The 144,179-nt window shown below is 28.3% G+C and overlaps 6 protein-coding genes, 1 long non-coding RNA gene and 1 other non-coding gene across 12 annotated transcripts in view; 2 read left to right on the top strand and 6 right to left on the bottom strand.

Annotated features, from left to right (window-relative positions):
* The window catches only part of LOC126552487 (uncharacterized), a 2,334-nt gene extending 1,231 nt beyond the window's left edge, over nt 1-1,103 (bottom strand). Inside the window, exon 1 of the mRNA XM_050207189.1 lies at nt 1-1,103. This exon is cut by the window's left edge and continues 1,231 nt beyond it. Coding sequence (XP_050063146.1) covers nt 1-1,103 — 1,103 coding nt within the window.
* A 249-nt stretch (nt 1,104-1,352) lies between these two features.
* On the bottom strand, nt 1,353-4,263 carry LOC126552486 (uncharacterized). Its single transcript, XM_050207188.1, has 3 exons — nt 2,837-4,263; nt 2,204-2,705; nt 1,353-2,122 (listed from the first exon to the last, which is right to left on the bottom strand). Exons 1-3 carry the CDS (start codon nt 3,068-3,070, stop codon nt 1,353-1,355), a joined length of 1,506 nt encoding a protein of 501 aa, XP_050063145.1. The 5' UTR covers nt 3,071-4,263.
* A 3,940-nt stretch (nt 4,264-8,203) lies between these two features.
* On the bottom strand, nt 8,204-9,303 carry LOC114126392 (putative zinc finger protein 702). The gene has a single exon (XM_050206136.1). It carries the CDS (start codon nt 9,126-9,128, stop codon nt 8,466-8,468), a length of 663 nt encoding a protein of 220 aa, XP_050062093.1. The 5' UTR covers nt 9,129-9,303; the 3' UTR covers nt 8,204-8,465.
* Nucleotides 9,304-21,566: 12,263 nt separating this feature from the next.
* Nucleotides 21,567-21,685, bottom strand: LOC114126550 (5S ribosomal RNA). The gene has a single exon (XR_003592600.1). It is a non-coding gene; the product is annotated as a 5S ribosomal RNA (ribosomal RNA).
* A 27,653-nt stretch (nt 21,686-49,338) lies between these two features.
* On the top strand, nt 49,339-123,254 carry LOC114126475 (uncharacterized). The gene is made up of 11 exons (XM_027990432.2): nt 49,339-49,904; nt 67,687-67,723; nt 94,147-94,329; nt 107,123-107,276; nt 116,487-116,704; nt 116,906-117,042; nt 117,170-117,324; nt 117,873-117,951; nt 118,640-118,802; nt 119,919-120,084; nt 120,627-123,254. The coding sequence occupies exons 1-11, from the start codon at nt 49,891-49,893 to the stop codon at nt 120,860-120,862; spliced, it is 1,542 nt and encodes a 513-aa protein (XP_027846233.2). The 5' UTR covers nt 49,339-49,890; the 3' UTR covers nt 120,863-123,254.
* LOC126552846 (PRKCA-binding protein-like) lies at nt 85,388-87,618 on the bottom strand. Of its 5 annotated transcripts, none has more exons than XR_007606299.1 (9): nt 87,479-87,618; nt 87,308-87,422; nt 87,074-87,202; nt 86,711-86,984; nt 86,462-86,595; nt 86,214-86,398; nt 85,779-86,070; nt 85,640-85,705; nt 85,388-85,565 (listed from the first exon to the last, which is right to left on the bottom strand). XR_007606299.1 is itself a non-coding variant. In XM_050207909.1 (9 exons), exons 1-8 carry the CDS (start codon nt 87,553-87,555, stop codon nt 85,681-85,683), a joined length of 1,212 nt encoding a protein of 403 aa, XP_050063866.1. In that variant the 5' UTR covers nt 87,556-87,618; the 3' UTR covers nt 85,388-85,565; nt 85,640-85,680. The 5 variants fall into 5 exon arrangements, 3 of the variants coding, with proteins under 3 accessions (XP_050063866.1, XP_050063865.1, XP_050063864.1); XR_007606298.1 differs by having other exon boundaries at nt 85,388-85,562; XM_050207909.1 differs by having other exon boundaries at nt 85,640-85,686.
* Nucleotides 123,255-126,410: 3,156 nt separating the features above from the next.
* On the top strand, nt 126,411-131,182 carry LOC114126495 (cAMP-dependent protein kinase catalytic subunit beta-like). The gene is made up of 4 exons (XM_027990451.2): nt 126,411-126,800; nt 128,564-128,841; nt 130,080-130,472; nt 130,875-131,182. Exons 1-4 carry the CDS (start codon nt 126,540-126,542, stop codon nt 131,041-131,043), a joined length of 1,101 nt encoding a protein of 366 aa, XP_027846252.1. The 5' UTR covers nt 126,411-126,539; the 3' UTR covers nt 131,044-131,182.
* Nucleotides 131,183-141,210: 10,028 nt separating this feature from the next.
* Nucleotides 141,211-144,179, bottom strand: part of LOC126552847 (uncharacterized) — an 8,379-nt gene continuing 5,410 nt past the window's right edge. The window contains exons 2-3 of the long non-coding RNA XR_007606300.1: nt 142,391-142,492; nt 141,211-142,246 (exon numbers count right to left, since the gene is read on the bottom strand). This is a non-coding gene — a long non-coding RNA (uncharacterized LOC126552847). The remainder of the gene's footprint in view (nt 142,247-142,390; nt 142,493-144,179) is intronic.

The following is a 144,179-nucleotide window of genomic DNA, read 5'->3' as shown; positions in this document are numbered from 1 at the left end:
TCACATCTTGATCGAATAGTGGCCAAAATCAATGAAATGACAAATGTTTTCCCTGTTCCTCCAGGTGCATCCAGGAAGAATAGACCACCAGTATTATTGTCCACCGCTTGCATTAATGTTTTGTATACTTGTTTTTGCTGTTCATTCAGCAACGGAACATTATTTCTAACGAATTCCTGCAATGTATCAACATTGTATTGCAGCTCTCGATTTAATTCTTGGTTGAATGCATCGTGCATCGATCGATTTGGCGCAATCATTCCTACTTCAATCAGTAGCTTGTTTGCAATAGTCAAGCATTGATCCTCAATCAGAATCAATCCTTCATTGTAGATTTCATCGGTTATTTGGATGTCAGGATTATTCGTTTGAATACGCAAGCGATGCAAGATATCTTCACATATGGCGTCTTTGTATTTGTTCCATAACTGAATTGGTTGTGAAGGAAAACATGTGGTGATGATAATTGCGAACAGCGTTCGTATTTGGTACGCATTTGATGAAACAACTGAATCTGCAAGTGTTAAATCCCAATGAGAATCGTTCTCCAGCAAACCCAATAGTTGACATGCTTCTCGATATGTTTGGCATTGGTGGCCATTCACAGTTTTCAAATGCGCAAATGATTTCGGTCCACGTACATTTACTAACAGCAGTCGCAAATAAAAACATTCATCGTTTCTAGGATGAACAGTATACATACGACCTAGTGCATCAGTTGAAAACACCTGTGGCCAGTCTGGAACTGGGGTTCCTTGTTTGCGACGTTGGAATTTCTTTGTTGATTGATTCCAAGTGTAATACTTGGGCATTTCAACGTACATCAGCGTCGCTGCGAATGGATCTGCTTCACACATTGCAAAGAAGCTAGTCAATGTTGTCGATGGTGGTCTCTCAGCTTGTTGTGCCGCATTAGCCTCAGTGAAGTAAACTCTTTGGCCATTTTCCAAATGCACTGCTAAATGTACAACTGTGGGATATCTTTCATGAATTTGAAATGACAATAATCGCCACAGTGCTTCATTAGTACTGACGTATCTGCCCATTTGGAAGTTGCTGATTTCGTCATTCACATTTTCCGACGCAATACCAAACACAGCCATGTCGCTGCCTTTTGTGACGTACTTGCACAAATATTTGATTGATTTGGCCGAATGACAACTCTCAACATTTGCATGTGTTTAGAAAATTCGTGATAGTAGCGGGCAATATGGTACAATGAATTCATTTCCGATCTCAATCTCTTGATTTTGAACTTTAACTTTGATAGTTCGACCGTTATCTTCTTTTGAACGCCGACGATAAACTGGATATCCATCGTTCCCTGTGACTGTTTCAGCAACTATATCGGACTATAGCGGATATCGTTTTGTGCACTTTCCATCAGCCATGCAAGGCGATAATGGATTTAATGCACCGCACGGTCCATGCACCATCTGTGTCGTCACAATGTCGTGTAGACGGGGATCAGTGACTGGATCAGGAATTTCAGCTGATATGATGTCATCCACTTCATTTGAATGTAATTTGTTCAGCAACCAAATTAGGATATGAGCATGCGGTAGTCCACGCTTCTGCCATTCCACCGAGTACATATAACAACGTGTGTCACCAAAAACTCGATACTTAGTAAGCACATCCATCATAACCTTGAGTTTTTGCTGAAATACTCTGGCGATTATGTCATGGCGATCTTGCGGTTTTTGACCCGGTTCCAACTCGCGTTCAATTTCCGTCCACTTCGGATTGCATGTGACCGTAATAAATAAATCCGGAGTTCCATAATTTCGCACGTACGTCATAGCGTCTTGAGCGTATTCGTGCATGTGGCGTGGGCTTCCGATATAAGTTGATGGGAGAATCGTCAGTCGTCCAATATTCTGAACATCACCATCTGAATGAATAGCATCACGCAAGTGTATATAGTCCTCAGATCGTAGCTTTGGCTGATTGAATCTGATGAACGCTAAACGTTCGGTCTCGACTTTGACATACATGTCGACAGCGAATTGCTGGAATAGCCGACCGCACTTCAGAATGACATTCTCCTCATGTGTACGAATCATCATACGATACGCATAGTAATTCATTGCGCTTAGATTTTTATTATTCGTTGATACTCCTGAAAATGCAAAATTAAATGAATTGTTAATGGAAACCAATAAAAGTAATAATGGAAATAATTAGTGTGTGAATATTGTACCTGTAATTGGATCGACCATCTTCAACGTGATGTCGTATCCGTCTTGCCCTTGCCAATAAATGATTGGATATTGTAACGCATCGTACAAACGATGTGTCTCGTTTACACGATGCATGATATTGCTTCTTCGCTGAACGACAATGTCTCGTGATTTAGTTGGATCGCCAACAATAATTGCAGCAACATCATTAACGGTGGGTGCATTGAATCTTCGCACATGTTCACCTGTTGGAGTACAATCCGCTCTTATGACAAATTTGTGCGTATCCGATGGCATTCGTTCCAATGCTGTTTTGAACATATTAACCACAGCATTATTAGCGTGAAAAAATGCTTGCAACTGTTCAATAATTCGTCTCTTTAACTGTTGTGCTCCCTGTATATTGCACCGCACGTTCAGCTGATCCACCATCGACGAAATGAAATATATTTGCAGAAATTGATGCGGTTCATCTGGTGTTGGCACCATTGAACCATGCAAATGATATATTTGACCTTGTATCTGTAATTGCAAATAATCATTAAAATTTGTTCATGAATACATTGTAAATCGTGTGATGGTGTAGTGTGTGGTGTATATGAAGTTGTTATGTGTTGCAATTATGTGTTGGTTATGTGTGTTGTATCTTTTACCTTGCAAGTCGGCATGAAGCCGCCTTCTCGAATGATATTAGCTCCAAAGGAAGTCATGCGAAAGCAGTTATTGTATTCAAGGATGTGTTGAAGAAAATGGCTGGAATCGGGATCACTTCCATCAAACAATGTTTTCAGTGGCTGAAAAGTAATGGATCCAGTTTGACTTTTCCACTTGCGCAGCACAATCCAACCGTTTCTCTTTTGAACTTTACCGCATTGCAATATCGGCATATAGTCGTCATTCGTCCAATATCCAAATTTTCATCATCACTGTAGTTCGCAGTGGGATCATATTGGAATGCCAAGCGATTGTATGATGCCAATGATCTTCGTGTGCTCACGCGATGTCTCAATCGGTCATTTTCTCTTATTATATTTTGTCTTTCTTCTCTTAAGTTCCTTGAATAGACTTGTTGCTGGCTTGCATGTCTTGTGCGGCGGCCGATGTTCGCACGTCGTTCTCTAGGCATTTTGGACTATGGACAGAGTGTTGAATTTAACTTCAAATGCACGATCCACATAATTTACACTGAGCTTAAATGAAATTAACTGAGCAGAGAATAATGACTATCTGTCACACACTTTATCACGCACCGTTGCTATTGGTTTGAAGTACATGCTATGTATAATAGATGGCGCTGTATGTGAAAAACGATTTCCCCACTTTTCTGTTGAATTTTTCCTGAATTTTCCAGAATTTTCTTTGCTATAAACCTCACGGAGCCCAAGACCTTTCCAACGAATGCAAAACCGTGGAAATCGGTTCGTGCGTTCTGGAGTTATAGCGTCAGGGAGGAAAACCGGACTTATTTTTATATAATAGATAAGAAGTATTCATACTCCAAAAAAATCAAAAGACTTTCCAGCAAACAAACGTCGTATTATTTTACTTTGTACTACAAAAAAAAATATAATATTTCATACAATTTTATTATTTTATTTGTTGGAATTTGGAGGAAAATAGAAAATGGTCAACAATTATTTTTTTTTTTTTTGGAGGAAAATGGATCAGCTCCGTTTTATGACCTATAACATTATAATATACTGGACTAATGCCGTTGAACGAACGACAAACTATTTTGGCTCAACTTTAAAGAAAGAAAAACCTCCAAAAATCGATTATCAATTTTCATATTTTTTTTTTTAATGACGTTTTGGAAATAGTCGTCGTTGGCTGTTCTATTACACGGGCCAAAGAGTCGTCTTTGGGGTTAATTATAATATTACATAGCAGGTACGGTAGGTACACGACTGTGACGGTACCCCACGTGTAGGCGCATCCCAAATATAGAAGGCTACATTTTGTCGTGTAATAATATGCTTATTGCTGACTCGACGGTCGCATAGAAGGCATAACACGACCGACCAACTAACCCTTTTCGGACTAAAATTTTTCGCGCCTCTATTTTGTTTTCATCGTTTTTCATACTAGCCCGCCTATTTTCACCTCCACAACCGCCCTCGTCCGCGAGTAGGTACATAATATTATAATATTATGCATTACAATAACCACCCTCGTGGTTGATACAGATCAACCCATCATCATCATCGCATACGATGGTGATAATATATAATTAGGTAATAACGTCCGCGTGTCCTTGGTCGCTTGTGCGGCACCGGCGCGTATAGTTATACCGCACTGCAGATCTCGTATATACCTGTATACGAAACAAATATCCGTGTATAATATCGTATATATATTATAGGTATATACGACGATACAAAATAGCAATAATTCGTCCGTAAATAATGCGACATGTCCGTTAATAATAATTATTATTATTTTATCAATGATATCATGTTATACGTCATGTGCCGTCGGTATACGACGACGAGTGTAACAGTTATTATAATATTATTATGTATATAGGTACACTCTCGACGGCGTGTTCGGGTTATGATAGCGTACACACACGCAGTATGTATAATAATATATTACCGGTATAATATTATTGAACGTCCCGTAACCGCGAATACCGTGCTCGAGTTCACATACCTAATGTCAATCCATTATACGTCGGATACCGCGCGGTTTTAATAACTCCTATTTTAATTACTCGATCGTAATGAATAATATTATATACTATTATACAGGTGTACTATATGTTATACGGTGCGCCCCGTTGGTCCGAAATATCTATTATATACACACACGAATGTGCGGAACAATCGGAGCATGTAATATCATCAACTAAACGATATCATTGCGATACATGTACAATGTACATATATAATATATAATATTGTTGGTTATTGGCAATACGTATTGTATCATAATATTGTGTAACGTACTGAAATATATGTGTAGGTATACAGTTACCTACTGCGGAGGAATGTTGTCGATGTACAACTCCAAGCTAACCAACATACTATCAACACGTCTTGCAGTCTGTCTACGCCCTACGTGTATGTATATAATATATATATATATGTTATAACGATTATATTATACTTATTACGTGTTATATTGGCGTATCAATAATATTATAGACATCAAAGAGCGCTTTTCAGACAAATGTATTTGTCGTTGATTTATATCTAAATCTATTTTATATATCTTATAATTTACACAGGGTGTTTAATCGAGACTCCTTATCTTGACCTACGTACTTATATAGTTTCCTTAAAAACTTGATTTGGTATTTTTCAAATGTACTTAAATCATCTTTTTGAGATTTTTTATAACACTTAATGAGTGTCCTGTAGAGGTACAAACTTCTGAATTCTAATTGACAATCTTTTATGTTGTACATTTTTTAGCGAATATTTATCTGCAAATGTAGACGTATCAAAATCAAAACTTAAACGAGTGGTTCTTGATTTATTTAATAATTCAAAAAATCAGAAACTGAAAAAAAAGCAGAATTGAATGAAAAAAAAGAAGGCAAGCATGCTTGATCAACCACTTTAAGTATAAAGATGGTGTTCACAGTTACTATGGGTGAATCATGAATGCATAAAAAATACCAACAGATTTGAAATTATGCGACTGGTACAACTTTGTTACGTTTTATTAACTTGTTGTTACCTATTTATGGATTTAATTCACTTGAATCGAATAGTTGTAAGTTTGACATAAATGCAATATTGAAAACTAAAAGTTTAATTTTGATATAGTTTTCTCTTGATTTACCAATAAGACAACTAACAATATGGCGATGATGTGACATTCAAAAGGGTCGGAGTGAGTTACTACAATTTTCATATTAAAAAAAATAAATTCCAACTTAATATTAATTTTGTTTTTAGTATATTCTGAAGACGGTATTTTTTAATAATTTCACAAATATAGCACTTAAAAAAAGTTGTCTTAAAAAAACATTTAATTGCAAAAACTGTGACAACTAAACCTGCGGGTTTCCTTTGTGTGTTGAATTACCCTTCAATAATAATTGTCGACTGTGAAATATTACTGAATGACTAATATTTTAACTTGTATATATGCTTTTTAAAAAGTAAAAAATAAAAAGTGAAAATGTTATTGTTTCGTCTTTTAACGTTTAAGTATTTCAATCCTATGTGGATGTGAAAATAAAGAAAATAATCCATGCATACTAAAACGATTTAATACTATGTCCTTATATAAATGTATTTTCTAAAATCTTAACCTAAGTAGGTTAAAATGGGCTTTTCAATTCCAATATTTCTTCAATCATGAGATGTATTACAACCACTTAAGTATAATGGTAATTGTTATAAAGTTAAAAAAAATAATAAAATCGTTAGAAATATAAATTAGTTTGTTGATTTTACTACAATAGGAATTGATAAATAGATATAATTCAATAGATATTTTGTGCTTTAAGGACGTTCGTTGCATATGCAGAACATGGCGGATGCAAAGGAATTTTTAAAATCACTAAATATTTTTCACAGTTTAAATTATAATATTTTATAACATCAAAATATTTATTTAATATTTAAAATTATTTGTTGTCTTTAATGTTTTTATTAATTTTTATTTTCATGAATTTTTCACTATTGATTATTTTCATTTGAGAAATTGTAACATAAAATTCATTAAAGAACACATTTATTTTTCGTAAAATATGAACATATTATTTGGAACTTTTTTATATCATAATAATATAATATGACAAAATAACCTATGATGAAAAAATTATATAATTCTTGGAAACAGATACTTTATATTAATGAAAATTTATGTTATAAGCTTAGTAGTATAATAAACCTTTAAGTCAATTTATTGATTTGAGGGTAATGTGGTATTATTTTACTTTATTAAACCAAATTCAATTATCTATTAAATTCATACGAATACCAAAACAGACAAAAATTGACTAAAATAGTAAAATTGAATAGGAATTATATTCTACTTAATGTAAAATTTCAGAAGAGCACGTGTATTTTTAATTCATCCCGTATAATTTAGGCGGGCTTTAAATGATTAAGACTGGGCTAAGTCCAACCAATTGAAAATTCTCCACCTTATTTAAGTCATGTGACAAATTTTAAATTATAATTATAATAAAAACTACTTCATTCAAGACGTTAGGTTAAGGGTTAGGTAATTCAGATTAAGTTTTGAGTAGTTTCACCAAAAAAGAATTATCAATAATTGATCGCCTAGATTCAAAATGGTATCTTATGACGTGTGCAGTTGATAGTTATTTAATATTTATAATTTTAATTATTTTTTAAGAGCAGAGCAAATAAAATCAAATAGAAATCGTCTTATTCTAATTATCAATTGTGTAATTTGTATGGTCGCTAAGAAATAGCGTTGCTAGGTCATAGAGATTATAGAAGAACTTATTACAGTTAGTATTTATTTTTTAATTTAATTTTAAATGTGTAAATATTATACACATATTACATTAAATTATACATGGTGATGTAAAACCTAATTTTAGTAATATTATTTTTTATAAATTACTATTAGTTTTATTATTTAATTACATTATAGATATAAAGATATAAATCAGGCTAATTTTAAAGCTATATTAAAGTATCATACATAATTAGTACTATGTATTGTTGAAATACACACTATTTTGTTATTAATAAAATTATAGGTATTATACTCAGTAATAATTCAAATAATTGATTGATATGAAATAGTTTTTATTTATATTTTTTTAAAAGATCGTTTGAATGGATTGACAAAGTTGGCAATCTATAAAAACATTAGATTGGTCTCGAAAGATATAATTAATCATCTAGCTGAAAAGCCAAGAAAATTAGAATTAGTTTTATAAAAATAATAAATGTACCTATTTATAAATTATTAATTTTAATAATCCATCTAATAATGTAATGGTAATAAATATTAATATTCTATTTCATTTTTATTTTTTTAATATACTTATTACAAATCCAAATAACAAAACAAGAAGAGTGGTGTTAGTATGAATTTAACTTTATTATAATTCTTAAATTGTGTATACCACAGTGCAAATAGGTAATGGGTATGGGGGGGGGGGCTAAGCCCCATCCAAAAAAAAATATTTAGATAAAACCTATCCTTCAAGGACAATTCCTTAATTACACCATGCTCCAGGGTGAGTTTGACGGTGTTCTATTTAATATCTATTGGCAGCAAATGATTTATCCCACACATCACATTGGTATGGCTTTTCTCCTGAGTGAGTTCGCTGATGACGTATCATATGACTACTTTGAGTAAACGATTTTCCACAAACGTTTCATTGATATGGCTTATCTCCCGTATGAGCGTATGAGTTCGAAGGTGTTTTTTTAGATTACTTTTTTGAGAAAATGATTTATCACACACATCACATTGGTATGGCTTTTCTCCTGAGTGAGTTTGCTGATGACGTATCATATGACTTCTTTGAGTAAACGATTTTCCACAAACGTTACATTGATATGGTTTCTCTCCCGTAAGCGTTAGGTGATGAAGTATCAGACCACTGTTTCGAGTAAACGATTTGCTACAAACGTTACAAAGGTATGGCTTTTCTCCCGTATGAGTTCGAAGGTGTCCTTTTAGATTACCTTTTTGAGAAAATGATTTATCACACACATCACATTGGTATGGCTTTTCTCCAGTATGAGTTCGAAGATGTGTTTTTAGAGCAAAATTTCGAGCAAATGATTTATCACATACATCACACTGGTATCGCTTTTCTCTTGTGTGAGTTAGCTGATGAAATATCAAACCACTGCAAGAAGTTAACGATTTTTCACATATATCACACTTGTGTGGATTTTCTCCCGTACGAGTTCGACAGTGTTCTTTTAGAGTATTATTTTGAGAAAATGATTTATTACTATCTATTTCTGTATATACCTTTTGATGTTCCATAATATTTTTTTTTCACATAAAGTTATATTATTTAATATATTGCTAACACACTTATATATTTTCGGGTCTTGTTATATAATAAGTACACCAATTAAATATGACGACGTTTAGTTTAAATATTTTAAATTTTAATCAATACTTTTTTTCGATAACTACGTCTAAAACTACTAGTATTCTGTTATGGTCGAAAATAACTTATTTACATTTATATTTTTTTTAGCCAGTATAGTTTTTAATTATCTAAAGTTATAAGATAACCAGTAAAATTATAATAAGACATACTTTAATTGTAGCCGAGGTACCTATAATATTAAATAATATGAATTAAATTATTTTTTATTACTATTATTTTTAAGTTATTATTGTCTGCGGATAAGAAGGATAAACTCCTCAAGCAAACATTTTAAACAAATTAACAACTGTTGTCCTTTTATTTTGTTCCGCTTCACCTGAAACATTATCTGTGACATGTTTTAGAAAAATAATTCATCTATGCGAGTTTTTCAAATTTGTCTAGAACTTTTTCAGTTATATATTTTATCCACCCATTGTCTTAATGGCCAATTTAGAAATAATCCATCTTTTTTTTATCGAAATATCACTTTGAAAGTTTGAAATGAGTTTTTTTAGAATTGAGTTATTTTTACCGACAGATAAGTAATTTTCCCCAGACAATTACTCACTTGGTTTAAAATTATGTAAATTATCTCAAACCGTACTAATCTTAGATTCATATCCTCTTTAATATGAATAAATTCCGCATGTATTAAGTAATGGTGTTTAAGCCAAACTTTTTCCCGACCATTACTGAGTCTCCATTTCAATGACTGTTCATATTATAATAAGAGAATGGAGGAATTATCTGATAATCATTGAATAAATGAGTTACATTATTTTAATAATTGTATTGTAATAATTATATGTATTAATTAACGCTATTTAAATAACGTTGATAAATTAGTTTTTTATTTAGTTTTGCATGTTATTCTGTCTAATAAAATGATATGTTATATTTGTATTAACAATAATAATACTTAAATGCATAATTATAATGTAAGTATTTATGAAAATATACTTTCTTTTTAGATTTAAGACTTTTTATTCATTTATTAGAGATTATTAATTTTGTTATACCTATATGCTAATTTCCAGTGAAGTTGTTAAGTAAAATATATTAGTCATTTTTTTATACTATGGCATTTTTTTTTTTTATCTTAACCAGTACTACTGTTTGAAAGTCATAATTATGCAATATTATATTACCCTCCCCAAATAATATTATTAATATTTTCTAGGTAGTTAGATTTAAATTCCATTAAAACTATAAAAAAAATAGCTAAAGCTGCCCATTGTGACAAAATAATGTCTTTAAGATACCAAATTTTTTTTTAGATAGACTCGCACGTTAAAGAAAAATAACAGTATAATATTCGTTTTTTTAATACTTTTTTATTTTACACAATGATTCAAATAATATAATAAAATAAAATAATAAAATGTTAATAAATTGGAAAAACTACTTCAAGAATGAATTGTTACTTGATACAATAACAGCAATTGTTTGTCAAAATTAGAGATGAGCATTGAGCAATCTAAAAACCAATTAAAAAAAGAAAAGTCAAATCTATAGTTTTTTACGATTTCCGTTACTTACCAAAAACCATTTACACATTTAAATAATATGGGTATACAATTCATTGTTTTTCAAAGAACACACTATAAACATATTATAGTTAAACGATCCTTTGTATAAGTCTATTTTTTCTACATACCTTGTAAATAAATAATAATAAGTATAATAAAGAGTACGGGAGAAGACTCTGATTATAATTTCACAGATACCTATAACGACTCGACACACTCGAACTCTCTCTAGTGTTTTTTTTTTTTAATAATAAAAAAGGTTTTCGAATTAACTCCCGATTAAACAACTATTATTATTATTATTAATATTCGCTTGATCGTTCGTCTTCCAAATTGAGTAGTTGATATATAGTTTTAGTAGGTAATTATAAAATTATAATATACTAATATGATAAGATACTCATATGTACTCCGATAAAATATATAGTCAATCGATAGTTTGAGAATTATTTAGCTGCAATAACCAATTTAAAAATTTTCAATGCAACACGCTTCCCTAAAGTTATTAAAAATAATAAAATACATTGATTCAATTTCATATAGGTACCTACAACCTACATATTTTAATATTATACAAAAAAAATTCAATTTGAATAGAAAAAAAGAACATAACAGATAGTTAAGTTTATACATAAAATTATTACTGAAATATTACTTATTTGTTGATACACAGAGAACCATACCTAAAGGTTAAAATTACAAGAATAAGCTTACTTTTTTTTTTATTTTACAAAAGACTTTTTATACTGTGCAAATATTACGACTTTAAATAGTAATGCAAATTATTATTTTTTTAGTTGTAATTTTTGTTCTTTTTTTCCTTTGCACATTTTTATTACACTGCAAGACTGAAATGAATCAAATATTGTAATTGTAATGGTTTTTTACATTCGGAGGCAAGCAAGAAAAAAAAGTACACAACGAGAAACAGAAATTCGACGTATAAATTTGTTACTTGTTTTCTGTGAAAAAAAAAAATGAGAGGAGACGAAAATGGGAACCACAATCGACTTGTTTGACCACCCCTGCGGATTTTAGATACCTATATAATATCGACATAATAATATCATATATCATACCTTATACGATGTACAAATATAATTATTATTCTTTGCACCGTTTGCTTTTTTTTTTATATCATAACACGGTGTATGCCTACAATGTAAGCACAATATGTGATAAATATATATAAAAAAAAAACACACACACACACACACAAATATTTTTGGTTCGTTATTTTTACTATCAATATGTATATAATAAAATATAATGTTATACAATACTACACGACCGTCTTCGTCTCGTTGTCGTCCGAACCGCTGTGTGCAGCAGCGTGTAGGTACGTGTATGACGTATGATGTTATATATATTTTAATTTGAACTGTACCTAAATTATTATATTGTCCGTCCGTGACCGCGCGACCGTTATGTAACACGCGCGTACAGTACACACTCGGTACGCCTATATGTATAATAATAATAAAATATAACTCGATGTATTATGGACAGCAGGATACGTGTGTTTATTTGTCGGACGTGTCACGCGTGTGCGTCTTCTATCGCACGATCATCGTCTACTATATATATATATATAAAATAATAATAAAATAACAACATAACCAATGCCGTAAGTATAATATTAATATCGTGTGTACGTCTGTGTGTGTATGTGTGTGCTAGACGTGCGATTACGACAACAGTAATACGGGTAATATAATACGGTCTACACGATACAATTAGGTACCTAGCTACTCGATTTGCGTTCGCCGCCGTCAGAGTGTCTGACTGAGAGACCGGATTAAATATGGATATTAATAATGAAATGCCTGTATGATGTAACATAATAATATTATAATAGTGCTGTCCATCGCCAAGCATTTAACCCCTGTTTATTTTCATTTAATAATAAATTTATTTAAATTTTGATTTTTCGAATGTTTAACTAAATACCTATAAGACCGCCAAATTTTCTTAATTCTTGTGAATTTCGTACGTCTCTTAAGTGTTGGTAGTGGCAATACGACCTGATTGAGTTTTTCGGGGGATTGTGAATTCCGCCCGAAATGAACAGGTAAAGATAGGTAAGATCTATGGTAAATCAGTTTTATTAGAATCATCTTTTTTTTCAAAATTCAAAATTCAAAATTCTAACTTATAGTTTTTCAATCACTAAAATATCGGTTACCGGACTTATAAACTAAAAATCGGGTTTTGATTCTGTAACTCTTACAGATCAGTTAAATATTATGATAACGATTTTAATCCGTAATCATTACCTATCATTTTTTTTTTTTTTTGGAAGGGGTTATTAGATAAATATAGCTTAATTTAACCAATAACTATAGTTAACATTAATTAATGAATTGTTGTTTACAACACAATATTTTACAGAGCCATAAAAACTTTATAAAATGAATGCGAGTTAGGTCGGTAACAAATTTACAAACCCGTATTTAAGGAATCCACCATAAGAATAATAGTCCTTAAAAATAGTTGAAAAAATTACAAAATATATTATGAAATATCGGATATAGTATTTATTATATTTTTATATTTGTACCATTTTTAAGACTAAAGATATGTAAATTATAGTAATTTATATTCATTATATAATATATAAATTACTAAAATTTTCAAATGACCATAACTTCCACTCGTATTATGAATCTACTACCGTTAGTCTACTAAATTATTTAACTCAAAACTTACTCGATCAAATTTTGATTTCGCTACATCAAAATTTTAAAAAAAATTATAAATTTAATAATTTAGTGCAGTAAAAATGAGAGGCTGACTTTCGGCTTTATCTCTACAGGACTCTCTTTATGCAGTACGAGAAATCATACTAATTTAAAATATGGTATACCTATATACCTATTGATATAGCTGTATTTTAAAAATTCTAAAAATTAGGTTTTGAATAATTACATTAATAAAGAAAAAGGGGGTAAGTATCTTTCTTATTTTGCTCACACAACATAATAATAAAAAGAGATTTTGCCAATGATGATAATCGCAATAATTTATGATCAACACGGCAAATGTATTATTTAAAACAGTTAAAACCCCGTTGTCAATGCTACGCACTACACTTTAACATTATATAACAGCCGTTATTTTAGTATATTACAATACATATTATAGATATATGGACGATGTGGTATATATATATATATATATGGATAGGTACTCGCCATTCTCTATATTATTAATTATTATGTCATCACATCAAAAAAACAGTCTTTATATCAAAATACCAATGTGCAATCCGTAAATGTATGCAATATGTGTATAAAACTATAAAGCGATCAAGGTTAACTGTTTATTTGTTTATCTCAAACTAGCACGTCCGGTATATTACACCCACACGTAATGAGCGAGCGAGCAAGCTAAGAAGAAAACATTTCAGTTACGGTACCATCGTCATTTCTTGATGTTGCAAGAATTAGTCCAAACTCGAACAATCGTGTCATCTGATCCTGTGCCTATTGTTTAATGTTTTATTTGGGTGATATTATCATTTACGCGCTCATCGTAGATATGTAGTAAATATTGCAATATAACAAATGACATATATCCTTCAACTATCTAAATATTAAAATATTCGAAATCGTTGTGAATGTTAACAGTTTCGGTTTGAATTTTTGAAAATTTTCGATAATATAAAATAATATTTATTTCATCAACATTATGTAATATCATCAGAACATTATTAGTAAATATTAGAATATTATTATAAGTAATTTATAAAATTTGAAGAAACCAATATTACCAAATGTTTTTTTTTTTTTTTAATTCGTCTGTTTTAATTTGGAAAATCAAGGACTTGAAAAATTAATACAAGATTTTTCATAAGTTTTTCATATTATGACATTTACAAAATATCAAAAAATAATACATAGTCTCAATATGTTTTCATAAACGCTTAAACATTTATTTACAAAAAATTACAAATCATTTAATAGTTGAAAATGTAATGTATAGTTTAAATTACAAGTCGTTAGTATAGCAATTTAAAATATTAACAAAGCAAATATATTATATAGGCATCATTTTTTTTTAAAAATCATTTGAAGCTCATATTTTGACAAAGTTCATTAAAATCACAAAAATTTACAAATAATTTTTTAGTTGAAAATGGTTAATTTTTATTCCTTAATATTGAAATATTAATATAATATTCCACATTAGTTCATACGTATATTACAATAACCAATGAATTAATACATAAATACAATTTTTTTTTTGACATTTTAACATTGAATAATGATTATAGATTTCTATTTAAAAATATTATTCGTGAGTGCTTAGAATTTTAACATGATTACAGTAGTATATTTTATTAATACAATGCAATTTTTAATTTTTTTAATTAATTCAGTCTTGTTAATATTATAGTAGTAGTAGAAATATATTTAACGGCAATATAAAAAATATATTATTAATTATACTTTTAAGCTATAGTAGCATAGATAATATTATTAATATAAACAATTATTATGTTCATTTGAAAGAAATATGTAAAACTTTTAAATTTTAAGCAGACCTTATAATAGATATCTTAAATTTTTTTAAATTAATATGTTCATGATATTATTATTTGTTCCATTGTAATTTATAAGTATAACATAAAACCTAAATAAAAAAAGATCTTTATTGTGACCGTGACCGAGATATCGCAATAGGTGACCGTAAACTCAGCACAAGGAAAAAAATATATTAAAAGGTCTATTTTACAATGTAGACTCGACCTAATTTATTAGGTAAAAATGATTTGTATGTGAACTCAGCTCAAATAAAACAAAAATTATATATCTAATTAAAAATACCTTGTAATATTTTTGTGAATCGTTTTATGTTGCCCAACTGAGGGGAGAGGATTCTAATTATCCAATAATATTGTTTTTTTTTAAATTTTAATTGTAAAATTCTAATGTAAAAGTCAAATGATTTGTCTCAATGTTTAATTATACTAGAACAATGAATGGTCCATGATGATCAAATATCTAAAAGTTATTTATTACTTTCAAATTAAACTGTGCCGTGTTACAATAGCCTTTTTTTCATTACCTGATTATTTTCGACCGAGTTTACATCTGCTCATCTTGATAACCACCTCTTTTTAAATGTTATATTTTTAATAGTATTATATTAAGTTATTAAAAAATGCAAAATTCATTACAATGGGCATTTAATAAATATTATCATACACAAATAGAAGAATTTGGTTATGCTTCGTTGATATTATAAATTGTCACAAACTCACAAATAAGATTTGTATTTTTATTAAATTTAAATTCAAAAATGTTTAGTTATGACTTATAAATTGTAATCAAATCCACAAAAATAATTAGAACTTATTTTATATGAATATGTCCATGCAATTAAATATAGGTATTATATTTGTATGTATCTCAGCAATTTGTCACAAAAACAGGTATGAGAACAAAAGATGTTTAAAATAGGAATAACATATTTTGTAATGTCACCACTAAATTGTATGTATTTTTTAGTCAGAAATATTATTTTAAATTCCAAGGAAAGTGTCATCGTGTAACGATATTACAATTATTAAGTATAGTTCCTTTTTTTATGTATGATAAATAGTTAAAAAAAAAAATGATTCAATTTTCAACTAATATTTTTCATAATACATTAAAAAGTTATAATTATAGTAATTATATAATTATAATTAATTTACTAATTTAAAATTCTCAGAAAAATAGTATGCTTTGAAATATGAAATTTAGAAAAACATTTCAAGTAAAAAGTATGGAACTATTAAAGTGATAATGATATTTTTTTTCAAAGTATTGTATTAATAAAAATTAAGTTATATCATAAAAAAATATTTTAAAAAACGTTAATACTTTTCGAGAAAAATAATGAGTGTTTACCTTAAAATGATTTATTTTTATTATATTAGGTATGTACATTGCACTTAATAATATAGTATTATTTTAAATAATAATAAAACTACCGTGGTAAATTCCACTCAGAATAATGCGAAGAAAAATGTCAATTATTTTTGAAGGTAGAAATTTATAAATATCCTTTGTGTTTTGATTAGTTGAAATATTTTAACAAAACTTTTTTTTAATTATGATTTTGTTACACAGAGAAAATATTTTCTCATTCCCGAGAAAATATGTGCGTAGCGCGTTCCATTCAGCGTCTGATTTACGTACTTTTATCTGCTTACCTTTAACCTAGCATTTACTTTGACGAAATATTTATAAAAGAGTTAAAATTAAATATGCATAAAATAGTTATAATATTGAAACATGTATCTTTCAATAATATAGTTTTACAGTGAAACGTTTTTTTTTTTTTTTATTTGCTTTTCTTTTTTCAAGTAAAGTCATAAGACTTATTATATTGTTTAGTTACTAAACAATTTCAATAATTTTATTATTAAAACATTATCGAGACTATGAATTATAGTTAATTTATTATAAATTGATATTTTCTAGTAGAAATTTTATACTATAAATTTGTATGAAATACAAAAAATAACTCAATAAACATTAGACTTAATAACTATAAATATACATTTTTCTTCTACTACAAATTTGATTAAATTAAATATGGAATCCTATATTAGAAAAGAAATGAAAAATAATATGTAAGATAGCCGTGGAAACGGTCCATAGAACATGTTTCAAATTCCAAGTAACTACCAATTTTCCAAGAATGTATTTAAATTTATCATTCCTTTTCTGCATTAAAGCGGAGCAATCAAACAATAAATGAGATATGAGAAGGATAGCAGATTAAATCAATTTAATGACAAATGAAGGGGATTAATTCAAAGACATCTGAGATTTATGAAGAGGAAATAAATTATGACCTGTTCTGTGTCTACAGAATGCTTTAATATGTGATCTGAGGCTCTCAAAACTATGAAATCCTAGGATTTTTTTTACAAAATATTAATTTTTTGTTAATTATTATTACATTTTCAAGTTTCCGAATGATCCTAATAATTTACCAATATATCTTTAAAAAATAAAATTATTAAAATTCTAAAATTTTTAGCTACATACTCAAACTAAACAAATAAAAATATAGGTAAACTTAATGTCCGTATCCTTGCTTTCCTTAGTTTTAATATTTTAAAATCACTTAAATTAATTTAGTTATAAATTTGTGGATCACAAAATAATTCATAATTTATTATCGTATGAGTGAATGACGAAGAATTTATTATCATTTAAATGTACTTTTTGTTGATGATATAAAGTTGAACTTAATAGCTATAGTGTGATTAGTGCAATACGACTTTTGAAAATTGATTTGAATTTTTAATATATCTATCACCTATCTGTCTGAGATTGATCAGACCACATTTTAAGATTTTTTATTCAAATTTCAAATAATAAACATTTAAACTTTCATACATTTTAAACATTCAAACCAAATGAAATTGATTTCAATTACACATAGCTAACAACAAAAAAAATTACGATAAAAATTACGAAAAAAACATCATTAGAGCTTAGAAAAAACAATTTTCTATGCATATCTATTTCAATGAGAGTATTAAATTGCTTGCTCTTACAGATTAGGGGTATTAAACTATTTAGACAGCTTTTTTTTGTGTTTCTGTGATAGGAATCAATCGCTTTGGTATATTCTTTATCTCGATGATGGGCATTTGACAATCGTCGTGTCTTACCGTCGTTAGTATTATCAATAAACAATCCATGTATTAATATCGGTTATTATCTTATATATTAGTATCGGCCCTAATGAATATCATTATGGTATTGGCTTTTTTTATTTATTATAGACATTTTAATGAAATTCTATAGATAAGAACTACAAATCGATCAAATTAAATCATATAATATATTATATTAACTTATATTGGTTGGAACAAATATAATATGACGTTCTAAAAACCGTAAAAACAAAAACAGAGTTTCGATTAAAGAAATCAATGGCATTAGGGGTCAGAATCGACTGAATATAAATAATTAAATAAAAACGACGTTGGTAGCAAAAGTTTAGTCTATTATAAAATATGTAGGTACAATGTTGACTAATAACATATTATTTATAAGAAGATATTTTAGATGTTAATAAAAAATTTGATTTATCTAAAAAAATGCTGAACACGTTTTCTTATAGAATCAAAATTTAAACAAGCCACTAAAATTAGCGGATACACTTGTCTTAATAGGAACTAAAACTAGTCTTCAGATGTTTTCAACTATTAAAATTCAATACTTCACAAAGATAATATTAATAATTAATTATTATATTATAACTTACTAAGGGAATTGAAAGCAATTGGTTTTTTGTTTTTGTATGATACACATAAACGAAATATGGAAATTTAGAAATGTTTTATTTCTATGTTTCTATTGTTTGTCTACAGTATTGTAATAATAATTTAATTTAATATGAACTTGACACTGATAAAATTACTATTGTAAAATAATTAACATAACGAAAATTTGCTATAAACTATATTTCAATGAAAATAACATAAATATGAAGGAGCATTATAATATAATATCAATAGGTACGTTTAAATTGGTCATTTATAGTCTAAAGTACGAAGTCACATATAATAATTATTAATTTATAATATGTATCCTACTCTTCCCATAAATTTAATTACACGTTAAAACCATCCTGTGAAGTAACATTTATAGATTTTATTAAAAATTTAAATGCATTACTGTCTATATTATATTCTATATGTATATTAGTATACTTGCTAAATATGCTTTGTATATTGTGCATATAGGTAATGTATAATATTGTATATAGACATACAAGTATGAAGTAGTATACTATTGTAATAAAAAAAGTCAAGTTTTGGATTCGCGAATTCGCGAAGTGTAATTTATACCAAAGAAGTATCCAAATTTTTTTTTTTAATTATGATTTTGTTACACAGAGAAAATATTTTCTCATTCCCGAGAAAATATGTGCGTAGCGCGTTCCATTCAGCGTCTGATTTACGTACTTTTATCTGCTTACCTTTAACCTAGCATTTACTTTGACGAAATATTTATAAAAGAGTTAAAATTAAATATGCATAAAATAGTTATAATATTGAAACATGTATCTTTCAATAATATAGTTTTACAGTGAAACGTTTTTTTTTTTTTTTATTTGCTTTTCTTTTTTCAAGTAAAGTCATAAGACTTATTATATTGTTTAGTTACTAAACAATTTCAATAATTTTATTATTAAAACATTATCGAGACTATGAATTATAGTTAATTTATTATAAATTGATATTTTCTAGTAGAAATTTTATACTATAAATTTGTATGAAATACAAAAAATAACTCAATAAACATTAGACTTAATAACTATAAATATACATTTTTCTTCTACTACAAATTTGATTAAATTAAATATGGAATCCTATATTAGAAAAGAAATGAAAAATAATATGTAAGATAGCCGTGGAAACGGTCCATAGAACATGTTTCAAATTCCAAGTAACTACCAATTTTCCAAGAATGTATTTAAATTTATCATTCCTTTTCTGCATTAAAGCGGAGCAATCAAACAATAAATGAGATATGAGAAGGATAGCAGATTAAATCAATTTAATGACAAATGAAGGGGATTAATTCAAAGACATCTGAGATTTATGAAGAGGAAATAAATTATGACCTGTTCTGTGTCTACAGAATGCTTTAATATGTGATCTGAGGCTCTCAAAACTATGAAATCCTAGGATTTTTTTTACAAAATATTAATTTTTTGTTAATTATTATTACATTTTCAAGTTTCCGAATGATCCTAATAATTTACCAATATATCTTTAAAAAATAAAATTATTAAAATTCTAAAATTTTTAGCTACATACTCAAACTAAACAAATAAAAATATAGGTAAACTTAATGTCCGTATCCTTGCTTTCCTTAGTTTTAATTACACGTTAAAACCATCCTGTGAAGTAACATTTATAGATTTTATTAAAAATTTAAATGCATTACTGTCTATATTATATTCTATATGTATATTAGTATACTTGCTAAATATGCTTTGTATATTGTGCATATAGGTAATGTATAATATTGTATATAGACATACAAGTATGAAGTAGTATACTATTGTAATAAAAAAAGTCAAGTTTTGGATTCGCGAATTCGCGAAGTGTAATTTATACCAAAGAAGTATCCAAATTTTTTTTTTTAATTATAATAAAACGAATTTAAGAAATAAATAAATAATTCATCAACTACATAATATCTACAAGTAGGTATCTTGTATCGAGTAAAAAATTCTCTTTCCACAACGTGAATCAAAAAAAGTCTTAAGGTTTTTTTCTTTTGCAAGTTGTGCTTCTTCGTCCAACATTTAAAGTTTGTATAGCCGTTATACATATATAAATATATATATATATTATTTTTATATTATGATTTTTCATATAAGTATTAATAAAACAAATTGTAATAATAGTAAATATTTTTTAGTTATATATAATAAAATAAACAATCTTGTGCATGGTATATACATAACATGTAGAACGTAAGTCACAACTGTACGAGAATAGGTGTAACATTATCAATCGATAACTTTTAATAATATTTATGACAATTTTTATATTTCAAAACACTAAAAAAATTATCCACATTTTTTTTGGATGAGACTTTGAGATATACTTACGTGAATAGATATTTTACTAGAATCCGTGAATCCGTATAAAAAATCGTTAACTAAATATTTTATACCAATGCATATTTTTCCATAGTAAATACAAAATGTAAATTGAAGTTTTAAATTAAATTTGCTTTAAAAAAAAAAAATAAAAAGGGAACTTGCCAACGGCACGTAGTGTTCCCAAGCGGTCACCCATCCAAGTACTAACTACGCCCGACGTTGCTTAACTTCAGTGATCGGACGAGAACTGGTGTATTCAACGTGGTATGGTCGTTGGCAGTAAACTCAGATTATCAAATCACAGATAATTATTATAGTAGGTACTAAATACCTAGGTATAATATTTTGTAAAATAAAGAAACTGACTTTCGTTTACTGAAAACATCATCATATAGAATGAATGGCATGATTAAACGGCTAAAGGTTGTGTTCCAGGCTCATCCATTGGAAGTTTAACTTGTGTAATACCAACACTGTAACCCATTAAAAATTGTATAATTTAAAAAAAAAATTGTATTCTTACATAACTATAAGCATATTATGTGATAATCATAAATAGATAAATTGTAAATTTACATAAACTTCATCTGGCTTAAATTATTAATGTGATTTAGATAAAGGTCTACATTAATATACCTACCTAGTTAACTGTACAAGATTATAATATTGTTAGGAGACAATTTACCTTTAATATTTAGTTAGAGATATAATATGTCATATGGCATAAGGTTATAGTAAAATATTAGGTAGGTACTAGGTTTTTTTTAACCTATCCATTGTCGATCCACATTATAATCCTCATTGAACAAATACAAAAAATAAATTTTGAGGTGCCCTGGATGTTACTTTAAAATTTATTGTACAGTTAGTCATTCCACTACATAATAATATTAAAACAAAAGTTGAAAATGGATTCTTCTAAATGTAAAATTGTCTATGTTAAATGCGTTAGTAAAACAAAGATAGCAATATTGTGGATATACCGCAATAACATGGTAACGTAGTTCTCATTAACATCCTGAATGTTCAATACAAATTATTTTAATAAATATTATAGTACCTACCTTAATTTCTCGAAAATTCATGCTATTGTTGTTTTATATCATTTTTATTTCATTTTGATTTATATATTATATATATATATGCATTTATGTATTATATTTACCTACAGATATTATATTAAATGTCAATACCATCATCTCTTGTTTTTATTTTTACTTTACTTTTACTTGACATACTAAAAACGATTGTTCTTTTAAATTTAACATTAATTATCATTAGTCCACTTCCTTATTTTTTTATTTTTTTATCAGTTTCACAAAAAAAAAAAAAATACAATAATAATTACTAAATTTTAATTAGATATATAGCTACTTATTTTTATAAAAACAGTATGCCTACAGTATAACACCAAAGAACAATAATGTAGGCAAGTGGGTATCGTTCTATTATACATTATATAGGTACCTATTATACATTATATAGTGAGTTACTTTTATGAGTGTATTTAATTCTAATTCAATATATATACATAATTGTATATAAAAAAGTATTCTGAGTGAAGACAGTCTGTCAGAGTATCAACTTATAAGTATCTCTCTGTAAATACCGTAAAGTTACAGCAAAAATAAATTCACAATATAAATTATATTATCTTAAAATAAATTAAAAATGACATTGTGTATAGAAAATTAATAATAATATAATATCCGTAAAAGTACAACAATCTACGAATAAATTATAAAAAAATAGTTAACACGATTATTTATAGTAAGGTCTATAAAAAGTAATTGCCTTTATTTTTATACTTTTTAGAATTTATGGTTGCAATATAAATTACAAATTATGAGGAATTTTGTACCTATTAAACTATCAAAACTTAGATGTAAAAATGAAAGTTTTTATGAATTACTAACTACAAAATAGTTTACTTTTTTTTTCGATTTTGACGAATTTTGTCACATTAATAGTAGTTTTATTTGTATATCAACAAAAGAAAATCGAAAATTTAAATTATCTATAAATAACCCAAAAAGGAGAAAATTATTTTGAAAATTTTACCATACATAGAAAAGGATGATTGTTGAAAATTTCAAGTTTCTCAGTAGATTTGTCTTATTACGTCGGTACCAATGATTTGGTATTCTGAATAATGTCTGGTATACATTTTTGAATGTAAAAAAGTTGTCCGTATCGTTTCACATCCCAAGACATTTCACATCTAAGAACGCAATTTAATGTACTCGTCTAAGGTCCAACAGTATTAATTCGATTATTAGAACATAAGTATAATGTACCAGCGTAATAATTATAATTATATTACTGTTGCGAATAAAATTGAATAAAATTTGTATAAGTATATTATTCGTGTACGGAGAAAATAATTAAATAATTCAAATATTAGCACATATATTACGCGTTATTATAAAATACTAATAATAATTAATAAACAGCAACAAAAGTAAAAAAGTAAAGGAAAAAGATATTCATATATTTTTATATGTGCCGTAAGTAACAATATGATTAGATTAGAACGGAAAAAAGATAAAGATAAAGTTAAGATTGTCGGGGAAAACCGGGGGCCACAAGACATAAGATGAGTTAAATGAAACCCGGCGGAAAGAACCGACCCGGTGATGATGGCAAATATTTTGGTTATCTCTAGGGATAATTTGATTTTCATAAATGGACCATCCAAGTCTCAACTTCGTCCCCTCTCCCTTAACATTGTAAAAGAATATAAAATTTACAAAATATTAAAAATGTTCTTAATATCAAAAGACACAACACATTTTTCTTTATTTTATCTCTATTTATTTCATAACTTCAAACTTTGAATTACCTTAAATACAGTACTTCCAAAAAAAAAAAAAACATGTTATCGTTTATATTTATGTCTACAGAACCCGTTTTTCCGTTTCCCGTGATCAAGCGTTGATACTTGGAACGGAAATCGAGTGCTATAGCGATCATAATATGGTTAAATTACAATAGTTCATGGCGATCGATTAGTGTAGGTACAATGGTTAATGGTCATCAATCGTCTTTATTTATACTCATTCGTTACTTTTGGTCAATTGATACCGAACCGTCCGAATTTATTATCATTTATAACTCCGAGTCTTGACAATGAAAATATATAGGACCTGCTAGGACACCTTCAAAATTAACATGACTCTGGGATGCCTATGTCCTATGTATTGCCAACGGATTATCGTAAAAAATATGCACACATTTTAACGTACAGATGTATAGTAAAAATGGTTTATTATTTTTATTATGTTTTGGAAACATATAACTCCAAAATATTTCGAAATAAATGAATACTTTCTATTCGAAATAATGAATTTTCTTCGATAAATAAATCTCCCTGTATATATTTTTAAATAAAATTGTATTGAACGAAAAGTTATTGGTGGGCAGGGAAATAAACACGCGGTGCCGTGAGCCGCACTTTGTAGTCTGTGTATAATATTATTATACAACTTTTCAAAAGTCGTTTCCTAGAAGTATCGTTTGTTGTATTATTTTGTAGTATACATAAATAACTACATTGTTTTTAGTAGATATATTACGAACTGTGAGCTACTATACGCTTAACGATACATTATATCTCTATCTGTAATATACAGCCTATGGGTTATGTGTTATGTTCAAAACTTTCGATACGTTGGAAACTTTACACTACCTATAGGCATAACAAGTGTGAAGAAAGGATTTCACTTAAATAAGTGAACATTGAATTTTATAAAATGTATTACAATCTCCACCTCCTGCACGCGTTACGGCCGATTATACGTAGTAGGTACTCAATGATTTTTCAATATTCAATTGATTGTATGGTAGCTAAACTTTCCTAAGTTTTCTCATACCTATTTGTTAAATATACCTAAAATAAATGTTGTTAAGTAAAATTAAACTCTGGTGTATTGATTTTATATAAAAATAATGGTTTACCTCGTAACTGTATTATAATTATCATTGTTTTATAAATAAAAATATAATTTGAAAAGTCATAAAGGTGGAAATCGAAAAGTATATTATATTAATATATGGGTTTTAATTGAGTTCAATTATTACAGCTTATAAGTTATAGTCTACTGAGAATAGGTAACCTAAAAGAACTAAATTATTTTTTTATTATTATTGTTATTATCAATAATTATTCAATTGTGTATACATGTAACAGTATTATTATTTATTTCGATAATAAAATATTATATGTAGATACATGCTGCAAATTATTAAAATTAAACATAATATTTTATTTTTATGAAAATTATTTATGTAAAGAGACAGGCAAATATTTTAATCAAGTCAAAGCATGAATGTGGTTTGTCTAACTAGCTATTGATGCAAGCAATTATTTAATTTAGAATATTTGAATTTGTTGTGCGTATCATTGCATTGCTGCAAATTATAAAATTTTCGAAGACGGACAGCTTATATTGTTCTACACCTCGGAATACCATACAGACTATAATGCCACCACCTACCTACCTACCTACATGTAAGTAATACTAAGTACTACAGTCACGAGAGTTGCGGTCGATGTCGTTTGACGTGATTTAAAATGACGATGAGACATCGAATCGCGTGCGTGAATCGACAGAGATACTCAATAATAATAATAATGCAATTTAACGAAACCAATGAACCCAAAAGTATATAAGTATATTATGATACCTATACATATAATGATCTTCCCATTGTGACACATTAGGCGCGGGATTGGCAAAAACAATTGTCTATCGCCTACCGAATTTCGCGATTTAGCCAATGGCCAGTCAACCTTGAAATTGCCTTCACGATTTTCGAAACCGTATTTTAGACGTAGAGCTGGTCCCGGGTCACATGTACACGTAGTCGTCTTCATATATATACAGATCGCTCTTTACGCGATTTGATACGGAAAAAATAATTGTGGAGAGCGTATTCTGAAAAATATTATCGGGTTACAACAGGTAAATACCCCCGAGACGCTTCACACGTATAAATCGCACTCAAATCATACTCATATAGTAGCTATATTATAGTCTGTCTGTGCCATATATATTATATGTTAGGTATGCACATTGCACACTCGAGTGTCTTTAGTTTGGATGAAACACGACAATAATATTGTGCAATTGACGTGAACCTAATTTCTAATGATTAATAAAATATTTTAACTGATATAACTATAGCTAGCAGATATGAAATGGTTTCAGACATTTTTAGATTTAATAAATTACTGGATTAACCAATCAAACAATTAATGACCGAAACATAAGTCCTAGACATGAAAAGCCATGTTTAGTTGCAAAATAAACTCGCCTACACGTGATATACGAACACCTCCGATATTATATTTAGGACTTGACATGCAATACGACACATCATATGTACCTACGTAGTACGTATATACAGTATTCAACTTGGAAAAGTTAGTTACAGAAGACTCTTAGACTTAAAAAAAAAATAAATAAATAAATAAATTGAAGTCTCTCAAAATAATTAAACTCAATTTAACTATTGTATTTTTTGTTAGCCACACTCTCAACAGTCCCAATCATCGATACTCAAATAAATAATTTCAATACATTATTGTAATAATATATTATACAACTACAATATGATCGCAGTAACAATTATAATAAACTATTAAAACAAATGTTTTTGAAAATTTAGTCATTTACAAATTCACATAAAATACTTTTAATTGTTTCGTATATTATACCAACCATTTTTTAAATTAAAATTAAATTGTATTCCGTAGTTATTATTTAAAAAAAAAAAAATTTTATAATTCATCAAATTGAAGTTGAATGTTTTATCAATACAATTTTTCCAAACAAAAATTACAACAATATTACGGGTTAAAAAAAAGAATTTTATGTAGAAAAGCGTATACTGTCTCGTCGTTTAAATGAAAATAAATAGCGATTCTCAGAATAGGTATATGAAAAAAAAGTTGTGAAGTTCTACCTTCCGGCACCCAAAGCCTCATGCTAAGCTGCAATGCCTATATAGTATATACACAGTACGAAAACGCAAATATTTAAATTTAAAACATGCGTAGACTATATTTTTATATAAACTCATTTAAGTTTCCCAAAATATTTACTACAATGCCCCTCCGTATTTACTATTTAAGTTTAGAAAAGAAGAAAAGTGTATAATAAAAGTTTTATAACATAAGGTCTGTATTTGAACTATATGTGACAATGTAATATATATTTATATACATACTGAACATTGTACAGTGATTTTTTTTTTACAGTTAACAATAAGAAATACTCAATTCTTTGAAAAATAACGTTTTTGTTAATATTTATTTTTACAACATTTTTGATCATTGCCAAAAGAATATTTATGAAAAAAAAGGTGTTTTTTTAATTTTTATTAAAGTAATAATTTTTAAGTGCTTTCTTTTTTAAACGACTTCATACAATTTCAAATCCGATTATATCTTGAGTAATAATATTCTTTACGTAGAGTATATTGATGAATAAAGGTCAAATTTCTAACAAGTGCTTAGGTCTTTTAAAGTTTAGATCAATGAAAAAGTGTACCAGAATTTTGTGGGATATATCATTTATAATAAAAAATAATACTTGTTTGAAAGCCAAAGTCCTCAGCAAATTATTCTGCTTAGGAATATGAAATTAAGACTTAAAAATTGTGAAAAGTAGAACATTTTAAAGTTATTTAATATTTTTACTAAAATAATGATTGTTTACTGTTAAAAAACACCTACGATACGTTAAATTCATATCTATCGTATGCATAATACATTACATAAAATACAAAAAAATATTATTATGTTGTGAAATTATTATGACAAAGGTACTGTAAATGGATTTGATAATAATTTGCAAAATTAGCGTGAAAAATAGAACCTATGTAAGCATTTAATTAAAAAAAAAATGTCGGTACAATTAATTTCAAAATTGATTGAGACGAATCGCAGATCTACACATTGTCTTTTAGAAATAGCGTATCAAAATAGTATATTATATATAGTATTCACCTAATAAGAATAAACGATTCACAGTATTTTATCATATAAAATTATTTTTCAACACACAATAGTTTAGCCGTGTATATATATGTATGTATATATATAATAAAAATAGCATTACAAAATATTTTTTATTGTGATAGCTATGGCAAGTATCATTAAGAATAATCTATAAAGGTAAATGTGTTGATGTGAATGACATATTCCATAGATCTTGAAAAAGAATACCGTTATATTCCATTATATATAAGTATTATATTGTACCTACTTTTTCGTTTACTCAGCTGCAAGCGGTGAGAATAAACATGGAATGAAATATAATTTTTAATAAAATTTTTAATTTTCCTTTATTCAATAAATATAGCATATTATTGAATGCTATCAATTAATTGGACAAAATACCATTAGGTACATAGACTCGAGTGGTCTATGTATGCAGGTCACTGTATGTTATTTTTTTTTAGAAATATATCAATATAATATAAATATATTATTATACTATGAATTTATAAAATATGCTATTATTAATTTAAAGTTAATTAAATATTTGTTTGTTTAATAATAATGCAGATAGTTATTTTAAATGAAATTAAGCAAATGCGTCATATAGCTTGATTTAATATTTTAGTAGGATGCATTTAACAACATGGTTAGTTATTTAAAATTTTTAAATTACACAATCATTATTATATATCCTGGACAATAGTTAAAAAAAATTAATTCACATTTTGTATTTGATTTATAATAGAATTTACTCACAAACTGCAGCGTTTTGTTAAGCTACCGCAGAAAAACAGATATAGATTTTGTTTGTGTTGAATTTGAATTTTAAGAACATTTTTCACTGAGCATTTACTCCAAAATATCTTAGATCCACGATGTATTATTTTACACTTGAATATTAAAGGCATTGAATTTGTTTACAAGTACGAAATTTAAGTTTAAAAAACAATTCAACATTTATTATTTATCTCAACAATCTAATATCATATAACTTGATATAATTATATAATTTTATAATGTTACGTCAACGTGGAAATGACATATTTTACCGGGGGATTATACTATAATTTCCTAAAAAATTGGTAAGTGTTAAAATTATGTAGATATCAGTTATATAAGAAATTGAATTTCGATACATTCTTACTTTTGAAAATCAAAATATTATGCATTGGTGCAAAAATTTATAGTATAATTAATCATCCGACACTTAGTTATTTGACTGCAATTAATAAAAATAACTGTTTGAGTATTATTATTTATCAAGCAAATAATATATTATATTGTATACAAATAGTTAAAATTTGAATATTCTAATTCCCGACTATCTAATCTAATTAAATATAAAAACATTGTTGTTTGGTTTTCAATTGATTTCAGTTAATAACTGAGAAACTAGATGTTAGAATATTTTGAATAGGTGCATATAAAACTTTTAAATAATTTACAAAAAAATGGGGATTTTCATTAAAAAAAATAGAAATGTGTACTTCCCCAGGACACTCATTCTTTAAGTAGTATGTACAAAAAAAAATCTTTTTAAGTATATTTAAAAATTACAAAAACAGTATTTTAATAAATAAATTATTAAAGAAAAAAGGGGAAGTAGGTAATTAATCTGCTTTACAGTATTTACAGTAGGTGTTGAGTGTATCTCGTTATTGAGGAATACGCCTAACTGCCATGAATGTTTTACGAAAAACGATCCTAAGCGAAGACGGTCTATCGGACTATATTACTAAGTATAGATGTATTTATAATATATATTTTATATTATTTTTAATATAATATAGGTATTTTATTGTCACCAATACAATAATTCAGACGTACAGTAGTATACCGCATTAATTTTTGCCATTGGCCAATCAAAAATGAAAATGTTGATGCGTTTTTTAACAAAATTTTGTTAGAATATAATAAGCTTATAATTTTGGGTATTGATGACATTTTCGTATTTCCCGTATTCATTGCTACTGCTATGTATAAAATATATAGGTACACATGTACGGTTATCGCGTTATTGGTAACCAACAGCTAACGCGTAACTATATGTATACGAAAATAAAGTAAGTACAATGTACCTACTTATAATTATCGTTATCGTTGAAGACGAACGATGATAATAATATATGCATTATTATGTGAAAACGTATTATAATAAACGTATAATCTATTCAAGTTGACAGTCGCTGCAGGACGGACGGTTGACGGCCGCGATGGCCGATTTGGAAAAATCGTACACCGATAAATACCGACAAAATAACCATCGTACAGGAATATAATAATAGTTATATTGTACATTACAATGTAACAATATATCATGACCATTAAAATATTATTATGCATGTATAAATAGTGTAATATAGAAAAAAAGTGACCTCACAGGACGTAACAAAAAAAAAAAAAAACAATTTAGTATTAATGGCCACGACCGTGAAAGGTTGTGTCGTATACCCGTGCTATTCGTGTCCCACACGCCACTGAAAAAATAAAGTTGAACAAAAAATTTAAATTTTAATACACGAAATTTCTTCAACCTTACCATATTATTTATAAATCACAATACATATTATCAGAGAAAGAGAGAATTATTCATGTTCTATCAGTCAAGTTTTATTGTGATTTGTCATTCGTATTTCGTATACAGATAAAATATTGTCGTAAATTTAAAAGGTTTATTAATCAAACATGCAACATCAATGCTCATTTTTCCTTTATTTTTTATCGAAATTTTGAATCTTTAAATAATTTTTAAAAACAGACTAAAGACCAACATTTTAAAATGAGCATCGCTATTTTTTTCCTGTACATTTTTAATTAAATAACTTTTTAATATAAGTATACTTAAAGTAAAATTCGCATTTAACTTATAGGTTAGGTCTTAGGTGTAATAGTTTCCACCGTTTAAATAGACGTGAGTGGAAATCTATAATATATGGATAAAAAAAAAATAAATTAAAAATTTTTCTAGCTATTTTCAGTAAAAATGGTTGGTTGTTATTTAAAATAAAAAACTTATATAAGAAGTATAAAAAATCTTAGTTCTTGATCCTTAAGTATACTTAAAAATTCCAAAAATAATAATTTTTATTATTAAATGAATAAATGGGGATAAGTAAGCTGCATGCTCGGTGATTCACTTGTTTAATAAACTCTTATACGATCCTATGATATTTGGTAATATTTTTTACACTAAAGGTGAAGTTATTAGGTAGATATATTAACCCTGTATGTGCTCGCCCACTAAATATTTTATAAATATAATATTATATTAGATCGTCTTCAAGAAAAATAAAATATCATAAAATGAAATGACTTTTTCACTCGTAAGTATAGACGATACCAAATAGTTTCGTGGGCGTAGTATACATTAAGTTTAAATGAACACTTAAATTATAATAATATGACATTATGGCCCGTAGCGTTAAAAAATAAATATGAGCTAGGTACGTATTTCGACCCTGTAAATAATGGGGGTCAGATAATAGCCTAGACATAGTAGATGTACAGAAATTGTTGGCTAGATATTATTTTTTTTTTTATGTCCCGAGGCATTATTATTTAAACGACTTAAAGGTTTTTATAAATACGTTTAACAAATGTATGTATTTTACATATTAAATATAACTAATATAGGTATAGAATACACTTAGATGAAAGCTTACTTCCAATGAAGTGGCTCCTGTCCTTAATCTAAATTCTTAAACTAATTCGTATGGTTTCAAACGCTTAATACGTCTGATTTCTTTAGAGTTGTCTGTTAATTAGACGAATTGACATGGTGATATAAAGTCATATCTTGTTTACTAGCAAACGTTTGAATTTTGTCTTCTATATTGCAGGCAAAATCATATCACGATTAATTGCGAGTAGATATTATATAATCCTAAGGCATCACCACGTTTTTATAATGGTATGCTTACTTTATGACTATTATGAGTATAATAATATTAAAGTAGTAAAAAAAACAATTGGGATCGATAACAGATAACATATTGGTAAACGATAAACAATTGAAAACAAATAACGGATAACGAAATAGAAACAAAAAACGATTAACAATTGAAACACAAAAAAATATTATCAGGGAAAAATATTTATAACTATCATTATATTATAATTGAAATATAGTTATTTTTGTAAAACTTTGACTTAAATAATTTCTAGGTTATCGAAATAAAATAAATGTAAAAGGAGATTTTAAATGTATAATAAATATTTTTCTTAAACATGTTAAAAATCAACAATCGGACGGCTACCACACTACTACAGAAACTGTACAATGGTCTATAACTTACTATCCATGGTACTCATATCATATCTTGAAAAACATTTCTAGAGATAGAGTATACGACATACGTCTTACTTATTTATTATAGTTAATACGTGTCTAATTTAAATTGTAAATTTTAATAGATTTTACTGTTTATGCGATTAATTAATTATTGCTAAATAACTGTAAATTTGAGTGTACCAAACTTCGTTTATATGATTTTTTTTATGTTTTGCAGAATAAATAAAGTCAGATAGACAAAGTTTTTATTTATAAAGCAATACAGAGCATTTATTTAAATGATTAAAGAATTACACCAGCAAGATAAACAAAAATGATATAAATAATGTTTTGGTTATTAACATTGTATTAGATTCTAAACGGAGTGATGAATGTATTGATTTTACAACGACGTGTTTTTTTTGTGTGTGTCTCTGTGTACACTGTACAGCATAGATGGTCGAAATAATGCTTCAATTTCAAACCTTGGGGGTGGTTCCCGATAGTAGGTATTTAAGTATAAAACTAACTAAATTGTAGCATTAAAATGTTAAATTATATTTTTCCTTTAATTAAATAGCTTATTAAAACTAATATGTTAATCTTTTGAAAAAATTGATTGAGGAGGGGAGGGGTTGATATGAGATTTTTTAAATCTAAAAGGGGCGTTGAGTAAAAAAAGGTTGGGAAACACTTGTATAATTCATAAAAATGTTTGTATAAGTTACAAAGAATTTAAAATTGAGTATAAGATTTTCCATAAGTTTAGCTTACAATAAATTATGAAAGAACTTAAATTTTGGTGTATTCAGGCCATTAAAACATAAACCATCTTTTTCACCAACCACTGGAAATTATATACTAGGCTGACAAATCATCTTCGTTCAGAATCGTTTTTCGTTTACAATGATATCTATCATTGGATTTAAATTTAACACTCCTATAATATATAGTAGTGATCCACACTGTACCTAATGTACAGCAGAGCGGTATGTACCCACTTACCCGCTTTTTTAAAATTATTTATTTAAAATACTAAATAGTTTGTAGTCATTGGATTTTAGTAATATAATATGGTAATGTATAATATTTTTTAGTAAAATCACTATTTCGCTTTTTAAAGATCTTAAGATTCACAGTTTCGCACAATAAATTGTGTAATATTGCTACAAGTGTCTACATTTTTCATTATTAAATGTCAAAAAACGTTTTTACCAAAAACAACTGTAGATAATTAAAATAGCTGTATAATGTACATTTTTTTAGGTACACACGTGACTCAACGTGATAAGCAGTCATCATAAGTAATAATTATTGTCGCCAGAGCATAACAACTTTATATGTATATACCTTCTGCAACGAAATAAATAAATACTTTGTTATGCGCATCATGTAATTAAACAATTTTCGAATAACTGTGCTTGTTAAGAATTATGTATTATTAAACAACGTAACATTTCAATAACGGTAGAAATTAAAATAGATTTGTTTTTTTAATATCATGTTGTACAAATTAATAATGTCAACTATTCGAAACGAAGGTAAATTATATTATATTCTTAATATTAAATATTAATAATATTCAACCATCACAACATAATACGAGGATTCAAAACACTTTTACAGGGTTATTATTTCATAAGATTTATGAACGCCAGCTGTTTGATAGAAAAACGGAACATATTATTAACTATATTAATTGTAAATTTTTTTCCAGACAGCAAAGTCGAAAAATAATACTTATTGCCAAAGATAGCTAATCTATATAAGATGAATTATTTCAAAAAAAAATTATTTCCAATTAAAAGTCAATCAACTGGGTAAGGTGCAGCCGTGATTGCGCAAATCCTCTCTTATATAAGTTACTCGAGGTACTTATTTTGAACTGAATAATAGAAACTTGGTTCGTCAAAGGTGAAATCAATGACAAAGTCATTCAACATGACATCCGATTTGCAGAGGTATTTCCATTTTCCGTGTACACGCGAGGTTTTTGTACACGGGTTTTTGTATTTGGGCTTAATAATTTATAATTATCATTTATCAGCTTGTATTTTGATAGATGCAACACTGTACATAATGCCGTTACGAATGTGTCGGTGAACGATGGTAATTTTTTAACTCATCGCGGACTGCTGCTGTGAGAAAATTCACGCAATAGTATATATTATATATAACGTTCCATTCTATACAAAAAGTGAATTATTTTGTTTTACCTGAGAAGAAATACTAAAATATATATAGGTATTAGCTAGTATTATAGGTTATGCATAAGTAATATTATATTATGAAAAGAAAATACGCAGCCACCAACTGTACGATTCGGCAAATGACTTACAAGTATTATATACTGCAATGGCGTCAAACATCCGGGAACACGCTTGTGACTTTTTTTTTGTTTTATTGATACAAAGTTATGAAGTGGTTCGTATACGTACTGGAAGGACTTGAATAATAATAACGCAAGTAAAGAGACGAAGAATAACATTATTTATTACGCAGTGAGAAGTCCCATTTTCCTTATGGAGATGAATAATATATTATATATAATGAGATGTATAATAATATTTTTATATACTTATATAACTATAACAAGAATATTTCTTGTATTTCTTTTTTTTTAATTTATTTACTTAAGAGTCAAGAGTTTCTACAAACTCCTAAAAAATTATTCATATCAAAAAATCAAAAAATCTGAAAAATATTATAATAAATTACTATAATATCATGCATATATTATTAATTATTAATTATTAATAATATATTCATGATACTTTTTTTTGACATTTTAATTTAAAATTTGGACGAAAGTTATTTTAGATATTTTTTGCAATTTGAAAATATTATTCGTGAGTGCTTGAAACTTTTAATGTACTAGTATGTTATTTTATTTTATACACATAATAATGACATTTTTCAATAGGTACAGTGTTTTCAGCAAAAATAAATTCAACCAACTGTATTACTATTAGTAAAGCAAATAACTTTAATAGTAATATAAATATATTAGGTATTAAATATAATAAACTTACTATAATAGTCACTAAGATTTAGAAATATAGGTTGACAGGACGTTTTCACTCAGAATCATTTTTCGTTGGCAATGAATAATGATTTATCGTTGTAAGTTAAAAACTCAAATTTTTAACGTCATATTATTGCATTACAGTAATTTACTCCTCAATACAGATATGTACACTCGAACTTTCCGTATACACATTAAAACGGTTACTATTACTTAACCTTTTCATTAATTTCATATTTAGGCTATATATTTTTTACAAAATATGTTCGGATGACACCACCACCTAAGCAGATCACAATGTACACGCATGTCGACACTCGCCAACCGCTACAACATCGAAGTCTTTCACTGACTGTATCACTAGGTTTTCATTTCTAATTTGTTTTTTTTTTTTTTAATCTTCTCCAACTGTCCAATGTTATAATAATATAGTATTGCACTATTATATATAATAGTTATAACTGCACCGTGGATATATCCAACGAATACGTTGAAAGTGAACAAAATAAATAGAATATTATATCGTATTGTTGGATATACCTGAACCTATCTTATAACAGTATAATGTCGTAATAGTGAGCTACTGGCTTTAGACGTTCTAGACGTGTAATATAATGCGAACTTACGGTCTTCAATTAACCGTTCGAAATTAGATTAGGCACGAAAAATGTCTTACGGAATACACCGACACTGTACACCACGACGACTCCCCTTCGCGAATATTATTATTATTAATAATAATGATCACCAGGATACCTCTATAGCTACATTCGAACAACGGGTAGGCGATATACGATCGGAATGCTGCACGTCAAATTTACCGCAAACGCGAAAATATAATAATTACATTTCTCAGAGATGACTAGCTGACGATGACGACGCGTTGGCTTGAGAACTATGTTTAAAAAAAAAAAAAAAAATCATTTGGCTTATACAATATTAATGATCATTTTCAGTTCGTGAGATAAACTTATGACAACAATTTGAATTATATATATTATTTTGCTAACCGTGTTATCGTGTATTCTTACTAAACAAACGTAGTATAATCAATCTATAATTTAATACATTTTACTTAGTGTAAAGTTAAATAAATAAAATTTGATATATTTTTATCGATAATATACAGAGATTATTTATTTTTATTTAGCAACACTTATTATTTAAATATCTACCTATTAGCATTTTTTGAAAATAATTTTTAATATTTTTATCATTATAATTGCTAAGACTTATACTTTTTTAAATGACAACATTTATTTTTTATTTCATATTTTGGAGTAGAATATTTTTTGAACTATTTTGATACATACAAATTGAAATTCAGACAAGTAGCTTATGAGTTATGTATAAGTATTTAAAGTTTAGGTAAGCGTGGTATGGGGTGGAATAATGGTGATACTCCAAAAAATGTTGGTTTACTATTCCGCTTATCTATAATGACTGTGACATAATACTGTTATACTGACATCCTAAGACATAACAATTTTTTTGAAGAGTGTCCAGAAACAAATATTTTTAGATTATCTAATTTATAATAATAAAAATGAAAAAAATTACTTAAAGACGACATCTACCTACAATAATAGAAAATATTTTTAACTCTAACATCCTTACACAGACGAAGCCGTGTTATTCAGATAGTTTATAATAATATAAAATGTATAATAGGTAATATGATATAGTTCATTTTAGTATCTATTATAAGATAAATCAGTTTCCTAAATTAATTTCTTGATAACTCATATTAAAATGAATTCCCCTATTAATAATTTTAAAAGTAAGTATTTACCTTAATTAACCTTTTAATTTAAATTAGAATAGTCCCAAGTAAGCTTTTTGACATTTTAATTTTAAAACAATGTATATGAGCATTTTAAAAAGTACAAAAAATATACAATTTTTAAATATTCATAATTTGTTTCAAAATTAAAATAAGTATTAAAAATAAGAGAAAAAGTAAAACGTTAAAAAAATATTCTTACATTTAAATTGGATGATAAAATATTTTTTCTTCTATTGTAACATTTACAACAAAAAATTTACACAGCACTTAATTTCTTTATCTCTTTATTTTTCTATTTTAGTGGAGAGTAATACTGGTTAGATCATGTTTAGATCCTGGAGGTTAGAGCAACTAATAAAAATAGGTACACTTCGTTTGGACCAGGATTTGGTGAACTTGTTTAGACCAATTTTTTATTCGTACATTTTACTTTTAAATAATTACTATAGAGTCCGCTTAGACATTCAGTTATACTGTGCAAACTAATTTGAAGATTATATGCTGCAAATAATTATTTATAACTGATAATTTACCAAAAACCCACAGTTACATTATACGTTTATTATAAAAATATAGAATACATATCTGCGTATCAGGCATAATAATTTATGACATAGCCCTATCGGCAGATGCTATAATATTACATTTTTGTCTTTAAGACGAAGTTATCTTATAAATTATTATAAAAAAAAATAATAAAAATAAGTAGCGGCGATTTTGATCATGACAAAGACTGTCGTAAACCTGTCGAAATAAAATGAAAAGAAAAATACTAGTCCAAACGGGTTGTATAAAACTAATTATAAAAAAATGAGTTAAAATAATAAAACTTTACAAGTTATAAAAATTAGTCCTAACGGGTCCTACCCGTAATACTGAACTCTAAAATGTATTGTTTTAATTGTTTTTGTAATTAAATTCGCTGTTGCCATTATTCTAGCGATTAACATATTGCTTATTAGCTATTATTATAAATGTATTTATCTATAAACGTACAATTTTTCATGTAAGTACGATTCATAAAAAACCTAATTTGCATATTTGGTATGTGGGAACACTATGAAGTACTATTAAATGTGATTGTACTGACGCAAGAAATAAAACACAAATGATATTAAAATATGAAAATTTTCAATATTTAAAATTTATTAAATATTATAATAAATGTTTATACCGTTTTTGAGTAATATTTATTTTTGTACAAGATACAAGTAATATATGTTTCTACAATTATTTCTCCTTATATTACAATCGAAGCGTACACAAATTGATATTTAATATTATCAACTTTTTGCGACGTTAAAAAATTTAATCAAGTCGTAAATGAGTTCTGCTATAATATAGTACCTATATGGGTTGTCTGTAGCAGTGTTTAAACTAGTTTAATGTGGTTTCAAAGTTTGACGGAAAATATATTAACTATCGAAACAGTTTCACGTACAGCGCCGCCAAAACTAATAAATTACAAAACAATATAAAAGCATGTTATAAATTTGTAATATACCTTTGGTAGGAAGTTTGGTAAGAGATGACCGCAAAATATAGAATGAGATAAAACGTTTATACATTATTATTACTAAATATTTTATGTACCCATGTTTAACATTAGTCAGACATGGAGAAATTACTAAGTCAATTTATAAATTTATAATGATATTAAATAATTAAAATAATTTTTTAAACTACAGTTTAATGAAAAAAAAAAAATTATTTTCAGGCTGAAAATTTCAACAACTTTATAGATGACTTTCTATAGTTATTCATTTAAATATCCAATTTTTTTTCTTTTTTGCATAAATGTATACACATCTGCATTTTTAAGTAAATAATATACGTATATATCATGCACTCATACATAATTTGACTAATAAGTGATCCATTAGTAACATTTTACTAGGACAAGTTGATTAGTTATGTTTCATTTATTATTTTTTATTTTTCAATAAGTCACAACTGTTCCTTTTTAGACGATTTCCGTGTGCCAGGTATGGTTTAGAAAAATTTACATAATAAGTTTTTATTTATACTTAGGTTTTAGTAAAAAAAACATACATAAAGAATTTTAAATGTTTAAGAATAGTTTAAAATTAATAATTTAAATAATTTGAAAATTTTATTTTATTCAGAAACAAAAATTTAAAGTAAAATAGAATTTTTTAAATTTCTAAAGATAATATTTAAAAAAAAAAACAACAAAACCCGTTGTATGGTTAATCGTTACTATACGTTTGAATATTCTACGTAGTGAATATTTCAACATCAATATTACACAAAGATAATTTTAAAATCTTTTTTTTAATTTTTAGTATTTAATCTTGTATTAAACTTTCAAGTTTTTACAATTTTAAGACCCAGATAATGAAAAAATAAATAAAAAGCCTTAAATTTTGAAATATATATTAAGAAACACTAAAAAAACTAAAATATTTTGAAAATTATTTTATTTTGTCAAAAATTAGTTTTAGAGGTACTGTATTTCCCGATTATTTTTAAAAGTAAGCACTAGAAAATGTTTATTTTTGACTCTTCCCTCCCATCTATAAAAAAAACAATCATACTAAACTAGATCCAATTTTCTACACGTAGCTACCTTTAAATTTATTGATTGAAGTTTTTTCATCTGCTCCGGGGCTATGCCATACAAAAAACATTTATCGTTCCACATAAAAAAAATATTTTAGTTTAAAAGGCATACAAATAATGGTTTAAACCATTTAAAATAATAATATGTGTAAACAGTAAAATATCATGAAAATTTCTCTGCATGTGTCGTGTAACATGAATAATTTTTGTTTTTGAACTATGACTTTCGTAACTCTAAACTTTATTTTTTTTTCATACAAAATCTTTTTCTATATAATTTTGGAATTGCCAAACAACCAGCAATGGTGCTGATATGGAAACACTTAAAAGTTTCTTTGAATGGACATTTAAATATAAAAATATTTAAAATTACAATGAAATTGCCTATATCAAACCCCTTAAAAAGCATCCGAGTTAAGTGACGAGTTTTTTTTCTAATCTCAAGTCACACTCCGTGGTCGTGTCATCGTTTATAAACTAATCACGGACACCGAGCGGTACGTCGATGATAAATGATTTATGACCACAGCGGCAAGCGGCGCTTATATTATTCACCTACACGACAACAACCTCATACATCACAATCGTGCTTGATAATATAATTACTATATTATGATGCAGTAACAGTCGATGACGTATTGTCTGGTTTGTGTGAGCAATTAATTCTATATTTTTCAACACTCCGGTACACGTCATCGCTTCTGTCACTGGAAATGAAAATTAAATTATTTTTTATTTAAACAAGTACTTGTATGGAAGGATTACAATTTTTTTTTTTAATTATTTGGAAATGTATTAGTTGAATGAGTTAAGTAAAATGGATTCAAAGTTGACATATAAATTTGAGTTGACTTAATTTCCAGAACGACGGGTATTCTCTCGCGTCAAATGCAATGACATATTTATGTACATTTTATGAATGTAATTAGATTGCGTTAGGTTAAAATTTGATAACTATGTATATGTTTCTTTGTAATGGTAGTAGGGTACGTACCGCATAGAATGTAATAAGTATACTTTAATATGTTTGAGAATAGTTCATAAAAACCACTATTCAAGAAAATATTCAAATCTTAAATGCCAATCATTGATGAAAACCAAAAATATAATACGTAGAAATTTAAAAAAAAGAAATGCTGCAAACTGATGTGTGGGAGACCAATTATTTTTCTTGTCCTGCTTCTTTGCTTCAAATATATTATACATAACAAATACGCCACGGTGAGAAATCGGAAAAAGTCTCATATATTATACATATATTCCGTGAGTTGCACGCACGTCACATAATATTTTATTATGTTCCGTTGACGAGCTTTCATCACTGTATTATATTGAATTAAATTTACTACCATACTATGAATAAATAAATAATATTATTATGTTAACTAATCAATTTGTGTTGCTGACGGTTTGGCTACAAAAGCATTTCGAGGCGCGCTGCAAATGATGACGATGACGTCTACTATTTTAGATCAAATAAAGATTAAAATATCATACCTATTATAGTACCCGCACTAACCAGAGCAATGATAATTATAAAAACAATCACTGTCTGTACATACCGACGCAGGTTAATACCTAACCTTTGAGAATTAGGCCGGAGGTTCGTTTTATTACCGACGACATCGTCTATTGTTCACGCGCATTGTACAAACACCCGAGCGTAATGCAGTGTGAGTACGTTGAGCAAATGAGTTAATGGCGGGTAACGAAGACTACGATAGTAAATATTACAAACTTGCTGTATTATATTATATCAACAGGTGTACGATAAATTATGATCCGAAATTCGCCATTTCGTAATAATCCAACTATCAATTATATGAAAGTTTGATGTTATAATTCCATATAATATTATTATTATACGAGTATGTTGTATTATAATATCATGATATGTTCATAGATTAACAAAAACTGACTCGGTAAAAATATCAAAATACTAAACTTTATACTACCTTATAAAAATAGAAAAGTTAAATAAAAATTCTGGATAATTTAGTGAACATATAAGAACTGATGACGCATGTCCACTATTGATGGAATCGATCACTAATTCTAGATGAGCACACCGTGAATATTACTTTAGATATGTTATTTAATGAATATTGTAAGACTAAAGACTATAATTTCTTTATTTATAAGAAAAAATAATGATCTCTTGTTCTTTCGTTGGATAGATTGGTATGGGTATTCGTTTTTGTTTAGAAATGTTCTATGACAGTTGTTCTCAACCTTTTTTGATTTATGTCACCTTTGACCACTATAATCAAATTCAGCGTCACCCTAAAATCAAAATTATAAATAATCTTAGCTTTATATTTAAAAATGTATTGTTCCATTATCAAAAAAAAAAAAAAAATGTATAGTACATAGAAAAAAAACGTTCAAAACGTTGATATTATTATGAATATAATAATTTGATTTTTTGCAAAAATGTTTTTATTTTTAAATTGTTTTTCCTTTTCTCGTTGATTTTTCTTGTCATCCCGGTTGAAAACTACTGTTCTATGGTGTTAAACACCTTACGCCTTCGAGTTATTTATTTACTTTTTAATGTGAACCATGTACATACATGTATGTGAATGTTATAGATATATTATTAATTTATAAATGTGTTTTGAAATATAAATTGAATAGAAAGACGCATTGAAATCTCTATACATATTGATTTCTTTTAACTCATAGTATATGAAAACACATACCATTACATCACTTATTCTAAACTAAATTATCGTATTAGATATAGATAATAATATTATATACCCAGGGTATATTTGTATAATAGTGTCTATGACCTATAATATGATAATATTTGATGTTACAATAAAAAGCGGTGATGCAATTGCAATTGCAGTGTCTAAGTTTTGAATGGTAAAAATTTATAAAAAGTTTGAAATCGATAACCTACGTAGTATATCGCTCCCTATCCCCTAATGATCACCGTGAAGTCATTCGAATGTCTTTAAATAAATAAATAGAGCGTCAACTGATTTGAACACGTTATGCATATTGTTTATGTGTTATAAATTATAATTATAACATGCATAGATATCAGTAATTATCAGTAAATTACTAAGCAGTGTATAATATGTAGTTACTATAATTCGTAATTAATTCGATTTGATAAAATATTGATTACGTAAGGTGTACTTATTGCTATAAGAATATGGTAGTTTGAAATCTTGTTAACTAACTAAAGGCTTACCTAAAAGAAGTAAAAAAGTTGCCAGAAAATGGCTGTGAGTCACGCGCGGTTACACACAATTCTATTTAAGTTGATAATAAAAGGATAATTTTGTCAGACGTGTTTTTTAACCTTTGAAATTTGTTGTCATTAAACATTTTTAGAACTTTAATAAAATAATTTTATTAGCTCAAATTCATAGCCATACTTTATTATAAATTCATAAAAAAAGAAAGTTTTATTTTAAAACGTATCCATAATAAACATTTTAAGACTACCAATTAACATAATATAAATTATGTATTATTAATGAAATTTTGAACGAAACAAGAAAGTTATTGGCTTAATTACAGTGTTGTTAGGTATTTAAACTTTAAGAAAAACATCTATGGTTTGTTAAAAGTTGATTAAAGTTGTGTTGGTTCAATCTTTCTAAATAGTCAAACGAACCATTGTTTCAAAAAATAAATTAAAAATTTGGTTTTTATGAAAAATACAAATATTGATTGTAGTATTACACAGAATAATTCACCAAGTACCTATACTGAAACCATTTATACCTATTTTTTTTTAATAATACAAATCACAAATATTCAAAATCTAAGTTTTGTTACTTTTAAATATACTTAAAGGCCGTACTTTTGAATTCTTGAGTTTTTTTAGAAATGTTCTATACAAATGAAAAAATGTATTACGTGAAGAGAACCCTCCCCCTTTCCACTGTAAATTATTAATCAGATGATTCTTAGAAAAATATTGACGTGTCAAAATTAAAGTTACTAAAATTAAAATTAAAACATTTTATCTATAATATTGCGTATATGTTATAATTTTGTAATACTATATTAAAGATTTATTAAAAACTAATCATTTGGATTTAAAATTAGTTCTTACATTAAGATTTAAAATAAATTATTCACCAAATATTTTACAATACAAACAGAGTTTCTCATTTAAAAAATGGATGTTAGAATTACCTCCGAAGAATACTCTATGAAGTGTATTGATAAATTCAAAAAAATTAATTTAAATTAAAAAATTGGGTAGAGTGTTTAATGTTTATGTTTTGTTAATTACCTTATTAAATTTATTAAACGAATATAAATTATAATAATATATGAATTACTCATCATCGCAATACTCAATATCATAGTTCATAATAATAAACAATAAATATATTATGTACGAACAAGTTGATAATAATAAGACTAGAAATATAATTACAAAATAAATAATAATTATTAATAACAGTTATTGAAATAATAAGTAAATTATTCTTGTATAATAGTATATCATATATTTTTAGCTGTCTTGTATGTTACAATTTGTGTTTAGATTTGGCTAAGAAATATATTTTTATTTGTTCTCTTGACTCCATTTCTCCTTATTTCCTGTTGGTCAGGTTTTGATTCATAATGCTCTTTTAAACACCTAGCTATTTTCCAGAACTCAGAGATAGTCATAATTAAAGATAATCTAAGTAGGATTCTCTCACGATCGAGTCGAATCAGTTTTTTTCAACTTACCTTCACCTAATCAAGATTATATGTCAATATTAATGAGTTCTTCATAACATAACGAAATATTGTTTGTTCAAACCAGAAGTAACACAGAATTGAGACTTTGAACATTTTCCCGTTCAAACGACAAACGGTAAAAATATAATAAAAAATTACGAGGGAAATTTCCAAATAACTGAGTATATTACGTATATTAAATGAAGAAAATCTCAAAATATTATATTGCATGTAATAGTTAGTGATATAAAAGGTAATGCCTTTACTTAATATAATAACAAAAATTATAACATAAATTAACGAGTGCAAACATAAGTAACACTATAAATCATCTATTCCAGTTGATCTAATTTAATATACCTATTGCTTTAACCTAAAAATAATAGTTGTAGATACAACACATAAATATAAATAATTTTATCATTAGATTAGTGTGATCACTTTATTTAATTAAACTTTATGCACCACATAAATAACTTCTGATACATATAATTTTACAATCAAAATTATATAAAAATATATAACGTAATCACTCTATAGTAGCTCTATAATATATATAAACAATTCTATACAATATTATAAATTATGATATAGTATAATTGTTTATTATTTTTATTTCAATACCTTAATAAAAAAAATTAAAAAATGGGTTGGTATTGATGATACTTACATTTATGTATAAAAAGTTCAAATGAAACAATAGAGACACTATCCTCAATACAATTATCTAAACCAACATTGTCAACAATAAATTACCATAAAAATTAAAACTGCAGAAAAAATCAATGTAACATTTTTTTTCCATCAAGTTATTTTGAAAATCTAAAACAAATTTAAGATTTGGTTTTCATCTGCAATAAGTCGGTTACTTCTCGGTTTTTTCCTTTACGAATTCTTTTTTCTTAATAATTCCTTTATCACATTTAACAACCCAACCATCAATAATATCCGTATTTTACGTAATAGCATTCATAAATTAAGTTGAGTTAATATTTAATTTTTTATTATTTTCAAAAAATAAAAATAAAAATAAAAACAAAAATAAATAAACCATTATAATATAGAATTAAGTATCTATTGAGTACATATCAAACAACTTATTTATATGTGTAATGTCTTTTAGTCTTAGTTGATTAGTTTTTTTAAATGTTTTAAACAATTACGTTTTTCCAAAACAAACTATAAATCTTACTTAGGTATTGTGTTTAATATTCGAAATTCAAAATAGCTACGCTGCATGGATATTAATGAATAAACATTTTTTTCAATAACTTTAAATTGAACAAGATACTTTTGTAACATACTAATTTATAAATATATGTATATAGTGTTAACGTGTTAACTACAATTTAATATTTTGCAGTTTGTGAAACATAAGAGTATACCTATATTATTTTTTCGTGGTATTGGATACGAGATGCACTGCTTTAATAATATCACTGACTTCCGAGAAATATTAGGTATGATCATAGAAATATTCAAGTCTATATATTATAGGAAATTCTTAAAATAATAAAATATATACTATCATTATCAGATGACAGATTGAGTTCGACATACTATACGTCATGTTGACGAGCATTAGTTTATTTATAGATAGAAGAAGTCGGAATTGAAACTAAATATATAATTCTTAGTAATTAATTTTTGTTCAATATTATAATATACATATTTATATTTATTATTAAATCAAAAGGTATAAGACATTAATTAATCCAACTTGAAATTATTTACGGAAATTTAGTTAGAGCATTTAAGTAGATGTATAAATTTATCATTTGATAATACATCAGGTTATATTTTAAATTTAATACCTGATATTTTTGTTTGAGGTTTGCTCTTACTATATTATGTTTTATCATTTTGTATCATGCGTATTCGTACATCGTTTCGGGTTTCTTGTAAACATAAAACAATTAGACTAATAGTTTGTCGTCTTTCTTTAAAATTATTTACTTATAAGTTATAATAATATGTTATTTTCTAGATGTCCATTGTCCAGGGATAATCTTTCTTTTTTTTTGCACCACTCATATATTTTTAGCAACTGCGAACGCCGTGTTACGACGGTCTTTAGAAATGTTGCTTCTAAATTTCAGCCTTTTAGACTTTTAATTTTATATTTTCAAATAAAAATATATTGTTGAGTAGTCAATCTGAATATTAAAACACTTAAACATACCTATTATATAAGATACGATATTACAATGCATTTTAACTGCGACAAAATATAGATAAGGACGTTTGGATAGGCATAGTCAACACTGTTATTTTTCTTGTTGATTATGTATACGTTGTATGCGTTCTATAATATTGTTGTAGATGGACAATGTCGTAACTACAAAATTTGCGCCCTCTCTCCCAGCGAAAATTGCTTTTTTCGAATTAATTTTCATTAATGTGGTATTTAATATTATTATTCATTAATTATTGTTATTTATTGTCACTCAATGAGAAATAAATATTTAAATTACAATAAATTGTAATTTGCGAATTCATCATAAAATACTAGTATTTACAGTGTTCAGTATGCATACACCTAATGAATGATAATTGAATAAAAATCAAATACGACGGTTGACTCAACTAACAGTATTACACTGCGCAATCAACTTTACGTCGTCGTCCAATAACGAGAATTAGTAATCAGTATCTACGACGAATGCGTTGAAGATTCGTTACGACCGTATGAAATTCTTGTAGTAATAAATTTTAGACTTTAGTCGTCACATTTTTAACTTAACTTTAAAGCCCAAGTAAAGGTATAATATCTTAATATATTCCCTTATTTATTATTATTTATTTGTTGGTACTATTTCAACGTACTTAGAAACGGGCAGCGACGCTGCGCCATTTGCATTCTGTGCAATTCATTCGACTTGTCAAACGAGCGTTTTTATCCGTTCCATTTCGATATTACGTTTTCGGGTTTTAACCACCCTTTAAATCTTTTAAAATTTTCAGTCCCCTTCCAACTCTCGCTGTGGTGATTGTGGTTACCTAAATACGCGGGTCTAGGACATTTCGCCGCCGGACGCGCATTTACAAATCGGCCGACGTACGCGCATTTCATTGGCTCATTTGAATTTCGCGCCAACATATATTAATTAGGTATATTTTATACTTTAAAAATATATACCCTTTCTTTTGTAATTTTTTTTAGCAGTGACACCAACGTGAAAAAAAATATTATTACAGTGATGACCGCGTTGTCAATCACTCACTGCGTTGCTCTCGGACAAAAAAAAAACGAAAATATCCCTCGACTTATAACACCACCCTAAGTTGGTCACTGAGTAACCACCGTATAACCAAACCTACCACTTTTAAGTTCGGTCGCGGCTTCCAAACCCTGGCGTTCGACGCGTCACACCAGTCCGAGACCAGTATTGTCGCCATACTCCGCGTTTGGACGTCGTGGCTAAACGCTACAGTGAAAACGTACCTTTATCATTTTTCGGACAAGTGCGAAACGGTAACGATGAAATATTCGAATTCGAGTTACGCGATTACGATAGTACGATACTAGCACATTGCAGTATATCTACGTATTATTGCGATAAGAGTCACAGTAAGTACCCAAAAACAATTAGTGCTAATTTCTATAACCGAGAGAAACATTGGATCGACCGAACGGTACTCGGGTGCGTCTGCCACAACGACTTTCTCGGAACACGATAATAATAATAATGTATAGTAAAACCATAATTCCATTCTCGGCATTTGTCCAAGCATCGACCGCGAAGATGAACAACGAATGTGCGTGTGTGATGTGATAGCGGTGCGCGGCTATTTGGACAATTGCCTCATAGTGGGGGTGTTTGGCGATGTAAAATTCGCGAAAAAATTTAACACCCGTAGATGTTATACGCGTATATCACAGTGAGACGGTATTACGATAACATATTATAATATTATGTGTATCACATGCATAGTTGCGCGGTCGCCGTCTCTCTCGCCTCGCCGGGGCGATTGAACTCCGAGGTCGTCGTCGTCGTCGTCGCACGTCCTGTGCGTCCGCTATACCAGCACGCACACGCACTGCAGAAATACAAAAATATAGGTATATACAATTTGATAATATTACGTTATATGCCTAGGCCGCGACGAAATTATTATTACGTTTTTTTTACATCGTCTAGTCGCCACCGCCACCGCCGCCGCCGCCGCCGTCGCCGTTCTTCTTCGAGATAGTAGCGTGCGGAGTGCAGCGCGCTCGTGTGCTCGACGAGCGGGACGGGGAAGAGAGAGGGGGACCGGGTTCGACGATGCGTTGAAACGACGCGCGCGAAAACTCCAGCACACTATACTACAATGGGAAAAATAGACGAAAAGAAAGAGAGGTACATTATAACTGCAACGAGTAAGATGAAAAAACCAAAAACCGCGACCGCCGCCGCCGCCACCGTCCCCACTTTGAAATCCTTCGGCTCGGAAAACTCGACTCGGCCCCCGCGTTTATTGGCCGAAATCCGCGGACGAAAAAAAAAACAGGTGGGAAAAACCGTACGTCGCCGCCCGGTCCTCTACGTCGCCACTGCCACCGCCGCCGCTGCCTCCGAATAATTCGCGCTAGCCCACCACCAGAAAAGCATCTCATCGATAAGACGCCCGCCGCCGACGACGAAGACGACGAGGATCGCACGCCACACGACGTCCAGTCCACCGGCGCCATCGAAACCTCAACGACGTCTCCGTCCGTCCTGAGAAAAGAGTCGTCGTCGCACCACCACACCCGAGTCCCGAGCGAGCAAACGTCGTCTTCGACAGCATTCGATACGGTTCGGTCAGACGCGACAAACGATCCGCGACTTATCCACCGCGACCAGCTGATATCAGCCGCCACCGCGTATTTCGACGATTGTCACCGCGACTACCGCGACGATCGCCGAAAGCACGCAAGAGCGACAAGCCGCTGCAGCGTATCCGCGTGTAGCCCGTGCCACGATCATAATTTTATAATATTATCGTATTCGAGGCTGACTTGCGAACGGAACTCGTGGTCTAAAACCAGGTCGTCGTCCTTCTACGTAGGGTCATCGACGATCCTGTAACAGCAGCACCAGCAGCTCCGCGGAAGTATACACAAGAACGCGGCCCGACAGCCATACAATGATATTCTCAAAGTGAGTACCTACTATACACCTATACGACAATTATAGTATTATTCTGTACATACCTACTATTAATTATTATCGACCTATATATACCTACCGTTATGTCGTCAGGTTTTATGTTTTTCGTATTTTTTGCCATTTCACCCGCAAAATTTGTAAAAAAAAAAAAAAATTACAATTATATTATAACAACTATGTGTAGATATCAACTACTACTCGATCGTCGTCAGAAATCCCAAATATAATATATTTTAGAATATCGCATAGAAAATACCTAATATAATAATATAACATCCACGGTTTTCCCGACGCGCGCGCTCCCAATTCCGGACGTGGTACAATAGTTAACGATATTATAGTTTTGTGATAAATCGAAGAGGGTTTTTTTTTCGTACTCTTGTCTTACACATTGTATATAGTAATATATTTATATACATTTGCTTCATTGTTCACGCCCGAAATTGTGTACGGTCGATCTGTATAATAAGACTCCGTGAGTAATTACTCCGGAACGGATGCACCACTTATTTAACCGACCGGGTGGCTCGGAGGGGAAGTCGTTCTGCAGACTCGATGTACCTATTTAATAATATATATATTTATATATCAGCTAATAAATGTATATATATATTTCGTATTTCTAAACGGCCCCTCTTCCGTCCCATTATTAGAGTCCGATCGATTGATAGACGATAGTTAATAATTATGATAACTGTGTAATTAATACATAATATGTATATTATAATATACCTATAATATTATAGGTAGGTAGGTACTAGGTACATCACTAAAAAATATTTGTCATTATCATTATTAATATTGTGTACATGTACACCGTCTCGATTTAGGTAATATTGACCGGATTGAGCCAAAAAGGGTCGCCGTTGTCGATGTTATTAAACAATGTTACATTATTATTTCGTTCAAATTTATATAGTTAGTTTATTGTTTCACGTGTATATATGGGGTATAATGTGAAACTTCCAGTATCGAACGGAAATAACGGTCCAGCCCGTTCGTATACATGGACACACGTATTGTATAATAAAATATATTATATACGTCATATTATAATATACTCATATATATACTCACAAAAAAAAAATAATAATAACACGATAATAATGAGATTCATCCCTAAATCGTATATATATCATAATCGTGTACAAAATATTATGTAGGTGTGTGTAAATATGTATAATGTATATATACACTAGATTAGTGCACACTGCACACATACAAACTATAATTATTTTCTTCTTTAAATCCACTTTTTATTGAACTATACAGCTATAGAATAACTATAACTCTAAGTGAACGTCTCACTGTCGGTTTTTTAGTTGATATTTAGTATACAAAAAATTTTGATTGAACTTAATTTTAAAATTTACTTTAAGCTGGTTGCGTGATTTATAAATTTTATAGAAAATCCATGTTCTAATTTACGTTGTAGTGTTAAAAAAACTAGAATATTATTTATTGTATATAGTGTAAATCTAAAGTTAAAACACTCATTATAAACATGATGCAAGTAATAAATAATAATATTTTTAAAGTTATCTTTTGGGCTTCGTTTAAGTTTATTTCGTGATATTTTACTTTAAATTTGTATACGTATTTGTTTTTATTGTTATTTAAAATTGTTTGTTAAAATAATATTTAAAAACTATATAAGTCAGAATGTCTCTTGAAATGTTTTTATCTTTTATTTTTAGTATGTTTTATTTCTATTATATTATACAAGCAGTCGTAGTCGATATATTTCAACGTGTTTAGTACCCAAAATCGTGGGTAAAATATCCTCAATTTCATTTCAAATTCTCCCAAATAAATTAATATTTGTGATTTATATAATATGTGCGTGCTAAGCCATTAATAAATTATATTGTTTTTCAATTTATTTATAATATGTATTATACGGGATGGTATAAATTTCTGACATCCATTTAACTATAGAAAGACTTTTGACCGATACTCGCAATAATTCAAAATAAAAAATATCAAACAAATTAAAAAAAGAAAAGAAAATAGTTTCATATTTCAAACATAATCATTATAAATTATAATATATTTAAAATAATAATAAAAATTAGTATATTATTTCAAGATAAATTGCACAATGCACATTTAAAACTTTAAAAATTGAAAAAAAAATAATAAACAATGCTATACGTATTTTATGAATAAGTAAGTAAAAATAAATAAATCAATGAAAATCGTATACAATGTAGTTACCTATTATGTACTAATCATGTGAGACTTATATGGTACAACTACTTGAAAATTCATTAGGTCAGTTACAGTTTAATCACATAATAGAATTATCAGAGGAAAGTGTTGGAAACTTGAGGAAACGATTATTATCGGCTTTTCATTATACATCCCCGTTGGAAAATTCTGTACATTCGATTATTTAACAGTTAACCTCGTTTGATGTCCTTAAGTGGTTTGGATTTAGTTGAATGTCCATATTCCATATTACAACTATTTATAAATAATTATATCTCATCCGTTATTATACCTATACACCTGTTTTGCTCTAGTAAAGTATATCACTTTTTAGAAAAAAAGGCGACAGACGGATGTTATGTAAATGCAGGACCGGGGTGAGTTGAACGTGCGTTATCTATATCATATGTATTATGTGCATATATAACAATATTATGCATAGGATGCACCGATGACTGGAGAAAGCCGGACTATCCGCATATAAATTATATTATTATATACACGCGCGGATGAAACTATTTCCCGTTGTAGTACCCAGTGCCGTAATCTCCATAATAATATTGCACACACGCACCTAAGTGTAAACAATATATCATTAGATAATGCGTAAGCTCATTATCGTTCGTTGTATATACATTATTATATTATAATGTTTCGTAATCGAATCCGTTTCGTATAGTGATCATTGATTGTAGTATATACGATATTATGTGATGGTCAAACGGTGAAGAAGCTAATACGATATCTTTATAAATGATTTTTCCGTCCTACTCTGTAGTCTGTACACACTATTTGGGATTTTCTGACGTTCGTCGACAAAATATCAATTACATAGGTAATCAAATTGTCATGGGACATACTTTTATTTTACACATTCGCGTTTTATCGAGATATCCCAATAACGCCAATCATTCTAGCGTATTAATATTTTTTACGCACTTGTAAATAATAATATTATATTATATTGAAAACGTATTTATTTTTTTTAATTCGTACTGTATAATGTACATTCTACTAGACACGGATTTTTAATATAGAAACGGCACCTATTTATTATATACTCCAAATATCCGGTCGACTGTTGGTGAAAAAAATATGTAAAAATATTCTGTTCAACCGCCAAACGTTACCAGCAAAATCGTGAACTATATCAAAATTACACATCGTGTACCTAACGTAGGTAAAATCTGTAACGGTATTTTCAATAATAATAAAAAAAAAAAATACGTGTTCATGCGATATGAAAAAAAGAGGCGGCATAGATGGTGTTGTAGATGACAAAGCGTTCATATGTGTCATTTTTTGAAGTTCTCACTGTGAAGATCTTAAGTTTTTTTCTTAATTTTTGTTAGACGCATAATATAATTATTATATTCAGACACCTATATCTAATTGCACCCAAATAAAAATAGGTTGCGTTTACTCACGTGTAGTTATGATGCGAGGGCTTAATTAATAATATACTAGTATCAACGAAAACTACGCGATAGTCCTGATGACTGCAATGGGAAAAAAAACCTTTTCGCTGCAGGATGATAAGTGAATTTTTTGACGCATTTTCCTATTAAAATCGTTCTACAAATATCTAATTTTTTTCTTTATTTTTTTTTTTTATCGGTGTACGATATTACTGCAATTACTATTATACTAATGTAAACCAAACAATTATCGGTTAATTGTATTCTTCACAAGACGACGTGTTGTAATTTCTAGGTCAATTTACACGAATGTGACGAAAATAGGTGCACTGTAGTAGTTATAGCTTACTAGGTACACGTAAGAGTGCGTGGTAAAGGGATGATGTATCGCGGTTACTATAATAAAGTATAAATATTATCTTTTAACTATATTTTGTTCAAACATCGGAAAGGTTGTCCACAATCAGATTGCATACATATAATATGTGCCTTCAATAAATTATATAAACGATATAAATAATATATTATAATGTTGTACAATGTAGGTAAATTATAATGAGTAATAACTATAATAACTAATAAGTAGGTATATAGCACCACCACGATAGATACGGAACTTGGCCTACGCAATTCTTTGTGTACCTATATGGCTATATAATATGCCATATTATAGGAAAAACGGAGTATTATTTACGATATACATATATATATGGATGTATCTATATATATAATATTATACACATACACACGCACTCACATAGCGCAAATAAGTGCATTCACCCTGGTCGGATGGAGACGTGCGGCAGTCCATCGAGTTCGTTTAATGTCAAGTCGTTTCCGCTTCACAAATCATCTGATTGTCCATTTAGAAGACGTGTACCTATATATTATAGGTATATATATTTATTGCAACCGATACAACGCTCGATCACGGTCTTGCTACTTTGGCTTTTTTTCTCAACAATATATAAATGTATATCGTTTTTTTACAAACCGTCCATCCAGAAATCGAAAAACCATTGCGACGAAATTGAGTAGAATTCGAACGTGATTCTTTTGATTGGGATTTTTTTTGCTCACCACCGCGTTTTGTCGTTAATACTGTACGTTTCCGGTAGGAGACGATCGGCCATATGACCGATACCACAACGTCGAGCATAGGTAAATAGCTTACCGAATGTTTCCGACTCTGTCCATTACCGAATCCTTTTTTTTGCTCGTTTTTGGTCGAAACAATAAGCCATCAGCAATCGAATAACCACTATTTTTTTTCCAATTTTTTTTTCATCATTCATTGTTTTATGTTAGCTACCATGCAAACGATCGTCAATTATTGTTATCGTTCGCGTGCACCCACTGCCGGTGTCAAATACGTGCGGCGTCCACGGTACACTCTATCATAATGGCACAATGGCATTGCAGCATTGTCTTTTTGCGCGATAAGGTGATTTTTTTCTTTTAAAAAATCGGAAATGATTTAATAATTGAATCCTATAATGAATCGTATTGCGTATTATAATATAATATTACAATCCGGCCGTCACACACGCGCGCGTGAAGGGTGCAGAGACCCCTGGGCTTTTCGTGTACGGTTTGACATTCTCATTGTTTCAGTCACACGTTGTTCGTCGTACCAATAATAGATATATTATTTATAATATATTAAGCTGATGCACAGTTGCGACGATAATTGGCGAGATAATTGAAATACATTTAAACGCTATAATACAACACTGTTAATATATAACAACATATTATCCGATAACATAATTATAAATGCAATACTTATAATAAATTGTATTGGTACCTATACTTTTTATTTTTGTTTTTACCAACGTTAAAGTCTCTAGGCATAAATAGTTTCTATAAGTACCTTTCTCGTACTTTTTGTAAATCATCTTCGCAAATATATGTGGAATTGTCTCATCAGCGATTAAATTATATACAGGGAACAAATAATAAGTGATAAGGGTGCATAATATAATATTATAATTTTTACATCGCATTATAAACGTGCAATAATAATATGACTGTTATTTTACTTCTTTTTTTTTGTATTATTATTAAACATGATCGGTAACAAGTAAACGACACATTTGAAGAAAATTACGAGTTAATGCATCTACATATGCAATTTAAATATACATATTATTATACGCATAATACACAGTCTAAATAGTCGGTCCAGCGATTGACAGCAAATTGTTTGATGCCACCTGTTGTGTGCTTCAGTCATTTCTTCTTATTCTAGAAAAATAATAATTATTTATACGCAGTTATAAGTTTTTTCGATTAAGAGTAACAGACATTTATGATAAAAAAACTTCATTAGAAATTCTGTTTTATTATAAATATGTTAAACCTATAGGAAAATACCGGTCACCATAGCCAAAATAACCGAATTTTAATATTTGTTCACGGTACTGTTGACAACGATTGTTGAAAACCGTTAACTTTCATCCACCTGTATCGTCACAAAGTAAAAAACATAAAAAAAAAAAAAAATATGCAATAATAACTAGTAAAAACTGCAATAAAAACCACCAAAATAAGTAAAAAAAATCACTTATAAATTTTAAATTGTACTAATATATTATACCAACACAGATAAATGTCCAGAGCGCATTCTACTGGTTAGGTCATGCCAAAGAAATAAGCAAAATATTCTTTAAAGTCTTAAATTCGCAAGGCACAATATTTTTATAGTATTATAGGTATTATAGTATATGGTATCAAAATATATTATATTTAATATGATTTTTCTTACACTTTATTATTATAAGTCGCGTGTGCTTTAAAAGAGTGTAGCTGTAGCAGTTCCTGCATCATTGCACACGCACACACGTGTAGGCCGTTATTATATTATTATTATCATATACATACATCGTTGTTCGTATTACTGCTGTTATATTATTCGTATCGCGTAACGGTGTTTATGCACAGAGTATTTTTTTTTATTATTGTTACCATTACGTTATTCATTTGTATACCTACGTCAGATTCTTTATTTCCCTACGCGCCGCGCGTATTTCGTCGTCGTGGAATCAGTCGAAAAACTAACTATACACGCGTGATGTATGTACAACAATAACAACGGTGATAATAATAAGAACATACAGCTATTATGTTCCGGTCGAATCGCATAACAAATAAACGCGGTCCTGACGAATTTTGTCATTTCCCGCGTGCATTTCATATCATATTCGGCGCGCGCACGCGTGTGTGTATGTATAAATGAATGTGGGTACATCATTGTCGTGTACCTACATATTTGTTATTATATTATGTAGCTGGCTGTTACGCAGACGTCACGTTTTTCATACCATGTATTCTTCAATTATCAGTGCAATAGCAATTCGTATTGTGCCATCAGTGTGGAATTTTTGCTACTCTAAACGGTACATGTGCCTACTAAGCAACGACTACTATAACAATAATAAAAAATAAATAAATAATAATAATATATTTATGTATGTGGGTACACATGTTCTGTTGAAGTTATTGCTGTCACACTATGACATATACGTGAGACCGCGCGGGTACACATATTATAATTATCATCACTATTGATACAATTACTGCAGTAATAACTCAATATTGTTATAATATAATATCGTACATTATTTATATTTACTGTAATATTATAACATTCGATGTTTTGACTTTTGAGAGTACGATAAGTATGAGTAAAAGTATTTGTGATTCAGATGCTCATGGATTAGACTCGACCTGTAATATTATAGGATAGTAGACTATAGAGCGTAATATCGCAGCTTTAAATATTATAAAGGATACAGAGGACGTCTCGAGAAAAAAAAGAGCAGGACAAACTATGCAGAGTTAATAGAGCAACAGCGAAAGGTTGAGGAAAAAAGATAGGAGTCGATGAAATTTTAAATTTAAATATTGGAAAGACATTGGGCATACTTTACGATATATATGAGTATGGTATGAGTGTGATACACCATCATGGTGTTGTGGTGACTACTTGCATGCTTTGATCATTCGGAGAGTTATTATATTTATGCCTAAGTAGCTAAAAATTATTGATTATTTTACGGATTTTGCAGCGTTGTCTTCGTTCGTGCAACAATCTACTGGATTGCGACGAGATATTATATTTTAAATTATTTAGGCGTCGTTATCACGATGACGGGTGCTTATTCGAAAGTCTCAAATGTCCATTCCGCCAGTTCGATGTTTTAGGCATCTATAGACGATGTGCACGACAACAGTTAAAATTATTATTATAATATAACATCGTCGCGCGTGACTATACGATGACGTTCTGTCTTCGAGATAAAAATCGAGATGGAGGTAGAATACGATACAACGATATCATATCGTAAGAAATCGTTGATCGTGTAGTCATGGCTGCGTATAGTAAATAATAATAATATTGTTGTTATCTGCTGCAGCGGCAGCAGTAGCGACAGTCGGACGAATGCGCTCAAGTTTCATTCCTATAGTGCGACCCGCGTCGTTTTGGACGAACAAAAAACCGCTGAAAAAAAAATTCGAAAATCATCTCGCGGATCTCGCCTGGGCCTGTCACGTTCACACGGCGTTACGGCCGTTTCGGATTAAACTCGTTCCGTTCGTATAGTACTACATGTCATTCAGCCATTATATATTAGTATATATACTTGAACGGGTATCCCGGAGAATTAATACTAATAATACATACATGACATAAATAATATAGAACGGTGTACGCATTATTATATTATAAACGCGCGATCATCGTTCGGTATCTATTCCGGTATACTTTGCTTTTTTTATTTTTTCGTTGAAACGATTCGCGTAACTGAAACGTCGAAAGTTGTATTAATGTCGCAAACTCCGCCTGCGGTCTGCGGACTTATTATAAACGACGCGTGTCGCTTTTATGTCTATGTTATAAGGTAAATATTTTTGAAAATATACAATATTCGATTTCCTAATTTATTTACGACATATCGTATTTTTTTCACTGAAAATGCATGACTATACAAAACACATACATAAGCAAATCCAATTCCAAGTACGGGTTAATGCTATTGTAAAAAGATTTTGAGAAAAAATAATTTTAATTTGACCATCGATAAAATATCATGTGATTTTTATAGTTATGTATACCATACATTGTATCTGTTTGTAATATAGGATAGGTGTACTATATAGATATTTGTATACAATACAATAAATTGATAGCGCTGAAGTAAACGTTTTATTTTTTTCTACATACTGTTAATCTTATTTTTTATAATAATATTCTGTTAAAAATGCATCGTAATATTCCTTTTTATTTTAATATTTGTACCCAGTCGATACTTCCTCCCTGCTCGAACTTTGCGTATAAGAATGGGTATTATATTATTAACAAAATATTATTTCCATTTCCAAATTTTCCCAAACGGATATAGCTTATAGTCTTAAAGTAAATAATTTAATGAAAACGATCCTATGTGTATACCTTTAATATTACGATTTGTCCATTTTCACGGGCTTTGTATGCACAGCGGGACAATTCATTATATTATTCGATTCGTCGTTCGTTCATAAATATCCATACAGAACATGCTGTGTTCGCGGTAGGTAATATAATTTAATAGGTATATTAATATTTTAAAACAATATTAACACTGCTGTGGACCGCTATAACCACCGAATCAACAATTCCCAACGGGTATCCTACTTGTTATATTATAAATATTATTTTTCCGATCAAGAAGATACAAATTTCCATGTGAGATATTTTGAAAACGAAAAAAAAATATTTTCGATTTGATTTGGGCTGTGAAAACGATATTATATAGAATAATATCGGTATATTATATCGTTGTACCGCCATCCGTAACGCCACGGATTTCGTAAGACGGTATAATAGTTGTAATTATTATACGCTGCATAACAGTAAAACGATTTACACCCCGACGGCCGTGTGCACGTATCTATGCACATTATATACATATAAATAATAATATGTAGATCAAACGAATATCGTGTTTGCGCGCACATAATATTATTACGTTCGCTCTGGTGTTCCGTTCGGTAGAGAATGGACGCGGAAAAAAAAAATACACAACTCGTATCTTCTCCGGCTATTATAGTACACACACACACGCGCGCGCATATACATATTACATATAGTTATTACCTGTTTATATTATGGTAGGTATGTTTGTTAAAACATCATGATCGCAAACCTCGTGCAGGTTACGATCGACGTCTATGACGAATCGGAATCACTAAGCATACGCGCAGTATCAATACATTTATACATGTTATTATATTATTATTATTATTATTATCGTATTAAGGTAGGTAGGTGTATGTATAGATACATCGTTCATCACAATATCATCGATGTTCTATAATATTATAACGACGAGTTTATAGTGTAAGCCAGTTTAAATCGTTAGGCATCATATGTATATATTATATAGCAGATATACATAAATGTATTGTATTATATGTATACAAATACAAGGTGTTTCACCGCATGCAGTTTGTCTCACACCAATATATATTACAAAGTTATAATTATGGTTAGGCTAACTTACTATGATCTTAAAACATCTTATTGTAATATAATAATAAATAATATTCAAACTATTAATTAGTATTATTATTATATTAGAATTAATAGCAATTTTAAAATTTTAAAAGTTTTTAAATTCCTTTTCAAATAGATGTACCTATCTGATTTTTATCTTATGTGAGTATTTTCAATTTCATATTACTATAAGTATATATTATCATCATACGTGTGATAATATTTATTAATGGTATGTTTAGTTTTTCGAGCGTATTTAACTTATTTTCCGATCAAATAACAATACCTCCATTATAATCGTACGGATGTGTTGAAGATCGTCTCTTTTGGCGGCGTAAGAAATATTCAGCTATGTTATTTTATAGCCTTTCCATCAAACGCCCACGGGCATTGTATATAATACGATAATATATATACATAATATAACTATTAGGTAGGTAATGTCCAGTCTCACGATGTAATACAAATAATAATAATGAGCACGCATTGTGTCGATCGGTCGCCGTGTCATTCGGATTATTGGTAACAAATTGTTTGTCGCATATACGAATTATATTATAATAATAGGTAGGTAGCTCGGAAAATAAAAATCACACACATGACAATATTATATCATTATTATTACATCATTATCGGATATACCAATAATAATAATGGTTATAGTGATCGCGTACTATGACGATGACCAAGCCGATTTAGTCAGCTTTTGAAGAAGGGTATAGATAGGTACTAGATACTCACGGTCTAATATTATGCGTGGCGTTGGCGTACGGACAAGGGAAACGACCGCTACTACTGTAATAATGTTATAAATAAAGTGCTCTGGTCGTTTTATAAAATACAAATTATAATAATGGTATTATATTATTTATTTTATACTCTATCATCGTCGAATAATACAAAACGCGTAATATTGTATTAAATAATAATAATGATACATATATAATCGACGATAATTATGTTCATGTACACAGTATAATTGTACAAGCGATGGGTATTTAGGAGTCGCACGTAGATGAGCATGTGTCTACAACGACGATGATGATATTATTCGTCATAGAGTCAACAGTACCGTAACGGATTATTAAAAGTATAATGATAAATTACGAAACACCACGTTATTCGGTTGATGCAATACCTAATAATAATATAATGACCACGGTGCGCGGGTACTCATATTACACGATCCATCTCAGTGTTAATTATTTTATTTCATAACGTCACTTCATGTTATGGCGTTATGCTGTATAAACGCGTGTACACATTATTACGAACACGGACTAATCTATATCTATCAAATGCAACGAAACCACACTGTACCACAGAAGTAAAATAACGCAAGTCCATTTTTTAAAAACGAATTAAATCCATCATCGAAATATTCTTTTTGTAAACTTTTTGAAGTGTGTTAAACCTTAAGTCTAATTACCATGAATTAATTTTATATATAGCATCATAGCTAGAGGTAAACTAATGAGAGTCCTTGAATATCTATAACAATACTCGTAGTGTAGTACAGTATGCACAATTTTCTTCTGAATCATAATATTATAAATGTTCATACAAAATAATATTATTGAAGTATTTTATGTACAGTTATTGTAAACCAATGTATGGTAGTATATCTATAGCAAAGATGTACCTAAAAATGGTAAATAGTACACAATCAACAGCTTGTATTTTTCTATATTATGATAGGTAATGGTTTTACGGTAGTCTATTATTATAACATTTACATTCACTCGTCATATTATCTAACTGCTTATCATTTAATATTTTGGGCGTAACGGCGTAAACCGTTTGGGCAGCTGCTTATTACATCAAAAATACCAATTAGGTGAATAAATATGAATAAGAAAGTTAATTTATATATACTGTATTGTTATGTACATTATTAATTGAAAAAATAGAAATAATAAAATAAAATTATAAGTATATCAATTAAGTCTAAATCGACCGCCACACGTTATTTTTTTGTTGATACTAAATTGTAATTTTTTGTAAAAAAACCATGTATATATAAATTTCAAGTTCTGACTATCAACAATTTAATCCAATGTCCATGTACTCATTATATCTATTGATAGATACCTAATAATATATATTTTTAAATATTTCTCCTGTAAAATTATTTTCTTGTGGCAGACTTTACTTTTGTGGTATAGAATAAACTATGATGTTATTAATTGTGACGTTAAAATAATATAAATGATACAATAGGAATACATAGCCTGCATATTATTATTTACAAAAAAAAATTCACGTGTAGACAGGTGATATAAGTACTTTGCAGTAACATTATAATATTGGTTATCTAAAAAATATACGTCTACGGCGGAAAACTCGAAAAAATAAATTAAATATACCTATTGTACAGTTAACGTTGTTCCAACCATAATGTAACCGAATAATGAATCGACTGAAATAAAGTGTTGAAACGGTTTTAAATATAAATCGCTGCAGGTCTCGATGTATTGTTAAAAAAAAACACATCATTGGTACATCAATTTAAGAGTAATTATATAGCTTGTGATCGCTCTAATTACATTATAGATCATTTTTCGCGTTTTCTTTTTCTCATACCATTGTTTAATTGTATATTATACGATTTTATTGTTCCGCGTTCGGAAAATACATTTTATGCGGTTTTGCGCGATTTTCTAGGTTAAGGTAATTTGTTTGGATTTTTTTATGATGGCGATTTTATATTATACTGCATTGCCGTTTTCAGTTATTAATTCCGTATAATTTTTATCTGACTTCGTTCGATAAAATAAGACAAATAAGTAGACAATAGTATTTCGTTAGGTAGGTTAGGTTAGGTGTATGGTAACTACCTACATTAAATTTGGTGAGAATTTAAAATGTTTGTTTAAATATATTATTACATGATTTTTAGTATTATAATTATTAACAAACAATAGAAAATAGATTAAGTTTAAAAGGTCTAAATTTTTTATTTTTATTTTTTCATATTTGATCTAATATTATCTTTTTTCTTATATATCCAATAACCATCACATAGCATTTAATTTTGTTAGACATTTCCCGCACTCCTATATATATGAAAAAGAATCACTCGTCAGTGACACACTATAATCTATATTATCGTCTGTGAAGAGGATTGTGGTTGATGTGTATTATGACATAAAACTAAAAATGCATGATGAAAAGCTAATAGGTTAGGTACGTATACATTACAAAAAACGCGTTGAAAATGCAATATATTATAATTTATAATATAATATTATCAATCATATAACAATATACGTATAAACTTACTGCACACAGGCATTTGCTTGATTTTTTTGATAATGTTATTTATTTTTGTAACTACTAACTACATTTTGTTATTAATGTATTACCAAAGTTTTAACTGGACTGAAAATGTTCAAGTGTCAGCAATATCGCTACTCGAAATAGAGAATCACAGGAGAAGAGAAACATGAAAATACAATATAACACCAAAAAAAAAAAGATTATCGCAGTATACGTATATGTTTTACAATATGTATAAATGTATAACGAGAGATACATTGTGTCGAACGGAATCGAAGGAGAGAAAGGAGAAAAAAATGTCCCAAATAAAAAGCGGCTTGTCGTTTTGCATTACCTATAATATATCTAATATACATAATACGTATATGTATAATGTATATATATTATTTATATTTACCACTTTGCTGGACGGTTGTTTCGAGGCTGATCGGTTTTACACCTTATAAACCCACTTATTTTTTCACCTCTTGCGGGTTCCACGATTACGTTTTTCGCGAGTATCTATATAAGTAAAACCATCAGCTCGCAGTGTGCCAGATTACAATATTTTGTAGGCCACGACTTTTATCGGGAAAATGTATCTTGGTAGTTGGCGCGTTCTACTTATTATTGAGCCGCGAACGAACCAGCATTGTTTTTATGGCTGATTTGTCAGACCTTGTCGATGGCGCTGAATAACAGCGAACTGTAATTTATGTAGCGGTGAAGAGGGCGATGATGGTGGAATTATAGTATATAATATAAATGTATTACGTATTATTTTTTAGATAGGTACATAATATATTTTACGAAGTGATTTAGGTTCAGCGACGATAATATACATACAATTTACACATAGGTACACCTATTATATTACACATATGATTACCTTTTAAGAATAGATTATAACACAACAAAAAATAAAAAATAGATTTTTTTTTTAAAAATTGAATCAGCTCAATTTTTTTAAGAACAATGTTCATAACCATCTTAAACTATCATAAAATAATGGTTTTGGGCATAGGTATATCGGTATATGGGCATCGCGGGAAAGTTGGAAAGTACTCATGAAAACCCGCAACTGATTTTCAAAAATCGAATAATCCAAAACAAAAACATTTTGTGACATTAATATTACGGGATAACAAAACAGTTACGATAGGTGCAACATTTCGCTGTTCTCGAAATCATCTTTCCGCTGATCATCTCGATCGCGATTTACAGAAATAAAAATATTTCACGAGCGACAGCGTAATGGTGTAATAGTAGAAGTAGTGAGTAATAATAATAACGAGGACGACGACGTCGATGATGATAATGACGATGATAATGATGATGATGACGATGATAACAATAACAATGAAAATAGACTATTTTCCAGTCCGTTGGGTACGCATCTCGGCGATGGCACGAACCCAGTGGCGGGAACAGTACCGTTACCGCAAAGTTAGGCTAGTGGCACGTCGGTGGCGAGGAGTATTTTCCGAGTGTACCGTTCGTCAAAATAATACAGTCGTCTGCGAATTATCATAATTTGACGTACGATTTTAACATGCAGCGATATTGAATAGTATTATAAACGCCGTTGCAACGTATTCGCATTTCGATACTCACAGATTCTGCCAACGCAACTGTCAGTTCCTTCTACCCTGTATCCGTCTATAGACTATAATACAAAATACATTATAGGTCGCTCCGGACAATTATTATAACATTATTACAGTCGACGATAATAAAGGCTGGATTGGACTTCAAAAGCACAGTGCATTTATATTCTCCCGAAACCTAAATCTCGGAAAAACTTTTGGATCTGTTGTAATATATATATATATAGTCATTGAGAGAGAGAGAGAGAAGAGAGAAAGAGATCATTAGGTTGTTTGGGGATAAATTTTCCTTATTTAACTAAATCAAAAAGCCCCGTTCACTGAAATAGAGTTTTTAACTTACGAACATAATATGATATAGGTAGTCGTGCAAGAGAAATTATTTAATAAAAAAAAATAAAATCGACGACACTGGGTAATTAAAACGTTGTTAACATAGTATTAAAAAAGCTGTAATAATAATCATATTAAGCGATAAACAGTACGGTGGTTTGTGCAGACATTTAATAACGGGTCCATTAAATCACAATTTTCCGTTGAAACACGAAACATTAATACTTACTATTATTATTATTATTATTATTACGGATAAACAATTGTCGGTTTGTGTGTATTTGATATAATAAATACATATACGTAAAAATAAACGACGAAGTCGTGAATTCGTGACACATTCTATGCGTTTTAGGCGCGTCATTTTCCGTAAAGTCGTATTTTTTTTACGCCCATCCATCAACAACGATAATTAATCGAGCTATAATAACACGTTCCACGTGAATTTAATAATCATATTGCATTCAATTATTATCATTTATCATTATTATATTTGTATACGCATCGTAAAACAGCGGTTTACCGTTGCGGCGCTCGTTCTTCGCGTGTTAACCCTCGTGCCACCCGCGGTGAAAAATATACGTAGTGATGAGTACACAAATTTTATTATTATTCAATAGGCCTAAAAACCATTGTTAGCTGTTCGCATATGATAGAAAATCAAATCTACGGAAGTCTTGGAATTATACTGTTACTCTTGTAGACTAAATATATTGTTATTAGTCTTAGAATATTTGAGTCTTATTTTATTCGCATGATTCATTAAAATATATATTTTTATAGCCTAGAATTTTGTAGAATTTTTTTTATGAACTTTAATAAAAAAAGAACAGTGAATATTATGATCAATCTCGAATTATTATACAATGCTATATGACGTGTATTACGATTTAAAAATAAACAAATTCAACAACTATATTTTTTTCTTTCTAAAACTATTGATTTCGAAATTGTCATTGAATTTTCTTTTTTTCTGATTATATAACTCATTTGATACTTTGTTTATACTATTTACAGTCAATAGTAGTTACTCATTATCACTCTGATTATTCATAAATCCAATATGTTACCTAAAACAATGATTGATAGTACTAATGTAATATATATTATATTTTATAATCAATGGTATGGAGCACTATACTAGTCTACGTCAAATACATAATTTGTATGTTAGTAATAAATTGCGTCAATATAACATTGGTGACACATGAAAACCTTAATAACGAATTAAAAACCTACAATAAAACAATAAAACAATATCCATACCAAAAATCAGTTATCATAATGACTTTTAATCACTTTTATTAGTAGTATATTCAAAGTAGATATTATGTATTAACAGTTTTACAGACAAAAGTCAATATTATTCAATATTCTTTATAAATAAAATCGTATCAGCTACAATTTGTTATTAATGTTTTTACTTCACCTGTTATTGTTTACACTCATCAATGTAGTCTGTGTTTATTTTGGAAAAATAAAATTATTTTCCGTACTATTGATATAATTTGTAAAAACAATTTTGTTTTCAACATAATTATTTCTTATCTATTATCGAATAATTGATAATTTTCTCGTACATGTTTAACATAATTTGTTACATTATTATAACCGTTAAAATTTTAAATCTTAAAACACTGGACCTTCTTGTTTGACGACATTTTATTCGGTATTCAGAGGATTCAGTTTGTAAAAAGTTAATATGAGTTTGTTCCAAAAAAGTCTGTTATTTAATGATATCCGCTGTTTGGAATCAGTGTTTATTAGAGAAGGTTTCATTGTTATACTTTCTTATTCAATTTGTAATGAATAAACTTAACAAAAAGTAAATGTGTTTTCCTGCAGATAATTGACTATTGAGGAAAAATAATCAGCCAAACTGATAGGTACAAGATTAGGGGTTGGGTTAGGTTAGACTTATCACTAGCAGACCCTTTCCGACTTATTGTAAGCTAGCTATTAATAGTATTTTATTAGTAGTATTCACTATTCAGTATTATATCGCAGTTATAAGCCATCATCAATATTTCATATTATATCGGATTGGCCTAACTATACTGTATGAACAGACTAATCGATTAGTCGATCGGCGGTAAAATATTAATTTGAAGATTTGAAGCTAAAAAATATTTAACGTTTGGTTCATTGATGATTAGTGTTTACCACTATAAATGTATTTAAATTATGTTAAAGCCATAGAATAGATAATATAATATAATTATTTAAACAACAATTTAATATAACATAACATTTGAACATAACTTCATATTCATAAGTTACATAACTTATTATTTTGTTCTTTTTTTATAATTACTATTTTTAATTATAATATTTATACGTTATTATATTATACCTTCTAGAATATTGGTATACATATTTAATGAGATTTTTTTTTTGTTTTTTTACAGATGCCAGTACGCGGCGTTTACGTTATTACTGATTCAGGTAAGACAACGGTTTAATTATTTTTTTGTAAAATGTGTTCAATATTATCATTTTGCTGCCTAAAGTGCGTGGATCAGTGTTTGGAAGTCGTAACAAGTATCATATTTCATATCTGCATTGTTGTATTGAAAAAAAGTTATCGCTTCTTATATATTTTTTTGATCTTATTTTTTAAGTGCTCATTATACTCGAGTAAAATATTTTCATAAATGTTATTGAATATCAAACGTAATAATTTGATATCTGAATTATATATTCAAAATAAACATATTTATAACTATTGTCTATTCGCCATTATAATTGTATTAACAATATTATATAATACTGTTCTACTGTTCTAATTTTAGAAATTATTATCAAAACTACTTTTTCTTTCTCAAATGTGCATACTTTAATTAACTCTAAATTAATATTAAAATGAGTATACAAATTAAACTAATTTTGGTAATTCGATTAGACATAATATAAACTATATAGTATATATTATAAAACAAATAAATAATGATTATAAACGATTGTGAAAATACACGGCTCGGATTGTTCTATTATCAAAAAGTCTTGCAACTAGGAAATGATATGTTACGATTTCTGAGTTCTGAATTACTGTGATATAATAGTTTATATTTTTATGCACAAAGATGCTTAGTATCTATAAGATATTTCGTAATCATTAATCGCCAAACTATACATATTGAGTTGATAATATTGCAGTATGTTTTAATATATGGTTACGTATCACAACTATGAGATAATTTTTTTTTAATTATACATAAGTTATTTTTTTTCTCGTCATTGCCATGGTCGGATGATTGAGCTATTTAAGGGATTTTATATAGGCAATTTTTATGACTTTTTTATGATAATGAAAATTTAAAACGTAAATATATTCAAAGTAACCCTACGTTAGTACCTAGGTATTAGTTATCATTTGCTGGATAATCAAGAAATCTTATAAAAATAAGAAAGCTTTTTTATATGCACAAATTCATATCTATTTTTTGATATTTGACAGTCAATGTTTTTCAATTTGTATGTTGAAATTTTTGTTTCTTCACTAAAATTATATAGCTCGAGGGGTTTTTGTTACCTCCATATGGTTTTTAACAAATAGTGTATAACAAACTATTTATATGGACGTGTTGGCGTTTTCTTTATTAGTATTATGCGCTTACTGATTTAATTTTTCCCTGACATCGAGTGGTGCAATGATACCGTGGGTAGTATTATATATTTTTTTCTGAATCGTTTTTTCATGACTTTAGATATAATTATCGTTTTGTATTATATGAGAATAACAAAAAATTCGGATCCAATTACATGTTTTTTTCCATGGGTACGTTTATTTTTGATTTAAACGGCTCTTATTGTATTCCAAAAATAATGACAATAAACGAGATCATTCATTGTGAACGGGGTAATAATAAATAACGCATTACAAATTTGTCTCGTTTTATTAATAGAAAAATAATTATACACAGTATCTTAAAGAAAAAACACTCACCAAACAACAGTCTTAATAATAATAATATTATTATTATCATAGTCTTACATTATTATAGCTTCATATGAAAATCAATATACCCAATTGGCTTGATTAATAATATTGTAATGTCCATGCACACACTCATGTAGTTATCAGGTACAATTCGATTTATGCTCACGCCGACGTCGAACCTGCGCCTTTGTATTGGACAATTATTTGTATTAAGTGGTTTTATTTTTTATGTTATACCAAAAATACGCTATTATTCATAACTTATTACATCTAGAAAATGTAAAAAAAAAAGTATACCATAAAAATAGTGGACTTTCGCCCTAATACCTGCTTTGATTTTAAGTGAGTTCAACTCCCGTGGGTGTGTTCGAGACGTGTTATTATATCGAACTCAAAGTCATTACTATTGTTATTGAATTTCAAAAACTGGAATTTCAAACATAGAACATCTGTTGTTTTGCTGTTTTTATTTTTATTTTTTGACGGTCGTTTGAGAAATTAATTATAGGAATATTGAGAAACCCCTCAAACTATATAATATATATATATATATATCTTTTATTTCATATTTTTTAATTTAAAACATAATGCACCTTTATCTAAACATTGAACGTTTAATATTGGAATTTTATATTTTAAAGTTATCTTATATTATACTATAGTTAAAATTGAATTACATTAGCTCACGAACGAAAACAACTATACATCGAATTCGTAGTAATTGCATTAAACTGCATCAGTGGTACGTTTAGATGTTTGTTGATGCAGTTCTGCTGTTCTGCACTATATGAGCACTTGATACTTGCTTATATATAAGTAATGTACTAAAGAGTAATCTTCAACCTATTTTCAATTGATTTGGTAGTGCGATTGTATAACCTATATAATAATATCCTTTATCTGCCGATAAAAAAAATAAATAAATGCTTATTGTATACTATTGCAATGATAGTGTTCTTCCGGTCAGAATCTTAAAAAGTACCGTTTCGACGGTGAAAAGGGAAGTGATGTGTGATACTGTGTTGTATTATAGTACGGCTGGCACTGTAAGAGTACCTATTTTATTGTAACGTTTTTTGCGATTTAAAACCATGACATTGTAGAAGTAATACATTTGAATAAATATAGGTGTATTTAGCGCGAATGATTTACATAATATATTTCGCATTCGAACCGTAAAAATAATGTCCGTAACATACATACATAAATTACACACACAAACAACTCAATGTAATAACATAACATAATTCAGATTTGTTAGTATTTATATTATATTAGTATATAATATTTATGTGTAATTTTTTAAAAGAAATAATCGTGACTGGGTTGAAAATTTACTGATAAACGTATTCACGTTTCATTATTCTCGCGTGATAATTGCAAAGAACACAAATTAAATTAAAATAATTCATTTTATCATTTTTTCAAATTACTTACTTATATTTCATATAAAAATATTGAATAATACTAAATGATGAAGCAGTAGCTCAGTGTCGTATGTGCTCTATATTATTACTATTATGTAAAAAAACTGGCTTAATGGTTCAAAATAAAAATCATAATTAGTAATCGCTTTTAAAATTTTTAATTGTATAGACATTAGAAATACAAGTTTTAAGTGGTTGTTATAGTACACCACGAGTTATTTATTAATTAGATACCTAAGTATATTGTGGTTTAGTTTAATACTGAATTTAGAAATATTATAGGATATTTACTTTATATTATATTTTATTAAAAAAAAATAATAATAAATAAAAGAGTTAATAATATTTTGAATTTAGTTCATTTTTTCATTATTTTATTATTAATAAGAATAGATACATATATAATATTATAATAGTACCGTCTTTGTAAATTATTGATAGCAATATATAAATATTGCACTGCACGCATAGCGTTAATATATTAAATGATTTTATAAGTATAGAATAGTAACATTTTTATCACACCTAACTAAAATTTATAAAGTTAAATATAATTATAATTAAGAAGAGTTGAGCTTAATTTTAAAGCAATAATATTTTGACTTCAGCAGGCATTTAAAATGATAAGTATTAAAATATATTATTACTAACGGTAATGGTGTTTTCTAATGTGCAAAAAAAAAAAAAAAATCAAAGCCAACAATTTTCCTAAAGAAATGGTTATAATAATATGCGCAAGTCAATCGCAGGCTATAGCACGACCGATAATAGTGTTGCGGTATCTGTACTGTAATCCTATTATAATAATATTATTATTATTGTCATCATTATGGTCACCACTCACCAATGGCTTGTCGATGGTCAACTGGGGTATATTATTATTGTTGTTATATTTGTCATTGACATTCGCGTATTATGTATTGTTTTTCCCATCCATTTGCGGTCGGTCGAACAGCCGTAACTTGTAAACTTTTGTTTTTAAGTATTTAAATATACGGTGTATAATAATAGGTGGGTACAATTTTTCTTTTCCATTCCGGTCAACAAATTAAGAGTATCAACTTCATGGGGCAATTATTATTCGGCCGTCGTATACCGTAACTGCCAGTGTCTTATTCCAATATCACAATAATATTATGTATATTATAGGTATAAAATAAGTACCTGTGAGTAATGTGAGTGCACGCAAAACCGTTTCTTAATGCACTTTTTCTATTCAAATATCGTGTCATTAAAATAACATAATATTATACCACACGCATTCTGTTTTCATATCATACTTAAGTATATTCACGTATTCGCTTCTCTAATTTCATATTATAAGTATAATGTTATAAGTATTATAATATGTTAATAAAGAAATATGCGTCGCGCGTGTACCGAAGTGTCTTATGACAATTTTAATTTTACGAGTAATTGTACAGTTGTAATGACATTTTTTTTTGTCGCAATTTACTTATCGGCTTTCAGAAAAATGTTTTATTTATCACAGCAGATCACACCGTTGATACATGTCAAAGGCCCACTGTTTTTTCCCATTAATTTTACATTGAGTAGGTACTTACGATAAAACAGTAGGTATGCACTCCTCGTATGACCGGATTTCTTTTCTATCTGACCACGAGTCACACTAGGTTTCTCTAGCATATCGCTCGGTCTGTTATTTTCGTAAGATTCGGTCCAGTTATAAAATTATTTATTCACTGGGATTAGATACGTACGAGTGTACGACTTATGTTGTTGTTATGCGGTGATAAGATGTATTATTTATTCCGGCATTGTATTTTATATGGCGACATCTCTGTAATGTTTTTTCCTACAGAAATGTTCGTGTATAATATGATATTATTATTTAACGGATACAGTACATTACAGTCGTATTCTACATAATCTGCCAATAACCGAGTTAAGGTTTTAGATGTTACCGTGACAAATATAGCACACGTATGTTCTATTTCTATGTGAAGATTTATAGCATATGCCATATAGAACCACGTTCGATCCAGTCCCGTAATTTCTAGATTTCGGTTTTAAAACGTTAGACAATTTATTCTGCGGTCTGCCGCGATCAGGAATTTTATAGGTATATTTGCCATAATGAAGACGATTTATCTCTTTCATCAACACTTCATAATATTATGTGGTTGGCATAATATGAGTAAGGTCGTAGACGATCAATGATGCCAATGACTTTTATTTTTAAACCATCGATGACTGGATTTTGACCGGAAGAGTACCAAAATTAATGAATCGTTTATAAAGTTACGTGACATGTCATCGTCACCGTCACCTCTTAACAACCGGATGTAATTACAATATAATATAGAAGATACAAAATTAAATTACATTATTATTATTATTATATAGTTTGTGAAACAAAGTCCCATGGGAATAAAATTACCAAAAGTCGTTATAGCGCGGTCAGTTGCCGCTGTGACACACCACACAATGGGCACTGTTACACAGAATTTAATTCAAAAACCGATGTGCGTCACGATACGTACCTCGTTTGGCAAAAAAAAAAAAATAATAATAAACTGAAAAAAACTCATTCATATACACCATATAGATTCGGATATACCTACGTGACTTGTAGTTTTCCGAAGTATCTATCAAACATTCCGATTTTTTTGTCGATTGAAAAATTCCTGTATCCTTAAACTATAATATATAACATAATAAAATATTAACCCTCTTTTATGGATGTCGTCGAAATTATATCTGCAGCACATAACGTAATAAATATTTAAAAATACTTTGTATAAACTAAAAATTGAAATAATTGACTATTAGGTACCTGATGTGATCTATGTACTGATTGTGAAGACGTGTTCTCATTATGTCATACTAAGTGTAACCACTACTCACTATATTGAGAGTCATACGACTTTTTGAGTGTTAAAATTCTAAAATTCGTAATTTGTATATTATACACATTATTCAGTTTAAGTGTAGAGACCCTTTTTCCCCAAACGATATGTATAATCCAAAAAAAAGTGCAGTCTTAATCGTCACTGATTTCGAAAGGTCTAAATAAAGTATTGGTCACAATCATCTTTAAAATAAAAAAAGAGGAATTTTTCGTGACGTCGTTAGCAGTTACGTGCGCGAAATCGGTGTTCGTTAATAACGTGTAATGGTAATAGATATTAATATAGCTTGTTTGTGTGAGATAGAAAGAGAGAGAGATAAATACACTGTCTATTTGATGGTAAACAATATTATGACGCCGATAAAACGGGAATATAACTGTATATTATTATTATTTTTTTTCCTTATGACAATAATTTTATTGGATGATTGATAGTGATAATGAGGAGGAATGAATTGCGAACAGGACCTATATATATATATAATAAAATGAAAACGTACGAATCGACGGTGGGTGGCAGTGTTAAAAATGTATGTACAGCTAGATGAAGACTCGAAGGGAAGACGAAAACTAGACGAGAAACGGGAGATGGAACAGCGTATAACGATATTACGTTGTATGTACTTATTATATACATACCTATACCGAGTAAGTCGTCTCGGCCGTGGAACGATGGAATAGGAAGAAACCGGTGGCGGCAAGCAATATAATAATAATAATAATAACAATATAATAGTAATAAAATAATATAAAATGTGTTTTGCGGCTTGTATATTTGCTGCCGGCACACAATGCCGAGCGAATTCGTCACGTTATCGATTGTTATAACAATGGGGCACTTTTATTTGGTTCGTGAGATTTCGATGGGAAACAGGTGCTGCACACAGCCGCGTTGCACTATATTGTCGTTTGTCATTGACATCTTCCACGACCGCGGTGTGTACCTATGTATTATACGTACACACACACACACATACATAATAACATCGGTATTGTGTTGTAGAGTCGTTCTTCTCCTCTTATCATCATCTCACCGAGCCCCGTTCCGCGCGCGCACTTGTTTGCTCTCTTTTATATTATTATTATTATTATTTTACATTCGCATTCGGCGCGAGCGATCGCGATCTCTGCCGATCGGTAAATTCCGTTGGCGGACTCGCGTCAATGTCCTCGTTCGTCTCGTGTCTCTCTCCGACGCCGTGCCCCCCCTCTCCACCATATTATAACACTATCGTCGAATTATTTTTGTACATTGTATACTATAATACATATGTACACTTGGAGACTTAACGCTCCGTATGTGTATGTGTGTGTGTGTGTGTGTGTGTATCGAAGAACGAGACGAAAAATGACAACTATACACACACATACCTACTTCGAACCGATGATAATGATGATAATAAATTGGCACGGACAACACTATTATGTGATGTAGGTACTACGCGTAGACATATTACTTTATTATTTGATTGTGTACATCCGATTCACCACTGTCACAGTGTGCAAATACAGTTTCTTAAATGTGTTATAATATTATTATTGTTACATACATCATGCCCACACGTCATAATAAAAATAGCTAGGTAGGTGTATATAATATACAACAATAACGATATGATTTTTGCACCGCGATCGTTTCGCGTGTGTCCGATTTCGAGCATACACGACCGTAATGATGATAATATCTCATATATAAGCACGTACGTTTCATGTGTTATACATTACACACATACCTATACGACAATAATAATATTTGTACACATATTGGTACGCGCATAACTGTACACACCGAAATGAACAAAACGATATTGTGTTCTCGTCCTTTACGCGCGCGCGCGTGTGTGTATATTATACAAATGTACAATAATATAATAATATCAAACGTTATAATATTATATTATTGTTTGCGGAGAAATATTAAACCGTTGTAATTTTTTTCTTATTGTTGTTTTTTCATCGCGTTTTTTTATATCGGTCGTGACAACACGGAACTTTGGCTCCGACCTATACAGTAGTACCTATATTATGTATTTATAGGTATGTAACGTGTACCTAACTATTATATAAGCATGTGTGTGCGTGTATATAGGTGTACGGATGTGTGTTTGCACATTGTTCTCGTTCCACTGCAGAAATACCGTTCGATAGGAAACCAAAGAATGGCGCGATGTGTCCTGTCGCCCGTCCGTCTCCGTAGGCCGGACGTAGATTTGTATACAATATAATATATGCTTAGGTATTATCCTGTAAAATCGAATAAATATAACTTCCAGTACTTTGCAGTAAAATGATGTATAATATTATGTTTTTAGTCCAATCAATATAATTATAGTGACTACCTACTTATTATTATAGTTATACTTAACGCCATTTGAAATCGATCGATCTGATTCAAAATAATTTTATTGAACTGCATTGGCCGCTGATCTTAATCGAGTGTATTTGTTCCCTTGATTCAAATTAAGGCTGATGCTCCTCACGAGTTTCCTCGTAAATTTAATGTACTCTAAACTTTTCCATCAGAAGGGCTAACAATTGGTCTTAATCTATTTTTTATTAACCAATCTATAGACAGAACCGATTCAATATCTAATAATTTTTGTGTACAGAACAACGAAAACTGCAAATAATATTAAACCTAATTTGTTTAATTAATAAAATTGCATTATAATATATATAGTCGATTTCTTCGCTGAATTCCAGTCTATTTACATATGGCCTGCTGATTAAACTTAACCAACTTCTTCATAAGATCTATGTACCATATTTTTACGACGTCAACCAAATCCGTAAGAGCGTTATAATATATTTGTATGATGTTCAAATAATTACCTATACACTGCTGTATAAACTACGAGAAGTATACATAATATTAAATATATTATATAATATGATGTCATATATCGAAATTTGGCGCCGAGAGACTTTAATGGAAGATTGCGCGTGGTTGAGTCAAGTGTAAATTATTTATTATTTTAATTCGTGTGACCAAAATTATTTCATTCATGTACCATGGCTAGATTAGATAGATTAGGTTGATTTCAATTAAGGTACATACAAATTATTTTTAAAATATCGTCTGATTAACAATTTATAATACAAAGGATCTTTTAATTTAAACAGTGAATTTGAGTCAATGTTATTACCACAAGCCGTCGTAGTGGGCCATAATCTAATTAAAGGATAAACCGGTGGTGACTATAATAATTGGTTAATTATCCTGTATAATTTTCATCGATGCTGCCGACATCGAATTATCTATAATATAAACATAATAACAATATTATTTTATAATAATATAATGTGATGTATTTACCACCAATCGCCAAAATCAATAGGACACGGCGCCAGTTATGACGTAAAACGGTTTTCCGGCCAAATCCATTTTTTTTTTAATTTTATTTACCGCATAGATATAAAATATAATATATACGTATACGTATATATACGTAATCACTTTGGTCGGTCGTGAATAACGGTTTGAGAAAACCAGAGCATGTAAATTTGACGATCGGGCCCGGCGTAATATTATGCATTAATTCATAATTGTCTCTATATTAAATTATAATATTATATACATATTGCACAAAAAGGTGGGAAAGTTAATGTAAAAGATTAAATCAAGTTTAAAAAATGAAATTCAAAACCATTCAAGTTGACACAGAGAAAATATTAATCGAATGCTCATGTTGAAAATCAGTTATAGTTATAATTATAATATTTGTAATAACCATTTGATTTCATATAGTGATTGTGGAATTTTCATTTTTTTTTTTTAAAAATTGTTAAAAAATACAACCTATTCCTTTTTATAAAGTATAAGCCATTCTTATTAGGTGATTATTTTTTATTAAGTTTGAGTCAACTAGACTAATAAATTTGTAAATACATATTCGTTTTATTTCATTTTTTTTAGTAAAAATCACTGTACAGTGTACACCATCATATTATGGAAAAGATTAAAAAAAAAATAATAATAATTACAACGATTTTCCTGTAACGTTCACACACAGTGAAAAACGGGTCAGTTAAAATAGGTACTTAAAACATTAGCTGCACCTATTGTAGTACTCGGGTCTCACATACTATTATTATTATTATTATAAACCGTGGCTTATGGGTTGACGGAGGAAGTGTTTGCTTTACGAGTAGCTTTCCAGGAAAATTTTATACGGGTACACGACATAAAACCGTTACTATGTCGATTCTGCGAACAGCTGGAAAATCTCCGAGAAACACACACGCGCCGGATGCTGCGCGTCATGCGATACGTAGTTTTTTTTCTTAATCAAACATTTAGATCGCACCTTGGCCCATCGTAAACTCGTCGCTGAGCACACCATATAGTACACTTCACACTATACGACAGTATTTGGACCGTGACTCGAGGTCGCATAACATTAGCGGGCACGTTGTGTACACGACCGTCCGAACGTTCGTTGAGCAACACCGTCGGACATCGACGGACGATGACGATTGCGAGGGGCGATACGTATCGTCAAGGGTGTCGGTATTGTACGCGTTATTAATTAAATCGCACGTGGTGCATTATAATATCGTATGTACACGGGTTTATAGTCGAGCGTAAATCGTATATTGTACGATAATAATAATAATATATATAGGTAATACACTGGTTATACAGGTATAATAATATAGCGTCTGCGGTTGCGGCAGTGACCTTTTCTAATTACGAAGCGGCTATTGTCTCGAAACACTGCAATATTATTAGGTATTGCTGTTACAAACGATCAATTTGCATACACAGTCCCTGTGCTCACTATCCGATGACCCGTAGACTGAGCGGCGCGTAATACATCTAATAATATTAATTGCGCCGCACTGTGCGGCCCGTAATTCGCGGCGCGTGCGCACTACAAATTAGGTATAAAATAATAATACTTATTATTATCGTTATATATCGCCAACGGATTACGTGTTTTGTTTTTTACTTTTGTTTTATTACGACGACGCCGTTTGCGTAATAATTTTTACACGTCCGCCTAGCAAACAATATACTATAAGACGGTCAGTGTCGCGTTCAGACACGTAGGTATATAGTACAGAGTGATATCGTCAATAATACCCAGGTAAATCGTAAATTATTGCGTAGTGCGTAAGCGCGAGTGGTAAATGTGCGGCGCCGCCGTAGCAGTTGCAAAACTCGAAGAGTCCGATAAGGGATCTACACGATTCACTCGATTTCATCGCACCTTGTTGATATACGCAATATTTCTATATGATAATATTTGTCGAGTCTAATAATAAGCATCCCGTTGAGAAGTTTCTAGTTTTTCCGACACTGCGATATTGAAGTCACGCGTGGTATACTTGCCTGCTGTATTATATAATGATAATTCATTGTACATTTCAATTTTTTTTTTATTAATAAAATATGATAACATTGACTTGTCGACTTAGCTTTTAAATTTATTTTTATTTTATCTACCCCAAAAGTCAATACGTGGAATGATTTTTTTTGTTTTTAAATGTATTGATATCGGATTTTTCGATGAAACAGAAACTCAAGTTAGGTATCGCCCACGTCGATTAAAGATTAACACTTCCTACCGTAAGAATCCGTTACAAGTTATTGCTTTACGAGATATCATTTTTTACCTATCAATGATAGGCTATCATAATGGTCAAATTATAAAAAAAAAACGTTTTAGATATTACAAAAACGGTATTCACTGAAACATAATATGTATATATATTATGATAAATATAATATGTATATTGTACATACATATTTTTTTTTATTTCGATACAATAAAGTGTTGTGGATTATGGATTAACTCATTTCATCAACTTAACGAATAATGGCAGTAAATAGTATACAACTATTGGTTATTGCTAAGCACGTTTTACAAGAAATTAAATTTAGTTCAAAGGTTAGACGCACCAACTATAATATTATACATAGGCATCTAATACTGGGTAATAACTAGACTTGTCGTATTTAGGTCTGTAGTCTGTACGGTTATTCGTAAAAATAAATTTACCATGGCATTATTATAATATTTACCTTTCTACACGAATTAATCATATTATTGATAACGGAATAAGACGGACACGTTTGTGACGCATGCATGTTGTATATTATTAAATATCTATAAAGATGGTTTGCAATAATAATATTATACCGAACATTCTGAAAATTATGATTCGATACTGTTATATTTCGATGAACATATTATATATTATACCTAATATTTAACGTATGCGTTTTGCACGAGTTGGTCGGCAAATCGAATACGGCGAAAAAAAGTCTTTTTCGTATAATATATTATTTTTTCTTTGTGCGTCGTGCGTTATAATAATTCCAGATCGGGGCAAAAAAAAAAAATAAGTACTTATAACGTGTGTACCTATTTATAGTTCTAGAATTTTATAATATTATAAGTATGAACGTATTATTTTTTCAACAGTTACTAAACGAGCGATTATAATTTATACTAAATACTTGACGTCAATGTGCATATAAACCATAATAATTTACGAGAACACGTAATAGGCAGGTAATATTATTATATTTAAACATATTGATTAAACAATGTGTTTAGAAACGCACGAATTTCGAACAAAATTATCAAAAACGCGCCTCACATTATTTCGTATGAAGCAAAGTATTTAGCGCATCACTCAACGATGCGAATTATACATATTAATACCCATACTATTGTTTTCAACATCCAAAAATCGTAATTTTATTACACCAAAATAATTGATATCATTGCTCATTGGACATTTCAATTTTTAATGGTCATAATATTGACATAATTGATAGAAGTTGAAATCCATAAAATATGGAATCAAATATTTTAAATATGTAAAACAAAATTATTACTCAAAATAAAATATAAATAAATAGTAATATTACAGTCTAATATATTATTTTTATTAAAAATAACCATAACATACAATTTATAGCTGTATGAATAAAATTACGGTATTTTTAAATATCTTAGAAGATACATTATATACTTCAAAATAAATTGAATATTTTTTTTTTGGATTTTGAGATTTATTTAGATAGAAAAAATACAAGTTCGACATTATGTCACATTTAAATTATGTAGTGTCAATTTAATAGTTATTAAAATCTACAATGCTAATACAATACAAATATGTTAATGTCGTTGTGGTGTAATTTTTATTTTTATTCGTCCTTTTTTTGCGTTTTCACCACAATTTCACCTTTCAAAATCTTGAGTATATTTATAAATTTAATATATTTATACAGCCATAGCATACTAAATATTTTTCAACCCTCTTTTATATTTTAATAACGCATTAAATATATTCAAATTCTGATTTTCGAGATTACATAATATGCAAGGACCATTTATGTTTAAAAATACTTCAGTTTTTTTTTTTTTTTTTACCAAATTAAAAGGAATATTTTGTGAATATCGTTTTTATTGTACATAGTTATACAGATGATTTTTTTTTTAAAAATGTGGAGGCTTATTCAAAGTGGAATTCAATCGGGTTGTTACCCGTTTAAAATGTTTAAAATGTATTTACAGAGAATTTTCATCCTCAATAATATATTATGGTTTTAGATAAAATATTATGAATACGTTTATTATTTACTATACTAGTAATAATTAGTTTATAGCGGGTCCTTATTAATTATAAAATGTTTAAAAATTATTATAAATTATGTCCCTACTTAGTTAATTTATATCACTTCAAATTATTAAGTCTATCATATTTTATTCTCAGTATAATACTGAATCAAAATACTCAAACATTACTCGTTAAAATTCCGATTATGTACCTTTGTGTAATAATTAATTGTATAGGTACACTAAAATAAACGTAATATTAAGTCATATTGTTCTTATTCGTCTTTTTATTACAATAGGTAATGAATATTATGAACCCATTCTAAAAAATGATTATATTATGTTATTAATTAGTATATACAATTTACTTGTCATTTAACACTTTCCAAGTGCTTGCTTGTGTTGATTACTATTTATTTCTATGGTGGTTAATGGTTATGAATGTTGGTAATTTTTTTACAAATTTGATACATATTTTTAAGTTCGATTTGGTTAGGGTTATTGGCCACGGTCATTTATTTGGTGTAAGAAATGGTAGTTACGATTGTAACAAAATAAAACAAAATAAAAAATATATTGATACTAGGTACATCTTATATAGTAATAATAGTAATAATAATTGTAACTATCATAATAATATTAAAAAAATATATATATATCAAACTGCCTTGTCTGCAGTCTAAGTTTTATTTTTATGACCTCTGTTCACCTTTGAATCTTTGATCCGAGTGCCTATACATAGATAGACATAATAATGATGGAACACAATAAAATTATTGTATTTAGTGTGAAATGATATGCGACGTCGGCTTAGTTACAAATGGTTTCACCTTTTTTTTTTTTTTTTAAAAAAAAGAAAATTAATATCCATCAAGACCACCCGTCCGAGTTATTTATAATTTATGTTGGCTTAAAGATTTAGAGCTATTTTTTGAAAAAAAAATACATACTTAATAGATACATACTTAATAGATGGTGACTAGTTACACCTATTTTTTGGACTGTAACGAATTTTTAAAAAAATTATTCTTCTAAACAGATAATAATCAATAAGAATATTAAGAGGAAGATTACATGATACAATAGACATCTATACAATGCAATATTACAATGGCGTTGGTTAAATAAAAGTTAATCCAGTTATCCGTTTATGATAACTGGTAATTATTAGCAGCAGCTAGTTAGGGCATGGATAAATACAGTTTATTAGGTAGGTATAAAAGGTATATTGATACAATACGATTATGAAATATGCGCTTGAGGTGTCGGTGTTTATAATATGGTTAAACTGTATTTGAGGTATATATAATTTAATATAATATGATATTGAATCACTAATGAGTATAATAAAGTATGTATAATAAGAAATAATAAGGTTATTGATATTAAAAAAAACCCGTAGCTACTTATGTATACACATTAAAAATCCGGAAAATGGCACAACGAATGCAAAACTTTAAAAACAAAAAATCTTTATACCTCAACAAATACTTTATTACAGACATATTATATGTCATATAATATTATATATTATATTAAAAATATTGTAGCTTGTTAAAATAATTAAAAAATACAATATAATATAAGAAAATTTTTAAAAATATTCAAAATATTTATACACCTGCAAACTACGTGCTGACATTATAATACATAGATACGTTTTTGTATTTTTCGTTGAAAATAAGCGTCGTAAACGCTGTGGGGAGTATCATAGTTTTCACGAATATAATAACACGCGTTTATTAAAAGTTCTTTGCGGTAAGGACCACGACTAAAAACCTATATCTCAACACAAAAGGTGTAACTTACCAACTTAACAGAGATACGTTTCCTATCAGTGCATTACTTCGTTTTTTTTTTTTTTTATTTGGAATCCACGACGATATACAGGGAAGTTGTTTTCACGGTGCTTCCTTCTCGCCCACATCGTTTATTGGATACAATTTCACATACAATTACATTGTTGTACGCTTTATAAAACCGAGTATCGAGTGACTTGCATTCGTGAGAATTGGATATTGTTTGCGTTAATGTTAAACTTGAGCGAATTTGGATGTATTGCTGCTGGTTATACATCTGTATATCAATTTGTTTGGATGTTGGCCATGGTTTCCCTTGCTCTGCCGTCATCAATTTATTATATTTTTCTTCTTGGACTAACCTCAGTTGACCTTAACTTATCGTTCTGTTGTCCGTCCTAATGTAGCATTACCTTCGCTATAGCGCGTATAGTATTCACTCACTACTATTGGCTTTGACAGTTTTTAATTTCGTTGTTTAATTTAATGTTCTTTTTTATTGGTAGAAAGTTTATTTAGCCCACGTAGGTAGTGAGTTGTTTATCTAAATCTAAGTATGTTTATAAAAGTAACATTCAATAATTACAACAGTATATTTACTATAAAATAACGATTTTCCTGTGTTTATAGTTTATAAAATTCCAAATTTTATAAATAAGACGTACCTGTTAAATAAAACAAAAACAAATATATAATTAAAGTTTACATTTTCTAAGTTAAGCTTATTACGCTTTCGGCACTCCGAAGGACATCGAAATGAGCTTACGTGTATAAGTATCGACAAAATCATAAATGAAAAGCACTGTAGAGTCGGGAGACTTGGGTAATGATTATAAAACATCGTCGAGGATCGAGATTTTATTGAAAACCATTGCTCGCTTGTTTATTATATCGTTTTTGCGCAATTTTATTTGCGTATGGTTCTTAGAGATTCTCTTGAAATTACTCGCATATATAATATGTATAGTAAATCTTTTGATCAGTTTTTCAATCTCTAGAAGTGCACGCACCGCTCGCCGAGCTTTTTACGCATTTCTGTTCTACTATTTCAACTACTACAACCCATTGAGTGCAAGTGTTTACGGAAAGATAAAAAATAAATATAAATACAGATTATCGTAAAAACCAATAGCTCGAACCCCTTTTTGTATATTACACGTAACGAATTTGAATGCGTACCGATGACAACAGGATTATTATAATGTTGTATAATAAATCGACTGACAATATCTCATCTCTAGCTTTAATAATATAATATACACGTTTACTATTTTTGTAACGTAATAAAATTGTACAAAATGTTTTCTGTTTATTGCTAAAATAACATTATTTTAAATTTAGTTGAATGATATCACGTTTAAATTAATAATTTCTATTTTCAATCCAGAAATTTTGAAAGTAATATTACTTAATTAGTAAAATAAAAACATATGAATTATTATATATTTTAAGCAAAATTTAATAATTATTAAAATTTACATCGTATAGTATTAGAAGTTTTAAATAAAATGTAAAATGTACGATAAAAAAAAAAATAAATAAAAATAATAAACTTGGTACCAATTGTCTAATATACTAATTATATAATGTTATCTTGTTTTTGTTATTAAAAATTAATATTTTTTTAAATGTTAAATTATTATTAGTTTAAACTTTTAAAGTAATTCACTTTATGCTATATTTTTATAAAATAATTTTTTTATTATAATATACATTTTAATATTATATATAATTATTATACTTAATCGTGTAAACAATTTTATATTATTCGTATTATTTATGCTTAATAATAATTACTCAAGTACCTAAATAATCATTATTTATAAGTTATATTATAACCTGTTAATTAAAATATAGCTATAAAATATAAATAATAATTAAAGTCTACTAATTTGTTGAAATGTTTTTTTTTCATGTTCAAGTGATTTTAAGTTGTAAAAACTATAAAATATTATTAACTATAATAATGTGATGGTGCTAAACTAATAGCGTTTAAACTTATAACAACGTAGGTAATTATTTTTATTTAGCTTTATCATATTTTATTAATACCTGCTACTGGTTAATTAACTACTGTCTTTTATCGATTTCGATAAATAAATGGTGTATGCATAAATAACAAGATATAATTAATGCCAATTAGTAGATTGAATTTTTTTTATTCTAAACCAAATTCATTGCAATGATTGATGATCTAATGTATTTTACGAGGGAAAGACTTATGATTTTTTCAATACTACTTTTATCTCAATATATTGTATTGGTAAACTGAGAATAGTAGTAACGTTATTTTTAGCTAATATAAAGAACGAATTAACAATTTTATATAAGTATAAGGTCTTTGGATTTGACTCATTTTTAGTGATAAATAATGAAAACTATAAACACTAAATAGATAAAAAATAATTATATAAATTATTAAAAGTGACTATTTAGTTGTAGGAACGTACATAAAGTATATTTTATACATAAATAATAATACACACACAAAAACAAGTATGAATCAATAATAGAAAAAAGTATAATTTTCAACTAACTTAAAAAATAAAATTATAACTTATAAGTCTTAAAAGCAGAGGGGAAGATTCTGTTAATGGACGTTGGTTAACATTATTTGGTTAATCTGTCTCCAAGGATTAAATTGTAGTAATTTCTGTAGTAATAATAGTGTTCTGCTGAAACAGAATTATTGTTTTTAGCTGATTACTTATACTTTATATACAAAAAATAATATCAAATACTTAATTACTTGTAATTTTTTTGTTTTTTTTTTTTTTGGAAAATTTCTGTTTACTCCTAGATTATTTGAAATTTACTATGATTTATGTAAAATATAATTTCTATAGTAAATTAGTTAATTTGAATACAACATAAAAATATTTTTTTACATTATTAAGGTCGTCTAAGTTAACTTCTGGCTGTACTGAATCATATTCAAATGCAGTACATTTCAAATCCATTTCAATAGGAAAGAGCGGTGGTTCATTAGTATCGTTATCCCCTCCAAGTATCATCCAACTTATTTCATTATTAAAATTAACAATTTGTGAAGCAATTAATTGGAATTGATCTACAATATCATGCACGTGTTTACTTTCCAATAGTTCAATTTTGGTTAATACGTCTTCTCTAATAGCAATAAATCGTTTTCTTGCTGACTGTTGGCATCTCAATAGCAGCCTGCATAAAAGTATACGATAATATGGTTTTAACATAACATTTTTCTTGATTCATTATATTTAGTATTTACTCTTTATTTATAGGTATATATTAATATACTATAACTGATAACGTATATACATTTTTTGTATCTATCGAACTACCTGTATTCATAATTTCCTGTTAAAATTCGACGTATAGGATAATCTAAAGAAGTCTCTTCATCATCAAGCTCTTTTATTTTTAAACAGTAAGATAAATATTCAAATTTCACATCAGCATATTTCCGTATTGTTTGCTTGGTATCTGGAATAGCTATTTTCAGGTATGTGCTAAATGACTTGGATGCCTATTACCCGGGGCTATTATTTATATTAAATATTATAATAATGTAAGCATTTTTTATACTTACTAGTTTTAAAACATTGATTAGAGTTTGTCCTTGACGTTCCATTCGCCTGTGATACTCACCAAAGCGCATTAAAGACATACTAGCTCTAGGTTGTGGTTCCCTAGCACCTATTTCTGAAAACGAGTCCCCAAATTCTATAGGAAATATACAAAAATACACAAATATGTAATTACAAAATAATTTATAGAATATCAGCAAGTACTCAACTCACTGATCATTAAGAGTGCTTTAACTTGAGACAGTGCATACCTTTATAACATTCGGTTAGAGCATAAAACGCGCCAAGTACACATTCTGTGTGATCAACCAAGCACCGATATGTTTGTTCTAAGTTATCTAGCTCTTGTAAGCGTTTAACAAGACTGTCATTGACAAGCATTGCACGAGATATACCCAAATAATCAGCAGTAGTGGCAGATATTCCTTCAACTATCCTATGTTTAATTTTTTTTACTAAAATATCCATAGTTTTTCCTTGTTCGATATCAGCTTCTAATTTGTTATATTTCAAAGTTACTTGATCCTTGCATACGAATAAATGAACACACATTAAATATTTAACTATTAAAAATAGTTAAGTTTAATGTGAATAAGTAGAGTTATTTAACTCACACCACTTGATTGTATCATTTGTGCTACTTGCATTTTGTCACGTCCGCTAATACGTTCATCATTAATAGCTAAAAGCTCATCACCACTTTCTAATGCGCCATTTAATGCAGTTGGTGAATATTCCAAAATCTAAGAGATAATATAATTCACATAATATAATAAATTTATGATTGACATTTTATACATGACGTAAAAAAACCGATATCTGTTAAAAAATATTATGTAGTAATGTACCTGTGTAATGTATATACAAGGGCAGTAAGGAGGTCCTCCACCTATTGTAATACCTATACGATTGGTTTTCGGGTCCTTATTAATTTTTACAACCCCAGATGTTACTTTCATACCCCTAAACATGCTGTATTGAAATGAAATTATCATGGTGGAGTAAATATTTAAACTTACAATTTATCTTCAATAGAAAAATTATCATATTGATCTTGAATAGAATCCACTGTCAACATAAAGTCACACTCATACATTGTGAAAAAAAAATTCAAAAGTAGAACTTAATAACTTTATTTTTATGTTTTAATAATATTTAAACAAATAACCATGACAATGCAAATTAGCAATAATAATTGGAATTATTATTATAAATAAATTATATCGATATTAACAACTTGGAAATAAAATTACGTTTTAGTTACAATATGAAAAAAAAACATATTGTACAGTAAAGTTAGTAATACGATGAATATAAAATATGTTTTGTGTATTAAAAACTTTTCATCTGTAATTCCTAATACATCATGTTATGTGTATAATAGATAATATTGTCGTCAATATTGTTTATCACTGTTTGAATAAATAATAGTATAAACAAGATTACAATTTGTATAGGTACCTAAACATTTTTTATGGTTTTTTAAACTTGCCAAAATTGTTATTTGATTCAATTAAGCTTATTTTAGATTTTGAACGAAGTAAAAAATTCTATTTCATCAATTATCTGTAATCCAACACATTTAGTGAACGGTTTTTTATTAGATTTAATTTTATAATATTCATCCAGCTTTTCATAAATTACGAGTACGTTCCTTTTTTTCAGTTTTATTTAATATTGGTATGTAAATTAATAAACCCATGTATAAACTAATTGCACAATATAACCTGCGTTACATAAGTTCATAACACACAAACACTTACTAATTGTTATTTGTCAATTATAATTAATATTAATAATAAACATATTATAAATATCTGGCGACGACAGACCATCATCTGATAAGGAAACATTCATCTGATATCGGATGTGAAATTACTGAAATTAAATTTGATGTAGCTTTCATATAATATAAAGATCACAAGTAAAACATAATTAATTATCTTTATTTTCCTCGTTTTGTTAATGTAATATTCGATGTCATAAACAATCGCGGTGCAAAAACGAATTTCACTATTTATTTTGCATATTATCCAGTTCATCAAATGAGTGGTTTTACTATATGTGGATACATATACATCAACTATTACTATTGTTTTTTTATTTTTTTTTTTGTGCATTCGGTATTGTATAATATTATTAATTATAATAGTGATGAGTTGAAGGCGGCGATTGTAATTCGTAGTAATTATAATAGTAATTGTTTGCTTACGGGGCACTAGTACTACTACATCACTCGAATGAAATAATAATATTCTCACAGATGTTTTATTTAATTATACGTCGGCGGTGCGTACGATATTCGCCGCACGTGTGTAGAATAAACGATTAAACGAAACCAATTATTATATTATTATATTACGTTATTATTATTATTATTATTATTGTAATTGTAATATTATGTTAAACGTGCCGCAGCTTCTCACACGCGCGCTTGAGAAACGGCAGTCGTTTGCACGAATCTTAACTGTATGTTTTTGCTTTGCGTAGGTACACACGCCGCCGCCGCCGTCTGGTTTTGTTATCTACACGTCATCATTTTGTTTATTTTATATACCATAATATTTATAAATGAGCGTTGGCTGTGCAATACGTAAAATAAGGCCCGGAAAATAATATTGTGCTCTTGTCTTTGAAAAACGAAAAAATGCAGTGGGGTTAATAAATTCACGGATTATGCGTTTTAGTTGATAAAAATAAATAATAACGTATCAGAGTTTTGTCAGTAATACTATTTGCGACAATACACAATACTATTTAAGTATAAATTATAATTAATATAAATATTTTTACGACGACGACGATTCAATCGCATATTATGACGTATTACCAATTAAACTAATATTTAATTTTTCAAAGTGCCTGTCTATGGTTTATAAATTTGTAGGAATCTGGCCGTTTCGGAGAACAACATTTTAGCGAACGCATTTTTTTTAAAAAAAAAATAACCAATTCGACGAAAGTATAATATATTATTTGTATACGTATAAATTATAAACATATATATATATATTATTCCGTATTCGTGGAAAAGCAATTTATGACTATCATCATAAAGTGCCTTTGCAAATTATTATTTCTATACAAAATTTAACTTTCCATCTTGTGTATGCACTATACGCAGGAAAAACGTATAATACAAAAATCAAGGATCTATCGCTGAAACGTCTTTCGCAGAATTGACCGACCATCGCCGAAACAAAAAGTACTAAGTACAGCTTTGGTAACACGGCCGTGTTGTTGGGCATTCATTAGAGTTTGTTAAGGAAGGAAAATAAATATAATCTAAACGTAATAATATTATTAAACTTATTAATCAATTTATCGAAAATAATAAAACCATTTTTTTTTTTTTTTAATACAATTAATATGCCATTGGAGAGCAACTGAAAAGGTCTCATATAAAATGATTCTCTCGAATGTGCATCAATATTTACAATGACGTTTGATACTTGTTCCATTAAAATTAATTGCGTTTCACATAATATGTGTTTATATTCAAAACTTATATTTAACTTATAATTTTTACTTATTAAATTATGCATATTGTAGTAAGATCGTCAATAACTTAATAATTTCAATATTTCTGGTCGTATGTAAAACAAAAATGTAGTATGTTAATCGATTAATGGTGAGTGGGACTAAGTCTCCAGCGGTCTGCGTGCGCTGAGTGATGTTTACGATTCCTTAAAATCTCTGTTACTTACACCACATTTCGTCCCAATAATCATAGACAATTTATTTATATTCGACATTGCACTACTGGCGTACCTATAGCTGACGATTATACCGTAACGGAATAATTTTATAATTTAGAATTATGATTCGCGGCGATTTACATTGACGGTTGTGCACAGATCAGAAGATGGCTGTGGCCGGACGTTGAGTTTATTGCGAACGTCCGGCCGTGGAACAATATACATAAGTACCGTTTTGGATGACTATGTTATTATTATTTCGCATTCATCATCTACGACTTCCGTTCAATCGTATAATAAATACATTTATACGCCTATTATCCTATCCACATCGGATCTTTATTTCTATGTGCGCTCAAGATAAATATCAATAATACATACATTCATAATAATATTATTATTATACATTATAATATATTGAGATTTTGGCGATGGGGCCTTTTCAACTGCAAACTAGCTACTTTCGTACAACCACATAATATCACTGCAATGCGTACACCTATACTAATCATTATTATTGTCCCAATAATAAAATTATGTTGTGATTTAAATACGAAAATATTAAAAGTCCTAAAAGGTATTTCTGTGTATTATTTTAGATATTTTATACGATATTCAATCGATGCGTTGTAGCAACGGCCACCGGATAGGGAAAATATAAAAAGTATAATTTAAAAACTATTGAAAAATACGAATGTTTACAAATAATTATAATAATACGAAAGACATTTTATTTTTTCGTATACTATATAATAGGTATAATGTAATTTTGTGTATTTCTGTATACAATATGATATATTATTTAACCGTTTTCATTTCTTTTATATAATAATATATAGTCCATCAAATTATTGTATAAATATATGAACATATTATTACAGTTATATTTACACATCATTATTAATTTTATATTTCTTAAAGAGAAAAATTGTTGGGAGTTTGAGTAAAATTCATAACAAAATTTGTTTCACTTCACCGCTTAGGCTCCATAGGTAATAAATAGTTCATGACACACAATATCGTTGATATCGGACATAAGAACAATATCAATTATGAGTACCTATAACTTACCTAAAAATGTAATTTGAACGCAACAATAAGTACATAAGTATAAAAAGTACTTCAATTGAATAGTAATTTATATCAATCACGTTCGTTCTTCCGTCTCCGCGTGTATGTATTATATGATCTTTAATAGTGTACAATAAATACGCGCGGTCGCTTCTTGACACTGATTTGTATAAAATATATGTAATAATATGCTTGTGATTTATGATAAATAATTTATTTATATAGATGCGTTGTGAATTTATGGATGTACTGGATGTAGACTTACATTCTTATAAAATACAACCTGTGTACGTAATGCATAATAATTTTTATATTGTATATAATAATACTACGGTAATGGTTTCGATAATTAGATACATCATTACCTTCGTGGTATAGTGCGATAGATAATGGATTAGTAATAATAATAGTTTATTGATTTCAATGTTTACGATTAAATTAACAACAAATAAATATATAAATTATTACATCTGAAACTTGTGAAACTTGAGGAAGATAATATTCATATTTTTTATAAATTTATATGATGGCTAATATTAAGTTATAATATGAAAATCATTTTTATTCATAATATTTCGCGATGCATTCTAAATATTATTTACATCGTCACCACCGCCACTGTTCAAGATCTGGTGTTCGAGTGGACTGGATCGCGGTTATCGGCGCACCGATGTGTTAAAACGTGAATCGCATCATTATCATTATTTCTGATACCTATTGACCATGATACTCGCCAGTCGTCGTGTCGTGCACGGTGTACTTAATGTTTTTTTTATCGTTATTATTAAAGTAGAATATACATTTTAGTTTAAGGCGTGTGAGTTAAATATTTACTCATCGGAGCTTCAAGATGCAATCACTTAAAAACTCTAAAAGACAGTGTTCAATAGTTAAAGTACAAGCGTCAAAAGATTATAATTTAATAATGGCAAGAAAATAAGACATATTTTCTAAGACGTATTTCTATAATTTATCCGTAAAAAGCATTAACACTAACAAAAATAATGATTGTTAGATCATTGTTAAATTATTCTATGATTTTCCTAAAATAATATGCAATAGCAATAACGAATGGTGATCCTTGATATTTCACTCTGCGTAAATTTAATTGGTTCCTCTCATCAGCTGTTTAGTTTGTTTGATCGTGCCTAATGCTAAATTCTTATACTAAATCGCTCTCTTAAACATTTTCTAAATTTTAAGTATTAATTGATATTAATATTATTTTTTTTTTTTTTTGAAAATATTAAATTTGAGTACTTGTCGTTGTTCAAATTTAAATTAAAAAAAAAATATATATATATATTTTAGACTAAATCATAGTTACTCCTCTAAGATTATTTTTCTTATTAAATACGATAATAACTTAAACGATATACAAATTTTAAATTTAACATTTTTTTGAAAAATAATTTTTTAAATTTTATTGGCTTTTAAATAACCTGATTTGTATAGTTTGATAATATTATAATTATGCTTAAATAACTCAAATGTAGTACTATATTACACAATACTCGGAAAAGATTTTAAACAGCGATTTGCCGGTCAAACATTAGCAGTTGGAAAAACGAAGGTATACAATAATAAGTCTGAAAGTCTGAAAGGAATACGATCGAATAGTATATACCAATAAAATAACGGAAGGAGAAAAGTTACTATACATCATAACATTTAAAAAACACAAATCGAAGTTTTTAACTCAAGGTTCACCTGAAACATATACAATTTATTATATAAAAGCCAAATGCTTTTCTAAACACTTTGATATAGATAACGTATCGAATTTCGAATGAAATAAATGGCAAGGGGCGGCAAGTACTCGGTAAAAACACGTATTCTGCACTGTATTTATTGAAACTTTGAACACTTTAAAGTCTAAATTTTGTTCAATATTCAACGTTATTCAACACTAGTATTTTTTGGAAGAGCACTTTGCTTCCAATCGTGAAACTACAAAATAAATGTACGTAGTATGAAAAAACCCTAAAAAACTTGCCATAAATAATATGATACGAAATCAGATTATCTTTTTAAGTATTATAAAAATCCTTTCAATTATTTATAAATATGTCCATTATAACTAGTTTTAGTGGATTATCTCTGTATAAGTATAATATTATATTAAACAGTTTTAAAAGCGTAATGTAGTCCCACCTAGCTCGATCCTCACCCCTTACATTAAAAATGGTAAAAAATACATATCGTTTGTTTAACATAATTAATATAATTTCATTACCCTTTTTAAAATAATAAAAATCTCGTGAATACTACGCCATTGTTAATAATCATTAAACATAATTCAACTGCAGAATGTTACTGCATACAATAATATAGTTGCAGCGGTTCGTTGATCGTGTCGGATCATCTCTTCCGGCCTGCTAAGACCGCGGTGTTCAAGAGTCACGATATATATAGCTTGTCCAATCAAATTAATATGTTCCAAAGCCATACTATATATATATAAATGCATATACACTGATAATAATATAACGACCCATGTCGGCGGCGGGGCCAAAGTCCTTTTCTCGTCAATGCGACAAGTCATCCGAAGGATTAACACGATTTTCAGTAGCTACCACTATCATCACTGCGGTTTTGATCTTTCTTACTCTCTATCTCTCTCCCTCTCTCTATCTTTTTCGCTGTTGCCATCTTAATCCGAACTCTATATTAGTGTTTTACTTATACGCGTAATATATGTAATTATTTGATTGGTTGATTTGTGAAAGGGGTGAGAGTGAAAAAATTACATTTTTGGTAAACCAAACATGTTCTATGATATATAAAATCGCTATAAGAATAATGCGAATACTGCAATTTATTAGTCAATGATTACACTAAAATTATCGGTGGATGATCTCTTTTTAGAAAATAAACGGCCGATTATTTTCTTATTAATAGTTTTTGTCCCATTTCAGATGAGAGTGCTGTGCCAGGAGTCGATCACCACGGAAGGAGGAGTGGTGGTGGGTAGCGGTGCCGGACCAACGGAGCTCTATCCGAACGGCGATGAAGGTGTCGACGATGTCGGCAGGGAGAACGTCTTCGTACTCAATGACACCAGGGAAGCTCTGTCTCATGACGGCAGCGAACACAATTCCGTAAGTGAACATTTCATGTATAGTTGTATCTAAACGATACAATAATTTATAGTGCAAGCCGACTGTAGGAATAACCTGCAACAAAAAAATAAAATATTTTTTGTTGATGACCATTTGATTAAATGCTTATAATATTTTAATATCAAACATGGTACTTGTCTTGACCTAAAAAAAATGTCTGTCATATTATTATATGGTACCTATTACATGCTTTAGTTTGGTAGTATTGCTGACATTAAATAATTAATTTAGTTGTCTAAAATCTTAATACAATTTGCCTAAAATGACACTATTTTTCAAGTTAAAATGTTCTGGTGTTAGATAGTAGTACAATAATTTAATCAAACAAAAAATATCTGGCTCAGTTTGAAAAAGTGAAAAAATAGCTTAGGATAATGATATTGACATGTCAACAATTTGCAAGGTAAATGAAAAAGGTGAATCACTCAAATACATTTTCGGTTGGGGTACTAAGCTCATAAGATAATTATTGCGACAACATTACTAAAATAATCTTATTTTAAGTACGCAGGAATATACAAAATACCGCAATCCTATTATTGTTTTTTTCAGTAAAAATAATTTATAACCAAGTAGGCCATAACAACTTTTTTGTATTTTCGCTTAATTTTTACAGTTATTTCATACTTCATTTTTTTATATCATAATATTTTAATGTATTTTAATCATTTTTCTTAGTATTTCTAATAATATAGACAAAAGTGTAATAAAATAGATAGCTTGTAACAAATTATCACGGATACGAACATCAAACAAAAATACGTTTCTTTCGTTGTATTAGATTACCACCACGCAATGTACATTATCGTCACCCAACCAACCTTTAATTTACAACATTATTATCGCATATAATTAATTTTATACGTATACAATGGACGGTATCATATTTTAATTTTGAGTTGATAATGCATCGTTGTCGGATTGCCGGAGGGGGGGGGATGAAAATCAAACCAAATTACATGGTAAGTTCTATTATCATACACCAAACTCCTTAGACGTGATATTTAAGATACCTAATATTATTATATTATACTATACCTACGCTTAGTGTTTGCGACTATTTCGACAAAAATGAATTAAATAATATTATAAGGGATACACTTCTCTGTCATCAATATAGTAATAGTAGTACAGTAGTACGCGTTAATTACATCGATTTGTGTTTTTTTTCCCAGCCGACGAACGGTAAAATAATAATATTATAATACTTAGAACTCATCTGTCGTACTTACCGTTAGCGTTAGGTATAATATAATATATTATGCTGTGGTACATTTGATATGATATTATGTGTAGGTATAATAGGTATATGTGCTAGATTTATATACTTAAGTACTCAACATGACTGTGTAAATACCTCTATTATAATATAATTGTTATTCGTTGTTGAATAATATCGTTGCGCAGAACACTGCAGTTTAACAATGCAGAGGAGATTAACCTATTCTACGTTGTACCGAAAAAATAATATTAAAAAAATAGAGATATCCCTTGCACTAAAATAAAAATAAATTATTAATAATAATACTATATACCTATCGTTTTGTTGTATTATATATTTATTTTTGCGAGATTGATACATCTTCAATATATTTATTCGTTTGTTATTTTTATATTTAATTTAAAACAAATTTTTAATAATAGTTCATTTTACGAATTATGTGATAAAAACAAACTTTTAACTTTATTTTACGCTTTCTGAAAATTAATTTTTGGCCATTTTATAGATATGAATTTGTGTAATTAGTATAATATTATACACACAAGACACATCATGATGCACTATAGTACCTGCACAGTTCATCTAAAATCAGCATGAGATATTATAATAATAATAGACTTATTTTCACATTTTAAGCGTTAACGTGTAATGAAAATAAATATTAACAAATAAACTTAAAAAAAAATTATCGTATGTACGCTCTGTTTATTAATTGGTAAGGTATTATATTTTGGAACGACTTTTTATAACAAAATAATCTCAAAGTGCAGTACTTAGGTTTTTTTTTTCTAGTGTCGATATTATAAAATATTATTGTTCTTCCGATTATTACCATCATTATATTTTCGTACCCGATTTAGAAATAATTAACGGACAATAATAATATACCCAACTCATTCGCGTTGGGTTCTCCAATATGAATATTATGCTTAAGCGTAAGTACACTTTGTAATCCCCTTTCAGAAGCATGTTACCATGGAAAAAAATCTTTTTGAGCGACGTCGCTAGTCTCTCGTATTTATTATTTATACCAACGCACGCGGAGTACTGGTAATTTCTGCCCTACACATCAGGATGTATTATGTATATTATACTTACAACATATAAAATGTGTAAATATTATAAACCGTTGCGATGTGATTCCTAGAAAACGGTTGCAAAAAGGCCGTCCATTGTATTATAACGGCTTAGGAGAATTTTAATAACGCGCTAATAGTTACTTCGACAACGTATAACAAACACCCAGTACCTTTATTAATTAGTAAGTAAAAAAAAACATTTTTAACGTATTACAATAGGTATTCATGCACAAGCTGAGGTTATATATCATTATACTATGCGTCGCGGAACATCTGAATAATATTTATTATTAATAATAGTTAATTTTTGCATTATGCACGTCGTGTATTTAGTATAAAATCTATCGTTTTAATCGTTATTGCAAATTACCTAATGCGCAAACTCCACTTCCGCGGATGATATTTTATAATAATATGATTATGATAGCAAAATACTGCAGGTATTTCATAAATTTGATCGTTCGTAATAACAGCGTAGTTATAGTTACAAGGGTCGTAAAGTGCTGCAACAGTCAAAGTTAAAAATAAGCCACTGTAGTAAATTCAATCCACTCTTACTCGAAAGATAAAACTAGGGTTGAAAGGGCGCCTATTTTATAAGCAGTACTCGAAAGACAATTGTTATAACTTGCGACGTAACGTACCTACCATAATTATTATACTGCAGTAAGCTTTCTGTATGATCAATATGTACTAGCATATTATGTCATTGCATTTTATAAAACAAAATATTTTGTACTTACAAGAATCTATAGTTATAACTCTTATATAACAATTCAAATAAAAAAATAATACAAATATTATAAATTAATATTAGATGGCATGGTAATCGTCTGACGAAATTATTTTTTAAACTTTTTTGTATAAAAGATAAATTTAACATAGTATACTTTTCTAGTATCTTTTATAATATATAGTTTTAAGATGAATAAGTTATAAATTCCAGAAAGAATAAAAAAATATATAGGGTTGAGCCGATATCATACCTACCTCTTAATAATATTATAATATATTAAATGCATGCAGGATTCGAGAAGCAGCCAGCTAGGTTGTAATTTCCACTGATTTTGAAATATATATTGTCAGTGAAGCAATTGTATGTTTAATTAATCATGTCATCACTTTTCCGAAACTAATGTAATATAATATTTAAAAAATTGTCTTACAACTTTCGAATAAAGCTCGACCTCAGTCTTTGTGATCGTCTAAAATATTATCGTTTCTTATTGTTACCGTACTTTGTATGAACATCATCACATCTATAAGTCTACAACAGACAATGACTGCAAACATAAATTCAATAATCACAGTTAGTGTCAAAAATCTCTATCATTGTTTGTTATTTTTTTCCTCAAATATTTTTCCATTCTGAATCCAATTGCAAGTACGTTTTTTTTCGTCGGTCACTTTTATATGTTATAACACTAATAACAACAACTGCAATGACAGCAACAATAGTAATTATATTATTGTTATTACTGATACCATATTTTCTGTATATTACTACCTATCCGGTTGTTGAACCCAAATTCATATCTGTGTATAATATAAACGCGTGTAAAGTGTAATCATCTTGATGTTATCTATATTATAAACACGCTTTAGCTTTGCACTTTATTTGTGTCAGATCAACGGACATAAGAAACAAAACCGCATTAAGGCAAAAAACCACTACCTATATAATATTATAATACGGGATCAACAGCACTCAAAAAGTAATTTGCATTTAAACGTTAATTTAAAAAAAAAAATGTATGCTACTGTTAAATCAAACTTTATAATTGTACATCTGACAGTTGCCTACTTTTAATAAGTCAATGATAATATTTTAAGATATTTCTTGTTTAAAAAAATAATAATATTTCTTACAAGTCATAATAATATTAATATATTTGTTGTCTACAAAATGTTAAAAGAGAATACAAATTACTCCAAAATCGCGTTTTGTTTCTTTTTGCCAAATAGTATAATAGTATGCAGGCATGCATAATTTATAGAGTCATTCAAAGTCAAAGTATTATATTTAATATGATTAAGTAGGAGGAAAAAATAATATAAGTACTATAATTATAATATTATAGTCCAATTTCGAGTTTCGAGGGTTATGGACAAATATTAAATGCTACAAAATATATTGAGTTCCTGAATTAATTTAAATTTCGAAAGACGGTTTTAACAAATAAAGAAGAATAATATGGTACATACAAAAACCATTAGAAAACACGATATAATATTATGATATATAAATTGTCGACACGTTTCTTGGAAACTGTTCACTCTCCCAAAGAAGATTAAGAGCCAAACTTTTGAGACGCAAATAAATCGTATATTACAATAACGGATAAAGTCGAGTACCTACAGCTCTAAGATATATTTTACAAGTATATAGTCTGAGTGTCTGGCAATTGGTATCGCTATTCGCTTTACATACGGAGTGGTGTATTCAATAGATTTAGAATGATACATCATATTATTTTATTGTTAAGTCTAAACGAATAAACGAATCGGGCAAATTTGTTTTTATATTAAAGGCACACATAAAACAAATAAAAAAATATTTTGAAGAGGACAAAAACGATAATAAATATATTAATAAAATAATTTATCGTCGCACTGTGTAATAATAATAATAATATAATATTTTATACAGCCGTCAGTGGAGATAATAAAATGGTTGGTCTGAACAAAACGCATAGACACGTAAAAAAGTGTGATAGAAAGCTATATCGAAATAAAGCTGTTTCATACTTTTATATCTTATAATTTATAAAATTTTTATTTTTTATGTTTTTAAGTCTAGCGTCGAATGGTTTATAGCTTAGTGTAAATAGTCAACAATATAAGCCACAGTATATTATATAATAATTATTGGTCTAATGGTGTCAGATTGTGTTCTTCATTTTTTTTTTCTTAGCTTATTGGGATGGAAACGGATCCATTTGGTCTAGTAACTTAACTTAATGCCATATCATAATAATAACACTCAATCGCCAAATTCGCGCAGTTCTTAATATAATACGTAGTATACCGTCAGCTTAGGTGTGGAATACTGGAATACATGAGCTGAATATTTTTGACAAACTCACAAACTATCGTACTTTTTCCTTTTTTTTACGTACGGGAAGATGACTAGGCAGGGATCGATTGACAGCTCGTTCACGCAATTTCTATTGTCTAAATATAGTGTATGAAATAAGTTTAAATGGGTACGGTCTTCAAACACATTATTAATGATTTTTTTTTTTAAGAGTTATATTCAATCTATTTTAAACTGACACGATTAACATACGTATTATGTGTGAATGAAAAAATCATGTTAGGAAAAAACTCGGAATAGTGATGAAATATGCCACCCATTGATGCTACTTTCTTTTATAATTGAACGTTACGCGGCTAATAAAAGGGAATATTAATTCAAAAACACTATATTCTTACCTACTTTGAGGAAAAAAAAAATAATAATTAAAACCGTTTAAAACTTACAAAAGGTAAAATACATTTAGTATTATTTTATTCGCGTTTTTAGATGATCCATTTAACATGAAATCTATTTTAAATATCTAGTAAAAATTTAATTATTTCAGATTCGACTTATTTCCACTTCAATAATTATCCGTTTTATGTTTGACTCACTATTTCTATTTTTTGTACACACTGTACACTATAACTTATTCCTTTTTACATGAACTCAAAACTAAACCTTTAAATTAAATATTATTTTGGTACTAGTAAGTTTTTTAGCCTTTAAAATATTATGTTACATCTTTTTTATATCCCTCACACTGTTATTTTTTTTTATGTATTTTTATCAATTATTAAGTATTGGAAGATATCTTTATTATAGCTACCATTTACGCTCCGGGAGACTTTGAGTATTACCACTTATCAGGAATCTATAAAGAAGATAAGTTTCGAATTAGTAAATTTGAATGTGAAAAAAATCTTTTATAGAAGCATTTGCCTTTTTTTAATAACGATCTACCTATAGATATATATATAATACACTTTTTTTATGTTATAACTATAATAGGTATAGAAATCCAAATTTAAAATTCGATAACATAATTTTAGTTAAGTGAACGAGAATATTTATTAAGCTGTAGCAGCGAAATAATGTTTGCTGTTTTCAATTATTTTTTCCGCTGTTTAATGTACATCCGTAATACTATGTCTTACGTGTGATGTTTGAAAATGATTCCGCTGCATTTGTTCGATCAACCGTCAAAATGTTAAATCATCGTCTCGCACGCCTAATGAACGAGATTGAGTAGGTTTTTAAGGAAAAAAAAACAAGGAATGTTAATAATATAATGTAAAATCAAATAAATGTATTTATAATATGATATTTTAAACCCAATAACGGGAAACTCTTACGACAGTGGATGTATGCAAATAATTTTGTTAATTCTGGTAAAAATAATAAAAATAAATAAATACAAATAATACCTTCGTGGTATTAATTGAAAATTTTACTGGAAATATTTTATTTTTTACTTAGCTTTCAGTTTAGTTAATATAGCTTGGAAATAACACAAGTCCCACTTGGCTGATATTATTACATAGATAGGTAACTGAATTCACAATAATGACAACATTTTATAAAAATTCATAAAGAAGATTAGATGTTCATATTGCTAAAAAATATGATGAGAAATTGTTGAAAGTTTATGAACTGTTATGCTATAGGAGCTCTTGGTGCCTTTTTTTTCTATTCCCATTTAAAGTTTTAACTATATTTAATGGCCATATTTGATTTTACTATGTAGGTATAACATTTACTCTGTGTTATGCATATATAATTGTCAATAAATACGTACAAATCGTACAATTATTATTATTACAACTATCACAGTTATAATATATATAATAGCATGATAATAATTTACTCTTCACCCTATTTTGTCGAATAAGCACGACATTTTTGTTTTTGTATACATATATATATTATTATTTTAAACATATTTCACAATGTGTATATTATGCGCGCTTTTCAGTTTCAAAACACGTACGCAATTTGATAGAAGTTCACGTAAATATGGACCTGTATTATAATATTATATATTATTATCATGAACATCACGATTTCGTGACATAATGATATAATATATTACATTGTTGTATACTTGTACGTAGCTTACCGTTGTTATTGCACCGTTGTGACAAAAAGCGACCACTATCTCGTATAGAGTGTAAGCCGATATTATTGTGAACTATGTAGTAGTAGTTTTGCGTTTTTCGTTCAAATTTCCGTCTCATTTTCTACTTCCGGATTCGATCGTTTTATCGTGCGCAGTACGGTATACCTGTGTATTACCTATACTTATAACATATTATTATTATTTTATACGTTAATCCCTAATGTGCATCTCCGATGCATTTTATTTTTAATTGCTTCCAGCATACAAATTAATACAGCTCAATGATTACAACTATACATATATATATTATATATGTATGTATAAATGCATTGTAATATTTATTATACTATTTCTGCAGTACAATATGAATGAAAACCGATCATTTTCATCGGTTTGAATCATTGAGTAGTACTTGCAATTCGATTTTTCGGATAATACAATTTACAATATGTTGACGTACAATTTTCATATTATTATATTGCAAACTATATAGTTCTGAACGTTTATTAATAAAGTATTTTTGGCTTGTATTCGAAAATCAAAATAATACCATACACGCACACTATGATGTCGATAAAAGCGTGTGAGTATATAATATTACATGATATCGATCGAAGCTGCAGAGTTTTCGAAAATGAGTTGTGTGTGCGCTATGTAATGTGTACAGTTCTGTCTAAATAAAAGTATCGTTTTGAATTCCCAGAAAAGTCTCAGCATACTATAATACAATCGCCAACTTGTTATTTTTTACGACTTTCGTCGCCAACTTGATTTGATGCAATTTAAATGATGTCTCCGTCACAGAATCAATGCGGATATTGTCTGATGACACGAAATCTAAAACAGAGCAGACAGTTTTATTTTTCTGTTCCGTACATTATATTATGTAGCGTACCAAAATCCAAATATATTTTACAGCATTGCATTCAATCATTGTCATATGATAAACCTAACAGTACAAAAATTCAAAAACGATAGGAATGTTAACCCTTCAGCCTGTAACTATAAGATAATAATACAGTCAACTTGACTATACGTACATCGATACACAGTATGTCATGAATAATATACATCAACTTAATACAGAAATTGATACACAAAACATGATCACCTATAGTCACCTTCATTTTTCTTATTTAATAACGTAGCTATTCAAAATATGATTTTTGGAATTTTTAAAATAACTAAAATTGTTGATATTTTTGTATTAATAAATTTTGGAAATACTAACTTCTGATTTAAAAAAAACACACACCTCCCCCTTTTAAATAGTAAATTATTTAGCAGATAATTTAATTAAACATTGTAATGTGCCTAATTCATAATTCGTACGAATGGTTCATAAGTCATTAATACCGATAGTGTTTAATATTAAGTATATATTATTTGATAACATTTTCAAATCATTTTGGCTCCCATATCATTTAAACCCATTATTATAGATCTATTATTCTTAGTGCACAAAGTTGAATAACTCAAACATTATTCGTTCAAATTTTGATTTTGATGCGTCATTATTTGTAGAAAATTTACAGTTACCACATAATTTACAGTAGAAAAAGAGGTTTTTATTTGAAAACAGAAGTTTGTATTTCTATAGCGCACCCCAAGTAGTATATTATATCTCTGACGTTTATTGTTATATTATATGTGGACAGCATAATGACATAATATATCGAATGTAAACGAAATAAGAAAAAAAAAATCATATGACCAGGTCGTCCAATTGGAAAAGTAAATATATATTATACATATGTATATAAAAAAAGACAATAAAAATATCTATGTAGGTTTTTTTCAAGTCCCAATTAGGTATCTAGGTACCTATATTATTTATTGTATTTTATATACGAAAAAATCTTGCTTACGATAAAATATCACGTTCAGAGCTGAAAATATAAACGTGCTAAATACCGTAGCGAACTTAAACACACTCATACAACTATTGTATTATTATCTCTTTATTATTTATTATCTATCATTTTCTTTTTTTTTTATCATTGCGGGCAATGGTTTCAATGGCATCCGCCGTGGGGAACGAAGTCTTCTGTGAAAAATTATAAAATAACTAAAAAATGTACGTAATGTATTACCGCTTTCGAAACAATTAACTCTCACATACAATTGTTTTTGATATTATGATATATCATATTTTATAATCATAATTATATTATATTTATCTGACTCGTATACCATACCTGCTAGTGAAGGAAACATGTAATGTACAGAGGACAGATACAATGTGAAATATGTGTTGGTAAATGTAATATTTCATGATTTCGGTCAAATGCATGCAAACACGAATTATAATAATATGTGTTGTGAATATTATAGTTATTCGTTCTTAGAATCGACCGTATCCGTTTTAGGTGACCACTGGTCCACTATTACGTACGATAGGACGTATAATGTATTATTATAATGGCGAAGACGTAGCGTGTAATATTAGTAATATTATTAATAAAACTATACAAAAATCATCGCTAGTTTTTAATTTTTTCCCGTGATAAATTAAAATCTATACATACATATTTCCTGCTCGTTTAATTTTGCCGCGGTATTAAAAAAAATAATTTGTCACGGTTCGGATGAGCTAAGTCGCGGTGGTTACCGCGTGAACGAAGATAGGGTATCAGGGTATAAAAACGGACACTTTATTACGGGTATACGTTTTTTCTCCTTTTCGCAGTGGGTATCACATATTTTGACACACTTAAACGTTACAGTTATGTCGGCAACCGCCACCGATCTAACCTTGATAAATTAATTCGTTAACCGCGCGTGTTAAGTGCGTTTCTTACTGCCCGGGAGTACGTGAGCCGCGTAGTTTCATTTTTTTAACATTTCTTGTTTGTTTTTTTTTTTTTTTTACTATGAATCGCACGTCATAAAAATATAATTCAATCATCATCGTTGTCGTCATATCTGTCGGAAACGTGTTTATAATTTTTTTTTTTCACTTACTTATTAATAATATATTATTGGAACACAATATTATTTTATTAAATACATTATATTATGACGCACCTATAACATTTATTATATCGATTGATTCTCGAAAGACCTAGATAACGAGTTACGGGCCATCACGTATCCGATGTATCAATTAGTTATTATTACCGTCATTATAAAAATATATACTAAGGCCCCCGCAAACGCGTGGTGTTTATAGAGAACTCAACACATTAGATTTGTAAGGCATTCGACACGGACAATTAAATGGGGAATTGTGAACAATGTGAATTTAAAAAAAAATGTAATTAATATATATTTAAATGCCGATTCAAAATGATTTAAAATTAGAGACGATAAATTGCAGTGACGAGTTTTACTAAGCCACAGACAATTAGATACACTGAAATTTTATGAGCATTAAATCAAAACTTTTCAAAAATATTTAAATAATCCAAAGTCCCGTGCAGATACTTCTGCAAAGCATCTTGTAAAATAGGGATCTTGGAGAGGGTGTCCAAAATCTGTCATCGACCTTATAATAGTTAAAACCAAAAATATATAAGTGGGTCCTATATCAGTATTTGCTACCATTGCTGGTATTTTTGGTGAAATTACAAAATGCCAGAGAAAAACGATTTGACATGGGAAAAAACTGACAAAAATACAACTGCTTTTAAATAAGAAACCATATTTTCACTACAAATAGAGGAGAATGCCGTCTGTAATTACTTTTGTGGAAATAAGTTCTTCGTGTTTGAAAAAAAAAAATAACAGATTGTAAGACTATATAAATATCAGCATATGTGAATTATAATAGTATGAATATTTCTGAAAAAATTTACTATAAGGTTGAGGGATGAAGGTTAAAATATGTGCTTTAGTCAATCGTGGATTGGAATATAAAAGTATGAGGTGGTATATTTATTCAGAGCATAATTATTGTATGGACAATTTTCAATACTTTCCACTAGTTAAAAGGTTGTGTTAACTATCTGTATCTATACTAAATTTAATTTGAAAGTATTATAGTGTGAGTGTTATTTAGGTATAATATAGCAAAGTTTGAATGGGGCATGGTTTGCTGTATAGCCTGTAGCACCGCAACTCGCAGTCTTAACTTCGGTGTCTCGGTTTTTGTTGATAATATCTACATTATATCTAAACTTCAACCGAGTGACGTTTTTTAAAGTATCATGCTCGTCGAATAAATCATCATAAGACGTTTTTGCCATAATAATATTTATAATATAAATTATAAAAAAAAACGAATTCAACGAAAATAGAAACCGTTCAAACGACGAACAGGTGCAAATTAATATGTGCGGTATTCGTTACACACACACACACACACACACACACACACACACACACACATACACAATATTAAGTATATTTTACACGGAGTGACGCGCTTATAATATTATTGTTTAATGACGGTAAATTATGCTATTAGTGGATTGTCGTGTTCAGAGAGTATATTATTATTTATTATTAAAGGCGTCCGCGGTAATCGTTTGGGTGTTTAGACATCCGAGCTGTCCGAGAACACTGAAGGGCAATTGCGAACGACGTTAATGGAACATGTCCGGATTCCGCGACGGTGGTCATCTTCCCACAACCGCATCTCGGTGGGCGTGTGTATATAATAATATAACCGACACACACATATTATAAACATACAACATTAAATGATATTATATTATACGCACGCCGCCACTGTCCCGGTGTATATTACCTAATCCGGTTTCCGGTATAACAGAGACGCGTACACTTCTCTAATAAAATATTATACACATTTTAATGTATGGCAATAACGATAATGATAACAATAGTAAATAGTCGTTAAGACCATCTCATCTGGCGACGGGTGTTTGGCCGGCCACCGCCTCAGCTGTAGCGATACGCACTGCACCACACAGGTCGGGTGCTGTGAATTAATTCACAGGTTTGCGCGTGGTTATTTTGTATAGGTACCTGTCTACTATGTATAGGAGGAATCGCATTCGATCAAAGTTTATCTTACGTTATTACTGAATGTAATTCAAGCGATTTTTATTTTCGTGAAATTTATACGACAAAATACCTACCTAATATCATTACCTATATCGAGTACAGTGTACATAGAGCTGCAATATGGAAGAAAATAATTGTACTACATACATTTATTTTAACATGTAAAATTTGTTACATGTTTATTAAAAAAAAAAAAAATAATAAATAATAATAACAATAAAAATTAATTGTCTCTTTTATTTAATATTATTTCTATGGGTTAAGCACAGTCCGGCACCACACAATAAAATTATATTGTACTGTAGTATTTAATTAAACTTATATTTACTCAATTGATTTTGAAAACTTTTTTTGTCATTTTACAGGTACTGTTCGTCGGCGACAGTTATGTGCCCGTCACTACTCAGCTCCGGTCCAGACCTATATCACCGGCCGACTCGACCGTGCTCGATTGGAGACTGCAAACCGTGGAGAGTTGGGACGGACGGCGGCATGGCAATAACAAGACTCGTGTGCAACGTACGTATTTCATTTTCCTCTTACGCGATAATAGTTCACATAGATTTACAATAGTATCACGTCGTGCACTGTATTTTCAACAATGTAAATGTGATAAATAAAGTCCTCTATACTAAGGTTCAAAACATACGCAAAATACTTGATAGTCGATTACCATGGCCCATATACGTATAAAATAATTTTTCCAATAAAATGCACGCTATTTGTTATCTAAGAGGTGTTTACAAAATGTGTGTAAATTTAACTTCTATCATAATTGATGAGATACTTTTCAAGCATTTTAACATAATAATAATAATAATAATAATAGGTATTTAATATATTTTAAATGTCCTTATCAATACTAATAACAATAAAAACATAAATCTCTTAGAAAATGATGAGCGGATATTTTGTTGGCGACAATAATCGATCGAAATCGGTTATCTAGTATTTTTTATTTATGTTGCGGATTTCACGGACAGGGTTCGCTGTAGTAATACAATAATGCTAACATCGATAGTAGTTTCTATATTCAGAAGAAACTAACAGTTTGTTACAACCGCAACAGTTGCGAAACGTCCCGTACTTGGCTTGCGATTAGGATTAATCCCAATTACTATACTACTCGGACCAAAGCCACTTCACGACCATACTATAATATCTGTTTTCGTTTGAGGTCCGTTGCGATTATTATCGTTATTATAATTTATACTATTATTGTATAGGCATATCATATTGTATTAAGTCTTATACACGAACCTCGGGACTGGTTTTATTTATTTTCGCTTTACGTGTTATTATGGTAATATTATATTGTTATATTATTACGAAGAGGCCATCGTGATAAACGCGTATAACATTGAAGCTGACGTCCGCTCTTTGACTTTATGGCCACTGAACCGACTAAGATAATAATAATTATAAATTATTATAATATAAAACACAATACCTTATCAGTTATCACGATACTGCGAACTTTCACTTATTTATTTTTAAAACTAGTCTGATCGTTTGATTATTATTATTATTCTTATGCGACCACTCAATACCTACATATATTATTCGTCTAATTCTACAAAAAGAAAAAAAAATCCGCAAATAGAAAACACTTACAACACGAGTATATACAACACAAAAGGATCGGTTGAGCAGTGAAAAATATCATAGGGCATGCAATTTTTTAAAGAGTGTTTACGCAGTAGAGCTTTTTTATATTATTGTATGTTGTAGGTACATTGAAATGTTTAGAAATAATAGCTATGTTCATAATAAACGTTAGGAACTACAGTTTATATATATATTCATGGAATAGAAATAATTTTAATTATTAAAATATGTAGCAATATAATATGTGTTTTAATTTTCCGGAAAAATAAAATAATCAGTATAAAGCGACCCGTTCTCAAAATATAACAAAAAAGAGTAAAAGAACTCTATCAAAGGCCCTGCATTCCCCGCTGCCATATATTCGAGTACATTATTAATATTATGGTGTATGCGTCATAACGTCTGTAGCGTGGTTTTCCGTGTACGGTGATTAAAATATTATTAGGTATGTTATGAGTGATTAACAACTGTGTTATAGTGTAGTACGTACACGCATTGTGTGGCCATTTAATTTTTCCGAATAACATTATTATTATTGTGCCCAGAAGGTCGAACCGTAAAATTTATCGTGTCGAAACGCTTAAACGCTTTGGTAGTTTTCAATATTTTCATCATGCACGCAAAATATATCGTTTAGTGTGTCCCTCGCCGTTGCTGGCCAAAAGGAAACAATAGAACCCCTATACGAGCCGACCACTGCATTAGACAATCATTATACAACGACGTTGACGACTTAATGCCCGAGTCACGTGCATTAGAAAATAACTACAATAATAATAATTTAAAAAAAAACAACTTTTTGCCCGTCAAAATCGTACTACTACACGCGGTAGATGATAATAGGCTTATAAATTGTAAGCACGCGTGTTTAACTCTGAGGTCGTACGAGATGCAATTCCGCGAAGGAATGAACGAATTTTTAAAAAGAATAGAAGATTTGTGTTTTTATTATATTATAGTTTAGATGAAAAAAAACGTTCTTATAAAAGTCATTAGCCATCTCCGGGATTTTTTCCTACACACAGTTTATACTAGGTGATTTTTCTCGTTTTATCATAAACCAGATGGTAATAATAATATTTTAGTTAAACATCAAGAATTTTCAATTTGTTGCTTCTTTTTAGTTTTTTTAACTACAGCACCTTCTTAATAATTTGTACTTTTCAATGATGACTATTATTAACTACTAATTATAGTACCTAGTAGAAGAGGAAGAATTTTCATACATTTACGTTATAGATATTTTTTTTTTCAATATTTCCGTATGCTTATACTAGCGATCATTTGGCCTTTTTTGATAAGTGTATATTCGATGGTTTTTAGTGAATCCTTGGTCTAAAAAATATAATATACTAAAGGTATGCCTAATCGTTTGGTTCTACGAGTTATGTGTGGACTTTGCATCGCGCAAAGTTTGGTTCGTTAACTACATCATCATAATTTACAAATTTAAAACGGTCGTTAAGCCACACGCATGAACTATAAACGATGGAGACGATTTTTAAATTGACAACATTAACATTCACCTGGATAATCTGTGGAGGAAGGGATGAAGAGTCCAGCGACCCTTTAGCTGCGCATATTATTCTGTGCACACACGACGCAGTGTGACAATACACGCGTAAATACTGCTATAATATATGTACGGTAAACGTGAAGAGGATGTGAAATTAATAACGACGATGGTGACTGCATCAGTATATTATTATTATTATTATTATGCATATTATGTTATATTATTGTAGTATTGTATTAATATAATACAACGACGCATCGTCATCGACAACGATGATGACGATATTATAATATAATATTATATGGTCGAGATGAATATATTATTTAATTTTCGTGTAAAATTTTCACGGATCCGTGTTTAAATATTTGTGAACTGATTTAAAAATCGTTCGCGGTGGTGGCGGCGACGACGGTATAGGCTGTATTATATATATACCTATACATATATCTGTGTATAGAAATAACCCACACCTCCAGAGTTGGTGGGGACGCGGCAGACAAACCGTGAAATTCGTACTCGTTATTAAATAGCCCTATTGAAAGAAATTAATGGACCATAAAGTATTATTTTTAAGTCTCCCACGGGGTCCACAACCGCAAATTATTCGTCGTCGTCGTCTTCGTTGTCCTGTATACGCGTAATAATAATAGGCAGAGGTACTGTACAAATGTACTCATATAGTACCTGTAGAAGACTATTATGATAATATACTATTATAATATAGATGTACAAGTAAGGACATGTCACATGTGTATCCGAATCTATATGACGATCGTAAGATGTCTAAAGCGGCATCGAGAAATTTGCATAATGGTTCGCATGACATTAAAATTATATTTGTATGACGTAGAGATAAGGATCCAACGAGCTCGTCCTGAATTTAATCACAAATAAGAACACCGGGCTGTTATGTAAAAATGTGGTTGTGAAAACGTGTTGTTGATACAAATTAAATTGCCTATTTTAACTACTACTTTTGCAGAAATTAAAACCAATAAACCTCTTAATTCTTATTGTGTATAACTGAGAAATGATAATATTTTGGAAAATTCGGCACATCCGTTTTTGAGTAAAATATTTAGTAGGTATTTACTTTAGAATTTAATATTTTACTTATTAACTATACAAAAACACGAAATATATCTACCTAGATAAGTGTTTATCAACTTAAGGTCTGGAATTCTTAGGTATAGAATCAATACATAAAATTAAAGCAATCACACCGATCGATCAAACAATACTTGAATTTAATTAATACATTTATAGACAATAATAGACATAAAAGAGATTTTTAAAATTTACAAGAGACGGAGTGAAATGAAAAAAAATTGGAAATACGCTAATTTAGCTACAGTTTATCATAATAATATTATTTGTCCCTGTTATCTATTGGTAGGGTTGACATTCAGAATTACACCATCCGGTTAAATTAACAAGCAGCTGATTGTTTACACCATTTACAAGGTATAATAATAGTTCAACTTAAACTATACTTTATCGATTCGACTTTTAATAAACTCTCAGACAGACGAGCGATTGATTTGATTGTTTCACGGGATTTTCGATTACTATCTAACTGTAACAGGAGATGTTATGAAATGATGCTGTTACACCTATATTATTATATAGCAAACAGCTGGAGATCCGTTAGAAATTGAATGTGGTGAAAATATATATATATATTGATGGCAAGTGGGAACAGCTAAAGTGATGATGGCGGTGATAACCGATTGATGATTTTCTAGCAACTTAATATCGGGGAACTACATCGTAATGGCCCACTATATAGAATAAATATTTATGGTCTGGTGTTTTTCGTCATCGTTTTGTTTCAACCAAAAGCCCACTGTTAATAAGTATACCCGCGGTACCGGTCAGTGGCGTATCGAGTTATTTTTTCGGGAAGATATGAACACGCTACTGATACCGGGTATATCTACGTAAAGAAATATGTCCCGGTGGGCGTAGATTATTGATTTAATTTGTGCGTAAACATGTCATGGATTTCCATAATACCTTGTGCGTTCGAATAATAAAAAAACGATGTAACTACCCGAGTGCAAGAGAAAAAAACACCTAATAACAGTTCTATAAACCGGTGCCGTCGAAATTATAACAATATAATAGCGTTATAATAGTGGTAGCTGGTGTATTAAAATGACACATTATCCTTTTACGCGAGCGATGCGCGTTACCGTTATTGTGATATACTGTGCATTCCGCGATGATGGTGAAAGAAGAAAAACTCTATACGCATAGGAACTCGTTGAAAAAACTTAATAAAAAATAGATAGGTACACCGGTAGTTTTGTTATGTAGTGCTGCATGGTTTGGTGGATTACACACGCCGGACCGACGAAAGAAATTAATAGTCATTGATGTTATTAAACACAAATGCAACAAGACGTCATGTTGTTCGCTCCACGTTTATCGTTGTGCGAGAAAAAAATAAAAATAAAAATAAATGTGAATTTATTGCTTGTTTTTATTTTGTATTCGTACCAGCTGCACTTAACAATCTGCAGACGTATATAAAAAGTGCAGTAAGCGCAGTTATCGGAGTGGCGTACGGTAAAGCGGTATATGGTGGAGCGGAGGAATTGTTATAGTTTTGTATTCTGGTCACTTTAAAATGTCCCTAATTTGTCTTAAAAAAAGTTTATTTGTAAGATTATAATATATTTTGTCCACTGTCACTTGGATAAATCATAGTTTTTAAAATTATGTTTTGTCGCATTCTATTTATACATACATTGTTTATTTATACAATTCAATCAACTTAAGTTGATTACTTTTGGGCTGTATATTTAATGCAATAAAGATTTATAAACAAATATGCATTAGACATTGGTAAAAATTTCAAAAATATGCTAACGCGTGCAATTTAACATACAAAATGGCAAAATGATTTTATTTTTAAATATTGATATAATGTGTATTTAAAATAAACTTTCTTACAATTTATTTAAATGTATATATAATAAAAATCAATTTTGACAAGAATAAATAAATAAATTAGATTTTTTTTCAATCTTGTGTAAACTATTAAAATATGTAAAATAGAATGCGTCGTATAGACACCAAAATATAGCAATACATTTTGATCAAATGTATAAGTTATGATATAATATAAATAAATATAATAATTATTGCTTGTGCAGTGTAACAAAAAAGAAATCATTTTATTGTGCTAAGTTAAAAGTTTAATACAAGTAATTTTAATGTAAGTTTTACAAAACTTAAAATTTTAAATAATATATTTAAATACAAAGTCAAATTAACTAACAAGTCTCATGATAGTGTTTTCGTTAAAATTAGAATATTTTATAGAAAAAAAGGTTTCCCGCAATTTAGAATCGAAAACGATCATTTATAGTCTTTATCACCTGTTTGCGGTGGTCTACAGATCATTTCACTGCATTTCCTCTCCGGAGTCTGTATCTATCATCTATTCCGGATGGCCTGGCCAATTACACCTCAATCAGCTTGATTTACTCGAGAACAAAACTCTACAACTTGGTCGGGTTCGTTGGTATCGTGTTGTGTATTTTGCCGTCAAAATTATAATAAATTCAAAAAGTATTTACATTTCCAAGGAAGTGTTAAAAATGTCTTGCTATAGCCAATGATATGAATATAAACTGTTCATTAAGACAATTAAGATTAATAATATTTTTTTTTGATTTTAAATCTATTTTAAGATAGGCCCGATAATAAAGAAATCATTTTTTAAATACATTAAATTTAAATTGTACCACTGGACAGCAGAGGTTTCAAAAGTATAATTACCAAAATTAAATGTTAAACTAAAATAATGAATGTTGTATGTACTGGTTGTGCTAATAATAAAATATGTAACTCAAAATACCATATTAGTTTGCCATCATGCATCTAATAAAATTTAAATGATACCAACAAATTATTTTTTTTATAAAAAACGTGTTTCTTTTTTATTATCACATTTCCAAGGCCTTTTGTTATTGGTTATAATGTTTAATCGATATTCATCGTTTAAAAATCTTGCTATAATTTTGTAAATATTTTATCATACTATTAATATATTAAGGCACTACGAGTAAATTGTAAGTTAAATTTAAGAAAATCAATTTTGACTTACTGAAAACACGGTTATAAATCTTTTACAATAGTAATCTTTTAAGTAATAAAAAAATAACACTAAAGTAAAGGTGTTTTTCTGAAATTATTTGTTTGATATTTGTAATAACATTATGATTTTTTGGGTTTTTGTACTAAAAAGAGCACCAACGGTTATTTGATAAAGGAAACGTTGAACAACATAAAAGACTAGGGATAAAAGACTCGCGCAAAATGTCTGCAGTGCCCGAAAACATTATGTTTTGCACAACATAATAACCGTGAAAGCAACGATTGGTTTTTTTTCTTTCTCGTTTTTCATTATTATTTTCGATTTCTGGTCGACCGAAAACACGACTTAACGTCCTCGAATTGCACAGTTAACGAAAAACAATACACTGAGACGCTGTAAGGTTGCGAATAAAAACAGTTTCGTTCCAAGATTTTTATCTCTCAAAACTATAAACGCGTTTACGTAGTAATTTGTTGTAAAAATTAAGTGAAGAATTAAATTTTAAACCCACATACAAACTGTATTATATATAGATAGAAATTGATTTTGAGAATGAAAGTCTTCCTTTTATGTGTGGGAGTCTTAAAATGATGAAAAAATATGTACCTACATTTCGAAGAAAAGTGCATATTATTGAGATTAAAATATAAAAGTATGATAATGAATAACAATAGGTTATATAATATACATTACAGTGAGACTTTTTTAAATAATGTAGAGACGTCGTAGAAAATTCAAAAGTGAATAAACAGCATAGCGGGATCATAAATTTCTCAATGAAGGTCAATACATAAAATAATATATTTTTATTTTATCTTTAAATATTATCTATTACTATTGCTAATGGGAAAAAGCTCTATATATTACTTCATACAATTTATTAAATTCGATAGCGCAAAAAAAAATGCATTAAAAATGTGCCCAAGACTGAATTTGGACAGTCGTATAACACGAAGAAACCTTAAGTTATATCGTAATTACGATGAGTGTCTGAGGTAATAAAATTTGGTTAGATAAACTTGGAAAATTGCACGGAACATTGAGGATGATGTAATAATAATTAGTATAACAACCATGAGCTGCTAGAGCACAAGATGGACTTTTTGGTTGTGTATTTTGAACGGTAAAAGTAATTATGATACGTCGAAGGAAAATAGATTCATTGGTGCTTTGAAGATTTAATTCCATTGAAAATATTAAAACTGTATAAGTTCTAAAAATAACAACGTAAACATTAGATAGCCTTGTCGGTTATAAGACTGTATTCGTATATTGAATATATAATATTTTCGTAACATTAATAATGTGTGTTTTGTACGCCAACGTCAGTATTTTCTATGTGTACCATATTAAAATGTTGGTGTTTTTCATTTTAGTTACGCCGACCTCAGATTATAAAATATTAATAAAGAAAAAATAAGTTGTCAATTAATCCGTAATCGTCGACCCTTGTTCGTACTACCACTATTATTAGGTATTAAAACGGTGATATATTAACATTATACATATGCGACAGCGAGACTGCTACCCTATACATACAATAATACACTATCGGTTGTCATGTCGTAACCCCTCTGCAAAGGACATTTTTTTTTTTTTTTGATTAATCCCGTCGGCAGCAAAAAAATTTCCGGGTGAGAGCATCACTGCATTCAAATCTGCTGCATTAAAAATAACACTGCACATTTGTCACTGTCTAATGACTCTAATATCTATCGAAAGCTATTCCGTACGAAAACGTTGATTTTAATGTTTACAATATCGTTGGGGACAGCTGGAAAACGAAAACGTTTTTCGGAATTCTTTATTGAGTATTGCAGGTTGCGATAATTGCAGATAAAGTTTAGTATTCATCACATCTAAAGCGTTGAATTATTTTTAACTCGACTTTAAATTGTAATCGCAAATTGTTCATTATATAATAATAATTTAGGTAAAAACAAATAGTAGTAAGTTCAGTTAACATTATGATAACGAAGTACAAAAATACGTACAATTACTTGTAAGTTGTAACAACTAAAGTGGGCATTAAGTGGGACGAATGTTCAATAAAATGGTTAATAATAATAATTATTTATTATTATTATTAAATTGAAAGTCGTATTATTCACTAAATTATGTGTAATATAGATTAGCTATTTTTTTTTTTTTAATCAACTAATCGAGTAAGTATTTTTGACACGTGTATCAACTTTAAACTTAACGAGTTGAATATAATTTTCACTGTAAACCTAATAGCCGATAAGTTATAATAAAGTTATAATAAAATTAAGATAAAGTTAATTTTTTTCATCAACTATAACATCATCTCAATTTTGTATATCATTATATATTATAGAGTATAGACCATAATATAAGATTTTGGCAATTCGTAAAATTTGTCGTTAATAACATTCTGCGTTAATGTTAGTAAAATAACAACTAAAAAGAATACAATATTAAGTGTACATTATTGTTATTATTGTTTACGAGTTTTTTTTTTCAATCTTCCTCGCAGACATTGAAGCTGAGTGCCAAGACGATTATATGAAAATTCGCATCGGTTTCAACGGCTCCTTCGGCGGTCTGCTGTACTCGTCCGGATATTCATACGACCCGGATTGCGTTTACATCAACGGCACAGGTCGGGATTACTACGAATTTTACATACAGCTGAACCGTTGCGGTACACTGGGAAAGAACTCCAGACAAGAGGATGCCAGGAAAAATCCAGCGGTAAGCTTTCGAGACAAAAAAATAATATAATCCATATGTCATATAACATAATATCATATTATAAACGTAGAAATAATAATACATTATTTTACTGTCTATTACTATGCTCATCTCTACACAAATAACGAGGTTTTTTGGCACATATTATATTATCTCTATAAAAATGTGTTTAATCGACGGACTATCTGTTCTTTTATTCAGAAAAATCTCATGTGGAATACCGTAACCGTCCAATACAACCCTCTGATTGAAGAGGAATGGGATGAACACTTCAAGGTGACCTGTGAATACGGCTATGACTTTTGGAAGACTGTGACATTTCCGTTTTTAGACGTTGAGTACGTATACACGATATTCGATTAATAATACTCATTTTATAAATCAGTTATATTTATAAGCAACAAAGATAATTAGACAATTATTTTATAAGTTATATTAACGATGTCTGGTATTCCGTTTTCTCAGGGTGGCCACTGGCAATCCGGTCGTCTTTACACTGTCACCACCTGAGTGTTACATGGAAATACGGTATGGATACGGCACTACCGGAAACAGGGTGGGAGGACCTGTACGCGTCGGAGACCCGCTGACTTTGATCATCTACATGAGGAGCAAATATGGTAATCATCGAACATTACTAATAATATTAATAATACTATATGGCCGTATCCGCAGTGGAGATTGTGTTTTTGATCAAAGTGACGTTTTCGGTATAATTTACACCGTTGGCCGACCGCTATAAACTGAACGTTGTGTGCGAATACTTGTAAATAGGTTAATAATATATTGATTGGTCAAATCAAATTTTTAATTTTAACTGCTATGGGTGAAAAACAAAAAATTTAAATTTCTTTAATCCAATGTGATTCTCCGGAATTGCATACACCCATGATGCGTCTTTTGACGAGCTATCGTTTTAAAAAATGTTCGATTCTAATAAATTTCTGCACAGTTCCAACATGTTGCTCAAAAATAAAAATCATATATACCTACATTTGCACAATCTTCGCCTCAGCAGGATGTACAGACGCGTTCGTCGGTGTTTCCCGCTGTTAACTCGGCACTCAAACGCCGTATCATAATATTGTGTCGTTCAATATTATTATTATTATCATCGAACGGATTATTGTATAATATTTGCTAACGGTTTTTCCGGGTGTGATTGCAGATGGTTTCGATATTGTGGTGAACGATTGTTATGCGCACAACGGAGCACAGAAGAAGATTCAACTGATCGATCAATACGGGTGAGCGAATAACATAATATTATAACTTCTCGATATTAAAATCGCATGCAATAACAATAATAGTTAGTCGTGTTATAAACCACCAATAATATACGGTGCCGTTTTCGGCGTCCGGCTGTTGTCGTAGTATCCGGTCGGATCTCACCGCCGGGTATTTCATCAATCCGTCCGTGTAGAATAATAATATTATGAATAATATCATCATTATAGTCAACAATAAATAAATGATAGATTTGAATGGACGTTTTATATCTCTAAGTTATTTGTATGTGTATAGTCACACGAAGGTATCAAAAACAATAAAAAACTTGTTTTTTTTTTTTACAAAAAAAAAAAAAAAACCATGATAATAATAGTTATATAGCTGTTTATAAAATAATTTGTAAAGTAGGTAAATACCAAATAATATATTAAGTGTGTTAAAAATCATATATTATGTAGTTTTTTCTATTTTTTTCTTTTGATATAATATTTTAAAATTAAAAATTATAATATTTTAACTACCTACATACATACTTTGATTTTAATTTATCTTGAAATATCATTAAAGTTAGGAACCTATTTAAGTCCCTCGTAAACGACGGTTTTTTTTTCTAAGACAGCTGTCGCTTTACAACATTTGCGGAAAAATGGTAACCAGTACGTTTTTAACCTCTGACTTGACGAAAAATTTGTCTTTTTTTTGCAGGTGCCCCGTCGACGACAAGTTGATCAGTCGATTCAGAGGATCGTGGAGCGAAAGCCAAGTTTTTGAGACCCAAGTGTTCGCTTACATGAAAACGTTCAGGTTCACCGGGTCACCAGCTCTTTACATCGAATGCGACGTCCGGATGTGTCATGGCAGATGTCCGGTAAGTCACCACATCGAATTCGGCCATTAAGCTGGTGGTTTGGTCGAACAGTAACAAATGAGGCCGGAAACGTTTCATCAGTACACATTATGCATCTACATTTATTTTAATCAATTTAGTAAAGACGGTTTCGCTTTAATAGTCTGATTCAAAGGCGGGCATTAAATACCTACCTAGTTAAAACATTTGAGTTAATATAAACATGTTTTTAATTTATTTTTAACTTAACTACGGTTTATTGTTAATTTTCGAATAATGACTTGTCTAGTTTAATTTACTCGAGAAATAACTTGGCTTTTTTCAGTTGATTTAAAAATAATCTATCTAGTTAATATAAAAAATATTTTTGAAGTTGTGTTGGTCTTAAAGGTTTTATACTACCTACCGAATACATGGTTTAAAATGAAAATGAAAATAATATGAAAATCTTAAAATCTTATTTTTTCTGATAAAATAATATTAAATTTTATAAATAGGTACAAAATTCTCTTTATGCGATGTACGTCGGTACGTAATAAAAATTAGATTAACTTTTTTTAACCAAGCTAAGTTTATATTTTTGTACTTAATATTATATATATATATATATATATTATTAACTTTAAACTTAGTGAGTTCGATTATATTTTTTTGTTATTTATTCACTTATAAAATAATTATAATTTATTTATTTAACATAAATTAATTATTTTAATTGCACAATTTTTCTTTACTTATTAAAAAATAAAAATGACTAAAACCGATCAAATTAAATTGATTACACATGTGACATAACAATGAATAGAAAATAATATTATGGTATTTAATTTTTGAGAGACACCTCAATCAATAACATTCTATTAGGTCATAGGCCAAAGGACAATATTATATTAATATTATTGATTCATTTTATTTCTTATAAATTGTTACTTTAAAAATATTATGAATGACTGAGTAGCATGCATTGAAGCCGAATTTTGCTCTCTGAAAGAAAACCCTGATTTTCGATTAAATCGCTTTAGATAGATTTTTGACTATAACATAAAATTGTACTTTTCACATTTCACTTATCTTATTGACTTTTGTTTATAACAAAAACTGACCAATTCGTTTTGTTTGTTTTATCTCCACATATAGAGTCAACCGTGTCACTGGAGGAATGCCAAAAGCGTGGCGAAACGGTCCACTGATGTGGAGGTAGCAACGACCCCGGCGGCCCTTTCACAAAATATCAACTTATTCCAGTCTTTGAGAGTGCTCCAAGAGGGTGAGAACAGTGAAGATGCAAGCGCACTTAGCAACAGTGAGTATAAAAATTGTGTTATTATTACATGATTGGTCAGTGGTAATTTGGGGATGGTGCCAAAAATTGAATATCATGTTTTTCTTTAAAAACCTGTTATGGAAAACCTTGTATACGTATTCGGGCTCAATTTATATGGGATACTGTGGCAACAATACAATTTAAGGACATAATTATAATTTATTATTTTAAGTAAAAAATTCTATACAATAATTTTACACTCGTATTTCGGTTTAATTGTACACTGATCAAACCTAACTTGTTTTTAAAGTTATTTTTCAATAAACTTCACCAGCAACTAACGGTAGCCAATTATAAATATTCCAAACAATATTAATATTATATTGTTTCGAACATAAATTCATATATTACCTGTGAATTGATTGTGACTTAATATAAACTCGAAAACGCTTGGTGATGGACCCTACATGTTCTGATATTATACACATAAAATTACATAAACTTTAATTAAATATAAATTGTCTCTGGTCAAGTGCAAGTTATTAGTAGGCATAGGATTTATGCTCAATATTTATTTTCAGGGACCACAGGATACTACACGGACAACAGCCAGAATTCAGTGTGCGTGAGGTCTGGTTTGCTAGCCGGTCTGCTGGCGCTCGCCTCCACCGTCCTGTGTTTCCTGAGCTTGGCGCTCACCGTCATGTGTTACCGGTCCAAGCGACTGGTCAAGGGGTGCGCCGATGATCCGGCTCATCACGTGATCGCAGCCGCGCCGGCGAGATGTTTCCTTACGCACAAGGGCAGAATAAACTGATGGGGGTCGATGCCAGTCGACTTAACCACCGGTCAAGGGGGGGGGGATTACGGGAATAGCAACCTGTATTTTTTTTTTTTACAAAATATCGTCAGGTACAAAACACTTAACATTATCATATCATACTGTGTGTATACAAAACAACACTCTCATCACTCGCATCGAACATAATATTATATTTCCTATATATACTATACATATATATTTTTTTTTTTTGTTTAAAAAATTGTAATTATTATTATTATCATTATTATTGTTGTTGTGGTTGATGTTATACGGTATGCAGTGTAGACATTTGGAAGTGGACGGAGGATTACTAGATCGTGTACAAACAGAACGATTTTCTTCTTGGTTTTATAAAAATATCATTATATAATATTATGCGATGCATATTTAAATTATGGTCAGATTTTCCCAAATCAATAATTCGTTCTCTTCGACACATTCGTTGACACTTTAAACGTTCTAGATGGGCCTTGTTGTTTTTGGTTGTCATCTTAATGATAATATTTAAATAATTCCACCACCAAACGTCGATCCGTAAAATTCGTCTGCTGTTGTTTATTTGAATGTCACTCGACTTGACTGCGTGAAAACGTTCGTCTGAAACACGTGATAATAATAATAACAATAATAATTACTGTCCTTTTAATCATGTCTTACAAGATAGATAATATTTTAATTAGTTAAGTCAGGTTTTATGCACTATTTATACAAAATCAACGACATCTTTATGTAATTTTTTAATCTTTTCAACTATTATTATTATTATTAAGAAGAAAAGAATACAAAAAATGGGCCATACTAAGTAAAAAAAAAAGTAAATAAATAATATTGTATCAATTAATTCGTATACTATAATATTATAGTAGGTAGTTGCTATTTGCAGATGCTTTAACAAGCGTGCAACATATGCGTTCATACTACTTGTTTTCGAAAACATGATTACAATAATATTATATTCAGTTATGTCCGGTCGGTGGCTTCTCTATATTACATGATTTTAAATAGGATTATACATAATTTCACGTATATTTTTTTTGCACCCCGAAAGGTATTCATGTTAATATTATCAGCTGTTATTCAGTTTCTACGACGAATGGCCATGGTCAGAGACCACCTACGTTAACGTTCTTATGACTTCGTGATCTCCTGTGCATTATACTTGGATACGCGAAGACATCCAAAATGAAAATTTTTCACATACGATACATAGGTTTGATCGTGATTTTCAATACAACGAGTACAGGTTAGTTTCGAATAATCCGTTTTGGTACGTCGACGTTTTGACACGGAATATTATAATATTATGCGGTAGAATCGGTAAAAATTGTTTTGGTCACCGAACCACTGACAGATTTATATTCACCCCACATTATGCTATATTATAATAATGTATTAGCCACGATAATTCCGCCCCTTCTCGATCTACATACTAGGAAAACCATAGTTTCCCTCACCCACCGTGTCTACCTCTTGTCATCGCTCGCTCCATATTCCCTCACGTATGTCATTATCGATTTATTTCGGTTTCACAGACGGAATTAAATCGTTTTAAGAGTACCTATATCTAGTTAAACGTTATACATTGTACCTAAAATTGTATCTTATTTTGTGACGTTCTACGATATAATACATTGAAACTTTAATAATAATTCATTACATCGTCATTACACTATTATTATTTATCGTTTCATATAATAGCTGATGAATATAACTACTTGAAAAAGAATAAGAAAAAATTTTCATTTCACTTGTCGCTTGTAAATATTCATATAATATTATTGTATTAGAAACGTCTTCTTAAGTAAGTTAGATGTGTATCTTAGATAATAATTATATATATATTTTTTTTTTTTTATTCAGTGTTTGCACGTGCGTAAACATCATATGTTAGGACAACCTCTATCTAACGAGCAACTAATTGATGTGAGCGACTAGAACGTGAAAACGATTATCAGTGCCCGGAAATGTATATTAATATTACTATAATTTTTTTTCAAAAATCATTTTCCGAGGCAAACAATCATTATTTTTTCTGCGTGATCAGAACGAGTGAATTAAAATATAATATCAAGTCGTGTGAAAATATTTCCGTCAGAAAATATTATGTTGTGCTCTTTATATAGGGGTTGTACTAATAGACCTACTAGTTTTTAAGCTCTGTACAGAGCATTTAGTGTTTTTGGTATAAAAACAAAATGCATTTTTTTTATATCATAATTCCATAATGTTTAATTTTAATATTTATTATAACTATTTTATCAGAATATTAGTAATTATATAATATATATATTTATTTGATAAAATATATAATATATAAATTATTTTTAGTAACCTAATATTATTATATTATGATACATTTATTTTAAATATAATTTTAGTATTGAAATTGTGCATTTTTCATTTGTTTAAAAATCTTTTTCTTTTATATTATGATGAACTTTTGCCTTCGGGGTATTATTATTTAAAGAGGTACGCGTACCTTCTACGTAATAGATTTCAATAAAGTTATAATACAGTACACTGTATATTATATCCCACACTGCTTAATAATACATAATTAATAAATTGATTAGTTTTACAATAAACTATAATATTGTTTTTCTCAAAATAAAGTGAATAGTGGCTTACTATTTACCAAGAAATAATTACGAGTACTATCATCGTTTTATTCAATAATGCATATTATTTTATAGTTTCAAAACAAAATTATTTCATTATTTCACTGAGTTTAGCTTTGTTTGTGGATTACATGCTGGAAACGCAATATTTTATAATTAACAAAAAATAGTAGGTATATCTATTATATATCTATATACTAGTGGTTTATGTGATTACGAACCAGATAATCTAAGTATAAAGAAATTATTTATTTAAATCACAAACTTTTTTTAACTTAATTATTTAGTAACCTTACAAATAATAATTTCAAAAATATATAATGTATATATGATGGGATGAGAGTAATAAACAAAAACGGCATAAATGATGTGTACAAAAAATTTATAGTATACTAACGTATACGTTGCAATAGATTGGTGAAAGATTTCTCAGTCAATTTTATTCTTTCGCATTCAAAATATTAGGTAACAATATATTTTTATTAGTTTAGAGTCAATATGACGGCTTGGTTATAGAAGGGGGGGAGTGTACGTTGCCTCTTGCCAAATATTAAAACTCGAATCGTGGTAAAAAAATTAGTTTGTAAATAGTTGCAAATAAGATTCAAAGTATCATCATATATACTTCCTATGCAAGGGGGTTTCACGCCTCACGGACATTGTCTATTCTATTAATATTCTATTATTGTTTGAATATGTATATCAAACACTACTGTTTCATATTTCACGACAATAATATCAATGTCGTATATTCTGTGGCTGTTACGTTTGCATGTTGAATGGGAACAAACGATAACGCAACCTTTGTGTGTAAAATATACGTAATATACGTACTTACTTCATACTTAACATGACAATTTATCATATGCATCGTGCTCGCGATGATGGCAAATGATAAAAGTCGCTGAGGAAATTGTGAGAATTTGTCTCAATAATAGATATAATGAAACAGCAATGGACTAAATACTAATAAACCGTTGAACGGCTTAAAGAAAACATTATGACAATTATATATTGACAGTTTTTTTTCATTATTTTACTACGCACAATTTATTAGCTCGTCGATCACATTGTGTTAATATGATGTGTCTGATACAATGTATTACAATAATAAATGATGTTTTCATCGTTGTAGTGCAATATTAGAATAATACAATCATAATTGGTATACAAGTTTAACATTGTTTTAATGTAATACTGTTTGATACTCTGTTTATGTTTCATGGAAATCATCTGAGTGAAAATTGAAATTTGCAAATCTGCATAAGCAACACGAAATCATCACAAAAATCTCCCAAAGATAATTTGTACAACCGCTAGATGCTATTACAGGTAACGAGCAAACTTAAAATCAATATTTCAAAAGTGAAGTGTTACAGAAAAATTGAAACCAATCAAATCGTCCATTTTCAAATGTAAAACCAAATTGCATATTTTTATTTCATTATTTTATAAGTAAACATAGAGGAAAACAGGAATTTGGACGAAAATTATTATTCAAAAAAATTGATTTTATCATAATACAAAAACGAATAACTGTAAATATTTAAAACATTTTAGCAAGTATAAATTTTTTACCTGTTTATAGACGGTTTAAAAATGGGTTTTCAAGTTACAAAAAAATATATTTATTTATATTTATGATTTTAGCGTTTAAAGTTTAAATTTTACGAAATTCATGGAAACCACGAACATTTTTAAATTATTTAATTTGTATAGTTAAAGTTTATTAACTTAACTAATCATTGTGTTTATAAACAGTTATAATTTAAATTCAAAAATTTTAAATGTACAAAAGCATAATATTTTTTTTATAAGTATTTAAAGTTAAAATGTAATTAAGGTAGGTATTTAAAAGAAGAATAACAAGTTTAGTTATTTTGATTTGATTTAATAATATTTGAGGAAACTTTAATTTTAATGTTTATTATTATAATTACTATAATTAATATAATCGTGAAATACAATATTTTGGCAACAATTATTTCAACTTGCTTAATAATCTAAAATGATTATTATAAATAAAAGTTAATAATATCTAATATATGCTTATATATTAAATTGTAATATAATTGCGGGATATCAAAATAAAATTATTCGTAACTACCGAGTTAAATCAGTTAAAATACGTTTGTTCCAAATGATTATTTAGTAATAAGGTTTATATATTATATTTTACTTTTTTGTTATAAAAACTATGAAATATTATATTATAATAAAAATATTAAATCACTTAAATTTAATGTAAAATAACAATAATAAATAAATTATAAATAAATTTGTATTTTAATATAATATTTAAGTTATACAAATAGATCAACAATAAAAATACACTAAAAAGACAAGTCGTTTTTCTAATCAATAATGATCACACGGCGATATAGATAGGCTATTTAGCTACACCACTGTCGTAGACCGTAGACCATATTTTTTCCGGTATCACATACTTTATTCATCATTATAATATTATAATAAAATATGTTGCTATAATAAATTAACAATCTAATTTTGTGTTATTTAGTTACTTGAATGTTATTTCCTAAAATATAAGCTAAATATATTTAAAAATATATACAGTGTAAATACTGATTAGAACCTAATTAAGAACTGATAATTTGACTTATTATAATACCTAATCAAATACCAAACATTAATCTTTGATATTTTTTTATATCTTAAATAAGTTGATACATAATATGTTATTACAACATTTAGTTCGTTTCAATTTTTTATAGAGTGCAAGATATTGTTGATCAATCGAAAGTTTTTTGTAGAAAACTACTCATACACCTAACCCACTTCTAAATGCAAAAAATAGACACAATGCAAAATTAAAATATTATCCTCAATGAAATCGGATCTACCAGCCATACTTTAATATTTGTTATTTTTTATTGATGATACTAACGCGATTGTAATAATTACACCCTGGCAACTGTAAACATTCGTATTTATAATTGATGGAAACGGGTGTTGACAATAATAATTTAGTTCAACTCGTTTAAACATAACAAACAAGGATTGAACGATTTTGAAAATCACTCGGTCATATCATGGCCGTAGAGGCTCCTTTAAATGTTGAATATAAAACCAGTACTGATCACAATAACATTTGTATATTAGAAGATATAAGTAAAATTCAAGATTACTTAGAATGTTCAAAAAGAAATTTCGAAGACCGTTTAAAACGACGACCAATGAACGAGTCTTCGTTTCATGATTTTGTATTACATAAGACTATTGGCGTGGGTGCTTTTGGACGTGTTATGTTAGTCAACCACAAATTGAATCCCGATAAATTTTTTGCTATGAAAGTAAGAAATATATTATAGTTTTTAAACGCTTAATACTATTTACAAACCATACAACACATATAATTTTTTGTGTAGGTTTTGACTTTAGGTACTCACTTTGTATTTTAATATAATACCTTATAACTTATTATTAAATGAAAAAATAATACAGTATAGTGTTTTATTTAAATATATCTATGTGTACCGTCTGCAACCGATCTGCAACACGGAAACACGCCTGTCCGTAACGATAGATTCATTATTTTCAACTGCGATATTACGTATATATCAATCAATGTCAGTTCGGATGTGTCTGTGTGTTAACTGTCAAAAAAAAAATAAAAAGTGTTTGGTTTTCGTCCACTAAAACTATTTTTCTTTTTTTTTTTTCAAAAAGACCTATTTCGCAATATCTATTAATTACTATCTGGCGACTGACTTTTGAAAATTTTGTTTTTATAACATTTTTTTATTTTAAAATATTTAAAATATAATATTGATTGTCAAATATTCTATAATGTATATTTTTATGTTAAGGTTTACTTATCTATTCCTAATAATTTAGTTAATTCTTTACATAATTTGTGAACAAAATTTTTATCATATCATATCTTACAATTTTTTTATTTTTATAGTTTTGTGTAACATAGTTATTATTTTCATATAATTTTTTATAATAGATGAATCTTTGTTTTCAGTTTTTTTTTTTATTATTATTTTAGTTTCGCATAAATAAATTTTGTTTGCACTCTTTCATTTAACATTTTAAAATGTATAAATATAGATGAAGATGATTTATTATTGTATAATATCAGGCTGCCCAGAATTCTATCAATATTTTGTTATCGAAATTTTTATTATATTTTATGACAGTTATTTTTATTTATTAACTCGAATTACATATGACCGATTGCCTGTTGTTTCGTTTTTGTACCTTAGTATTAGTAAAATAGACCGTACAACATACTTATTATTTAAAAAATGATAAACAACGTTATTTAGTACATTTATTTTTTTTATAAAATTTTAAGAGGTTAAATTCAATAATTTTTACTTAAAAATGTAAGTTGTTTTTTAAAAAAAAGTAAAAACTTAAAAATGAGAACGACACAATATGAAAAAATTGTTGTTTTATAACGATATAAAATTATATAAAAGATTTAAAAAAAAAAATGTTTTCTGTAATAGTAAAATAAGTGAATATTTTTTGTTGTTGTACAAAACACAAGTTATTATAATATATTAATATATTATTTATACATATTACATATACTTGATTACTATCTTGTGTCCATCCATGTTATATTTTTCCATAAAGTCAGTTCTCACTCATATTTTAACATAACACCTAGGTCGTCTCTCTAGCTACCATCTTCAAGATGCATTAATTTGTACTCACTTATTTTCCTTTTAAATTCAACAAAAAATCATATCTATAATCTAACCGAGTTGTATAACGGGTATTTTTAAGCATAATCTGTAGTTTATCAGCTTTAATCGTAGATATATTATAAATTTCTGAAAACTAATAAACAAAAAAAACTACTTTTAGTTATGATTTTCCGATTAATTCGTATAGATGCTTCACTCTGTATCAACACTCGAAACATTATTTTTATTTTTCTTATGAACCTTCGTATTTGCATATTTTGTATTAGTTATCTTAAATGTATAATACCTAGTCAATAGTCTAATATTATTAGTACAGTGTGTAATATCCGATAACAGCAGTTATCTGTGATGAAGTATCAAATCACTGTATTTAAATGTATAATTATTATTAGATAATGAAAAAAGAGCAAATATTAAAAAGAAATTATTTACAACACGTAACGAATGAAAAACAACTATTATCAAATTTACGTCATCCGTTCATTATACAAATGGAGTACTGTGCGAAGGACGTGTGCAACCTGTATTTCGTTATGCCGTTTATAGTAGGGGGAGACTTATTCAGCTTAATGAGCGATCGAGGCGTACTAGACGAATTGCATGCCATGTTTTATGCAGGGCAAATGGTCCTAGCACTTGAATACTTACATTCTCTGGATATACTTTATAGGTAATTAATAATTGTATTAAACAATAGATTTGATGTCAGAAATTATTTTACGGTTTCGTTTCGCTTAACACTAGTGGTTAGATTTGGATACATTATTATTGAAGGGAGTTGTCCGTAATATAATATATGATCCGATATCAAAAACATATATTATCAGTTGTTATATTAAAAAAGAAAAAATTTTTACTATTCTTATTAGATACCTATTGAAATAAATTGTTTAAGCTCAAAATTTCTAAAAATACATTTTTTTTTTAATTGTGTTTTAACATTTCTTCAACAGATATTTTTTGAAACGTGGGTCATGAACATAGTACTTACCTTTTTATAAATTTAATTTAATTTAATTTTAAATTTTAATTTAAAAAGAACAAAAGATATACATTAAACTTGGATATAATATGTTATGTTTGAAAGTAAATTTATGAGTAATATCTTTCTTCCATTTTCAAAAATCGTCATAGTTATTTTTTATTTTTTTTGGAGGGGGGGTTATTAATACGTGTTATAATTTTGTTATAAATACTTAAAAGTCTTACCTAACCTAGTTCGTTTTAGTAACATATAACATAACATACTGTAGTTAGTTGATCTATTATGCAATTTAAATATAGGAATTATATAACTAAAACGTTTTGTAGGTTTTTATTAATATTTTCATTTACATGAAACAAGTATACTAGAATTTTTATATTTCACTTTGTCATAATAAATCACTTTAAAACTAAAATATCAATAAAAGTCTACGATTGATCTTAAAAGTATTAAAACTATACTACACATAAAAAGTGTGGCCTCCGCTTCACAAACATATTATGATATTGCAAATTTGTGTTTAGTATAATCGATTTTGCTTTGTTAGTTTTAATATTAAAATGAATCGATCTAATATCAAAATTAAAGGTAAGAATATAATTAGCGATCAAATGTTGACTTTCTTTCGATAATTTAATTCAAATATGAACATTTCAAATTTTATAAATTTACACAACCATATATCATTCTTAAAAATTAAAATATCAAAATTAAAACCAACGCTTATTCACTGATACTGTTCTTATCTTCAATTTCGATAGTAGGTCAATTCACTCTAATATTAAAGCTAACGACAATTATTAATAATGGATTTTACTAATCACAAATTTGCAATGTCGTGTGTGTGTAAGATGGATACGACACATTCATGTGTGGCATTATCTTACTGATAATAAAACATTTTATATTATCATTGTTAATAGAGATTTGAAACCTGAAAATGTGTTGATTGACGAAGTTGGTTTCATAAAACTAACAGATCTCGGATTAAGCAAGCGTATAACCTCCAATCGAACAACTACTCTTTGTGGTACCCCATACTATTTGGCACCCGAAATCATAGCAATAAAATCGTATGGAAAACCGGTGGACTGGTGGGCATTGGGCATAATCTTATTCGAAATGGTTGCTGGAACAGTACCATTTAATGCCGATAATGAAAAAAAGTTGTTTTATAGAATTTTGAGCGGGAATTACAAAATTCCAATCAATTTTTCTCCAAACCTTTCACATCTCATAAAAAATTTACTACGAGTTGATCTCTCAAAACGATATGGAAATTTATCTCGAGGAATAACTGATATTAAACACCATCGGTAAAGTATTTAATTATAAATTTATATTTGTAAGCTAACCTAACCTAACTATGCTTTGAAGTAAACAATATAGCTCTGTCAATGAAAATTTTATATTTTTAAAATAAAAAAAAATAAAAATCATGTTTCTTAATACAAAAATATCGTGATTTTAAGAGCAACTGTGATTAAATTTATAATGTTATTTTACAATATCTATACAAATAAAAAACGAATTAGGTGTAAAGAAATCAGTACTAATAAAATAGTCACATTTTAAATCTATTGTATACATGTCATGGATTGGTTTTTTATTTTGTAACTTATAATAAACCACAAAATGACTGTAATTTTGCAATATTATTATTTTATTTTTCATAATTAAATTTTTGTGTGATAAATAATAACTCAATTTTTTTTTAGATGGTTTACCAAAATAGATTGGGTTATGTTGTATAATAAGCATACGGTAGCTCCATTCATACCAACTTATTCAGGTCCTTCAGATACACATAATTTCGAAGAATATGTAGAAGAAGATGCTACTGTTGTGTGTAATGGAGTCGATCAAACTTATTTTGCTGATTTTTAACTGAACTCAATAAACAGTGCTCAACAAATATATTATGTATAGTAATTTTAAAATATTCAACATCTACTCGTGATGTAAATTGGATATTTAAGAACCTATGTAAAAGAAAATGAGAAATAAAATAATAATTTTTCAACAATGCGTTTTGGTAGGTATCTATTTCTTTTTTTTAAAGAACGTTACAAATTGATAAATAATGCATAAAAAATCATTTAACGTGTGTAAGAAGCAATAATTTTGGTTACTTCATTTATATATTATCATTGGCATAAAATATCATTACAGTTTTAAATCTGCAATTTTTAAGCTATACGATCTTGAATTACTCTTTTTTTCTACAAAACAATATATTGCATAGTCAGATTTTTTTATATCATGCCGGCTTGCACTAAGTTGTTTTTATTAACTGTTTATTTACAATGTACGAAAAAAAAACCCAATAGTAGCAATATTAAAGGAAACAGTATTATGAAAAAAAATGTACTTTTTAAAACAAAAATAATAAAAAAATAATATTGTATAAGATAACATTTTAGTTAAATAAACTTGATGAATAGTTTAAGATAGATTCTGGTAAATAAATAGAATGTTACATTTTTGTATTGAACATTCTATTTATATTTGGTGTGGTGCTCATGATCTAAGAATGGAATCTAAAATGTTTATGTTTATACAATTAAACTGTAGCAGATACATTTTAAATAGACTTGAAATTCTTCACTTTATTCTCTTTACAAATATGTGTTACTTGCATATAGTGTAGATTTAATAAATATTTTATAATAATTAAATTTAAGATTATTATTAATCTAATGGATGTTATTATTTTTATATTACAGATGATTGTTGATATACTCCTCTCCAAATAGATATACACGATAACCTACTTAGTGTACTGATTATTGGATTTTGTTTGGTAAATAAATTTATTTATATGATTTATTATAAATTATATAATATATATATATATATATAAAAGAAAAAATCTCATATTTAAGCTAAATAATGGTACAATTATATCTCAACATATAAATATAAATATGCTATAAATAAATGCTATTATTTATATAAATAATATTTGTATTGGTAAAGTATTACCTATAGTTAATTAAAATACAATAATTGTATTATTTATAAAATTATTTTATTAATATAAAATAAAATACAAGCAAATGTATTATTCGATATTGGTAAACAAGAACTATATATTTCTTCTTTTCATTCATTTCATCCTAATATTGTTATTTGTTAAACAATTTATTTTATAATCTCTAAGTCATTAGTTATAACATTATAATAATAGTTATTAAATTATAAGTTAGGTATTATTTTTCCAAGTGGCCGGTCTTTCCCACCTTCTCAATGAGTGCCTATATGTATTTATAATATATATACTCGTGTATCTTATCCTGGGTTACAATTACTCAACATATTTAAATTAATTGAATAAATAGTGATTTAAATATTACCTGATAATAAATTAGTGGGCCATAGTTGGTATATATTAAAATGTAATAAGGTATTAAATAAATATATTTTTTTTTATACAACTCAGTATGATAACATGACGTGTATTATATTTAATTATTTAATGTTTAAAATTTTAATTTTTAAAATACTGTATTTACATACAATTTATTCAATGCGGTTTAAGTCTGAAATCAAGAATGAAATCAATGTATTTTATTTCTTTTACGTTTCCAAACTAAATTCACTTCAGACTAAATTTATCTGCAGTAAATTCATTTATAACTTCAAGTATTGCTCGCGTTTTACGATTGGTAAATTAGGAACGTATTGTGTTATTATGAAAGTTGTTTGTTGCATTTTAAAAGTGTGAACAAATTGTAAGAAAAGTTTATAAAGTATTAACAATACTGACCGATTTCAAGTTGTTCAATATACGAAATTTTCTAAGTGCAAGTCGTTTAAATGAATGCGTAGTAAGTAATAATATTGAAGTATATGACTGCAGTGTAAAATAAATAACAGATCACTCCCGTGCGTCCAATCTCAGTCAATAATGCACAACATAGGTAAATGGTAATTATTTTGTTTTATTGAAGCGTAAGACTTAGAAAATAAAAAATTAAAAGTTCAATTTATATTTTTGAGTTAGTATTTTAAACTATAAAAATCGATAAAAGTAAAACTCGTTCTCGCATAACAAATGAACATCATCTCTACTCCGTTCTTCGGAGAAATTCAATCAAATTAAAACCTTATATTAATTATCAATGTGAAAACAAACAATGTTAAAATAAAAACCCATACACTAAAAAAGATTTATTTATACTTTATATTTTCTCTCATATTTTACATTACGTGTATTTAATATTAATTGTTTTATTCATTATATTTATATTTTGTATTTACATTTAATTTTATAATAATCAATGTATAATAAACAATTCAATTCCTCAGTGTAGCTATATTAAGATGGGCTTACAATAAAATAAAATATTTGATTAAAAAAAAAAAGTCTAACCGCTTGGCTCACCGTGACTGTTACATCTTTTGATCAATAATGTTATTAAAATTTTAAAATGTTTAATATTTTACAGAAGATTTATCTGATTGATAGGATAGTCAGTTCGTATATAATTGGTAAAAAAAAAAATCTATTTTAGTAAAACAACACCTAAATCCTCTTAGAACAAAAGAGACCAAAATGACTCCCTATAACCTCTTATTTATAATTATACACCTCACAGAAAACAAAAAATAATAAAACCACAAAATAATCAATAAAATAAACTCTTATTTTCTATTTTCAACAGATTAAACTACAAAACAATCTCTTCCAACGTTTTTTCTTACTATAAACTGAAGAAGAAGCAACTACCTTTTATTTTGTCACGGTCTTACAAACTTACAATCATACAATATAAAAATGAATTTGACTTCAATTGTTGCAATTTTGTTTAGTACTATAGAGTAATTTTGTAGAGTGTATTATTACAAATAAAGGTAAGGAAATATCAAAAAAATCTATTTTAATGTCAATATTTTTTTTTTTTTTTATATACTCGTATTTTAATTTTTGAAGAAGACAATACTATGCAATTATAGGTAGGTACCTACCTATACTAAACACATTATAATTTATAATAATATGACAGAGTTAAATTCCCAGTTTTATATTTATAAATACCTAGTAAATATTATAACTGTTTTTTTAATACTTATTTATGAAACATTTTTATTTAGTTTTTATGCAGATTTGATTGAATTGTGAACTCTTCATATTAATATTATATTATATGATATTTACATTTTATATATTACCTTTTAGCTATATATTAAAACAAATATAAAACTTAATTCAAGTATAAATTTAATTTTTAGAATTTATATTTAACTTTTAATTTATTAAAAAAAAAATTGTTTAATTATTAACAAACATTTACATTTTACTACCCATATTAACCAAGTAAAATAATATGTAGCACTTTTGAAGTATTCTAATAATTATATGTCGACCATTTATTATGATTCAAACAATAATTTTATAATATTAATATTCGATAATTTTAACGCATTTTAAATCAAAACCTAGGCACTTTACTTTTCCTTGCCGTGATAATGTAAAATATTAAGTATAAATTATGTTAAGTTATGTTTATACGGCGGTATGTATAGGCTATTTAGCTACACCACTGTCAAAAACCTTTTTTTATAGTATCTCTCACGTATTTTATTTTTTTATGGTTTTATTGAAAAATAACTATTCTAATATTTGTAATACATATACATTTGAATCTTGTTATCTTAATGAGTATGAATTAAACAATGATTTTATTGCATAGTTATTAAGCTGGATTTAGTGAGGTTTTGTTGATTTGCCAATGACTCTAAATTACACGATAAATAAATTAGAATATTGAATCTAGATTGGTGGTTAATTTGTTGAATGAACCAGCTATTATATGAATTATGTTTTTTTTTTAATTTTACTCAGACTTCTGATCGTTTTATTGTAAATATTAAATACTTTCTATCAACCTTTTGTTATTATTTGTCTGATAAATAATCCATAAAAAACAAGTTTTGATAACCACGGTGTTGTTGCAACTATTCTATTAGATTTTTGTTGAATAGTAAAGTTAGGTGCTGATCGATTATTTACTTGTAAAATAAACTGCAACCATTAAATAAAAAAGTTATGTTTTTACCTAATTATCTGACAGAACTGTAAGACTTTGATTTGATACATTTTAATTTTAAAAACTTATATTTTATTCTTGACAAATTAATTATTTAACTACTATAAAAGTTGTTTTAAATGTGTTTTTTTCAACTGAGCTATCGATGAACATTAAAGTTGTATTTATACATTTTAATCGTCGCATTATAACATAACCTACAGTTTTGAACCAGCTTATTAAAAACCGATTTGACTATAAAGTAAAATGTTGTTAAATAAATCAAAATTCATATTTTTAATTTTAAATCCTTCATATCAAAAGGTTACATTTATTCAGCTGATTTCAATGTTAACTATCATTTGAAGTGGCTTAACATTTATTTATTTAGCTGCTATTATATTCGATGACTTGTGCCTGCACGTGTTGCAGTACTTCAACTATATTGCACCAATTATCGTAAAACTTTTCAGACAGATAAGATTCGCTCACTCATATTATATCAACTTTTCATACACTTACAAATCACTATAATGTATCGTGATGTTGATTTTTCAATATTTTTCTAAGTTTAAAACTGGCATAATTCAATAATAATAAAAAAAAAATAGTTGTTAAAAAACGAAAGTTTATTCGTGGTCGTAAAATTCACCAGCATAATCAATAATACGGTCGTATCCTTGTGATTTAGGAACGACAGGATGGGATATTACGCACATCAGGACGAATTATAGAGACATTTTTCCATTTTGCTGACGTGGTTTTATTGTTGTTAATAAAACACATACGCTCACTAGTCGCGATTATTGAATTTTAAATATTGAGACATGATGGTTTAGCATTACAATGCAATAAAGTATTATATGATCGCTGACGTCATTCATTTGTTTATAGATACATTGCGTACATTGTTATGGATGTATATAAAAGTATCGCCCAATCGCAAGTTCTAATCTAACTGACACTAAATGTACGTTTCAGACAAATTTCAGACCAGAGACGTAATCAATTGGAATTGTTCGAGTGATAGCACATGAAATAGTTGTAATAATAATACTAAATACAATTTTAAGTATGATGTTAAACTGAATTTAAAAAAAAAAAACAAAAACTAAGGATTTTTCACTTGAATTATTAAAATATTATAAAAATACTTATTACATCACTTACGCTGTTTTACATATGATATAAAATATGTTTTACGTGTTTTTTTTATTATATACTGATAAGTTAAAAACTTAAAACAAGCCACCTATAAAAAGTTTTGTTTAAGAAACAGGTATTTATCTAAATTAACATTAAATATTAAACACTTTTTTTTGCATTGCGTAAAATATAAATTGATAATTAAAATATGAAACAATATACACTATTTAGTACTTATAAATATGTATTAAAAATACTACAAAAAATGGGACAATCCTGTTTAAAACAGGACGTATGGTCATTGGTCACCCTATCTAAAAACGAAGTGATCAATTTTCATCTTATATCATACTAATTGGTTGGATTATACAATTTCAATATTGAAAATTAATTTGAACAATTCATAAAAATATTTATATTTAACCTTTCAAATTACTCTTTTCTTTTCTTTATTTGAAGTACGCTTCTTGTTGATTAAACACTGTTGATTGATTTTTTTTAGTTATGTAGATAAATGTAATTTGGGGAAGAATTCCAAAATTTAAATATTCCAAAATATTATAAATTGATTTATACATCAACTATTTTTTTATTAACTATTTTTTTTCTATTAAAAATCTACATAAATCTATTGAAATTGTCAAATTAAATCAAAGCATACTATTCAAAATATATAGTAGTGTTTTAAAATAATTAATTATTGCGTTATTTCATGTGTGAAATTTAGAAAATCACACTATTTCTAAATAAACTACATTATAGCTATATTTTTCATAATATATCTATGTTTGGTATAAAAAATATAAACAAAGGCTCTAAAACGAGAAAATTATTATAAAAACCGTATTTCTATATCATGATGAAATGCACTACAACTTAAACTATAAAATACATAGTAATAACGATAATAACGTAATTCATAGTTTATTATTTATTTATTTATCAAGTAATAATAGTCTGTACATATTATACTAATTTTTACATTTAGAATTATTTAAATTTATTGTTCCACTTCTTTTGAATGATCGATTTAATTTATTACTATAACAGATAACGTTATTTTAAAAAATCTTATAAAGTTATTGATAATAATAGACTTTGGTGATCAGTGTTTTCACATACAACTACCATTGAAACGATGGTTGCATATTCACCAAAACTATTATTCATATGTTTTTATTAGTTTTGACATAATTTTCATTTATTATGAATATGTATAAACCAAAAACTTATAGAAAAAAATTAATAATGTACTTTCCTAAAATATATAATATGTTCATAAAAATGACCATTAAGTATCATCACATTTTTTTCAAAATAGATAAACCTCAATGCTGTACTTAAAATTTCAAAGACATTGAAATATTACAATAACTTTCACAATAAAAGTATTATTATTATATTATATTTAATAATGTTACGTATACATTTAAGTCTATCATTAGATAATAATCAGCAATTTCTTGTTTATCAAATTTTTATTGATAGTAAGTTTTAAATTAAATATTACACATATAAACAAATTGCGATATTATAAAATATGTTATTTTATAATTTTATAATTTATGTTATATTTGCATTGATTATAATATTTTAATGATAGAAAGAATTAGGATATTATAAGATAGAATCTGCTATCTAGAATCTTTATAGAATTTGCTTATATATGTTATATTTTTATTTGTTTATAAGTATAATATAATATTTATATTTGTAATTAGTATTTACTCAAAATTAAATATTTAATTTAATTTATTTTTGTTTAATATCTTAATTATTCACTTACATAAATAATTAGTAAATAATTACACATAACTATGTAAGAACTACTATTTTAAATAAGTATAACTTAGTACTAAAGTTTAAAAAATAAAGGTTAAATCATGTTACAAATGAATTGGGTTTCTAGATACTCATTTTGTAATTGTAATGCATGATATTATTATGAGAAAAGTTTGGTTATAGGTAGTGACATAAAACAGATAAAATATAACTCAATAATAAAATTTGAAATCAACAATTCATGGAAATAGTACGTTATGGTAGATTGGTAGAACATAGAATTAATATAAAATGCAAAAATCTAAATTTATACGCTATTTTTAAAATAACCATTAACTAGGTGTGATTTAATTTATGAATTGAAATGTTGAATAATGACATATAAATTACATTTTTTAAATAAATTAAGTACGTCATAGTTAAATCAGTATTTTTTTCTATATTATGTTAAAAATTCGAGATTCCTAAAAATTGTAATAAAATTTAAAAACAACAATTTGAAATTTAAACATTTTAAACCATCAATATTACTTACCTAATTGTTAGATTTTTTTTTATTATTCTACACATTATCATTAAAAATAAGGAATAACAATTTATATAAAAAAAAAATTCAATAATTAATTTTTATAACACATAAATACATTTAAAAGTATACTGTAAATGGTAAATAATATTGGGAAAAAAGTTATTAATGACAGCCAACAGATTAAATTAGTATGTCTAGACTAAGTCTATTTTAAATGTCTCTGGAGGTTTTAGAAATAGCGAGGGAGGATAGTCGATTAATTAGCAGGTCATGATGATGGGTTAGCTTTTAATTAAATTGTAAGGTGAAGGTAGTAACTCGATAAGGTAGGTTAACGAACATTGAGCTATCAAAAAGCATAATATTGACAAATTAAAAGAAATGAAATTCTGTAAATATAGTTTCGTTAGATAAAAGCTAATTGTTGTTAATAAAATCAAAAACTTTAAATTTATACTTTGAAATATCTTGTTAGTAAAAGAAAAACCTATCTTTATTATTATTATTCAAAACAATAGTGTTGAAAATTTCAAAGTTTAGGAATTAAAAAACTAATAATTTTATTCATGTTTATTCTTGAAGTATTTGTATGCTTAGCTTTTGCTAATTATTATTTAAGCTAAACTTTAGCTTATGATTATTTGGCTTGGATACAGTTTTTTTTTTTTTTTTTTTGAAGAGTTTGGAAAATTTGTATATAAAGGTAAGGCGTATGAAAAGGAGAATACTTGGATAGTTAAATCCCTTTTGAATTTTTGAATGATGACTATAAATATTAGTTTTTTTTTTTAGTCAATAATATTGATTATAAATATAAATTTTAATTAATAGCCCATCGCTACAATATCAGAAAAGTTATGAATTATATTATCCTGAATTACAAGTAAATAAGTACATAGCATATTTAACTAATTGTAAATTAAAATGTATACATTCAGGAATAAGTTTGTAATCACTTTTATGTACCTACAAGGGAACTATCAAAAGGATTTTATGGAAATAATAATATACTGAATATTAGCTAACGAACACTCGTTTTGTACAAAGATAAACCGTGACTGATGATATTAAACATTGTCTATACAGAACAATTGTACAGTTGCCAGTGACTTGGAACTTATTTTGAATAAGAGCTCGAGAAACTTTTGCACTTGCTTCTTGGCAAGAAGTATAATAATAAGTTGACTATCATAGAAATTATTCACTCATAATTTTTAAACAAACAAGATATTCGTGTATCTTTTGGAATTTTTTTTATGTATATATATCCATTTCAAATTATAATTTATCATAGATTGAACATTTAAATCTATACACTTCAAATACCAATAAAAGATATTCCGAGGCTAGAAAATATTAATTTATTTTGTGTATTTTATTCATGATGTTACGCAATGGAATACCGTTCAAAGTGAACGACAAACATGAATAATAGTATGGTATTTATGAGAACTTTTTCATTAAGAAGACTATACTACTTCAAAATGTTTTCGTTTTACACTAAACTACGGTTTTAAAATGAATTCGTTAAGGTCTATTTTAAGTACTTACCTATAAATATATGCTATATAATAAATAATTTATTGTTGTAATTTTATTTTAAATTGTAGATGATAAAAAATATATTTTCATAAAAATATTGTTCTTATTTTTTTTGTTTGCCAACAATAGATGAGTTTGAAAAATTGAAAATAGAATTTGTTAAAGTACTCAAATTTAAACACTGGAACAAATTAATTTAAAGATTATAAAATATTGGACACAACAAACTGATGATTTCATATCAATTAGTATAAATTGCAAACGCACTCTATCAACTTAAATAAAAAATAAATAATTTACAAAACTCAATATGAAACAATTATTTGTTATAACTTGAATATAAAAGTATATTTTATAAATTATAATGCTTTAATAAATTATTTATATCTAAAATACGTCATGCTCTACAGTAAATAATTACAATAATAGTTTTTTCTTATTTTAATTTAATCAATAAAGCAATATAATCTATTATAAATGTTTCATTACCAATAAATAAACGTGGTGGGAAGTAGTATTTATATTATACTTTATGATTTATACATAAAAGTCTGAAAAAACAACGCATATTTAGAATAACCAAATTTAACATTTTTCGAAAATTTTGGATTTATATAGATATTTTCTTAAACAATGAAAATAATTTTCAGCGTTTTGATTAAAATCCAATTTTAATTTGTTGAATTTAGAATATTGCTTCAGGGTTTTTTATTATTAAAATGAAACAATTATTTAATAATGTACCAGAAAGAACCAACAACTTGAAATATTTATACACAATTCAATTTTATTCATACCAAATATATATTATATTTATATTTTTAATAACGTTACTATAGTTATTTATTCCATATTTCTAAAACAAAATAAATTAAAAAATATTTAAGCCACAGAATTTTGTTCATTCACAGATGTATAAATGTGGTAAACTATTATTATACTTACATAGTAGTATATATATAATGTAATTTAAATTTGATACAGTGTTATACTATTATTACAATACAAACGATACGTCATAAAAGTGAAATTATGTTTAATAGAAACTCTGTTTTTTTTTTTTTTTTTGAGTGAAGTTCTATAAACTGATGAGGTATTTCAGTATTTGGTATTTTTATGAAGTTATTTTTTGGCTTTCGAAATGTTATAATAATATCTATCCACCAAAAAAATATTTAGTCCACTTAATTTATTTGTGTTTGTTCATCGAAGTAATATACGGGTATATTTTTTGTTTTATTATTTTAAGACAAACACATTCTTTCGATTTTAAAATCTCTTCAATTGATTTTATTGTTTGAAATCAATAATGATTTCAAGAATTTAAGGCATATGGATTTTGTTTGAAAATCTTACAATAAATTAACATCCGTCATATTTCATAGAATGCATTTCAGCTTATATTTACAATGAATTGAATGATAATATATTGTTGTGTGCAGAAATAAAATATTAAATAAAATAAAATTCAGTTATATTAGTTAATTATAAAAATTAAAATTATTTTTAAAATTATACTAATATATTCTTTATCAAAACGGTAGTTCTTTGTTCTCTTTTAATTTCCGCATCAATTTACATTTTAAGTATTTACTCGATGCAAATGCTGTGCGGGTCAGCATGTGGTACCTAGCCACATATTATGTATATTTTTTTTATTTTAAAATTCTGATTTAATATAATAATAATATTGTCATCGTTCTTATGGATACGGATTACGGTTAGGCGTCTATGCGATAATAATCTATCATAATCGGCTGCCGAGCAATACACTATAATATTATGTACGAAGATTTCGTGGTTTTCCTAATCTTATCCATTTTATATACAGACGTGTTTGGGGGGAAAAAAAATCACCAAACATCACGGCTTCTCCATAATATTATATAATATTATTATAATAATATATGAACTTTTGCGTAACAGCTGTGTTCGATATTCGGTTTTCGTCGAATTATCGAACGGCAGGTTTAACACGCGAAAAAAATAATATAAAACGCATGCACCACCATAATACGCACAGCTTAAATACAGTCGATGTACCACGCCGCCGTGTAAACTATAATAAAAAATAAATAAAAACCGTAATTAATTTCTGGAAACCGATTCATGTAGAAACTGCTCTGCTGTACAGAACGATATTGTATTGTACATTTATCACAGATTCGGCAGTGTTGTGTGTATTTAATTTATGCGAATTTACTTTGCTCCAGTCGATTCGGATTCGTTGATTGTGCCGAAAAAGAATGCGTTCGAACGTGAATTCTATTCAACCGTGTGAAATCCATTTATTTGCGATGAAAAGCTATACGAACAACGAAATAAATAAAAATAAAATTATATACTATTGATTTTTAAATTCTATTTTTATTACGATTTCGCTGCGTTTCGACTGCATTTTCCGCAGATCGTCATAATATTATCACCTGAGTACAGAAATTTATATCGCGGCCAATATAGGTAATAACTTGGGTAGGTACTGAGCAGTAAAATCCGCTCGTAATACCGAGTGTATAATAGTATGTTAAAATGTTTAATAGGCACTGACTGGATAATGACATTGTGGTCGACGATTTACATAAAAGTTGATCACGTCCACTATCAATGTCATACTTGAGATGTGAATTCATTTGAGGCAAAGATGAGAAGTCGGTTTAGAACATTAATGACATTTCAACGCACACGTCAGGTACCATCAATATGAAATACTTGAATTAATTGGTTATAAATTGGCGAAACGCGAAACGCGAAAATACAAAATTATAATTTAAAAAATGTTTTCAGGAGTTAATAATAAAATGTTGATTCTCACACATTACGATAATAATAATAAACAATATGAAATGCGATATTAACCGCAATGTTTCAGATTTTCTCATTGAACAAAAATCTATTCTTTTTCAGTCGGTTAATTAAGTTCAACAGTAATAAAACAACTTTGATGTTATAGCAGGTACACACGACTCGGATGTATTTACAGGATACAAACTTTCGATATTGACACCGTTTTACTTTTAATGGACTTTGTATAGGACACGATATTACACGTGCAATAACACTTCTCGATTTCGTTTCGTAATTAATTTTTACGTGTAGCCATAAAGTTTCAACGGTTAGAGTTTGGGTTGTTCTAATACCCCAGACATTTCAGTTTTTATCATTATTATCACGGTTATTGCAGTATTACGTTCTGTGCGAAAATGTTACTTGAAAATTAGTTTTTCCCTAGATTATAAATCAGAGCAATAGATAAGAAATAATATGACCGTGAGTATACGCCATCCTTTGTATATATAGGAGTGGATTAGAGAATACACCGACTGTTGGATAGTATCGGCGGGCTCTAATGTTTCTACAAAACCATAATTTTATAAATATTATTTGAAATCACAATAATGTGATTTGGGTCGGTGTATTTTATTATCATATAAAACGATATCGCGTCCCTAATCTTAAATTTAACCTTACAAACACAAAATAATATTATCGTATGGGATTTTCCGACGAAAAATACGTTAGCGATATTATTATATCACATAAAATTTAAAAAAATTTCAAATGTCAATATCAGATAATATTTTTACGGGGTTTTTATTTTTTTTACTTAATTTAATAGTGTAATATTATAATCCAGAACGAATACGAAATATGTTTTTATACTCATTCTAGGTATACTTATAATAAAATCTTAATGATATAGCAGCAAGTTATTTTTGTCAAACATAATGATTATACGAGTTATGTATTATCGTCACCATGTATGGAGTGTTTGGTTTAAAATTTTATTCTAGTGAACATGAAACTTATACTCAGAATTTTCAACTCGTTATTGCTTCAATTATTAACAGAACTATACTGATCAAACTATTAATTACGAATATTTCTAGCTTATGTGACCGAGAATTCCCTAGATAATCGTTTTATGTACAGCATTATGTCTAACAGCTGTGTCAGACTAATCGTATTTTGGTGTAGGTATAATACCTTCGTCA

Source organism: Aphis gossypii, chromosome X (genome assembly GCF_020184175.1).
Source record: "Aphis gossypii isolate Hap1 chromosome X, ASM2018417v2, whole genome shotgun sequence".
In the NCBI taxonomy this organism is placed as follows: Eukaryota; Metazoa; Arthropoda; class Insecta; order Hemiptera; family Aphididae; genus Aphis; species Aphis gossypii.
Note: the sequence above shows the minus strand (reverse complement) of the source record. Positions and strands in the feature narration are given on the sequence as shown.

What these genes read in the sequence shown, in the direction of transcription:
- LOC126552486 (XM_050207188.1), bottom strand. Translation starts at nt 3,070, where the DNA reads ATGCCGATATTGCAATGCGGTAAAGTTCAAAAGAGAAACGGTTGGATT. An exon ending in GCTTCATGCCGACTTGCAAG is followed by an intron (nt 2,706 to 2,836) that starts GTAAAAGATACA and finishes TTGCAATTACAG; the next exon opens with ATACAAGGTCAAATATATCA. An exon ending in GATGGTCGATCCAATTACAG is followed by an intron (nt 2,123 to 2,203) that starts GTACAATATTCA and finishes TTGCATTTTCAG; the next exon opens with GAGTATCAACGAATAATAAA.
- LOC114126392 (XM_050206136.1), bottom strand. Translation starts at nt 9,128, where the DNA reads ATGGAACATCAAAAGGTATATACAGAAATAGATAGTAATAAATCATTT.
- LOC114126475 (XM_027990432.2), top strand. An exon ending in TTACGTTATTACTGATTCAG is followed by an intron (nt 67,724 to 94,146) that starts GTAAGACAACGG and finishes GTCCCATTTCAG; the next exon opens with ATGAGAGTGCTGTGCCAGGA. An exon ending in TGTGTCATGGCAGATGTCCG is followed by an intron (nt 118,803 to 119,918) that starts GTAAGTCACCAC and finishes CTCCACATATAG; the next exon opens with AGTCAACCGTGTCACTGGAG.
- LOC126552846 (XM_050207907.1), bottom strand. Translation starts at nt 87,555, where the DNA reads ATGTATGAGTGTGACTTTATGTTGACAGTGGATTCTATTCAAGATCAA. An exon ending in AAATGATACAATCAAGTGGT is followed by an intron (nt 86,985 to 87,073) that starts GTGAGTTAAATA and finishes TTCGTATGCAAG; the next exon opens with GATCAAGTAACTTTGAAATA. An exon ending in TCTAACCGAATGTTATAAAG is followed by an intron (nt 86,596 to 86,710) that starts GTATGCACTGTC and finishes TATTTCCTATAG; the next exon opens with AATTTGGGGACTCGTTTTCA.
- LOC114126495 (XM_027990451.2), top strand. Translation starts at nt 126,540, where the DNA reads ATGGCCGTAGAGGCTCCTTTAAATGTTGAATATAAAACCAGTACTGAT. An exon ending in TCTCTGGATATACTTTATAG is followed by an intron (nt 128,842 to 130,079) that starts GTAATTAATAAT and finishes CATTGTTAATAG; the next exon opens with AGATTTGAAACCTGAAAATG. An exon ending in ACTGATATTAAACACCATCG is followed by an intron (nt 130,473 to 130,874) that starts GTAAAGTATTTA and finishes ATTTTTTTTTAG; the next exon opens with ATGGTTTACCAAAATAGATT.